Here is a 144,179-nt window from a genome sequence, read left to right as displayed (position 1 = left end):
GCTTTCTGCCAGCTGTTCACAAATCTACCCTTCTTCTCTTGGTTCCTGGGAAAACAGCAAAACTGGTAGACAGGGGCCACTCTTGGCTCCAACTCTGATCCACATTTTCTTTCCTTTCTCCAGGGACAGTTCTCAGAACACTAATATTCCACCTGAGAATTAACTCGTGCAACTTTCAGAGATTGAAAGTAATACAATGTACAGTCTCAAAGTATTTTAAAGTTAGAATGAAAATAAAAGAACCACTGATGAACAAGATGTGCCCTCATGGAGCTTCCAATCTAGTGGAGAGATGAAGATAAGTAAACCATAATTGAACGATGACTTTCTTGTTAGACATCCACAAATAAACTATACAACTGGATACGATATTTCCTCATGTGCAGAGCACTGGGCTGAGTGGCTAAACTGTTGAGGGTAGTTTGCCCATGAACACAATGGAGCCTAGCAAAGTATTCTGCATATACCCAAATCTAAATTCCTGACACCACGGCTTACGAGGCTCTCTATACAATCTGGCCCCTGCATAGCTCCACGTGATAGGCATTGGATTTAAAAAAAAAAAAAAAAAGAATCCATCCCTGCACTCAAGATAATGACTTCAAAGGAGCTCAGTTTATTGCTACACCTTAAATGAAACACTAAAAATATCTATTCTAAAAATATAATGACATTTAGAAAATGTTTTGTGCCAGAAAATGTTTTTTAGAAGATTTTAAAACTATGAAGTTTAATTCGTTAGCATCAAAATTCTCAATTGCTTCTTGGCCTTCTGACTATTCTCCAGTACAAGCAAAACAGTACTGTTTTTCATCACCAAATAAATCATCTGCTGCAATACCATGTACGATACATTATGATTTAGAAGAGGCCATTCTTTTCTTCAACTGTAATTGAAGTTTTAACAAACATTTACTTCGGAAAAAAAAAACAAAAAAACAAAAAAAACATTTACTTCGAGAGATTATTAAAAATTGAATTTCCCAAACTAGGGAATAGTTACAGGATTTCACTTTATTCCTAGGTTACACAAACTTCTGTCAGCTTAACGAGGTCCCTCCCACAAGCTACAGTGGCAACTGAACAAACTAAGAGCTCTCCTTCAATATTCACATGGAAGCGCAGAAAAACAGAATGGCTCATTGTCACTGTAGTCCCAATGAAGCTTCAGTGTATTAGAAAATGTGCCGTAGGATGATACAATCCAACCACGTTCTACTGCCATAACTTAGCCCATGAACATATGCTTGAGGTGCCTGCAAAAAAGAAAAATAAAAAAGCTTCCTGCAACTCATCTCAGCTTCTTGCGTTCTCATGACACTTGTACCTAGTGACCTTGGTCCTCTACACTTGATTTTGCCATTATCACCGACCACGATGCTTACTTGGGGAAAATTCAGTTTCTGTACAATACACGAAAGTGGCAGCCATACCTCAGAACCCATGAAGATAAGCCTCCTGGCCACAGCAGTGGGAACTTTCAGGGTATCCGGGGCAACCACTACAAGGATTTCCTTTTCTAAAATTTGTTTCTTACCTACATCCCAATCTAAGATAGGTGAAAGACCCCAAAGGAGTTGCTAGACTGATGTCTGTTTATCCCACCCCCCAAATTCATATGTTGAAACTTAACCCCCAAGGTGATGGTATTTGGAGGTGGGGTCTTTGAGAGGTGATTAGGTCTTGAGGGCAGAGCCCTCATGAATGGGATTGGTGCCCTTATAAGAGACTCTCGGGAGCTCCCTTGCCCCGTATGCCACGTGAGGATACAGAGGAAGACAGCTGTGTGTGAAAACAGGAAGCGGGTGCTTACGGGACACTGAACCTGTCAGTGCCTTGATCTTGGGCTTCTCACAACCTCCAGAACTGTGAGAAATTTCTGTTGTTTGTAAGCCACCCAGCCTGTGGTATTTTGTTATAGGAACCCGAATGGACTAAGACAGAAGTGTGTGTGTGGGGAATCCCATTTAACCCACACTCTTTCATGTAGATTATCAACCCAAAATCTTAGAAGGCAGCACTTGACCGAAAACTGAGTGTTAAAAGTGTCATGTCTTTCCTGCTCGAGTAGATTCAGTCTCATGTGGTTTTCAATTCCTGGTTTTTAGTAAGTGTTGGAGAAGCAAAAATCTTGATTCAAATTAACAACTGCTTTTCAACAGGCACATGTACACATTCTAGATAAAGAACACTTTAAAAACAAAAACCAAAAGGTTACATATTCTGATTCCATTTGTATAACACTCTTGAAATGATAAAATTATCATTACGGAGGACTGATTAGTGGTTGCGAAAGGATAGAATTGGAAAGAGGGTAACATACGAGTACAGTTGGAAGGTTAGTGTCTTCTTTGTGGTGATGAAGCAGTTCTACGCTCTGATAGTGGTGATTACATGAATCTACTCATGTGATACATTTTCTTAGTCACACACACACACACACACACACACACACACACACACACACACGAAATCCAAATAAGGACTGTAATTTAGTACTATATTTTGCTGTGTATAATACGCACCCATATTTTGGGCCCAAGCTTTCAGGGGAAAAAATCTTTTGTTTTAATTTTTTTTTTTTTTAATTTATTGGGGTGACAAATGTTAGTAAAATTACATAGATTTCTGTTTTAATTTTTTAATTCAAATTTTTATTTGTTTCTATTTAGGTACTTGTTTTTCGTATTATAAAGGAATTTTAGCGTTCATTTTTTGACATATTATGGAATAAGAAATTTTATGCAACAAATAATTACAAAACCCAAGAAATTTTATGTACTAGTAATAAATTCATGATATTTAGCCATCATAGAAGGCCAAGAACTCTTTGTCATTGCAAGTTCGTCATACGTTCAACAAAAATGATTATCGTATTCCAGGGTATTTTTGCATACGGATATCACTGATTTTTAGAGTTATACTTTTAACTCATAAGTATAAATAAAAGAATTAAAAACATTTACATAGATACGGATTAGTAGTACCCAGGTATAACGCATATCCTTATTTTTCCCTCATAAATTTGGGTAAAAAAAGTGAGCATTATACAGGGCAAAATACAGTCAATACTACTGTACCAGTGTCAATTTCTTAGTTTTAATAATGTATATGTCATCTGGGAAAGCTAGGTAAAGGGTACACGGAAACTCTCCACAGTTTTTGCAACTTCTTATAGTCTTAAATTATATCAAAATTAAGGGCATTTAAAAAGCCTATCATTTTGTGTAATGCTTTGTTCACAATGTGGCAAGAAATTAAACCAATTTAATTGGTTTAAAAGTTTTTCAACATTTCTCAAGAATGGGAATACTGGACAAAAGTGGTAAATAAAAATCAAAAGTTGAATAGAACAAGATTTTTGAACAAAGGAAAAAACATCCCACGAGACAAAAGTATACGTCATAGCTACTTTAAAGACTGATACCGTTGGTTTCTAGTAAATTAGACAACCATTTTTGTATATGATGTTTTACAAATGATACGCCTATTTTAGGGAACCAATAATTGAATTTATTATAAAAATCATATTTAGTCATGATAGTATTGTTCATACATATAAACTACTATTTAAAACAAATATTTTACTTTATATCTCCCTTCATAGAAGCATAACTATTGAAAGACCTGCAAGACATTTTGGAACCAATAAAGATAACTTACTGGATTTAATCAGTTTGAGAAACTTTTTATACAAATCTGAATCAGTGGATATACAAAGTTTATTAGAAGAAACACAAAATCAGGTTCGTAACACAACAGAAACTGCATTACAAGTTAAAAGCAAAAATAAATATGGACTCAAAACAAACTCTTTTCAATACCTGAAACAATTTTTTCTACATAGGACTTTGTAATGAGGAATTCATTTTAATTAGAAGTGACTGAACATGAAACAGTGAATAGAACATGAAGCTAGCTTAATACAGTGTATTGAGATGTGATGCGATTCCTTGTTTTTAATGATTTCTCTTTTTAATCAAAGGGGATCTGGCAACATGTTCTATTAGAAAGAAAAATCTAGAATGCAAATAAATCTTTTCATTAAAGCAACAAATAAACGCCAGAGTTTCACACAGAATAACTGAAAACAGTTATTACATTATATATTGTACATATGTAATACCTTTTTAAAACTTAGCCTTTCCACATACTCACAATTTATTGCTCTAGGCCTGAAATTATGAGTTAATTTGAGAAGACTACGAGGCTTCAGCAACAAGGGTCCTATGCTAGGGATATGGTGATCATCATGATACTCTTTCCAAACTTTATATCCACTGAAATACATATCAATTTAGGAAAATGATTCAACTTTGAATAAATTATCTCATTGGCTTCAACTAGGCCAGCTGATTAGACAATATGGATTTCATGTAAGGCCATTGTTTTACATGCCCAGCATCCAGCCCCTTTTTTTAGGGGACTCTAATTTTCCTTTGGGAACTATCCAAGGGTGAGAGTACACTTTGGTCCTGGTGATGTGATTAAAATTGGACTGATTCAAAGATGAGCTAGAGCCAAGCCAAGCCAATGACAGCCAGCCTTGAGATGGGCAAAAATGTGCTCTTTTCCTTTGCAGCTGCTGAAATGGTTGAACGCAAACCTGGAGCTCCCATGCAGAATGTTAGCTTGAGAATGAATTTAATCAAGAGGAAAGCAAGAGCCTGGGGAGGGAAAAAAAACAGATTTTTGGAGTCATGTGAATACTTGCATGCAGCGGTACTGAAGCTTTAAGGTTAAATGAAGTTTCCTATAAAAATTCCCTTTTCACCTGCTTGGGTTTTTTGTCATTTCTAACTAAAAGTCGTGACTAATAAAATTTACTGGATGATCACCAAATTTTCACAACTCCAAAATCCCATGAGTCTAAGTTTAAAAAAGATTCTGGAAGTAAAATAATCTATTGTTAACTAAAATATCTATACTAAGAATGCTTAAAAGATGAATCAGTATGTTCCAGTGGGGGGAAAATGAAGGACCATGAAGTGGGAAGACTGGATGTAATCCTGACTCTGCCAATTTGCCGTGTGAATCTGACCACTTAATCTCTCTGGGCACCTATGAATATAAGAATATTCATAGGTAGATTTACTAGATAACCTGTAAGCTCTTACAAAGTCCTTGATTTTAAGCATTGTAAGAAAATTGTCATTCTTGGTTAATTTGATTATAAATGAAGTGATTATTTTTCATTTATTTATTCCTCCATGAAACACGTAAGCGTGTCTGCTGTTTACCAGGCACTGTACTTAAACTGAAAAGACAGGAATGAATAAGACTCCACCCCACAATCAAGGAGTTCACACAGTCTAGCAAGGGAGAAAAGCATCTAAATAACTAGATAATTTTCTTAAATGATAAGTGAGAAAAAAAATTCAGATAATTTATGAGGTACAAAAATGGCCTGGAAAGAAAAATATCCGGGAAGAGTGAGGGAAGCCCTTACGAAGCAATGATGCTTGAAGTGAATTTTAAAAGATTAAAAGGAGTTAGCCAAATAAAGAGAAACAGGATAGTCCTAGACTGAAGAAATAGCTTGTTCAAGAGTTTTATAAGTGGTTCAATACAGAAGGAGCACAAAATAGGATGGATTGGCAAGGATATAAATGTCAAGAGCTATTCAAGGATTATAAAGCGTTCCACAGGCTAAAATCTGTAAGCAGTGAGGAGCCACTGTACAGATTTTAAAAGGGGAGAACATTTATCAGACTTTAAATATACTGTCTTTTAATTAAAGTTCAAATACGCATTTAGTATTCCAAAACTGTAAATAGCATACAGGTGACCCTTATGAAGCTAGAGAAAAAACGTTCACTTGATTCTATGATTATGCCTTTTAAACAGTATCTGCCTGGCATATTATCTAACAAACTGTAGTCAATATTTGATAAAATGTTTGATGAATAAACTGTGGTAGCCAGACTGAATGTGAGTGGGCATGGTGCTTAATAACAAAGATCTTACAATGTAGAACGACAAAAAGTGCAAGGCTAAAAGTTCATTTCCAGTTGCGGGGGCGGGAGGGGGGGGGGAAATAACCTCTTTCCTGAAAAGCAAACAATCTTTCTTAATGACTTGTTTCCTTGTACGTAAGTGATTAAGTTACCAGTGACTTAATGGAAGTCCTGTTTCCCCGCCCGACTTCCCCCTCCTCACTCACCATATAGGCGACTCCCAGCCATGACCCCAGCCCAGGCTTCCCTGACATCGTCCAACACGAAGGTAGTTACCTTCTCTAACATTATAAACGCTGACTCAGTTTCAAAATCTCAGGAATCCTCTAATGTTCTACTTCTAAAATGCCCCTAACCATTTCAACATCAAACCTTCCTAGATCATGTCAATGGTGTTCGCTGCTACCATCCCAGACCACTTCCATCACTTGGAACCTACACTGCCAAAGCTCGACGCTTTCTATTCCGTCCTGCAAATTTCATGAAAGCAAGAAGCACAGAATTTAGTAATACTTAAACTCGGGCGTTTTTATTGTGCGGTCATGCTAATCGACTGAGTCGGGTTTATATTTTTTCCTTATGACAGAGCTAAATGGCTTCACACTGTCAACAAGCTCTGTCAAAACATAAGGGTTCATGCAACACTAGTGTGTTGCAAACCCAGGGTAACAAATTCAAGTAGCACTTTCTGTGCTTACCTCCCTTCCTTACTTCTGTAGCACTTGAAGCGGCAGGGAAGAATGATGGATGGCAAAAGGGAGGGGAAATGCGGTCTCAGAGGCGGGGGGCCTCACTTCCGATTGCCACGCCACACCGAGAAACCCGAAAGGCCCTCCGGCTCTTCCGCAATCAACAAGAAAAGGCCGATCAGACTCCAAGGCTTCTCGGGTAGTCCCCAAAGACAAAGACACAAAAAGAAACTGCTCTTAAGAAACAGTCCCTTGCTCGTTCAGAACTCACCTGTCAGGAGCGGCGTGGACGGCGCCATGTTGTCCCGGAAAAAGAAACCCGTGTACTCGGGTCAGAGTTCACCAGGGCCAACCCGGCCCCTACACGTATCCTCAGGCGTGGAGACCGCGACTTGGCGTTTCCGGAGCCACCAGCCTCGGGGCCAATTCACTTCCGGTTGGAGCGCGCGGCGGTAAGGGAGCCCTAACGCGCACGCGCAGCTCTGGGGCCACACTTAATAGAGCCCATGAGCCCGCCTCGCCCTCCCTCTCCCTCTTCTCAGGCAGGCGGAGCCCGCACTTCCGCGGGGTGGAGTCGGCTCAGTGCTGACGTTGGCAGCCGAACCCGAAGTAGTTCGAGGCGAAGGGCTGCACGGTCCGCTGGTTGCGTTGCGTTTCCATCCTCTTTCGCTCCACGCTCCCGGCGGCGGCGGCGGCCTGCGGAGTGTGCCGGCGGCCTGTTGTCCTCCGTGAGCGCCCGCCTCCCGCGGCCGCTCGGTCAGCCCGGCGTCCTCAGCCGGTCGGCGGCCCGCGCCCCGCCAGCGCTCAGCCCCCGCGCTCGCCGCGCCCAGGCCCAGCGGCCGCAGCTAGCGCCCCGCCTGGGAACCACCTCGCCCCGGCGACGCGGGCCCCGGGAGCGGAGCGTCGCAGCGGCCGGAGGGGGAGCGAGCGAGCGAGTCCGAGGGGAGGCTGGGCAGGTGGTAGCGTCGCGAAGATGGTCGCCAAGCAGCGGATCCGCATGGCCAACGAGAAGCACAGCAAGAACATCACCCAGCGCGGCAACGTCGCCAAGACCTCGGTAAGGAAAGAGCGCACCCGCCTCTGTCGTGCAGCCGGGCCGAGGCCCGGGCCCTCGGGCCGCGTCGAGGTCTCCGCCGCAGCCCCGCCGACTCGGGGGCCCGAGGCCACGCGCTGCGCGCTCCGGCGGGGGGCGCCGGGCGGCTCGGGAGCCGGGGGAGACGTGGCCCGGAATGCGGTCTGCGGGAGCCCTGGGTCGGAGGGGTGTTTTTTCATTTGCAACGGTGGATTTTTCCTTTTTGCAGAGAAATGCTCCCGAAGAGAAGGCGTCTGTAGGACCCTGGTTATTGGCTCTCTTCATTTTTGTTGTTTGTGGTTCTGGTAAGTGTTTGGGGGGCGACCGTCGAGTAGGGGGTTGGATGACGGGTTCGGGATGACGTGGTGACCCCTCAGTGGTGACTCTTCACCGCGCAGTTCTCAGCCCACCTGCCGCGGGCTCCGCTTCATTCTGTTCATCCGAACCAATTTGCTTGTCCCACTTATGCACAGAGGGTGGTGCTCCAGAAACTTCTCCCAGTTTGATTTGTGCGCACGGGAGATCAGAAAAGGAGGTCAGGTCCTTAGGAATTAGCAAGTTGGAAGAAATTTAAACCAAAACAAAAACACCTCACGGAAGGAGATAGGCTGTCTTTGCAACCGCATTACCAATTCCTTTGCAAAATAGAAGCTGATGGACATCTTGTGCATATGGATGTTCGAACTCAATTTAACATGTCCCAGAATCTAGCTTCTTATGTCAAAATTGGGTATATTTTACAAAGTAAAGTAGTACAAGGAATTGATTCACCGTAGAGAAAACGTGCCTGATGAGCAATTTAATATGTGACAAATGTCTTTTAGATTAATAAAACAAATGTTTGACATATGGTAAGAAAAATTAGTTATCAGAGCAGCCTGCTGTTAGAGTAATAGGCTCTTGCCTCTGCAAATGGATTACAGAATGCCTTTCCTCTCTTCATTTATTATATAAGCTGTTGATATTGAAGTACATGTTTCAGTTTTCCACATTCTGACCTTCCAGTTATTGAGGTTTCTCGTAAACATTTTGCTTTGCCCGTTTCCTGAACGTACCAGTTGGAAGCTTTCCTGATACATGGCAAAGAGCCAAGCAATTTATATAAGCTAAAGATTACTGAATTTCAGCTTTGTGAGAATGAGGAAACATGCATATATTGTCGGCCAGGCCTTCAAAGGACATTTAATATTTAGTGATAAACCTAACTAATTCTGTGCTCGAAAAACTAGTTTTGGCACCGTAAGTTCTTTCTAAAATGATTACATATTTTCAAACTCGGACATTTAGACATAAAACTCAGAGAAGCTGAGAGTTTTAAAAACAACAATGGATATGTACTCGTTTTGTTAAGGTGGGCCTGTCTTCATTTCTTATTACAATTAAGTTACATAGCATTTGCAAGCAATTGTTTAAGGGTACTCTTGGACTCAAACTACTTAATATCTATCACTTACCAGACCTATTTTACTCAAAACATGTTTTAATATTTGCTCTTTCTCTTACAGCAATTTTCCAGATTATTCAAAGTATCAGGATGGGCATGTGAAGTGACTGACCTTAAGATGTTTTCATTCACCTGTGAATTTTAACTTGAACTCATTCCTGATGGTTGATACCCTGGTTAAAAACAATTCAGTAATGCATCCTGCCTCAGAATGACTTTTCATATCATCCTTCATGTGTCATTCCAAGGTTTCTTCACGAGTCATTCCAAGTTTTCTAGTCCATACCACAGTGCCTTGCAAAAGCACCACATGAATAAAGCAATAAAATTTGATTCTTATGCTACAGTAGTGGACCCTACTTATTCAGTCATTTAAGAGTAAGTTTTTTAATGTGGTTATTAACACAGTGTACCGTATAGATAATTAGACTAAGTCTGTGTAGGCAGGGTCTAGATTTTGTCAACCCTAATGTGTAGATGCAATTAGCTTAATTTAAAATTCAAGATCTTATGGTTTTTATATAGCTAGGCACTTTATTACAATATCTTGAAAGCACACTCCCATATAGGGTCATGTAACTGTCCTGTAATAAGGTGCTTATAAATGGAACAACTACACAGTTAGCCTAGTTTTCCCACAATCTTTAGCACCTGAAAAAAAATTTAAAGCTTCTGAGTGCTTAATGTAAAGGGAGACACTTATAGCCACAATGTCTATTTTAACATTATTTCTGTTATAGTACCTTGGATTTTGCATGAATGAATATACTAACTTAATATGCCATAAGAGGACAACTTGTTTGAGCGTTTTATAACTTAGTCACTTCAGTTTCACTGAAAGCTATCATGGTGGAGTAAAGTCAGGGAAGTTTTGTTTATGTCACCATTGATTTCACCAGAATTACTTTAATATATCAAAGGGGTCTACTATGCTAGACAACATTTTAGGGAAAAATACTACTAAAAATGGATGCCTCATTGGGACATAGTGTTGCGTCCAATGTGCCATAAGACAGCATGTTAGTAGCACTTTTAATACCAAAAAAGGCACATCAACTTAAAAAGTTACACTTAGTTTGGAAATGCTTTTTCTGGGTTTATGACTAAAATTCTGTTAGAGTTCTAGATACATCATAGGAAAGTGTCATCTAGAATTAAATGGTTTTACTGATAAGGATCAGTCTTTAGTCTTCCCTTTGTTACATGATTTTATAGGTTATGGTTGATCAGACTTTCATTTTACTAATGGTAAGGGTGAGTGAGAAGGCAGATTTTGGGTTTTCTGGTACTGTTGAAAATTGCAAGTATTGGCTATTTTGAAATATTGAATCATAACTTGATGAAAAAAGCCTGAGCGGCGTCTATGTGTTAATGAATTGGAAAGAAAGCTGCTTGTTTGCTTTGTTAATTGCCTCAGGATATTTCTTTTTAAAATAAGCTGTTTTAAGAGGAACAGAAGGGAAATCTGCTACCTAGTCTATACACAGTGTGAACCTCAGAGTTTCTGATACCCCAAAGTATGGGGGAGAGTGAGGGAGAGGAGTGGTTTAGGACACTTAGGAATCTGACTACTTTAGAATAGGAAAAGAATCAGCCAACCTGGGCCCGGCAGGTTTTTGTCTTCATTGTTACCTGCCTTTCTCACCCAGGAAGTCAATCTCTATACTTGTTTCCCTCTTTGAAACAAGTGTCATGGTTAACTAATTCTATTTTATTGTAATTTTTAAAATGAAAGTTATTGTTCTAAATTCATAGCAGGTGCCTTATTCCTTGCTTTGAGTCAAACCATTCCATACCGGTTTCCGTTGGTATACTATAGATAATTGGCTTTAAGATGTTGGGTTTTTTTTTTAATATACAATGTCTATTAATTTGACTGTTAAGTTGCCATAGCTAACAATCGTTTTACATATGTAAAGTTGCATTCCCTTTGTATTTCATGTGTAATTTTCCAGTTGAGAGCATTTTATATTAAGGATGGATTATGCATGTTTGGGTCAATGAAAGCTATGTCTTATTTGATTTATTCTTTAAAAATAAATTTCCCTGAATATTTGATGCCTTCTAAAAGAAAATGATTTTACAGAGTTCTTATCTGAGTGTACCTCTTAATAGAAAATGATTTTAAAGAATGCTTAGTATTATGATGTACTTGAGATAAATAGTACCCAGATACACTGATATAAGGTTTGTAACTGGGGATAGGTAGCAAGAAAAATACATAAAGCACAATGAATTACACACTTCCCCATCTAGGCTTTACCCTCATTTCATGATTATCTGAGTCTTGTTCAAGAAAGAAGCACAGTTCTTTTGATCTCCTTTTCCCAATTGAATTTTATCTCATCTAATGCACAGTATGAGAATAAATGCTTTATTGGGGTTGTCTACCTTATCCAATTACTCTTTGTAATTTAGCTATAATATTTCAATGAGTTGTCAGTGATTTCATTGTATGTGTTGGATTGTGAATAATGTTGCTCAAAATAATTGAGTGGGCTTCCAAAATAAGTAAAGATTTTCGTTGTAACAGGATACATTGTAATGGCTTTGACTTACATTAAAGAAATGTACATACTCACTGCAGGGCCGTGGCTCTTCTCACTGAGGTTACTGGAGTTTTGTTGGCACAAAGGACTACCAGGTAGTGCTGGATTATGTTCTTGGGAGGTTCGTCAACAGAATTTTTTTGTGCTTTGGCATCTGTAAAATTTAGAACATCATCAAATTTTATACTTAGAAATTATTCTAAAGTTCTATTTCCCTTTACCTCCCTTTTTAGTTTTTTTACTTGTTTTAGACACAAACCACGACTTGAAGAGGTAGGAGTTGGGCTCAACAACACATTCTACGTCTCTCCCTCAGAGAATCCTTCCTTGTCAAACGTCGTCTCACTCTAGCTGCTTTGTACTACTTTATCTTCAAGTTGAATTAGGGCGAAAATGTCCTAATTTGGTAAAAGTACTAGTAAGCAGTAAAAGACCAGAAATAAGCTGAAGGGAAAAATTAAACTGGACTTAGATAATTCAAAGTAAATTCATACATGTTAGAATTATAAAGATGGAAAGAATATGGGAAATTTTGTCCAACTGCCTCAATTTACAGATAAATGTAAAAAAAATCATTCAGTGAATACTGAGTAACATATGCTGGATATGGAGATAGAGCTATGAAGACAGACTTCCAGCACTCAAGTATCGTTCAGTCCAGTAGTGGGGGAAAAGATAATAGTCATCATAATTGTAAGAGTATTTCCAAGGAGTGAAACCAGATAAATGCTGTCTTTGCCCCCACAGAGCTAGTTGAGGTGAAGCAGAAACTAGAAACAAGGTTTCCCAACCCAGTGTACCCTATAGAAATCCAGGAATGATTGCAAAGTGTCCTAAAATACAAAGATCAATAATATCCACTGTAGCATTGAAGAGTACATTTTAAAAAAGTATTTGCTCTCATTTTACTGTACTTTGTTTTAAATTGTTGCATCTGTAATGTTGAAAATTCTTGATAGTTCAGTAGTCAAAAATAATGCAGTCATGTGTCCTCCATGATGCGTTTTATAACAGTTTCAGTAAGTAAATCATGTGTGACTTTGTGCAAATTTCTGCTTTGGAGTACAAATAGAACAAACCTACACATTTAAATAATTAAAACTGTGATTTCGGTATCATTAAGTGGCTTATAATAGGTTTTTCTTCTTTTCTCCCTGTTACTGAGAAAGTCTCTCAAGACAATGAGAATAATTGATTTCAGAGCTAGAAGAAACTTTAGAAATGATCTTGATTAACTCCTTTAATTTGCACTTGAGGGATTTATGCCCTAGAGAAGTCATCTTTCCTATCACCAATGAACCTGCGGCAGAGCAAGGATTAGAATAGTTTCGTGATGACCAAACTGGCTCTTTGGTATGTTGAGTGCCAAGGAATTAGGATCCTGTAGGAATGTCTTCTTTTACTTCAGGAGATTACACATTAGTCTCATGAAATTCTATGAGTGTTCCTTGAAGATAAAATCTGAAGATTTCCTGAGCTTCAGTGGGTTCCCATTGCCATTGCGATTGAAATTGAAATTGTGCTTTGATTTTCAGGGCATGTTACATACAACATGGCCCAACCAACCTTTTCAGCCTTGACTCCCACTGCTCCCCTCCATAGCCCTGCTCTAACCCAAAGAGTCTACTTTCATTTTTCAGATACCTTGTGCTTTCTTTAAGTGTTTTTGTTCATTTTTCCCTACATTATACTACTACGTATCCTTCAAAGTCCAGCTTGTATTTCACCCGCTCTGTGAAGTTTTCCCTTGCCGTGGGAAACACTCTTTTTGGGATTGTTGAGTAGCGTTTATTATGTTGTCATGTTTATTTATTTTGTTTCTTAGTTTCTCAGCCAGAGTATGGAATCCTTATGAAGTAATGCTATATTTTTCTATTTCACTTTTTTTCATCTACTCTCAACCACCCCACAAGGCTAGTATGAAACTTGACACACAGGGAGCTCACCTTTTTAGTTGAGCTCACCATTTAGTTGACAGAGTAATGAATGCCCTATCATATTAGAAAAATCTTTAAAGCAAAAACATGTCCTGTAAAATCATCTACCCTGATAACAACAGTCATCCCAACTTCTTCCAATCCTGGTAACCTCTGGTTAATGGCTGGGCTTTGCACCAGAATTCAGTCTGCCCTGGAAACAAACTCTCCCAGGACAGTTTTGACATTTGGAATATATCAACAGTGGTATTTGTCTTTCAGTCATGTTTGAGAACCTTTCATAGTAAGTGTCATTGAGAAAACCAGAAAGTGCTTTATAAAGAAACCTGACAACTCACCACTCCAGTCTGTCCAGTTATAAGGGAAAGGTCAAACAGCCATGCTTGTTTAGAACAGGTGCCTGTGGGCTGTCAGCTGCCCTCTGTCCCCAGTCCCATCCTAGGGCACAGGAAGGGGCACGGATGCCACATGCTGTGCCCTTCACACCAGACCACGAAACCAGAATGGTTCTGTGCTACCCAGACCAGATCCAGTCCGTGGAAGGAATAGCTTGTTCTCTCTTCACAAAGGACATTTCTACAGCTAGGCCACAGGACATTGACTAGCATTTAGGATGTGGTGTGGTTACCAAACAAGATCTCATACATTGTGCCAAGGAGAGTCCCAGGGCCTGTCTGAGAAAATGCCATCCATGCAGACATGCAGAGCTTGGGAAGGACGCTTAGGTCCTGGCACCCAGGAGCGCTCTTGGACTAGATTTCAAGGTGCAAATGCATCTGGGATTAAGACAGATTATAATTTCCGACAAAACCCAAATCATAAATAAACACTGGGAGTATCCAAGCATGTTTCCACCGAGTTCCAGCTTTGGTGACTCTGGCACAACCCACCTGTTAATTACATATGGATTACATAAGGAAGGTGACACAGAATGAAAACCATCCCGAAACCTTAAAGTCATTTCTGCTTGTTTGAGAACACCATCAGGACGTTTTTTTCAAGGCGAGATCTGTTACTTTTGCTAACCCCAAAGTTCAAGTCCATCTGAACTGCCAAGTGCACACGGGGAAAGGGGACCATCGGAATTTAATGCCCAGCCCATGTCAATGGTTTAATCTATTACTCGGAGGATAGCCAGGGGACCAACAATTACCTGGAAGCCTGTTAGGAATGCAGAATCTCAGGCCTCTCACAAGGCTCACTGAATCAGAATTTGCATTTTCACAGGATCCCAGGTGTTTCATAAGCAAATTAAACTCAGAAGTGTCAAGAGGTCTCCTCACAGGGCCTTAAACCCCCAACCTCCCCAGCCTTCATTCTTTGTCATCTGAGAAAAAGGAAACACCTACCTTCCTGTCTCATACAACTGTTATGAAACTTAAATGATGGTAAAAGCACATTGAAAGGTTAAAAATGCTCTATGCAAATAAGATTCCACTAAATTTGTGAACCGCAAAAACAAAGAGATCTCTGATAGGGTGAAAGGCCTTTCTCACTGAAAACAAATAGGAACAGTAGCCTCTTAGCAGGAAATCACCAGCTTTCTTAGGATCACTTGCTATTTATACATCTTGAACTATAATTTCACCTTTCCAAAATTTTGCCGTCTGAATTGCTTCTCAGAACTTAACAGCACTGTGACTCATATTAAGCTAATTAGCCCCTACCATGAAATACTTTGCATATCCCAGGTTTTCAAGGAAAATCTATTGTATTTGGAAAAGTGAGGAGGAACCAGGAGGTATATTGGTCTCGAAGGCTGCCTGTCCACAGGAGCTTGTCCCAGCTGCAGAGGCTCTTTTGACACCCCTTCTATTACCTCACATCAAAATTTACATCGCTGGTAAAGTGCCGTGATTGCACCTACAGATAATCCTTCCTCAGACACGAAAAGGGTACTAGGTAAATATATAGGCTCATAAAACTTACTTTTGAAAAGGCTTGAATTCCTGTTAAAAAACCCAAAACATTTAGAGAAAATATATGAAATTTGATTTGATACCATCACTCATTTTTAAAATAAGCTTAGATTTAGAGCAAAGTTGCAAAGACAATACAGAAAGTTCCTTTATACCCTTCACTCAGCTTCCCCCAATGTAAACATCTTCCATAACCAAAGTACATTTGTCCAAACCAAGAAATTAACATCACAGCAATACCGTTAACTAAGGAGTTCATTTGGATTTCACCAGTTTTTCCACTGATATCTTTCTGTTTTAGGATCCAGTCCAAGCTCCCACATTGCAATTTAGTCTTCACTTTAAAAAATAAGAAGAAGAAGAAGAAGAAATTGTGCCTAATATAAGATATTGTACTAAACATCTTAATTGTAAAAAATTTCAAAAATACACAAAATAACATGAGATTTCTACATGCTATCATGAATATGCCACAGTTGTTAAAATTTTGCCATATTTGCTTTATATCTCTTTTAAAAATGTAAATAACATATTAATGATATGACAGAACATCCCTGTTAGCCTTCTGAAGTAAGCGTACGCTATTGGTACATGTTTTTACTGTGCATACAGAAGTTCATAAACAATACATATGCGTATTTTGTGAACTTTTAAGATTTGCATAGGTAGTGTCAAATTGTACATTTCATAGGAAATTTTACTTTTCACTCAATGTTACTTTGAGGTTTCTCCAGTGGATCTAATTCATTCATTTGAATTGCCATGTAGAGTACACCCTTTATGAGTAAGCACATTTATGTATCTAAACTTCTGAGAGATGCTGAAGCTGTTTCTACTTGTTCACTGTGGTAATCTGAAATGTAATGAATGTGGATGTTTATACATTGTTTCATTGTATAGATGTATATAGAATTTCTCTAGTCTAGAAGTGGAACTGCTGGGCATGAGATATATGCATTTTCAAATGTATTAAGTATGGTGAAATCATGATCCAAAAATGTTCTAAAAAAATTAAGTTTCCACCAACAATATGTAAGAGTTCCAATTTTAAGTGCTCACCAAAGTATCATTTATCAGTCATCACTTCTGCCCTCCAAATAAAAAAAAGTAAAGTTGTCTCATTTTTTTCACTATGCATTTCTCTGGTTACTAGCAAGGGTGAGCAATTTTGCAAGTGCCAGCCTTGAAGCCTGGGTTTGTATTTGCTTTTTGTCACTCTGTATCTATGTGACTTTGGGCAATCTATTTAATTCTGTTTTCTCAGCTATGAAATGAAATAAATGAGTGAATACAAGTAAAGCACATAGAAAGGAAACTAGCATAACAAAATGCCCCAGATTTACCTGAGATATTTTCTCCCTTAGACTTAGATTCAGCCATTTTTCCCAAGGAGCCGTGGTTCTTTTTACCACGATGTGGACTTTGTAGAGATCTTAGTCTGAACTGTAAGGGAGCTCATTGCAACTGTGATCTCATTGCTTCTAAGACTTTTGGTGATTAAAATGAGAAAATAACTATTTTTAAGAGAAAATACATCAAATTAGATATTGATACTTCTAATTCAAATTTGAAATTACAGATTTTCACTTATTACTTGAACTTTATATTCGAGTCCTTTTTTCTTAAATTGAAAATGTTGGTTCCTAACAGCATTAATGTAATTACTTAGTTGCTTTATCCTACTAAGCATATACTAGTTTTGAAATACAACAACTTTATTAACAATATGATTACTGAAAATAGTGTTTTTTTTTAAATCTTTTGCGGTTCCTTTTGTCTTTAGGCAGTATTTCGTGAGGGATATAAAGTTATTACTTAGCAAAAATTACTGGCTTTTATTTTATTTTTGTAAATTTTTATTGGGGAATATTGGGGAACAATGTGTTTTTCTAGGACCTATCAACTCCAAGTCAAGTTGTTGTCTTTCACTCTAGTTGTGGAGGACGCAGCTCACTGGCCCATGTGGGAATCGAACCAGTGACCTTGGTGTTATGAGTACTGCGCTCTAACCAACTGAGCCACCTGCCGCCCGGTTACTGGCTTTTAAATCACTGGAAATTTCTCTCTGTGGTCATGCCACTAACTTGAATCGCAGTTAACATTCATTTGTTCCCTTTGACTTTGATTTTTAGGATTTGCTTTAAAAAACAAAACAGCTTTATTGAGATATAATACACATACCATACAATTCACTCACTTAGAGTGTACATCTCAGAAAGAAACATAGTTTCTTTGACTATGACCACACAATTATCCGCCACCACCTACCACCACTCCATAGCCTAAAGCAACCACTAATTTACTTTGTGTCTCAGTATGTGTGCCTGTTATGGACATTTCATATAGATGGAATCATTTAATACACAGTATTTTGTAATTCGCTTCATCCATGTTGTGGCATGTATCAGCACGTCATTCCTTTTCATGGCTGAACAATATTCCATTATGTGGATAGACCATCTTTTGTGGATCTACTCTTCAGTTGGTGGAGATTTGGGTTGTTTCCACCTTTCACTATTATTAATGCTGCTGCTATGAATCATCAACAAAATGAAAAGACAACCTACTGAATGGGAAAAGGTATTTGCAAATGATACATCCAATAAGGGGTTAATATCCAAAATATATAAGGAACTCACACAACTTAACACACACACATAAAAAAGTTGAAATTAAAAAATGGGCAAAGGACCTGAATAGTCCTTTCTTCAAAGAGGACATACATGCAGATGCCAACAGACATAGGAAAAGATGCTCAACGTCACTAATCCTCAGGGAAATGTAAATTAAAACCACAGTGAGACACCACCTCACACCTGTCAGAATGGCTATCATCAATAAATCAACAAATAATAAGTGCTGGAGGGGATGTAGAGAAAAGGGAACCCTCCTACACTATTGATGGGATTGCAAATTAGTGCAGCTACTCTGGAAAACAGTATGGAGATTTCTCAAAAAATTAAAAATAAAGCTGTCATACAACCCAGCAATATCGCTTCTGGGTGTTTATTCTAAGATATCAAGAAAACTAATTAGAAAAGACATGCATCCCTATGTTTATTGCAGCATTACTAGTAATAGCCCAGATATAAAAGCAACCTGGATTTCCATCAATAGATGAATGGATAAAGATGTGGTAATATATATATATTATATATATACACAATATGTATATATACACAATAAAATATTATTCAGCAATAAACAGAATGAAATCTTGCCATTTGTGACAACATGGATGATTCTAGAGGATATTATGCTCAGTGAACTAAATCAGGCAGAGAAAGACAAATACTGTATGATTTCACATATATGTGGAACCTAAAAAACCAAAACAGATGAATAAACACAACAAATAGAAACAAATACATAGATATAGAGAACAAGCTGATGGTTGCTGAAGGGGAGGGGGTGGGTATGGGAATAAAAAATGGAGGGACAAAAAAATTAAATTGATAAATAAAAAAAATAATGCTGGTATGAACATTTGTGTAGAAGGTTTTGTTTTGACGTATGTTTCCATTTCTCTTGGATCTATGCCTAGGAGTAGAATTGCTTAGTCAAATGGTAACTCGATGTTTAATTTTTTGAGGACTGCCGGATTGTTTTCCAAAGTGGCTGTACTTTCTCACCAGCAGTGTATGAGGGTTCCAATTTCTCTACAACCTTATCGACATTTGTTATTATTGTCTTTTTGATTCTAGTTATCCTAGTGGATGTGAAGTGGTATCTCATTGTGGTTTTCATTTGCATTTCCCTGATGGCTAATGATTTTCATGGGCTTATTGGACTGTGTACATCTTCTTTGGTGAAATATCTGTACAGATCCCTTGCTTATTTTTATTTTATTTTGGTAAGATCTCTATTTTTATAAGATCTCTTTTGTCCATTAAAAAATTCGAGATTTAATTTTATTATTGAGTTGTAAGAGCTCTTTATATAATTCTAGATACGAGTTCTTTATCAGAAATATGATTTGCAAATATTTTCTCCCAGTCTGTGTGTTGTCTTTTTAACTCTTTTTTTAAAACTTTTTTTTATTAGTTTCAGGTGTACAAAGCAACATAATAGACATTTAAACCCCTCATAAAGTGATAACCCAACACCCCCCCACTACCCCTCTGACATATAGCTGTTACAATACCATTGACTGTCTTCCCTATGTTGTACCCCACATCCCGTGACTATACATACCTACATATTTAGTTACAGTTGACATTCAATATTACTCTACTTCAGCTTCAGGTGTGCAGCGCAGTGGCCAGGCATCTACACCGTCTATGACGTGATCCCCCCGATAAGTCCAGTGCCATCTGGCACCTTACATGATCTTTACTACATTGTTGATTATATTCCCCGTTGATTAATTATCAATTTATAATTCTTAATGCCTTCACCTTTTTAACCCTGCCCCCAATCCCATTCCCATCTATCACGCTGATAGATCTAGTACCTATCTGGCACCATACCTAGCTATTACAGTATTGTTAACTATATTCCTTATGCTATACCTTACATCCCATGACCACTGTACTTCTTAATCCCTTCGGCTTTCACCCATCCTTAATCCCCCTCTCATCTTAAAGAAGTCCCTCTAAGAGTCCTTGTAACACTGGTTTGGTGGTAATGAACTCCTTCAGCTTTTTCTTGTCTGGGAAGCTCTTCAATTCTAAATGACAACTTTGCTGGGTAGAGCAATCTTGGTTGTATGTCGTTGCTTTTCATCACTTGGAATATTGCCTGCCACTTCCTTCTTGCCTGCAAAATTTCTGTTGAGAAATCAGATGCTAGTCTTATGGGGGCTCCCTTGTAGGTAACTAACTGCTTTTCTCTTCCTGCTTTTAAGATTCTCTCTTTGTATTTAACCTTTGGCATTTTAATTATGATGTGTCTTGGTGTGGGCTTCTTTGGATATATCTTATTTGGGACTCAGTCTGCTTCCTGTGCTTGTATGTCCATTTCCTTCACCAGATTAGGGAAATTTTCTGTCATTATTGCTTCAAATAGGTTTCCAATTTTTGCTCTCCTTTTCTCCCGTATAATGTGAATGTTGGTACGCTTGATATTGTCCTGGAGGCCCCTTAACCTCTCCTCAATTTCTTGGATTCTTTTTCTTTTTGCTGTTCTGGTTGGGTGTTTTCTGCTACCTTACCTTCTACATCGCTGGTTGGATCCTCTGCTTCATCTAACCTACTGTTGATTCCATGTAATATATTCTTCATCTCCATTATTGTATCCTTTATTTCTGACTGGTTCTTTTTCATGGTTTCCATCTCCAGTTTTATGAGATCATTGAGCATTCTTATAACCAGCGTTTGGAACCCTGTGTCTGATAGATTGTTTATCTCCGTTTCGCTTAGTTCTTTTATGGAGCTTTGTTCTGTTCTTTCATTTGGGACATGTTTCTTTGTCTTCCTATTTTGGCTGCCTCCTTGTGTTTGTTTCTATGTATTAGGTAGGGCTGCTATGTCTTCCGATCTGAGTAGAGTGGCCTTATGTAGTAGGTGTGCTGTGGGATTCAGTGACACAGTCTTTCTGGTCATCTGAGCCACGTGCTTCAGGTGTGTCCTTTGTGTGGGTTGTGTGTGCCCTCCTCTTGTAGTTGAGCCTTGGTTGATAACTGCACATAAAGGTGAGGGACTGACCCTTGGGCTCCTGGTTGTGAGGACTGGCCTTGACGACAGTGGAAGAGTTGTGCAGGGGCTGACCCTACGGAGCAGGATCTGCCTCAGCAGGACTCTGGTGCCTGCCTAATCGCCCCTTGGGTGTGTCATGCTTGGAGACAGCTAGGTAATGCCCCAGCTCATTTTGAAGCTGGCCACTGGGTTGCCAGCCCCAGGACCACCTTGGAGGGGATCCACTGTAGGCCCACTTCAGCCCGTGCTCCACCCAGGGCCACCCAGCAGGAGCCAGAAAGAAATCCTCAGATGGCTGCCACCCGTGCTGTGTTTGGAAGTGCCTTTGAGAGGCCAAGCCAAAACCAAGGCCGGGCTACTCATCAAGAAGTACAGGACACGCTCAAGTCAGATGCTGCTTCTCTGAGTTCGCGAAGCTTTGAGGGACCCTAGGAAGACCCTAGGAAAGTACAGCTTGAGCCAAGGCAAGTGGCCACTGGAAGCAGTCTGGATGTGCCCGAAAGTTGGGTGGGACCAGGTCTCAAATTGCCAGGGTAGGATGAACAAATGGTGGAGACTCAGAAATAGTGGCTGCCTGTGTTTGCCTGTGCTTGCATGCTGGGAAGGGGGAGGGTTCAACAAAGAAACAATGGCCTCCACCAGCTCCCCCGTCCAGGAGAAAGCTGCCTCTCCAGCCCCTATCCCAAGCCAGACAACTCAATTTCCCACCACATGTCCCTGCCACCTTTCCAGCTGCTGCTCCACAGCTGGATCTCAGAGCAAGTGATTCCATTGGTGGGTAAGTCCACACGCACAGTTCCTTTAAGGGGAGCCCCTGTGAGTGCAGCCACACTGTCTCATTCAGTCACAACTCCGCTGTTTTTCACAACCAAAAATTATGGGGACTTCTGTCCCCAGCACTGGAACGCTGGGCTGGGGTGAGGCTGGGATCTTTTGCCCAGTTAGAGGGTGGGGACCCCTATAGCCAAAATAGCCCACATGATCTTTAATGGTCACATGTGGGTTTGGGACTAGCCCATTCCGTCTCTGCCCTTCCTACCAGTCTGGAGGTGGCTTCTTCTGCAAGTGATTTTAGACAATTTTCAACAATGGTTGTTTTGTAGATTAGTTGTAATTTTGATGTGGTTGTGAGAAAAGGTAAGCACAGTGTTTACCTATTGTGCCATCTTGGTTGTCCTTAACTTTTTTGATAGTGTCTTTTGAAGTACAAAATTTCTAAATTTAGATGAAGCCCAATTTATCTATTTCTTTTGTTGTTTGTGCTTTTGGTGTCTTATCTAAGACTCCATTGCCAAATCAAGGTCATGAAGATTTACTCCTATGTTTTCTTCTAAGGGTATTGTAGTTTTGGCACTGACATTAACTCTTTCATCAATTTTGAGTTAATTTTTGTATATGATATGAGGTAAAGATCCAACTTTATTCTTTTGTGTGTGGCTATTCAGTTGTCCCACCACCATTTGTTGAAAAGACTTTTGTTTCCTCATTGAATTGTTTTGGCCTCCTGTTGAAAACTCCATTGACCATGTATACGTGGGTGTATTTCTGGACTTTCCATTGATCTATATGACTAGCTTTATGCCAGCAACACAATGTCTTGATTTCTCTTGCTTTGTGCTAAGTTTTGAAATCGGGAGGTGTGAGTCATCCAACTTTGTTCTTCTTTTTCAAGATTATTTTGGCTATTCTGTGTCCCTGGAGTTTCCATATGAATTTTAGGATCTGTTTGTCAATTTCTACAGAAAATTCAGCTGGCATTCTGGTCGGGATGGTGTTGAATCTGTAGATGAATTTGGGGAGCATTTCCATTTTAACAATATTAAGTCTTCCAATTCAAGAGCGTGGGTTATCTTTTCATTTATTTAGGTTTTCTTTCATTTCTTTCAAGAGTGTTTTCAATTTTTGGAGTATGTATTTTGAATTTTGTTAAGATTATCCTTAAGTAACTTTTTATTCCATTGTAAATGGAATTATGTTCTGAATTTCATGTTTTTGTTTGCTCAGTGCTACTGTATGGAAATATTTGTTTCTGTATATTGAGCTTCTGTGCTGCAATCTTGCTGAGCTCACTCATTAGTTCTAATAGTTTTTTAGTGGATTCCTTAGGATTTTCAACATAACAAGATTATGTTACTTGCAAATAGTGATGGTTTTACTTCTTTCCTTTGCAATCTGAATGTTACTTATTTATTATTTATTTGTTTATTTACCTAAGACCTTCCAGTGCAATATTGACTAGAAGTGGCAGCAGTGGACATCTTAGGAGGACGTCCTACATGGATGATTGGATGATCTTAGGAAGAAGGCATTCAGTCTTTCACCATTGAGTATGACTTTAGCTGTGGGGTTTTTTTTTTTTTAAGATTTTTTTTTTTTTATTAGGGAAGGGGAACAGGATTTTATTGGGGAACAGTGTGTACTTCCAGGACTTTTATTTTCCAAGTCAAGTTGTTGTTTTTTCAATCTTAGTTGTGGAGGGCGCAGCTCAGCTCCAGGTCCAGTTGCCGTTGCTAGTTGCAGGGGGTGCAGCCCACCATCCCTTGTGGGAGTTGAACCGGCAACCTTGTGGTTGAGAGGACGCACTCCAACCAACTGAGACATTCGGGAGCTCAGTGGCAGCTCAGCTCAAGGTGCCGTGTTCAATCTTAGTTGCAGGGGGTGGAGCCCACCATCCCTTGCGGGACTCGAGGAATTGAACTGGCAACCTTGTGGTAGAGAGCCCATTGTCCCATGTGGGAATCAAACCTGCAGCCTTTGGAGTTAGGAGCACAGAGCTCTAACCGCCTGAGCCACCGGGCTGGCCCCTAGCCGTGGGGTTTTGTAGATGTCTTTTTTTCAGATAGAGGTTTTGGTTTACTAGTATTTGTTGAGGGTTCCTGCATTTACATTCATAAGAGATGTTGGTGTAGTTTTTATTTCTTGAGATATATTTATCTGGTTTTGGTATCAGTGTAATATTGGCTTCAGAGAATAAAATGGGGAGAGTTCTCTTCTATTTCCTGGAAGAAATTATGAAGAATTGGTGTTAATTCTTCTTTAAATATTTGGTAGAATTCACCAGTGAATGGTAATAATTTCACAATATGTACGTATATAATATTATGTTGTATATCTTAAACTTATACAGTGTTACATGTAAATCATGTCTCAGTAAAACTGCAGGGTGGGGCTGGAATTCATCACTGAAGCCATTTGGGTATGGACTTTCTGGATAGTTTTTTAAATTACAGGTTCAGTCTTTTTGCTTGTTTAGGTCTCTTCAGATTTTCTATTTTTTCTTGGCTCAGTTAGTTTGTGTCTTTTAAGGAATTTGTCCATTTTAGCTAAGTTACCTAATTTGTTGGCATATAATTGTTCATACTATTCCTTTATATTCCTTTTTATTTCTGTAAGGTAAGTAGTAATGTCCCTTCTTACATTTGAGCCTTCTCTCTCTCTTTTTCTTGATAAGTCTAGCTAAATGTTTGTCAACTTTGTTATTTTTTTCAAAGAACCAACTTTTGAGTTTATTTTCTCTATTGTTTTTCTATTCTCTAGTTCTTTAATTTCTTCTTTATAGCCACTGGTATTCTTGGCTTACCTTTCTGGGCATAGAACCTCTGCTCTATAAATGAGTTGGGGTGAAAGGAATCAGATTCCAGTATTCACAGTGTGCCAAACCCAAAGTAGAGCCTCTGTCCCATGAGCGGGAAATGGGTGGAAGATGGGAGTTCTGTGTTGTTGGCTGCATCTGTCTGGAGTGGCATTTCCATCACTGAGTTTCCATCCCATATTTACATGGGATACGGAGCAGGTCTTTCATGTTCAGATGCCACAGAATCTCACTGTTCTTACTGAGTTTTAGTAGGTTTTCTTGAATAAATGTTTCTTTATTTGCTATATGGTCTAAAGATTAATGATAAAGAATTGAATTTTTTAAAGTGATTTCACCAGTTTCACACTGGAGTGGGACAATGGAGGTCTTCAAATTGCCATGCCAGAAATAGACTTTTAAGGGTTGCTTTTTAAGTTTTAAATTTGATTTTGTAACTGTGTAATATGTTTACATGATTCTAAAATCAAATCTATTAAGCAATGTATATTCAGAGAAATCCAGTGCCTATTCCTATCCTTTCTACTCTGTTGCCTCTCCCTATTGATAAGGTTAAAATTTTTTATTGAGATATAATTAATACACCATAACTTTCACTCTTTAAAGTGTGTAATTCAGTGGTTTTTAAAATTGTTATAAAGTTGTGCAAACATTATCACTACCTAATTTCAGAATATTTCATCTCCCCACAAAGAAACCCCATATTTGTTAGTAGTGACCCCCATTTCCCCATCCGCCCAGCCCGTGGCAATCACTAATCTATTTTCTTTCTTTTTGGATTTGCCTATTTTGGACTTTTTATATCAATAGAATAATACAATATGTGGATTTTTATAACCGACTTTTTTCACTTACCATAATGTAGTCAAGGTTTATTCACTTTGTAGCATGAATCAATAGGTCATTCTTTTTTATGGCTGAATAACATTCCATTTTATGGATATAACATAATTTCCTTCTCCCTAACCTGGAGAAGGAAATAGATATACAAGCCCAGGAAACACCAAGAGTCCCAAACAAGATGAAACCAAACAGGCCCACATCAAGACACATCATAATTAAAATGCCAAAGGTTAAAGACAAAGAGAGACTCTTAAAAGCAGCAAGAGAAAAAGCAGTTAGTTACTTATAAGGGAGCCCCCATAAGAGAGTTGATTTCTCAACAGAAACTTATAGACCAGAAAGGACTGGCACAGAATATTCAAAGTTTTGAAAAGCAAGTACCTACAACCACAATTACCCAGCAAAGCTATCATGTAGAATCAAAGGACAGATAATGAGCTTCCCAGACAAGAAAACTCTAAAGGAGTTCATCACCACCAAACCAGTATTACAAGGAATGTTAGAGGGATTTCCTTAAGACAAATATATATATACATACATATATATATATATATATATATACATGAATAATAAAATGGTAATAACTATATATCTATCAACAATTACTTTCAAGGTAAATGGATTAAATGCTCCAATCAAGATTGGGTGGCTGAATGGATAAGAAAACAAAACAAAATCTTTACATATGCTGCCTACAAGAGACTCATTTCAGATCAAAAGACACACACAGATGGAAAATAAAATGATAGAAAAAGATATTTCATGGAAATGGAAACAAAAGAAAAAACGGGGTTGCCATACTTTTTTTTTAAATTTTATTGGGGAATATTGGGGAACAGTGTGTCTCTCCAGGGCCCATCATCTCCAAGTCACTGTCCTTCAATCTAGTTGTGGAGGACGCAGTTCAGCTCCAAGTCCCGTCGCTGTTTTCAGTCTTTAGTTGCAGGGATTGCAGCCCACCATCCCATGAGAGAATTGAACCATCAACCTTGTTGTTGAGAGCTCACGCTCTAACCAACTGAGCCATCTGGCCACCCCAAGGAATACTTATACCAGACAAAATAGACTTTAAAACAAAGACTATAACATGAGACAAAGAAGGATCTAGTAGTCATCCCACTTCTGGGTATTTACCTGAAGAAACCCAAGATGCTACTTCAAGGGGCCGTGTGCACCCATATGTTCATTGCATCATTGTTTACAATGGCCAAGATGTGGGGCAGCCTGGGTGTCTGTCGATGGAAGAATGGATAAAGAGGAGGTGGTACATATGTACAATGGAATATTGTTCTGCCAGGGAAGGGAATGGGTTCTTGCCATCTGCGGCAGCATGGATGGACCTGGTGGGCACTGTGCTGAGTGGAGTATGTCAGACAGAGAAAGACAAATGCAATGTTATTTCGCTTATATGTGGAATCTGAAGAACAAAACAAACAAACAAAACAGAAAAACTCATATATAAAGAGAACATTACTATGGTTGCCAGACAGGAGGGGGGATTGGGAGTGGGTGAAAAAGGGGAAGGGATTAAGTACAAATTGGTTGTTACAAAGTAGTTACAGGGATGCAGGGTATAGCATAAGGCATATAGTCAGTAATATTGTAATAGCTACGTATGGTGTCACATGGATACTAGATTTGTTGGGGTGGTAGATGGGAGGGGGGTTGGGAGCAGGGGAAAAAGTTGAAGGCATTAAGAAATACAAATTGGTAGTTACAAAATAGTCATGGGGATGTAAAGCAGAGCATAGGGAATATAGTGAATGATAAGGTAATCACTATGCATAGTGCCAGGTGGGTACTAGTCTAGTCAGGGGGATCACTTCTTAAATTATATAAATGTATAGCCACTATGCTTGTACACCTGAAATTAATATAAAATAATACTGAATGTCAACTGTAATTGAAAAATTTAAAAAGTGTGTGTGTGTGTGTGTGTGAAGGTGAAGGTGAATAAGAGGTCCAAATCTCCAGATATAAAACAAATAAGTCACAGAGATGTAATGTACAGCATGGGGAATATAGTCAATAATATTGTGATAGCTGGTACGGTGACAGATGGCTGCTGGACTTATCATGGTGATCACTTCTCTAGGTATATGAATGTTGAATAACTATGGTGGACACCTGAGATTTATCTAATATTGTATGTTAGCTATATTTTAACAAAAATCTTTTTAAAAAGACTTATGGTGTATGTAACTTCTCTGCAAATGGTTCAGGAAAATAATTATAGATAGAAAGAGAATGATAAAAGTGCATGGCATAAAATGTTAACAATATATAAATCAGGATTAAAAAGCATATGACTATTTTGGTTCTATTTTTATATTTGCAACATTTTATAACTTTGAAATTATTTCCAAAGTTTTAAAACTCCACATTTAGCAAAATATTTAAAAGAATGTTTCTTTTGTTTGTGAAAATTTCCATTTGCAATAAGTCGAAAAACCATAGTACATTAATACAGAGGGTGCCAAAAAAATGTATACACGTTTTAAGAAAGGAAAAAACTGTATTAAAATTGTAATACTCATATGCTTATAACTAAAGATGAATTCAAGTCATATGTATACATTTTTTTGGCACCCACTCTAGTTTGATGATGATTGGGTGCCACCCAGTGTTCAATTTCTGCAACGACTACTAAACCCAAAACTCCAAACTATTTGGAAAGGGCTTTTTGTTTATTTCTGTACGGTGGCAACATAATATTATGAAAATGATGTATGTGATCAAAATTAGTAAAAAAGAAAAAGTCACAAGCTACTAAAATATGAAAAAAAACCATGCATTTTGATATCAAATTCATGTTTCTGTTTCCCTTAAATTTTATCAAAATCTTAAGAATACGTCAAAGTAGCTAGAGCATAAAGAAAGACTGATCAGTGCACACACAGACTAGTCAAAACTAGGGATTTTACACATAATCCATGATAATTATAGCTCATAGAATTTATTCAAAACATTCATATACTTCAGGTGAAGTGGTCACAGCAGGAAAACTAGTTAACACTTGTTTATTTTTCTAAACAGTAGATGTTATGTGTTTGTTTCTTTTTACCCAAGTAAATTTCATTACAGAAAATGAACTAAGTGGATTTAAATCTGACTTAAGATAATTCAAGATCATAAGTTTTTCCAGAAACATGATACCTTAGAACAAACATTGGCAACGTGCTTAACAAACTGCGCTCATGTTAACGATGTTTTACTCTTCTTCATGGATTGTGGCAAATTGTGCAACGATCCTTAGAAAACTCAGAGCGTAAAATGCTGAGTTCAATTAAGGTATCTTCAGTGTCTTCACCATCATCTCCATCATTAATCTGAATTTTGCATCATCCGTGGGATCAAATGTAACTTGCCTTGACTGTAGCTTTTTCTGGAAGCTCAAAATATACCTTCAGATGTCTAGCCTCATTAGCAATGTAATGAAAAATTATGCAACTTTACTATCCAGTAGTCTGCAACCCCACAATATAATATCTGAAGTTCTAATCCAAACCTTTTTTATCCCCTCTCTCTCTGAATTTCTCCTGATCATCAAAACACAGTGCTTCTCACTGTCCATTTCCTAACATCTACTTAGTTGGGTCAAGTGGTCCATTTCCCTTGAATACTACTTATCTTGTTTCAGATTCATTCTCATTCTTATCTCTGCACCTGCACCTATTTTTACTTCTATTCTTGGGCATGACTGTGATGGAAATCTAGGTCTCCATCTCTCTTCCTGGTGTGTGGGGCTCAGCAGCCCTGGGAGGATGGGTGCTGTGTGTGGGAGAAGATCGACTGAGGTTTCCTTATTTTCTTTTTTCTCATTTCTGTTTCATACGAGGTTGAACAATTAAGTTCGTGAACTCATCCTAAAAAAAGTGCTACATACCTCATTGCTGAATATCACTAGGGTCACCTTCGAAGTACTCCCCTTGGGAAGCTATGTACCGACGCCAGTGCCTAGTCCACCCTTCAAAGCAATTATGGAACTCTTCTGGAATGGCCATCAGAGCTGTCATCGTGTTACCCTTGATGTCCTGAATGTCATCAAAATGTCTTCCTTTCAATGTTTCCTTTATCTTTGGGTAAAAAAGAAGCCATTGGGGGCCAGATCAGTTGAGTAGGGAGGGTGTTCCAATACAGTTGTTTCCTGGCTAAAAACTCCCACACAGTCAGTGCCCTGTGAGCTGGCACATTGTCGTGATGCAAGAGCCATGAATTGTTGGCAAAAAGTGCAGGTCGTCCAACTTTTTAAAAAATTATTATTAGTTTCAGGTGTACAAAACAATGTAATAGTTAGACATTTCACCTCTCACAAAGTGATAACTCCCCTCTCCCAATCTATTGCTCCTTTGACACCGTATAAATCTATTACAATTCCATTAACTCTCTTCCTTATGCTGTACTCCACATCCTGTGATTATATATTTAAAATTATAGTTGACATTCAATATTGTTCAGCTTCAGCATCAGGTGTACACTGCAGTGGTCAGATACCACACTCTCCATGAAGTGGTCTCCCTAATGAGATAAGTGTCCATCTGACACCCTACAAAATCTTTACATTATTGATTATATTCCCCAAACTGTCTTTCGTATCCCCGTGGCAATCTTGTAGTTACCAATTTGTGCTTTCTAATCCCCTCCCCTTCACCCTCATTCCCACCCTTCTCCCATCTAGCAACCTTCAGTTTTTCCTCTATATCTCAGAGACTATTTCTGTTTACTTTGCTCATTTATTCAGTTCTTTAGATTCCACGTATAAGTGAGATCATATGGATTTGTCTTTCTCCGACTGACTTATTTCACTTAGCATAATGTTCTCTAGGTCCATCCATATCGTTGCAAATGGTAAGATTTCATTCTTCTTTGTAGCCGAGTAATACTCCATGGTATAAATGTACCACAGTTTCTTAATCCGGACGTCTACCGATGGGCATTTGGTTGTTTCCAAGTCTTGGCTATTGTGAATAGTGCTGCAATAAATGTAGGGGTGCATATATTTTTTCGAATTAGCATCTTGGATTTCTCTGGATAGATACCTAAGAGTGGAATTGCTGGGTCATAAGGTAGTTCCATTTCCAGTTTTTTGAGATACCTCCATACTGATTTCCATAGTGGCTGCACCAATCTCAATCCCACCAGCAGCACATGAGGGTTCCCTTTTCTCTACAACCTCGCCAGCACTTGTTTGTTGATTTTTTGATGATAGCCATTCTGACCGGAGTGAAGTGTTATTGAGGTTTTTATTTGCATTTCTCTAATGATTTTGTCTAACTTTTTCATGCAGCCTTTTCAGCACTTCCAAATAGTCAACTTGGTTAAGTGTTTGTCCAGTTGGTATAAATTTATAATGAATAATCCCTCTGATATCAAAAAAGATTGCAACATTGTTGCAACAAGTTTGCGAACTTAATTGTCAGACTTTGTGTGTTGTTTAATCCACCCAGTCTATGGTATTTTTGTTGTAACAGCCAAACTAAGACATCATTTTTCAACTAGGCTCTGACTTTTGGACTTCCATGTTCACCTTTTCATCGTCTAATTTTAGTAAGAATCCTGCCTAATTTAGCCAGAATCCCCCATCCTCAATATCTGATGGGGGTCCTTATCTATCACTCTCCCCCAGATGATGTCTGGTCACCCTAACCTGCCTTTTGGAAGAATCCTACCAAGTCAATTTAGCTAGAATTCCCCATTACTGCTGATATTTCTTCTCACCAGAGTAGTTGTCCATTCACTGACCATCCCCCCCCCACTACCACCCTGCTCCTTGGCTATAAATTTCCACTATTTCCTTCTTGCTTTTGAAGTTGAGCCCAATCTCTGTCGCCCACTGTGAGACCCCATTGCATGGTCCCTACCCCTAGAGAAATGGTCCTGAATAAAGTCTGCTTTACTATTTTATAATTAATGTCGTGAATAATTTTTTAAACACAATTTGGGATTTTACAGTAATTTTTCAGAGAAGACTTTACCTTTGTAATGGTTTCTTTATCTTCTAATGGGAAATACCAGCATTTATCTTCTATCTTTTGCTGGGTTGATGGAGCCTAATTTGGGGGTGGGAGTAGGGGATTAAGAAAGAGAAAGAATTACTTTAATATCATTTGCCCCATTTTCTCTTGAAATTTCTGAGAAAATATAAGGGGCCGTAAATGAACATTGGGATCTTAGTGTATTAGGTTCTTTATTTATGGAAGAGGGGGTGATAGATGGCAGAGGGCCATTGTTGGTTTGTAGACTATGCACAGGACATAAATATTTTGGGTTCTGGGGACAGAAAATTCATTCTCCGTCCACCTACCCCAAACCACTCCTTGTGAAGCATATTTTGAAAACCACTACATGAGTTTGAAAGATGAACTTGCAGTTAGGATTTTTCCTTATATTTTGGACCTTATCACTCTTGTTGCTAGGAAGATGATCAAACAGATTTTGCTCATATGCTTTCATAGGGCTGAAAGCACTTTGGGGACAGCCCCGCATGTCCAGCCTTGGTCACTAAAGAAGTTAGAGGGATGAAACGGCATCTTCAGGTGGGATAAAAGGTGGCAAAGATGACTTTTTCCTCCAGCAATGGGTGGCAGGCAACTGGCTCTTCAAACCACTGATTTTATACCTTTATCTTTGAGGCAACAACAGTGTCTCCTATATAGAGGCACTTGACTGAGGCAGTTGCTATTTCAAGCAGAAGAGATTGAGTGATGGGGTAAAATGCAGTCTGTTATTGATCAAAATGTTGTTATGAGCACATGGCCGTATTTGTATACCTCTACATTCGTATACCTATACAAAACCCAGAAGGAAACAATCGGCACATATACTCGTACGTCCATAAAATTAAAAACCACCAAAATAAACAGTAATTTTGGAAAAACATTATTTAAAAAATGGAAATATTACAGGTAATGGGACAATGTCTTTATTGATAAAAAGAGCTTAAACCCAATTAAAAAATGAAATATCTGATTTATTTTTTAAAGGGACATGAGAAGAAAACTCACACACTAGAAATGACCAATAAAGCTATAAAAATTGATTTTACATCATTAATAGTAAAAGAAACAGAAAATAGAAATAAGGTGTTATTTTTCACATGTGTTGGCAGATATGAAAATCCTCCTCTTCTACCCTACAAACTGAATTCCACCCACGCTGACGTGGGAGTGGTGGATTAGGGCAGTTCCTGCACAGCCGTGGTACTGGGCACACAGGGTGATCGGGGAGAACTAGTTTTGATAGCAAAGGTGAGGGAGGGGTTCTCTTTGCACATGTGCAGCCTCACACATCTCCTGTGTCCTGCATCTTGTAATTGCATCATTTTCTCTTGTGCTTGATTTAATCTTGTGTTGTATGAATTTATCGTAGCTTATAGCATATAGTGTCTGTAAGTCTACAGTGATGTACAGTAATGTCCCAGGCCTTCACATTCACTCATCACTCCCTCACTCACTCCCTCACTCACTCACTCACCCAGAGCAACTTCCAGTCCTGCAAGCGCCACTCATGCTAAGTGCCCTAGACAAGGGTACCATTTATCTTTTAGACCCGATTTTTACTGCACTCATTCTGTGTTTAGGTACACAGATGCCATTGTGTTGCAATCTCCCGCACTCTTCAGTACAGGAACGTGCTGTACAGGCTTGTTCCAGCCCAGGAGCAATAGTCCGTACCACGTAGCCTAGGTGTGTAACAGGCTGTACCATCCAGGTTTCTGTAAGTGCACTCTCTGATATTTGTACAACAGTGAAATTGCTTAACAACACAGTGCTCAAAATGCATCCTTGTGCTTAAGCAACAAGACTTTTATATTTTTACTAGTACAGATGGTCCCGACTTAGGATTTTTCGACTTCACAATGGTGTGAAAGCGATACAAATTCAGTAGACAGGGCACTTCAGAATTTGAATTTTGACCTTTGCCGGGCTAGCGGTATGTGGTACGATACTTTTTCACGGTGCTGGGTAGTGGTAGTGAGCTGCAGCTCCCAGGCAGGCTGCCATCAGGAGGGTACACACCGATATTCTAGGGAGCACTGTGTTGTCAGCGTTTTCGGACGTGTGTTCTGAGCATGTCTGAAGTAGCATAACGTAATCACTGATGTTCGCTAAGTTAGGTGTATTAATTGCATTTCGACTTACAACCTTTTCAACTTACGATGTGCTTATCGGGATGTAACCCCCTCGTCCGCCTCCTCGGAAGTCAAGGATCACATGTATCCTCCTCTGTGTGCGCTTGTAAATATTCTTTAATGTAACAGAAATGTATTTTCATGCATGGTGTGAAGTAGAGATTTAGCTTTGTTTTTCTTCGACAGCGTGTTAAAATACAGTTTGGAAATGGAAAGAATCTACAGCGTTACGTGAGCTTTGACAGGGGTCATGTTAATCTCTGCTCTCATTAATTATAAGAGAGCATTGCTATGGATTTGGAAGCAGTTTTTTGTTTTGTTTCTTCCTGATTAAAGTGGTCATATTTGTTCATTATAGGACTTTTGGAAACCATGGACGTGTCTGAAACCTAAAGTCAAAATGGGGAAATTATACTCACCTAGTCTGTTGTTGGTCCTGGCTCCACTCCTGTGATCTCTCTCTCTCTCTCTCTCTCTCTCTCTCTCTCTCTCTCTCTCTCTCTCTCTCTCTCTCTCTCTCTCTCTCTCACACACACACACACACACACACACGCACACACTGACAGTTTCTCCTGACCACAACTTCATCTCTTTGTTATCAGGTGAATGGTAACCACAGGAGCACCAGCTGACCTCAGCTCAAATTCCTGAGAATCCAAATAAACTTAGTTAACAAAAGAATCACAGAATTCAAAAGAGACCCCGATGGGATTTTTTCCCTCCTCATCTTCTTGATCTTGCACAGAAAGGATTATACCAGCAGCATTTCAGAAAAACTCTGTTCCAAAGAATTCCACCATCTCCCTCCAGAAACCTTCACTTGCTATTTCTGCAGACAGAAATTTCTTGCAAACATTCACCCCATGTCTGTCCGAGGAAATTTAAGCTCATCCCTTCCTGCCCCTTTCTCAGATATGAGGCAACTGTTCACCACCTCATGGATGTGCTCGCACACACTTCCATACCTCAGCTGTATTCAAAGGGTCAGAGGCACCTTTTTCCCCTAACTGCAGGACAGCAGTGGTGTCCTGGGATTGACAGGTCGCTTTTTCTCCTTAAAGTTGTCTGTTTTTCTGTCGAAAGAGCACTGTTTAGTTTAGGATTTACAGCAAAGCAGATGTTGAGGCAGACTACCTAGATTATATTTTTGGGGCTCTTTCTGGGCTTCAGTTTTTTCTCAGCAAAAATAAAAACAGTATTTCACTAATAGCCACTGTCCAATAGGACTATTTTTGGACCCAAGCGTAAAGAAAAAAGTGTAGATTTCTTATGTGGCACTTTGGCTTTTGGATTATTTCTATTTTCTTTTACATTTCTTTTTTATTTTTAACTGTGGTAAAATATGTGTAACATAATTTACCATCTTAGCCATTTTTTAAAAGGGGAAACCAGTTTTCATTTTATTGTAGCAAAAAAAAACATTGATTTACCATTGTGACCATTTTTAAGTGTATGGGTTAGTGGTGGTAAGTGTATTCGCATTATTGTGAACCAGATCTCCAGTGCTTTTTTACCTCTTGCAAAACTGAAACTGTATACCTATTCACCAGTAACTTCCCATTCCCACATCCCTCAGGTTCTGGCACCCTCCATTGTACATTCTGTTTCTATGAATTTGACTTTAGATGCCTCATAGAAGTATCATCACATAGCATTTGTCTTTTTGTGACTGGCTTTTTTCACTTAGCACAAGGTCCTCCTGGTTCATCCATGTGGTAACATGTGTCAGAATCGCCTTCCTTTTCAAGGCAGAGAAATACTACGTTGTATGAATACACCACGTCTTGTTCCTCCATTGATAGACATTTGGGTAGCTTCCACCTTTTTGGATTATTTTTGCTATAAGAAATATTTTTGTGATTTGAGGACGATACATACCTAAAAGAAAAGTAAATAGAATAGGGATTATAGATTACTTCATGGTATTTGTGTATTTCTTCTAAGAGGCTATACAGTCCTAAAAGAAAGTCTTTCCTAGTACGTTGTGTTAGACTTTGTGACCCTCTGCTCCCTTCTTTTACCCTCCTTGTACAGTCTCCAGTTCTGTGCTTACTGTCTAACTACATATGAATCACTTGGCTAATTTGGGACAACTCAGCTGAGAACAGAGTAATGAGTTAGATGGCAGAATCATACATAGCTACTATTTCTTTCTAGTTGAGATTTTTCTTTTCTTTTTCCATTTTTAAGGAGGACGCAAATCACAGTGACCCATGCGGGGATCGTACCTGCAACCTTGGTGTTATCAGCACCACGCTCCAACCAACTGAGTTAACCGGCCATCCTTCTAGTTGAGATTTTATGTAACACTACACGTTTGCAAAGTGTTGTGTGATCAATTTAATTACGCAAGCATTTTAAAAGCCATCTAAGGATTTATATTTTAATCAGTTCAGGGCCCTGCATAGGACAGTGAAATCTCTAGATTTAACAGGGGATAAGGGGAGAGGGTGATTCCTGGCCTGGAGGCCATGGGAGGGGAAGAGAGAAAAGTGGTGAGGAGTGTCTTCTCAACAGTTTTAGTGAAATTGACATATTACAAAGCAAAATTGTCTCCAGGATCACAAAAAATGTAAAAGCAGCTTTTAGACACGTGGCTCTGAGTTCCTAATGTACTCCTCAGTGACATCTAAAGTTCAGTAAACAGTACTTTGCCGCTTTAAAGCACTTCTAGTGAGCATCTTGTATCATTGTCAAGGGGAGAAATAAAAATCTGGCGCATCAGAAGAATGGCAGCCAGTGTGCCTAAGCGTTCTTAGTCGAACGAGCAAGAAAACCAGCTCCAAACTTCCAGGAGGGAATTCAACCCCAGCCTCAGTAGTTAGCCACACACCTCAGACCTTTTTAATATCATGACTGTTGGTAACCTAGATTTTTCAAAGCTCTTGTCCCCACGGAATAACTAAAACAAAATTCACAGTAGGGCTCGGTGTCTCATTGCACGCTGGGGAAGTGTTGTATTTCACAACTCAGCCGCCTTGACATCTCTGGCCATTTCCTCTTTTCTCTGGCTCATTTTGCCTCCTTGTTCTTAACTGCTGTGGGTGCCCTGTATTCACATGTTATTATTATAATCTTGCCATCTGAGCTTCTCCTCTCGCTGTGCTTTAGGTACTTTGTCTGGGACTTTGGTTTCCTGCTCACTTGGCTTCCCTTCTTTGTGTAGCCTGATTAGCCTGATCCTTACTACGACCGGCTTTTCAATCGCTTGCTCCTTCCAATTTAAGGAGGGTTGTGGGCCTGCACAAGATTATAAGTGGAAGTGGTGCCTGCACTGGCTCTTTCTGATTGGAAGGAGCTAAACAGCAGGAACCTAAAGAGCAACCTCTCCTAAAGGGCTGTGCCTAATGGTAGGCGTTCAGTCACTGGAGGCCGTGGGAAAACTAATGATTGCCAGGCACGACTCCCCTATTTTCTCATTGGGTAGGTCTGGATTGGGCTTAGAGAATTTCTAACAAATTCCCAGGTGATGCTGATCCAGGGATGACACTTTGAGAATTAATGCTTGAGGGTAAAATATTAATATTGGAAAGAACTACATTTTATATTTTTGGCCACTTACATATAAGACATTATTCTAAGTACTTTACTCATTTTCTTAATTAAAGTTTATTGGGGGGACAATTGTTACTAAAGTTACATAGATTTCAGGTGTACAATTCTGTATTACATCATCTATATATCACATTGTGTGTTCATCACCCAGAGTCAGTTCTCCTCCCATCACTGTATATTTGATCCCTTTTACCCTTATCTACCACCTGCCTCCCTCCTCCCCCTCTGGTAACCACTAAACTATTGTCTGTGTGTCCTGGAGGGTGTCATACAGGGTCTCAGCTCCCGCTCCCCACATAAGAACACAGGACATGGTGAGGCCAAAAAGGAACACCCATGGAGCCATAGATAGGGGAGTCATACCACTATAGTCTCGCTGGCGGCTGGGTTGGAGACACAGGAAGCAGGAGCCCCACGATCCACAGCCTGCCGTCCACTTCTCTGACAACCAACCCTACTTGCTAACTGCAATCCGCGCTTGCTAGCTCAGCCACCATCCGCTGCTAGTGTAGCTATGGTAGTTATGTTAGTGGCCAATGGCTCACTGGTTACAGCTGATGGCCAAATAGTCACAGCTGATGGCCATCCGATCACAGTTGATGGCCATTTACTACCCGAGCCAGCACCTTTCCATGTGAGGCTGAGAGCCTGGAAACTGCACTCCTGGCTCTGTTCCCACAGTGTCTCATTTTGTCTTTACAACTACTTTTCTTTTTGTATTTTCAAATGAGGAAACTAAGTCAGAGAGGTTCACTGTCTTTCTCAAAGTCCCACTGTGAGGAAGTGCTGGTGCTGGGCTGTTAATCTTGGTAGTCAGTTTCAGAGCTCATGGGTTTCAATTAACCTCTACAATATCAAGTGACGTATCTGACAGTTTGAAAAGAATATATTTTTCATTTACTTATGTATGAACCTATAAAAACTCGGAGATGCTCAAGAAAAACAATCATTGGTATTACTATTAAGCCAGTTGGTGCATTTCCCATCAATTCTATTCATTTTTTTAATGTCCTCCCCACCCCCCACTGTGGACCAGAAGGCTGGAGAATGAAGGAATATTATAAAAATTTTTCATGGAAAAATTTAAAAATGATTTGCCTCTTCAAATGAGGAATATTCTTGCATAGTTTTTCTCTCTACCTCCTGTTCATTAGAATTCCCCTTCAATCTTCAGTCGTACTAGTATTTCTTTCACGTACTTCGATCACCTGTGAAGATGTGGCTTATTACTTTTCTTCTCCTCAAAGAAGGGCGCTTTGTCTCTCTCTGCACCACTGATGCTTTAATCTGGGCTTTCCCAAGAGCTGAAGCTGAAAAAAATGATTGAGTTGAGAGTTTGCTGCTTGAATGACTGTAAGTTGTGACAAATTAGTTCCTCTTGGGTCTCCACACCCATGACCATCATAATTCAGGGCAAAGAAAAGTCTTGAGCCAATACTACTGCATTGCATCAAATCTAAGATGCCACTAATTGTAAGAAGGACCATTATTTTATGTACAGGCATGCCTTGTTTTATTGTACTTCACTTTACTGAGCTTCACAGATGGTGCATTTTTTGCAAATTGAAGGCAAGACCCTTCACCAGCAAAAAAATTATGACTTGCTTTATTGTGGTGGTGTGGAACCAAACCTGCAGTAAGAACAAAAAAGAATGTTGTCAATTAAACGCTGACACAATGTCTCAGCTGAAGTCCTTAGGCAATAATTGGTCACACTAATCTCCCATTCCTTGCCAATTCTTTCATCTGTTCTGAGGGATTTGGCAAGATTGCCAAGTTCATTCAGGTGCATTGCTTGGCATGTGACATGCCAGTGCTTCTCAAATTTGACTGGGCACATGAATCACTTGGGAGTCTTGTTAAAATGCAGACTCTGATTCAGTAGGTCTAGGGTGGGGCTAAAATTCCTCCTCTCTGATAAGCTCCCAGATAATGCTGATGCTGCTGGTTCCACACCACTCATTGAGCAGAACGGGGACAGGTAACCTTTTGCATATGTCTCCTTAACAAAGTGTAACTCATCTTCATCTCCTCATGGATAGCTTCCTTTTTTAGGTATTCTAAAGCACTTGCTTGTTGCTTTGCAAGAAAAGTAATTCCTTCAACAACAAATATTTGCTTTACAAATATCAAACTTAAGTCCCACATCTTTACTAGTAGACCTTTCTTTGTACAATGACCTTTTGTTTCAATATTGAGTCACACTGGAAACACTTTGAAGGCATTTAAAGGGAATAAAGCCCTTTAACACATCCCACAGGACAATGCACGCAGCTCAACAAGAGAGAAGATAATATGGATGGCCATGACCAAGTTTATAGATGTACGGGGCAATGACAACTGTGCCACAGCTGCCGCCTGGACGACAGTGCACACAGGACACCATCAGTTTGTATGACTCATCTGATTTCTCAGCAATATAAAAATATGAAAAAAAAGAATATATGAAAAGTATGGTGTATTAAAAGAACAAAAACAATAGGAGGACAAGAAAGACATTGGAAAGGAAACTATATAAAAGTGCTTTGTAAAAGAAAAGTGCTTTGCACTTAGTGTTTGTTCATGATATGTTTATTGTTTGCTGTACGTAAGGCACTGCCCTGAGGAGATCGCAGCGAACAAGCAGGTCCACAGTTCCTGCCCTCAGGAGGCTTACAATTCAGCAGAGAGACCAACATTAAAGAGACAGTCAGTCCTCATTATTTGTGGATTCTGGATTTGCAGAGAGGAACTGAAATGAGTATTTTTCCCCTGGTTACATTAAGAGCTTGTGATCTGATTTCCAACCACCAGGTGGAGATCAAACAAAACCAATTAAAGTATTCCTTGTCAGTCTCCTGCTTTACACCGAACTTCAGCAATTCCTTCATCTAAACCAGGGGCACCGAGAATCGTTTTCCTTTTGTGGGTGAGCTACTGACCTCATAAGGAATAAAGACTCAGAGGTCAAAGCCACATGCAAATTCAAAACAAACACAGTTTTTCGAAGAGAACCATAATGTGTTCAAATCATTAACTTTTGAAATTAAAATTGGGAAACCTGTATATTTCAGATAAGTTTAACAAAAGTAAATATATTTCCATGCTACATTACGGTCAGTTAGAGGATGGCTGAGATGAAGTACAGAAAAACAACAGAAAAAAAAGAAAAAAGAGGAAGAAAGAAAAGCAGATTAGACAGGCCCACACAGAGTGAAACACTGGTTGAATAGCGAAGGCTGAGCTGGAGAGTGAGAGAAAACGTTGGAGGGGAAACCGAGGCCCATCCATCCATGGGGGGGGCACACCCTTCTCACCCTTGCTCTTGTCTCTGTGCACGAGGGTACTGGTCTGTAATCCCACTGAGCACGTCAAAGGCTGACTCATCTCCAAGCATCCCCTTTCTGAACTGGGAATCTGGTCTGCTTTTATTTGCCCACTGTCATGCAGGGTGTCATGCGGGGTCTCTGGTCCTGCTCCCCACATAAGAACGCAGGACATGATGAGGCCAAACAGGAACTCCCACGGAGACATAGGTAGGGAAGTCATATCACTATATTCTCGCTGGCGGCATCCTCCTCTCTGCAATCCATGCTTGCAGGCTCAGCCACCATCTTCTTGCTAGCCCCCATTTTCTGCTATCATAGCCATGTCAGTTATATTAGTGGCCAATGGCTCACTGGTTACAACTGATGGCCATCCAATAACAGTTGATGGCCATTTACTACCCGAATGAGCACCTTTCCACATGAAGTAAGAGCCTGGAAACTGCACTCCCGGCTCTGTCCCCACACACACTTCAAAGTTTAATTTTAAAATGAAGATTTCTTTTCCGCAAAACGTAAAAGATTTCCCAGCCCATGTGAAGAAATTACCTGAGTTTTTAAAGGCTTTTCTTAGCAATTTTAGAAGTACTTTTTTTTTTTTGGTGGGGGGTGGTGATATTTATTATCCAGAAACTGTCAGGTAGCCTTATGTCATGCGGGAGATCCTGCTCGCTGCGCCATTTGTCATGCAGGGTGGCCTGCGGGGTCTCTGCTCCCGCTCTCCACATAAGAACGCAGGATGTGGCTAGGCCAAAAAGGAACACCCACGGAGCCATAGGTAGGGGAGTCATACCACTATAGTCTCACTGGAGGCTGGATCCACACAACCTGCAACCTGCTGTCCGCTTCTCTGCCTGCCAACCAATCAACTGACCAACCAGCAGCAGTTATATCAGTGGTTATAACTGGTTACAGCTGGTTACAGCTGATGGTCAACTAGCCACAGTTGACGGCCATCTACTACCCGAGCCAGCACCTTTCCACGTGAGGCCAAGAGCCTGGAAACTGCTCTCTGTGATTCTGTCCCCACACCTTATGTCTATTTTTTTGTTAGGGGTTTTTGTTCCATCACATTTGGAAGGTATAATAATTCCAGTGAGCATATATTGCTAATCAAACCTATTGTCTATGTGTGTGTGAGAACCATAGCCAGTGTGGGGACAAAGCCCCAAAAAGCAGTTTCCAGGCTCTCGGCCTCACATAGAAAGGTGCTGGCTCGGGTAGTAAATGGCCATCAACTGTAATCAGATGGCCAGCAGCTGTGGCTAGTTGGCCGTCAGCTGTAACCCGTAAGCCATTGGCCACTAATATAACTGCTGTGGCTACGCTAGCAGAAAGAATGGGGGCTAGCAAGAAGATGGTGGCTGGCAAGTGTGGACTGCTGTTAGGATGGTGGGTTGCAGATTATGTAGATCCCGCTTCTTGTATCTCCAGACCAGCCACCAGCAAGAATATATTTGTTTGACTCCCCTATGTATGGCTCCGTGGGTGTTCCTGTTTGGCCTCACCATGTCCTGCGTTCTTATGTGGGGAGTGGGAGCAGAGACCCCGCAGGACGCCCTGCACGACAGCCAGTCAGTCACAAGCCTGCATCCCTAATGAGAGCCTTGTGAAGATGTTTATGATGGGAAGAAAGACAGAACTTCCCTTCAGGGAACATATGGTAACAGCAGACCCTGCTTCCTGCCTCTTGAGGGATCCAAGAGTTGCAGGCACCTCAGCTTACCACAAAGAGGAGGAAATGGCCCTGTGTTTGTGTAGCTCACTTCTCCTTATTTACTAGGAACTGGATGCAATGAAATTAGGATCCAGATCCCAGTTACGGGCAAGACTGCTCTGTGAGGGTTTCATTGTTCAGATGAAATGTCTAGCAACTGTCTGGCACAGCTGTCATTGTAACTAGAAAGTAATGGGGGTATTGGAACCAGCCTCATTGTTTTAGAAAAGCCCATCTCATAGCTACTGTGAATCACCACCATTTATCATATGTGAAGCTTCTGTGAAATTACATCATATGAAAGGTGGTAGCCTTTTGACGAAAATTCAATGGTATTCACATTTCTTCCTATACCACTTGGGGATTTTGAAAAAAATGGAGCAAAAAGAAAAGCTAACACTGCCTTGTTATTTAACAAGTACCTACTTACTTATATGAGCTTTAGAGCAAGAACAAAAATGCCTCACTGGAAGCAGCTGTGTGAGCTGGAGCTACTCATTCAATGTCTCTGGGTGTCTGAGAGACTAGTGTGTACCCCCCTGAGGCCTGTGTCAAGATGATCCACTGAGAGCTGGAAGAAATGTTAGAACCTTTACTTATATGTTTTTTCCATCTGAAATGTAAGGACAGATATTAAGCTTTACTAATATTTAATATATGGATCAAGAGAGTACAAGCATATAATTTATAAATGCATACATTTTGGAAATGCATGCTCAAAAATGTTTACTCTTAATGGCCTATGATTTAAAAAGTGTGAAGATGACTGATCTATCCCTTTCAAAGATTAGGCTAGGTTTAGTGTTTTTTCAAATTACTAGTTGCAACCTATTGGTGGGTTGTGCAATCATTTTAGTGGATTTTTAGAGAGAAATAAAATATCAGAGTGCATTGCTCATAGTAAGAATGAAGTACTGTTCTGTGAAACTTTTCAGATGAACATATGTGTGAGTCCTGAGTTCTGATTAAAATGTTTCCCCTATTGTGATTTAAAAAAAAAAAAAAAGAAAGCAACTAGACTTAGAGCAGCGGTTCTCAAAGTGTCATCCTTAGACTAGCCGCAGCATCAATGGGAATTTATTAGGAGGGATATTCTTCCACCCCACCCCAGATTTCCTGGACCAGAACATCGGGGTGCAGCCCAGCAATATGGTTCAGCGAACTCTCCCGCTGTTTCTGATGAGTGCTGAAGTTTAGAGCCACTGGGCTAGAAATCTCTAGGACTCATCTGGTTACAAAAGTCTAAGACTCTGTTACCTATTCCTCTTATTAAGTCACTGTTTTTCAAACGTACCTGGTCATAAGAATCATAAGAATCATGAGATCCTAACTACGCAGGTCTGGGTGGGGCCTCGGAACCCTATTTTTAACAAAAATCTCTGGTGATGCATGTGATCAGACTAGTTTGGGAGACACGTTAACCAAGAACTGTGGAGATTAGAGAATTTGTCGAATGTAATTATTTTACAGAGCAGAACAGTGTTACAGAGAAACCAAGCCTAAGGCAGGGAAATAAGCAATTCAAACCAAAACCTAACACTAACAATTATCTAAACATTTCTAAATGGAATGAAATGACCTTTCTTACATTTTGAGTAGCTGTGACTGAGATTTTCTTCGGAAAAGCTTCCTCTGGAGTTCTGTACGGCATGTCAGTACTAGCACACAGTAGGTGCTCAAGAATTCCTAGCAGAATGAGCCTTGCGTGCCTACAATTGTTAGTTCTAGGGCCTCCTGGACTCAGAGAGTTTGGGGCACGTGTTGGAGGACATATTCTCAAATTCTTTCATGGCTAAATCAGGCAAATTCCAACACATTGGTGGGGTAGAGACCCCATTTTCAAAAGTGACTATCACAATTGACGTAAAAGTAAATATAATACATTTAAAAAATCTTTATGAGTTATATAAGTAATGTCTGTACATTATAAATATATTCAATAAAAATCTGAAATCATCTGACACCCCACACCCGTTCTCAGCCCCAAATCCCCAAGTAATTGCTAACAGTTTGGAAAACGTTTTACAACTTTTTAATATCCATACATATAGTCTTTAAAAAACAGAATTATTATTGATGTTATGCTATAATTTTTTAGTAGACAATACATCATGGATATTTTTCTGTGTCATTACATATTTAGCCAATTCTTTTGAACACCAACAGATTTTAAATGTTTAATTTAATATTTACCAAACTTAATTGACCTCAGAAGACTTTTAAAATGAGAATGTATTTTGAGTGCATAGTCACAAGAACTCAAAGCAGATAATGTGTGCTTAGATTAAAGAAGACAGCTAAACAATGTCTCCTGGACAGATTAATGCTGCAACAAATGATATAAATTTAATTTATTACATTTTTAAAATCTTTAAAACAGGAAGAATAATAAGGATGAAAAAATTAAATCATCGCATTTTACTAACATTCTAAGAACAAAGTATACTAAGATTAAATAAAAGGTTTTTATTTTATATTTTGTTATAAACTATGACATAAAAACAAATTTACAATAAAAATAGCATTTCATTTTGGGGTTATTTTATCACATAGCTTAATAGCTGCAATGCTCTTTTGGGGTAAAAAATTCTTACCTGAGATAAAATATCAGATCTGTTGTTATATGTTGTATCATAGCACAATATTTTAGAAATCTCATTTTCTATATAAGAACACTAAACAAAGGAAAGAAGTGCATAAACAACACAAACATTTTACAGTCTTCATGAGTTTTTGATTTAGATGCTCTAAAAATTCTTACTTATATCTTGTATAGCTCTCTGCTGATTTTTCTAGAATCTGATGTGTACAATCATTCATTTTTATATTGATGTGTTCAACAATTTTCCTTTTTTAATTTGCACCAATATTTTGAACTACAGGACTGTTTTTCATTTAAAACATTTTTCTTTCAGCCTTAGCTCCATGAGAAAAAAGTTTGTATATTATAAGTGTTTAATAATGCCATAAATGTCAAATAATAACCTCAAAGGTATGTGGCAGTTATGTGTCTTATGAAATAAGACACCTGGCATGGAGCAATCGTCATCCAGGAGAAGATGTGTAATAAGTCAGAGTTTGTGCTTCCCAGGCATACACTTAAGAGGTGTGACAACTAAGTTCGCAAACTTGTTGCAACAGTGTTGCTAGCCTTTCCTGATATCAGAGGGATTATTCATTACGAACTTGTACCAACTGGACAAACAGTTAACCAAGTTTGCTATTTGGAAGTGCTGAAAAGGCTGCATGAAAAAGTTAGATGAAAACGACCTGAACTTTTCGCCAACAGTTCATGGCTCTTGCATCACGACAATGCATCAGCTCACATGGCACTGTCTGCGAGGGAGGTTTTAGCCAGGAAACAAATAACTGTACTGGAACACCCTCCCTATTCACCTCATCTGGCCCCCAATGACTTCTTTTTTTACCCGAAGATAAAGGAAATACTGAAAGGAAGACATTTTGATGACATTCAGGACATCAAGGGTAATATGACGACAGCTCTGATGGCCATTCCAGAAAAAGAGTTCCGAAATTGCTTTGAAGGGTGGACCAAGCATTGGCATCGGTGCATAGCTTCCCAAGGGGAGTACTTCGAAGGTGACCACAGTGATATTCAGCAATGAGGTATGTAGAACTTTTTCTAGGATGTGTTCGCAAACTTAATTGTCAGGCCCCGTACATATGAGATATTTTTCTCCTGCAATTTCTTAACATTCTGGGGTAGGAAGTAACCTTAGTATTTACTGAAACTTTATGGTTTAGGACACAATTGTTATATTTAATAAGGAAATAAATAAATGCTGATAAGATGCTATAGATTTAACTTTTGGGCGTATTTTTTTCTGATATAAAAATCAAACTCTTCAATCTGGATGATTCAGTCCAGGACTCAGGCCCAATGGAGGCTGATATTCCTTTACTGAGATGTCTGCTATTAATTTATTTTCTACCTATTATTTCACTCAGCCCTTAGAAACACCCTGTGAAACAGTTGTTGCCATTTTACAGATGAGGAACCTGAGGCCAGGAGTGGTAAAGTTACTTGTGCAGTGTCCTTAGAATTCAAATTTGAATTTGTTCAATGTCAAAGCCTGTGCTGTATCCACCATGGCAGGATTCTCTATGTTTCAGTCATTTATTCACCTTTAAAACTATGTTACATGTACCACTGCTTTAGTTGTTGGTTAAAGTATATTTTTAAATCCTCTCTCTCTCTTTCTCTCTCTCTTTCTCTCTCTCTGGTTGTTACATAAGCATATTGTAAAAAGAAATTTCAGTGGTGATCTTCAAATCAGGAAATGAAGACTCTACAAAGGGGACCTGGCAAGGATAGTTTTAAGGCAATTGATTTTCAGATCCTCAACTTCCATAACTTTCCTAACACAGGTCTGCCTGAGATATGACTTTCCCTTCTCCCCTTGCCCATTCTGTTTTTATTGTGTGGTCTTGCCCTGGGGGATAAAAATGTCTAGGATCCAAACAAATGGACAATTAAAATATCAGCTTAGGTATTGATGAGTAAAGTCATTTTGTAAAGTAGGAGTTTCTCAAGTTTTGATTTTGGCAAAATTGAAGAAAAATCTAATTGAGTTTTCAAGCTTGTTGACCACTAAAAAGAATATCCGAGGAGAGATCACTATGTGAATCTGGGAATAGAACGCGAATGAATTCAAAGGTTGCTGTCGCTGTAATAAAACTCTGATTCCCATCTACTCATGTCAACAAAGTTTTTCAGAGCTGACATCTATAAAAATGAAAACTAGAAATAGAATTGATGCTAAATCTGTCTTATTCAACCAGTAAGTAATATTCACCTGTGGATACACTAGTTAACTTAAAAACGTTCATATTATTAAGACATGTGTCTCCAGTATAGCTTTTCTTTTCAAGTTTGAAATTTATTATGATTTTGAATATATTTAGTTTTTTTTTTATCAATTGTATACTGATATAATTATAAAGATATAATGATAACTAATTGAGAAAAAAATTTAACACCTAGAACGTTATGGTCCTGCCTAATAAAAATTGTCTTAGTCTTTTCAGGCTGCTGTCACAGAACTATAACCTTAGACTAGATGGCTTACAAACAACAGAAATTTATTTCTCAGAGTTTAGAGGCTGGGAAGTCCAAAGCAAGTTGTTGGCAGATTCAGTGTCTGGGGAAAACTTAAATTCTTGGTTCATAGGTGCCCATCTTCTTGCTGTGTCCTTACATGGCTGGAAGAGGCAAAGGGATCTCTTTGTAGTCTCTTTTTTAAGAACATTAATCACGTTCATGAGGGCTACACTCTTATGACCCAATAAGTTCTCTCCTCCTACTATCATGTTTCCCGAAAATAAGACCTGTCGAGATCATCAGCTCTAATGCATCTTTTGGAGCAAAAATTAATATACAACCCAGTATTATATTATATTATAACCGGTATTATATTATATTATATTATATTATATTATATTATATTATATTACATTACATTACATTATACCCAGTCTTATATTAAAATAAAACCGGGTCTTATATTAATTTTTGCTCCAAAAGACGCATTAGAGCTGATGGTCCAGCTAGGTCTTATTTTCAGGGAAACATGGTACCATCACATTGGAAGTTAGGATTTCAACCTATGAATTATAGGGGAACATACACATTCAGTGTAAAACAAAACAATGTATTTTGATTCTTACAAGCATATTTTTATTGCAGTAAGTAGAATAGGGTTAGCAAGACTTTCAGGCTTAAGGATATATTACACAGGTCAGGGTTTCTTAACCACAACCCATTATGGGGCAGTTAGTTCTCTGTTGTTGTTTGAGGAAATGCTTTCCTGTGCTGTTAAGGCTAATAAGCACCATTCCTGGTCTCTACCAACTAGATGCCAGTAGCACCCTGCTGCCCCCCAGATCTGTCTAGATATTGCCATAAGTCCCTTATATGGCAAAATCACCCAGTATTCAGAACCACTGCATTAGGCTGTAATTTTGCGAGGGGAGTGAAATAGAAAATGGAAATTCCAGGAGTAAAGGAACCACATGCAATTGCTGCCTGTTAAAGAAGAGTTTGTTCATTTTTAGTTGGTAATGGGCATGTAGTCACTACAGAATTTTAATTCTACTGCTCTACGTCACCACATAAGTGGAAAACCAGTTTTCCTTGCTGTTATGGGTTGAATTGTGTTTCGCAAAAAAGGTATATCATGTCCTAGAAAGATATAATGAAGTTTTAACCCCCATCACCCCAAAATAGGCATTATTTGGAAATAGGGTCATTATAGAGATAATCAAGTTAAAATGGGGTCATTAGAGTGGATACTAATTCAGTCTGACTGGTGTTCATATAAAACGAGGAAATTTAGACACAGTCACAGACACGCATAGAAGGGAAAAAATGTGAAGAGGGCCATATAAAGGCAGAGAGCATTGTATGGATGTAGCCGCAAAACAAGGAAAGTCAAGGATCTCGGGTCCCCACGATCCCCTAGGAAGAGGCAAGGAACAATTCTACGTAGAGTTCTGGGGGAGCATGGCTCTGCCAACACCTTGATTTTGGACTTCTAACCTACAAACTGTAAGGCCATAAATTCCTGTTTTTTTAAGTCACCCAGTTTTTTGTTTGTTTGTTTGTTTTGTTATGGCATCCCTCATAAACTAATATATGTGCCATAATAATAAAACCATAAAAACAAATACAATACAAATAAGACAATGCTCTAAATGAATGCATGAATGGATAAACAAAATGTGGTATATATACACACAGTGGAATATTATTCAGCTATAAAAAAAGAATATTCTGGTACATGCTACAACATGGATGAACCTTGAGGATATTATGTCGAGTGAAATAAGCCAGTCACAAAAAGACAAATACTGTATGATTCCACTTATATGAGGTACTTACAATACTCAAATTCATAGAGACACAAAGTAGAAGGGTGGTTGCTGGGGGTTAGGGAGAAGGGAGAATGTGGAGTTGTTGTTTAATGGGTATAGAGTTTTAGTATTTCAAGATGAAAAGAGTTCTGTGGCTGGATGGTGATGATGATAGCACAACAATGTGAATGTACTGAAATGAAATGTACACTTAAACATAGTTAACATGGTAAATTTTATGGTGTGTATTTTATCACAATTAAAAAGAAAAAAGAATAGCCAATGTTTTTTTATTTTCTTTTTTAAAAATAGTTTTCATTAAAAATATAGCTAATGTACAATATTATATTAGTTGCAGAGGTACATGATAGTTATTTAACATTTATATACCTAAAAAAGTGATCACCATGATAAGTCCAGCAACCATTTGACACTCTCAATATTATTGACTATATTCCCCATACTGTACATTACATTCCCATGACTTATTTGTTTTATATCATGAAATTTGGACCCCTTTCCATTTCCCTGCCTTTTAAAATTTATCAATTACCATTGACATTAAATATTATTTTATATTAATTTCAGGTGTACAGCATCGTGGTTAGACATTTATATAATTTAAGAAGTGATCCCCCTGACTAGCCTAGTACCCACCGTACACAGTTATTACCATATAATTGACTATATTCCCTATGCTTTACTTTATATCCCCATGACTATTTTGTAACTACAAATTTGTACTTTTTAATCCTTTTACCTTTTTCACCCTGCCCCCAAACCCCTTTTATCTCAACAAATCTAGTACCCATTTGACACCATACGTGATTATTACAATATTGACTATATTCCTTATGCTATACCCTACATCCCCATGACTACTTTGTAACAACTACTTTGTACTTCTTAATCCCTTCCCCGTCTTTCACCCACACCCCTAACCACCCTCCCATCTGGCAACCATCAAAATGTTTTTCTGTGTCTGTGAGTTTCTGTTTTATTTGTTAATTTTGTTATTTACATTCCACATATAAGTGAAGTCAAATTCATCTGTCTTTGTCTGATATTTTCCACTCAGCACAATACCGTCCAGGTTCACCCATGCCACCACAGATGGCAAGAACCTGTTCCCATCCATGGCTGAGCAGTATTCCATTGTATACATGTACCACCTCTTCTTTATCCATTCTTTCATCAATGAACACCCAGGCTGCCTCCACATCTCGGCCATTGTAAACAATGCTGCAGTGAACATATGGGTGCACACAGCTCCTCGAAGTAGCATTTGGGTTTCTTCAGATAAATACCCAGAAGTGGGATGACTGGGTCCTTCATTGTCTATTCTTATAGCTTTTATTTTAAAGTCTATTTTGTTTGGCATAAGTATTGCTACCCCAGCATTTTTTTTTTCCACTTCCATTTTCATAAAATATTTTTTTCCATCCTTTTACTTTCTGTCGGTGTGTGTCTTTCAATCTGAAGGAAGTCTCTTGTAGGCAGCATGTGTAATGGTCCTGTTTTCTTATCCATTCAGCCCTCCTATGTCTTTGGATTGGAGCATTTAATCCATTTACATTGAAAGTAAGTGTTAATAGATATGTAGCTATTGCCATTTTATTATTCACAATTTCATTTATTTTTCATCTTAAAGATGTCCCTCTAACATTCCTTGTAATACTGGTTTTTTGGTCATGAACTCCTTTAGCTTTTTCTTGTCTGGGAAGTTCTCTATCTGTCCTCCAATTTTAAATGATAGCCTTGCTGGGTAGAGTAGTCTTGGCTGTAAGTCATCGCTTTTCATCACGTTAAATGTTTTGTTCCAATCCCTTCTGGCCTGCAAAGTTTCTGTTGGGAAATCAGTGAACAGTCTTATGGGAGCTCCCTTATAAGTTACTAGGTACCTTTCTGTTGCTGTTTTTAGGATTCTCTTTGTCTTTAACCTTTGCTATTTTAATTATAATGTGTCTCGGTGTGGGCCTCTTTGGGTTCATCCTGTTTGGGACACTCTGTGCTTCCTGGACTTGAATGTCTATTTCCTTCACCAGATTAGGAAAGTTTTCAGTCATTATTTCTTCAAATAGGTTCTCAATCTCTTGCTTTCTCTCTTCTCCTTCTGATACCTGTATGTGTGAATGTTGTTATGCTTGATGTTGTCCCACAGGTCTCTTAAACTGTTCTCATTTTTTAAAAACGCTTTTTTCTTTTTGCTGTTCTGATTGGGTATTTTCTGCTACCTTGTCTTCCAAATCTCTGATTAGATTCTCAGCATCATCTAGTCTACTGGTGATTCCTTCTAGTGCATTCTTCATTCCAGTTACTGTATTCTTCATTTCTGACTGGTTCTTTTTTATGGTCTCTATTTGTCCTTGTTTATACTTGCTATCTTTTTGTTGAAGTTCTCACTAAGTTTCTTGAGCATACTATAATTATTGTTTTGAACTCTGTCTCTGGTAGGTTGCTTGCCTCCATTTTGTTTAGTTCTTTTTATGAAATTTTCTCCTGTTATTTCATTTGGGATGCATTTCTTTGTGTCCTCACTTTGGCTGCTTCTCTGTGTTTGTTTCTATATATTGTGTAGATCTGCTATGTCTCCCAGTCTTGGCCTGGTGGTCTTATGTAGTAGGGGTCCTGTGGGGCCAAGTGGTATAGTCTCCCTGGTCACCTGAGTTGGGTGCTCCAAGAGTGTCCTGGTGTAGGTTCTGTGTGCCCTCCTGTTATAGTTGAGCCTTGATTACTATTGGCACATCACTGGGTAGGATTGACCCTCAGGCTGACTGGCTGTGGGGTTTGGCCATGTCTACAGCTTATGGGCTGCTGTGCGGGAGGCTTACCTCACTGGTGGGATTCACCCTAGCACCTTCTGATGCCTGTGGAGACTACCTTTGTGTGTGCCACTTGTGGGACACACAAGTGGTGCTCTGCTATGGTCCGAAGCCAACCTCTAAGTATGTTGGTTCTGGGGCCTCTTGGGAAGGGTTCTGGTGCAGGCCCTGTTCAGCCACTGCCTGTGACTGGCTGGGTAGGAGCTACAAAGTAATCCATGGTTGTTAACTGCCTATACTAAACCTGGAAGCATGTGAGAGAGTCCATGATGTGAACCAAAGATGGTTGCCACCAGTACCTGGCCTGGGGTAACTGCAAACATCCAGGACACTTGGAGGACTGCTGCCACCTGCTGGATCCCTTAAGTTTCAGCCCCTGATAAAGCCTCGTGCGGTGATCAAGTTGGGTGAGGCAGGGTCTCAGGGAGTCACTAGAGTTAGAAGAGTTGTGATCACCAGGTTAACGTAGACTCTGGTTTGGTGCCAGTGCTGAGCCTGGAGTGACTCAGCAAAAGTCTCAGAGCACACTGAGGCCAATCACCACCTGCCTGGAGCCTGCCGGGCTCTGACAGTTTTCCAAGAAAGAGTGCAATTCTGGAGGGGCTGGCTACTCATGGAGCAAGTGCCTCCAGTGGTATGTGAGTTGGGTGGGGTGGGTTCCAGCTGAGTCAGCAGGGCAGAGCTGTGGAGCTCACTAGACCAATAAGATACAGATTTGGCCTGGGGGGGCGGGCTCAACACAAGAAACATGGCACCCGCCTACTGGCTGCATTGGAGGATGACTCCTCACCAGGAAAATGCCAACTGTCCTCTAGTCCTCCCCCTGAGGCCCACAGATCTCAGTCTGCCCTCCGTATGCCTCCGAGGCACCCTGAGTCACTGGAGTCTGCTGGAAGTCCAGGTGAGTGCTTTTGAGTGAATGAATCTGTGTGCTGGCCATTTAAGAGGTCGTCTGGGTTTCTCGAAGCCTTCCATCCCTCCCAAATGGTTGGAATCCTTACTGTTTTTCACAGCCAGATTTTGTGACAGCTCTTCTTTCTAGCACCAGTATTCTGGGCTGGGGAGCCTGGTTTGGGGCTGGGGTCCTTCGCTTCTCTGGGAGGAACCTCGGTGGCTGAGGTATCCCTCCTGATTCTCAGTCACCACGGGGAGAGTTGGGGCTCATTCAGTGTCTCCACCCTTCCTACTAGTCTCATTGTGGCTTTTTAAAATTTTTAGTTATAGGACTTCTGTTCAGCTAGACTTCAGATGGTTCTCCAGGTTGATTATTTTACAATTTAGGTGTAATTTTAATGTGTTCATGGAAGGACAGAGGCACGGTGTTTATCTACTCCTCCATCTTGGATCTCTCTCAAGAATAGCCAATGTTAAAGGCACAATAACACAAAATTGAGATGACCTAATGACGTATTTGGAGTTCATTGAAGTTTGAATAAAATTTTATATGAGTCAATATTATTTTTTTGCTGGATAAATGTCTACACAAGTCATCTCACAAAGTGGGGAACTCTACTCTATATCATGTAGTAAGTTCTAAAAAAGTTTTCAGCTACACAGAGTCAGAGCCAGGGCTTGAACCTAAACACTTTGACTCTTAGTATAGTACACTTTCCTTATAATACAAAAGAGATTTTATTTTGAAATAGTCACACATGTGACTATTAGGTATTAGACCAGGAAACAGACTGTGAACCCAGTAGCCCTCTGTTAGGTTGGTGATTGGCAGTGAAGCATTCTGAAGTGAAGAAGAAGGAAAAAAGAAACTCTCGGAGTTTTGAGTTTCCAGGGGGAGGTCAGGGAGATTTGAAGCAAAAGTAAAGTGCCAAAAAGAGATATAGTGACCAGAAAAAATAAATGCAGTCTCTATTGTATCATTACAGGGTCACTGAAGAGGAAAAATAAAGATCCATACTTGAAAATTGCATAACATAGGCCTCTTGGAAAATGGAAGTTATTTGACAGTTGTCCATTTTATTCCTGCTTGTTTGATCATCCTGGGGGCCTTGCAACATGGGTAGTTATTCAGTGATGGCTGGGGACAGATGCTTAGAGGCATTTAATCTGGAGTTAGAAGCAAGAAAGGTTGGGGATCGTTTTGTTAAGTGTGAATGGGAATAGTTTCCCCAACCAAATATTATTTGAAACACTATTTTTTTATGCTTGGATTAGAAGAGACATTATAAATGTGGGTTTAAAATTAGTTTGAAAATTGTCTTTAAGCAGGGATTGTATATAATTTATTTGAAAACTGGGCCTGATTAAAAATGCTTTAAGGAACAGTCAGATGCTGTGTACTGCTAGTGTGATGCAGGGCGAGGCACAGAGCACCACGTGGGAGCTTCTTGCCAATGATGTGGAACTTGAACCCAAGCAGGCCATTAGCGGTCATTCCTACTTATAGGAAATGGGGCTGGGAGGAGAGAAGAAAAGGTTAACTGATAACATTTGAGCTGAGATTCACTTTAAAATACTTCAGCAAGGAGAAAGAAGTAAAAAAAAAAAATGAGCATTTGTTTCCTGTAGGTGCCATAACAAATTACCGTAAACTTGGTGGCTTAAAAGAACAGAAATTTATTCTCATTTAGTTTTGGGAGGCCAAAAGTCCCAAATCCAAGTGTTGGTAAAGCTGCAATCCCTCCACAAACTCTGGGGGAGAATTAATTCCCTGCCCCTTCCAGCTTCCAGTGGCTCCCGGTGTTCCGTGCCTTGTGGCCGCGTCACTTCTCTCTGGGTCCATCGTGTATTGCCTCCTCCTCTTCTCTGTCAAAACTCCCTCTGTCTCTTTCTTGTGTAAGGATATAGGTGATTGCATTTAAAGTCCACCTGGATAATTCAGGCTAAGTGCCTCCTCTCAATATCCTGAACTTAACTGTCCCTCTTCTGTCATATAGAAGGCAATATTTATCCCAGGTTCCCAGGGATTAGGATGTGGAGATATCTTTTGGGGTGGGTGGGCACCAGTCAGCCCACTACATAATGACAGACAAAATCTTGATAATTGATCAATTCAGTGAATTAATTTATTTTCCCAACTTTATTAAGGAATAATTGACAAATATAATTGTATGTATTTAAAGTGTAGGGCATGATAACTTGCTATGACTGTACATTGTGGTATGATTACCGATGTCACGATAATTAGCACAACCATCATCTCACACAGTTAACTCTGTGTGTGTGTGTGTGTGTGTGTGTGTGTCTTGAGAATGCTTAAAATCTCCTCTCAGCAATGTTTAAGTATACAATACTGTGTTCTTAACTATAGTGACCATGCTGTATATTACATTCTCAGAGCGTATTCACCTTGATAATTGATAAATTTGAGTAATGGGCCTACACAGGTTTTAACTTGGATAAATTTATACATTTTCAAAAAAAAAAAAAAAAGAATTGGATATTTCCCTCAGGCAATAATGGAGATTTAACTTCTGCCAAAAACAAGTAGAAAACTGGACAAAATAGATGAAACGTGTTTCGAAACACTGGACAGAAGGCCATGCAGACCAGGGACAGAGGAAAATACGAGATTACCCCAAGGTCACCCTCGCTTTCTGCATATAGGTAATTTCCAGACCATAGCACAGGGAAGAAAGGCTCAAATAAGGCAGAGCAGTGTCACTGAATTGAGAAGACTCAGACTGGAGTTTGAAAAAGCTGAGTTGGAATCAGTGATAGAGCAACTTCACAGCGTTGAGCCAGACCTGCCTGAAAGATTAATTCTGTATGATTTCACTTATATGAAATTCAAGGAACGGGAAATCTAAAATGTCAAAAAAAGAAAAGAAAAGAAAAGAAAACCAGACGAAGGCAAGAAATGGGTGGGACTCAGTCACAAAGGGACGGGGGGGAACTTTTTGAACAAAGCTGTTCATCTTGGCTGGGGTTGCTGTTGCATGACAGCGTACATTTGTCAAAAGTCATCAAACTGTTCATTTTAAATGGTCCATTTTATTGTATAGATTATACTTATTGTATAGATTACACTTAAAGTTGATTCAATGTATTAAAATAAGAAGTTACTTAAAATTTTTTTTTTTCTGCTTTGATTCATCTCCTGGGGACACCTAAATTCTAGACATTTTTGCTTTTTTATTCACTCAGCTTTTCCCCTGGAGGCAGGTAGTTGTATAGCTGAATGGGATGGAAGAATACAAGGCATTCAATAAAAACATTACAGCATTTGATATCTTATCATTAGACTAGCAATATAATTGGAGGATAAAGGGAATCTGGGTTTTGGAACTAGGGAACTGAGTTTCTGTTCTTATTACTTATTTTAAAACTCTGGCTTTACCCTATGCGAGCCTTAGTTCCCTACTTTGTTGTTGTTGTTGTTGTTGTTTACAGTGAAATGACCTTATACCTATGGCTCACCATCCTCTTGCATTTTTAAAAAATTTTATTCATTTAAAGGAAATAAAGAGGTACAAACCTTTATTATAAAAAAATATAAGTCACGGGGATGTAACGTGTAGCCATCCATCCTCTTGTATTATCCACATGAGGTGAAGGCAAAGGATTCAATAAATGTTGGCTAATGCTATTCTTATTCTGAAGAAATTCTCATCCATCTAGACAAAGACATATGGAGAAACAATTCTGGTTACAGGAAAAAATCGAGTGCCATCTAACTGTCCATTAGGAGAGGAACGCCATGTTATGGCTTACGATATGATACTATGCAACCATCTAAAGGAATGAAGATGATCTCTGTGCTGTTATGATCTCTGTGCTGCACGATTACTGCAGATTTATAGAAAGCAAATTTAAGAAGAATATATTTGGTATAGCATCATTTCTGTTTGAAAAAACCCCCACACGTATATGAGTATATGGGTGTGCTTCTGAATTATACGCAGAGCAAACTGTCAGCAGAGATGAACTCTGCAGAGTGGGGTTGAGAATGGAGCAGCTTTGCCTTTAAAAAAAAAACTTCTTTATTTGGAATTATTCAATGAGCATGTGCTACTTATTAAGAAAATACACATTTCTAACAAATAAGCACTCAACACTCCTCCCCTGCATTGAGGCTGTAGAAATCAGAGATGCCAGTAAGCTGATTGCAATCTGTTTGGTGTGCTTATAAATGGAGACTTACTTTCTTTATTCCACGGAGGATATCATACTCGTATATTGTTCTCTCTTTTCCCATCCCATACAGTTATCTTTTTGAATCACTGAGTTGTCTCAATGAACTCAAATAGATGAATCAATGATTAGAAATAACTTGTGTATTGGGGCTGGCCCGGTGGCTCAGGCGGTTGGAGCTCCATGCTCCTAACTCCGAAGGCTGCCGGTTCGATTCCCACATGGGCCAGTGGGCTCTCAACCACAAGGTTGCCAGTTCAGTTCCTCGAGTCCCTCAAGGGATGGTGGGCTCTGCCCCCTGCAACTAAGATTGAACACGGCACCTTGAGCTGAGCTGCCTCCCAGATAACTCAGTTGGTTGGAGCGCATCCTCTCAACCACAAGGTTGTTGGTTCGACTCCCGCAAGGGATGGCGGGCTGTACCCCCTGCAACTAGCAATGGCAACTGGACCTGGAGCTGAGCTGCGCCCTCCACAGCTAAAACTGAAAGGAAAACAACTTGAAGCTGAACAGCACCCTCCACAACTAAGATTGAAAGGACAACTTGACTTGGAAAAAAGTCCTGGAAGTACACACTGTTCCCCAATAAAGTCTTGTTCCCCTTCCCCAATTAAAAAAAAAAATCTTTAAAAGAAATAACTTGTGTACAACTTCAATGTAATTTGTTCCAGGAGTTATTTTTTTCCTGTGACCTCTGCCCCATTTGAGTACAATGTGGGGAAACAGGCTATGGCATCGCACAGCTTAGACTCCAGTGCTGCCACCACCAAAATGCTGCGCCGGTTTCTAGCTCTTGGGATTATCTGAACCTATTCTTCTATCTGTCAAATGTGCAAAATACTTGCTTTTCCGAGACTTACTAGGGTAGTTGTGAGTGTCTAATCAGATAAAGGGGAAACAGATTTTGGAGAAGGTGGTTTAACTTATCTAGGGCACCTGAACTATCATAGGTGCCTAAAAGTCACCTAATCTTTCCCTAGAACTTTTGGTCAAAAAGTGATGAGGATAGAGAGTACAGCCTCAACCAGGTGCCTAGAAAGAGCTAAAAAGGAAAGCAAGAGGAAGCACTTATTATATACTTAGTATGGGTCAGGTGCCAGTTAAGCAATGTACGTATTTTATCATGTTTAATCCTCACAGCAAAACTATGATTCATTTATCTCAGACTGCATTTACAGATCAGAACACTCAAAAATAAAGAATATGTAACATAGATGTGAACATCATTCATCCATCCATCCATGCATCCATCCATCTGTCCATTTAACAATAGAACCAGGAATGCAACTGTGAATAAAAAAGTAGAAGCCCCTGTTGTCACAGAACTTACCTTCAGGGGCGACCTGGTTGGAAGTTTCCCAGCTATCCAAGGGCAGAGGGGTGGCTCTCATGCTGTGTTCTACCACACAGTTTCTGGCTCTAGCATTGGCACCCTCCCACCCCACCTTTCCTAGACTCTTCACTTCAAGTCCCACATGTAGGTCCCAGGAACCTTGATGCCGTTTTCCCTCCTCCCCCTGAGGCTCCACACCCTGTGCCAACACTCGTGAATGTTCAGCAGTGAAAGCTTGTATTAACCAGTTTTTCTTCCAGAGTGATTATCTGAGCAAAGGAAACTTCCAGGAAGGCTGCATTTCTGGATGAGTCAGCTGTCATCACAGCCATTGCCTAATGCTGAACCGGGACGGGTTTGGGAAGGCTAAGTCATTGAAAAAGCGAAGACTCACAGGTTTGGAACTCGAAGTTGCAAGGGACGGGCCATGTTTCTGCAGCTGGCGCCGTCTTGTTCATTCTCTGGAGAAAAGGACAGGGTTGCCTTCAAGAACCCCAACTTAAGATTTCTGGGAAAGGGGCTCCTTTTCAATCTTTCTCAACGAGTGTTTAACAAGGACAGCCAAAGGGGGGGGAAGGGGGGGAAGGGGAGAAGAAAGAGAATTGGGGCTGGAGAAAGGCAGATGTGAGAGGAGTGGCTACAGGCAGGACCACACACACGGAGGTTCTTGTGCCAACCCCTTGGGTTCTTAAGCTGATGTCCCCACACTGAAACCTCTTGTGTCCGGGCCAAGACCATAGGAATCATAAGGAAACCCATCATCGAGGTGAACTTAACAAAGGCAGCAGACACCTGGGGCCCCGTGTCGCTGGTCTTGATTGCCTTGCTTAGAAGTAATGCTGCATAAGCTAAATTGTCGCCCATCCTATGCTGTGTATCTTAGGAGACCTCCTGGCTTCCTGTCAGCTTGGATGGATGGAGAGTACCTCCAGTCTGCACTGGCAGAAAGGAAGCACAGAAGTCCACTGCTCGTTTGAGCTGGCTCCTCAGGGAACCCCGACCTGCTTCTGTGACTGCTGATGTTGCTTCTGAGCTCACCCTCATTCCCTCAAGGTACCACTGACTCACAAGTTACTCCCAGACTCAGCAGTAAACAGACACGTTTTCAGCTTGCCATTTCCTGTCATTAGCTTTTTGGGGGTTGTCATTTCCTGGCTTCTTCCCAATAACACCTGAAATGCAGCATCCCAAATCAGCTCTCTTCTTCTCAGAATAAAATATTAGAGTCTTCCTCAATTGATCCTTAGTTATTTTTATTCCTTTCTAGTTTCTCAACTCAGAAATAAACTTAGAAATCAAAGGAAAGAGTTAAGTCCTTGCCTTTCTTATAGGAGCTGTACCTCAAGGTAACTGAGCCATCGATAAGGGCAAGTTTCTCTTTAGAGAAGTGTTTCACTAATGACTGAGAAGGAATGACAGAATTAATAAGGCTAATGTGTCTGGGCAATGATTACCAATGCTGCCCAAAGTACAAAATAGAGACAATCAGACATAATGTGATGGAAGTGTACACCACTACTCACGAATTAATCTTGACAAAATTAAGAGACTTAAGAGGCATACTGCCCAATTGCAATGTATGATCTTATTTTGATCTGAATTTAAAGAAATGCACTATAAAAAAATCTAAGACAAGCAGGGAAATGAAACAATTGACTAGGTTTTTAATGATATTAAGGAATTAATGTTGAAGTGGGATAATGGGATTATAGTTATTTTCTTTTTAAAAAGAATCCTTGTCATATATCTATATCTATATCTATATCTATATCTATATCTATATCTATATCTATATCTATATCTATATCTATATCTATATCTATCTATCTAGATAGTATGGATGAAGTGTTGTGGTTATCTTGAATTTCTTTCAAAATAATCCAGAGGATAGTGGGGTAAATGGGTGTGAGTGTAAATAATACAAGACTAGCCATGAGTAGGTAATTGTTTAAGCTGGGTGATAGGTGCATAGGAGTTTATTAAAGTAAACACTTTTGTATATGATTGAAAATTTCCACAACAAAATGATGAATTGTAAGATAAACTACTGGAAGAATGAACATGAAAGGTATGACATCCCTACCGTTAGAATAGTAAAAAATGAATAAGGAAACAATGAATTGAATAAAAACCAGGAAAAGGGAAAAATTAACCTACAAAGCATTTTGAAGAGATAACACAAAATAAGATGGCAGAAATCCATCCAATTCTGCCAATAATGATAATAAATGGGAATGGATTAATCTATTAAAAGATCGGGTTACTATTTTCAGCTACATACATTGATTTTTTTTTACAAGAGAAACCCCTAAAAAATTGAAAAGGAGGAAAATGAAGAGATAGAAAATGATCTACTAAACAAACGATAAGCAGAAATTAGGTGAAACAGTTCAATAAGTTAAGAACTGGAACATTTCGGACAGAATTAGCAACAATGTGATCGTTGGTGACTACAACAAGAATGGTTTGGGGGCACAGTAGGAGCTCCAACAAGAATGCATGTGACAAGCAGTGAATGGAAGCAGAAGTAGAAAGGAAGAAGAGGTAGCAGAAAAAGCAAGTGGAGGGAACACAGTCCCAGGAAGGGGAGGAGGGTTATTTATTTATTACTTACGTACTTATTGAGCCTGTGCAAATACTGATGTAATGAAGGTAGCGGGAGGGCGAAGTGGAAGAAATGGGAGACAGAAGGAAAACCATTCCTGGGGAGGGGAGAAAGCTGAAAACCACGAGACCCAGCGCAGCAGAGGAAACATTAGCAGCAGACAAGAAGCAAACACCTTCTAGTTTATGTCTAATTTATTAATTTGTCATTACACAAACAATACATGAATGCGTCCTCAAAAACATCACACATTACAGTTAAAGCTAATGCACTCCACCAAACTACTATTAACAGTTTGGTTTGATTCTTCCAGACCTTCTCTATACATTGGTATGATACACAAATAGGTAGTTAAGAGTACACTGTACAGTGTCCGTGTATGTGAATGTATGTGACGTGTTAGGATCAGGGGAGTCATATGTAGTACATGTATTGTCCTTCAATTTTCCCCATACTTTAAAAAACTTAACACTGTGTCCAGAGATATATCCACGTTAGTACATGTAGGACTCTCCGTTTTCATTGATGCCCAGTATCATATAATGTATACCATGCTCTATTCTCTTGAGGGGCATTTTGTTTTTTCCAACCTTATACTATTACAAACAAAGGTGCAATCTACATCATTGCACAAACCACTTTGTGAACAAAATGTGTAACATGGGTTTCATTAAAAATTGGAATTGTTGAGTCACAGGGCATGTGAATTTTAAATTTTAATGGATACCACTTAATTGCATTATAAAAGTGGCCGTGCCAATTTATACACTCCCCAGCAGCACAGAATTCTTATTTTCCCACACCCTTGCCAGCTCTTGATTTATGTGTATTTTAAATTTTTGCCAATGGGATCTGAAATAGTTTCTTATGTTTTAATGTGCATTTCCCTTATTTCCCTTACTGGGCATCTCTTCATGACCTATTTGTAAAACTTTTTGTTTATGTGCATTTCACAGGGAGATTTCGAAAAGGGCTCTGTGACCAAAAAGCATAAGACTCGCAGCTAGTCTAACTGGAGTTAATTTTTGTGAATGAGAGATCTAAGTTTATTTTTTGCCCAAATGGTTATGTTGTTCCAGTACTATTTGTTGAATAAAAAACCATTCTTTCCCTACTGGTTGGAAATGTCATTTTTATCATTTAATCAATATATATTTGTGTTTGTTTCCAGGTTCTCAGCTCTATCAGATTTATTTTTGGAGTCAGGCACCTGAGTTATTCTTGATTCATTGAATGGCACATGGTTTTGTCAGCCAAGATAATATGTTGCTTATGAGACAACAGATGATACAATTCATAACACACAAATCCTATTCTAGTTTTTGATTTAAATCAGTTTCATTATCTACAATCTTGGAGTATAAAAAAAAGTGTAAACTTCTCTCTCAATTAGTTCCTCTTTTGTTTTAGGCTCAATGTAGAGATGGGAGGCTTTTCACCGGGTCCCCTCTTTCTAAAAGTATAATTTGATGCTAAAGCTTTTTGGTGATTTATTTAAAGTTTTTCCTGGCCATGTCAAAGGGTTTCACGGGGCATGGCAACTTTACTGTTGATTTATACAAACCTTTCATTCAATCAACGACATGAGGTCCACAAAGTATAACATATACTTTGAAGCAACAATATGGCACTTTAGTTTTTACTTTTATAATGGACTTGAGGTCCTGAAGTGCACAAATCATGTCCCATTTGTCTTTCTGTCCCCAAACGTCTAGTATACAATACAGCATCTGAATAGAAATAGAATTGCATTTCAACAGTGTTTCTATAAAATAAAAAATAAAACCCGAACTTCTCAAAAACAAAACCTTTACTTTAGGGGCTTTACAAAGTAACACGTATTTTTTTTTTAATGTCCATTTGCCACCTGATTAAATTATATACTTTTTTTAATAGAAACACTAAAATTATACACTGAGATGATATTGTTTCATGCCCAAGTGTGGGGGAAATGTTCCCTTGCTGTACATGGACTTCCTCGGGTATAATATGTCGATAGGTGCATTGCTTGCCTGTGAAATAAATGATGGCAAGAATTGTGATCTGGAAAACATTTTAGGTTGCAGTGGGCAAGAATACTTTACCGTCATTATAGAGAAATATCTCAGGCATGCAAAAGAACACAATGAAAAGATAAACTTCGCTTTTTTATGGGAAAGTAGAAATGTGGCATTTGCCTTGTTTTAAAATTCGGTGATTTTTATGCATTAAATTAGCACTGTTTCCTTCCCTCTTCCAAAGGGATAACTTTGGCTTCTGTGGACAATGTTTTAGTCCATAAACTTAGATGCTCTGTTTTATAGCTCAACCCGTGACATCAGATCATGGGCAAGTTCCCCGAATTGCCTAATCTATCAGTTTCCCTGGTGAGGAGAAGGAAAAATAAAGCTAATTCACTGTCCAAGCATGTTGAACAAATTTTGTGACCAAGTGGATAGACTGTGCCAGAGCAAAATACCAGCCTCTAACTTTACCATTACCAATCCTGAAAGGCTGTCTTATTTATGAGAATTATGTTAAGAAAATAAGAATCTGTGACCTTTATCTTGCTTTATAGAGTGCCTCAACATTTTTCATCGGTGAACACAGCATATTGTACCAATTGTAGCCCACTCAGGTTGTTCAATAGCACTGTACAGTTCTCTCTCCACTGACAAAGGGAATATATGCAAAGAAAACAGCTCTTGCTATAGCAGTTCTGTGACTTGGAAATGTATGAGACAGAAATGCTTCCAGAATGTCGAAAAGAAGAAAATGCAGTGTGAATATATATGACTAAATAATAAACTATTGCTAGAAAATAGAAACATGCATTACTAGGCTTGAAGCAGGAGGAGATGGGAGAGAAGGTCCAGTTTCACGTAGGCAGGGGGGAAGACAGCAGCTTTCTGAACTGGACTGTAGCAAAGAATGGAAGGTTGAAGCTTGGGCTGTGTCTGCAGCGGGGCCAGAGCCTATTACCCTTTCTGGGGAGGAGGGGACAGCTAGCTTTGGACTCAGGCTTCCGGGCCACTCTAATCCTAGTCACCATAAACAGACTAAATTTGGTTTACCTTTAGGGCTGAATTTACAAGAGGCATAAAGTGACAATCAAGTCTCCTCTATGCCCCTCTCCTTTTGATAAATTCTTGCAATTCCTTTAACAGGATTCAGACTTTGATTTCATAGGGATCTATGGCTGTTGGAAGGAAAAATCTGACTCAAACTTTCTAAGACTTAGGGCTCTGATCTTTCCTTGGAGCAAGAAAGAACAGGAACCTGATGCTGAGAATTGAATTTTCATTGCGGAGGAAAAAATGGTACAAAGACACAAGACAAACTTCCTTCATGAGCATCACAAGACGACCTACGTAATTTTGCCTATTCATTTCTTCTCTGGCTTATTGTTGTCCTTCCTAAATTACTTCTCAGCTTCCAGTTTCGGCCCCCAATATACCTCCCATCTGCTGCTGGAACGATTTGTTTTCTTGAATGCAAATCTGATCACAATCTCACTGCTTAAAATCATTCAGTAGATCATTCTTGCTTTCTGAACACATGCCAAATTACTAAGGTGCGGGAGGCAGTCACGGCCTTCTGCCTCCGGTGAAACAATTCCGTGGCTATTCAAGGAGCTTCATGTTCTCCTTGAAGCACTGTTTTCTTCCTCTTGTGACCTTCAAGATGCCGGTGTCATCTCTTTGAGGAAGCCTTCCCTGACAAAGCTGTCCTTGAGTATGTCTTTATTATTGCATTGTACCTGCTGGTTTGTTGTATCCTCAATTAAACTGTGAAACTTAATGAGGGCTGAGTTTTGTCCTTTTAGCAGGATTATTTGAGAATTGAGTTACGTCACAAAGTGCCTGCTACGGAACTACAACGCTTCCATTTGAAACATGTGACTTCATCTTAAAAATTTCTTGCCAGAAAATTAGCTGATATTTCTGGTTCTACAAAGATGCATTTCTATGAATAGGTATTTTGGTTACTCTAGTCTTAAGGACTGCCCGCCCCCTTAAAGGTCCAGGAGTGACTAGAGTTTGGAAGTTGGAGAAATACCATAATCTGCCCTGGGAAATTCTTTGTGATTATCCATCACTGGGAGCTTGATGGTTAAGCAGCCTTGTGTTAGTACTTCTACTCAGCTCCGAACTTTGGAAACAGAACTGGCAATACCCAGCTCTTTGGACCCACGTGTTCAACTAACTGCATACTTAATACCCAAGGGGTGTGTGTGTGTGTGTGTGTGTGTGTGTAGTAAGCTGTAAAATCACATTGTAACTACCTAAGATGAACTTCCTTTGAGGAAAGTTAGGTTTGTATTACAGACACATTGCCATATCAGAAACACAAATTTCTACCTATTATTTTCTGGTTGTTTAAACTAAATAGAAAATTTATGTGGCACCTTGGTCTATGGTCATCGCACTGAGAAAATTATAGATGGCATTCCTGTAAGACTGTGCTCCCAAACTGGCATCTCAATAAATATTCCAGTCAGGTGGAGCCGGAGATCCTAAATCTGAGGTAAAACTGAAATTTACTTCATATCCTAAACAAATGAATTGGGGGCATACCCGATGTTTCCAAACACAGAGAAGTCCAATAGCTTTCCCACCCTTGAGTTTGGCCCTGACTTTGGAGTGGGGGCGTGCTTCATGAGAGTAGGTTTGGATGTAAAGGCTTCCTTTCTGTTCTTTTTGGGGGTGAACGTAGGGAGGAGGTTGGGTTCAAAGGGAAGGAGGGAGGGATAGGAGAGCAGCGGACAGGCACTATTACAATTTTACAATTTTTGAACATTGCATTGAGTTGAGTATCTTCTCATGTCATTAAACTGAAAAGTTTATTGATATTTAAGGCTCTTGATACATACTGCCAAATTACTTTCTGTAAGTACAGAGGAAAGCTTGCCTTTCAACATTAGGCCCTATTTATGGGTTGAACCTTTAAAAACTGCCATTTCTTCACTGAACTATCCATGTTTTCTCTTTTGTATTGGTTTTTTTAAAATGTAAAAAGAGGAGTAATTGCTTTTAATTACCATTTTAAACTAACATTAATCATTTCCTCTGTTACTCTGTTATGTTTATAAAGTGTTTTCCTATCCCCAGAACCAAAATTTGTATTCTCACAAATTCCCACCTTTTCTAATACTAGTTTTTCTCTGCCTACATTAAGTATCACACTGTTTGCACTTGAGGGGTACAACTGGTTAGCCTTTTGGTTACTCCAACATGGAAATTTCACTTTCTGTCACGTGTGGCAGCTCTACTCAAAATCTTACTTCACCCACATCTTTAGGGATGCTTCTTCAAGCCTACGTACTAAGTTCCTTTAGTTATTTCTAATGTTATCCATTAACATTAAAATTTTGTTTATATTGAACAATATGTCCTGAAGGACAACTAGAATACTAAGATATTTGGTAATCCCACGTATGCTCCGATTTTATGCATTTAGTTTGTGGCTCTTCTGATTAAAATTTTATGTTAAACAGATAAAGAACATTGATCCTCTTTTAATGCAGAGAGCTAACTACTGGTTCTCATTAACTCTTGGCTATAGATACAGGCACCTTTCTGAATTCAAGTAAATGTTTTGGTAGACAAGGATTTCCTACTTAAATGTCATTGACAAAATATGAATATTGAGTACAAATATTGCTCACCATTCTTGCATTCTTTAAATTATTTTACTTTGAAAATTTAAGAACTATCATCAAGTCATTAATAACATAAGTTTTCAGTAAGGAATATTTTTAACTGTGAAAATACAAATCTAATCAAATTAAATTTTGAACACATATAGAGCCAAATATTTCAACAAAACTGCAGTTTAATTTCAGAAAATGTGTTAAAATATATATTTATACATCAATTTCTGACATACACTTAATGTTAGTATACACAAAATGATGCTTTCTCTTGAAACTGTATTTATGAAATGTACATTTTAATTTAAATATTCAGTATACACTGCACTTAATCTGCATGTTGCATTTATTAAATACATTAAAATCTGCAATGTAACAAAACGTTTTCTGCATACGAAATTCAAAACACCATTTTAAATGAACAAAAGATGGCTCACTTCATTTCTTCTTGTATTTTACAACTAGTGTACAGTACACTAGCTCAGCTCCACATCCTACCTGTTCGTTCTTGTTTATCTGACATTGTTCACAGACTAGTACATATTACAATAAGAGTGCTGGATAAAAACATGAGGTACGAAAGTGGTTCAAAGAGTATAGATCATGCAGATCATGCTAGACAGCAAAGAAAATTGTGACCGAGAAAACACTAAATAAAAATACATAAAGAATGTGCATTATAAAAAAAAAAAAAAACTCCATTACACAGCTTTGCATCTTTGGTTACAAAGTAGGTTGAACAATTTCACAGCTTTTTATTCCCACCCGAAAAAAAAGTCATACGAAATGTCGAAAAGCAGAGGAATCGTGGCAATTTCTCTATTAGAAAGTAGAAACAAATGAACAAAGTTTTCTTCATCAAAATAGCCCAATTATTTATTATATCACAATAACTGGTGACTACCTGTACAGTTGCACTATGTTCTTCATACTTACACTATACAAAATTTACATTCAAGCTGGGTCTTTACTACTAAAAATAAATACCAAAGGTAAATTGCCATTAGTGTTAGAAATATGCCAGGATTCTTTTGTTCAATTATTGCCTAAACGTTTTAACTATTGAAAGCAATCCTGTTTTCAATTCCTTTACTGATACTTATTATTCAAAAAAATTAAAAAAGTTCTGTGACATTGTTCATGTACATTATGAAAATAGCAGCCCTGTAATAAATAAAACACAAATAAATGAAAACTTACATAGGCAAATGTTACTGATATTGAAAGAAAAGTGGCTCTTTAGATGAACTGTTATTTATAATGTGAGAGGAAGGCTCAGGGTAAATCCATGGGTATAGGAAATATGGGAGAGCCACCAAAGCTCTTAAAGACCCCACTCATGCGCACCAGGTAAAATGCAGACTTTGCTCGCCTTAATAAACCCCACCTATTATTCTCCTTGTGTTCTGATGACAAAACTGGACATCAACAGTGCCGCGTGACATCTGAGAGAGGAAAAGCTCTTGTAGAATGATTGTCTAATACTGAAAAGGCCAAACACACAACCGAAGCATGGCTACTTGCTTTCGTATAAAGTGGAAAGAACACCAGTGGCACACAAGGATAGATCGCTTTCAGTTTTTCTTAATGAGGCAAGCAAGCTTTATGCTGAGGAGACATTCGGCTGCTGTGGAGGTTGTGTTGGCTGCGGAGGCTGTGCTATCACTGCTTGCTGCTGAGAAGTGCTACCAGGATTGGCCTGTTGGGCTGGGAGTTGGGATAATTGATCATTGTTTGAAAGAGATTTTAACAGTGCATTTTCTCGTTCAAGTAAAGAGTTTCTTTCAACTAATTCTTTTATTTGTTCCTTTAGAACTTCCACTTCTTCTCTTACTGCATACATCAAATGGCTTTTCACCAGATCCTGTGAAAAACAAAATTAGGAATATCAAAAAGAGATAAAGGGGAAGGTGCTGCTATTTGGTTCTAGCCTACCTGCTGCCTTATACACATAAGGTGTTTTTCTATCAGTTTCCCTGCTCTGGCTTTTAATGCTTCTACTGTATCCACCCTAAGGGGGGTGGGGTGGAAGAAAATCCAGGTCCCAATTAGGGCAGCAAGCCCAGGATTTTTTCAAAGTTTGGAGTAATTTCCAAAAATACTAGCTCCTTAAATTGTCAATCATAAGCTCGGAATTCAAGAAAGTTTAAAATCACATGCTTAAATGTCGACTAAGAGATCAAAGGATATGAAACTGTCTGATACTAAATTAGTTACTGCTTTAATAGATAAGGTGAGCTGCAATTTCCAACTTTAAAACCTTAGTGTGTTTTGCTTAATAGTTTGAGAATAATGGTCCTTATTTATAGCCTATCTACATTTTTAATAAACTTGAATCAAAATATTATATATAATATGAATAGTATATTTGTAATGGAACAAAAAACTGATAGTAATAGCAGAAATCAGAATCAGAATCAACAGAAAACAAGTCTATGTACTAAAGTTGAGTACAACAGTGTCTGTAAGTGACCAAAGGATGACAAAAATTTCTAGCTGAAGTTTTCATTTAATAGTCTTTTTGTTTCAACTATTTTTGATGCTGAAATATTTGGGGGAACATAATACATTGTATACTTCTCAAAATGGCCCTTATCAATGGTAACGCCTGAAATGTGAAATGTTCAAATGGGGGCAATATTTACTCCATTGGTATTTCTTGACTAAAATTTCTCAATGTTCTAACATCTTTAACTAAATCTCATCAAAAAATATACTTTAGACATCTTGGTTTAAAGAAATTAGGTGTTTGTTTTTTAGAATTGATAAAAACCAAGTGCTTCATAATAACCAACAACCTATGAAATGAGAGAACTATGAAGTTTTACTTACCATTGCTTGTTCTATTTTGTTGTCAATGGCTACACCACCTCCCCCAGATGCACTGGAAAAAATTAGAATATTTCATTAAATTATTCTAAAAAATGTAATCTCCTTTCCAACCCTTAAAATAATTACAAACATTTGTGTTTTACTTAAAATAAAAAATAGTAAGTTAAAATAGCGTATTAAGTATATTTTCACAATTTCAGTATTCAGAGCTCTCATTGTGAAAATGAGGATCTCAGTAAATAGGTGACTTCTAAAAATCCTTTGTAACCCCAACGTTTCTAATTTGCCTATGACAAAATATGCTACTTTAATAGTAACTCCCAATTCTAGTCAGGAGTTCTCGATTCAGTGAACTTAGAAAGATAAATTCTGAATGAGCAGTACCCTCTGTATAGCTCTCTTACTTCATTTACCAACTATACATTCTAATTGCCTTTCAGGTGGAAATTCCAGTAGTTACTTATTGCACTAAAATTTGGATGATGCCTTTTCTTCTATAGATTTTATATGTTACTATTTGGGTTTTAAATTCTAGAGCTGGCTTCTAAAAATGATTCAGAGGGCTTAGGGGCAAGCCGTACTTGTGGGATTGGTTAACAAGGCACTCGGCATTCTGGCAGACCTATATGCTTTGACTGTAGTTTACTAGCTGGCAAAAATCACCTTCTAAGGTATGTGCTTTGGACCACTTTTTCCTGGAAATAATTGAAAGTAGTCTAGCCTGATAAGTACATCCCAAGTTCAAAAATCACCTTAGCAGTTGTATGATAATGACTCAGAAGATGAATAACTGTATTCTTTGGCAGTTTATATTCTCCCACATATTAGCTTAAATATTAAGAGCAGCGAGGATCTTTTTCCTTTTCTTGGTGTTTTTGTAAACTTTGAAGAACAGTTATTAGGTTGTCTCATAAAGACCAATCTGATACTTTAATCCACTGTATCAATAAAAAAAGAAGTCTTTAAACAACTTTTATATTCCTAAATACTTTTCATAAAGTATACCCCAACTAAGAAAATTTAGATGCTAATATATTTAAAGACTAGTTTACTTTAGATGACGTGGATCCTCAGTGATATATCAAACTGCGGCTCAGAAATATCCTGTCTGAGGTAGTGGTGCCTTTTATATTCTACTTCAAGTGGATCTGGTTATAATCCTGGTTCTGCTACTCACTACCTATGTGACCATCAGCAAATCAACTATTTAACTTCCCTGGACCTCAGTTTCCTCATCTGTAAAATGAAGGGATTGGTGTCTCAATACCTCAATGGACTTTCTACTTCTAAGTCCTCAAAACTCTGAATCAATACATGAAAAACACTAAGCTGGTTTTTCTGAGCATTAAATACATTAATTACAGCATAGTACTTCACTTCTTGCTGCTATTTCTAAGATGATAAGGGGTTTCTGTATACCTAAGTAACTGGAAAGGAATATATATCTATATATAAACGCATATATGTATACACACATATGTATCATTAAATACTTATGTTAGCTTTTAAATGCTTCGAGAGTTGTACAAAGTATGTCTATATGTAACTATAAACTATACAACTATATAAACCATAATGCTTCACTGTAAAGTTCAGTCCAGACACCATGTGGATATATATATTCACCAAATAATGGCCACAATTTGGTAAAAAAAAGATAGTGATAAGGATTTAGAATTTGCCTCAGAATCCTAGATTATACTTTCTATATTTTTTTATTTCTATGTCAAGGAAAAACTGAATTAGTTTTAGTCATTTCATGCCTTAAATAAATTCTTTTCAACACGTTTTAAACAGAACACCTTAAATGCTAACTTTCATACCAGTTTTATATAAGCAACCAAAACAAACAAACAAAAAAAACCATAAATAAACCCCAAACCCTTTAAACAAGGGTTTATGGCTTTATTTTTTGATAATTAAAATAAAATCAGTAAGTTTCCAAACCATTCCCTTAGCTAAGAAATAATTAGCATGCTATTCTTTGCTGATCTAATAAACTTAAGTCCTGACTCAGACCTCTTTTAACAGCAACAGAGGAAAGTGTTTGCAAAGTATAAATAGATCATGTTGAAGATGTGTTCCTTATATTTCAATTTTGTTAAGCATTGTACTTTAGCAGAATTAAATCAGTCGCAGATATGCATAAATTACTATCCCTACAGTGACTTGGGACTATTTTGAAGGGTGTTATTCAAGAATTCTATAACCTGCCGCAGTGGTTCTCAAACTTCAGTATGTACCAGAGTCAGCTGGAGGTCTTGCTAAACACAGCCTGCTGGGTTCCACCTCAGTTTCTGATACAGTTCGTCTGGGGTGGGGCCCACGAATCTTCATTGCTAACAAGTTTCCAGGTGATGCTAATTCTGCTGTCTGACATAAAGTATTTTGAGAACCACTGGCTTACAGAGATACAAGTTAGAGAAGTAAGAAAAACCCAATTCTATTTTAAAAACTTCTTAGCCTGGTACACAAAACCCTTCATAACCTTGAATCCTGCCTTCCATAGTTGCCTTTCCTCTCATACTCCATCTGCCCCATTGTGTAGTGGCCTTACAAAACTATTTTCAGTCTGTGGGACATATGTTCTTCTCAGGTTTCCATGCCTTTGCAGAAACTGCTCCCTCATCTGGAAATGCTGACGGTTCAAATTCATCTGGTTATTTTTTACTTGTTCCTTAAGATGATCCAGTGCCATCATTTCTGTGATGCCTTCTGATTTTCTAAGGTAGAATCAATTACTCCATCCCTCCTGTGGTCCACTAATCTTCATGAACTTTTTATAGTGCATAACCAGGAAAGCAAAATAGCAAATGTGAATTCTGGGAAATTATTTAACCTTTCCAGACCTCATTTTTTTCATCTCAAATAAAGATTATATGCCTCAATTCATAAACTCCTGTGAGGATTAAGTGAGTTTAAATAATACGATCACTGTTAACTCTGTGCTCCTTGAGGGAGATTCCTTATCTTCTTCACCTCTGTGAAGAAGTGAACACAGTGCTTGGGACATATGAGCGCCAATGAATGAAAGAGTCAGTATGATAGTAATTGGATGTGAAACAATTTACTGGCTCATAGTAGGATGCCATTAAAAAGGTCTGAGTTTGATTAAATCAGTAGTTCTCAAAGTGTGGTCCCCCGCCCAGCAGCATCAAGAACCTGTGAGAAATGTGACCATTTGGGTCTACCCACAAACCACTCAATTAGATACTGGAGGTGGGACCAGGAAGTCTATTTTAATAACTCCTTCAGGTGACTCTGAAAGAAGCTAAAGTTTGAGAACCACTGCTTTAAATAACCTATTTACAATAAAGATACCAATAGGGGAGTCTTAAACAAGCAGTTAAGAGGGTATTCTATTTCAAGATCCCAGAACATGGTTTAAGGATTTTGTTTCAATGAGGGTAACAAGTTTTCTTTTGTGTTCAAAGTCAACGTCATGGTTTGGGCTCCATGTTTCTCTTTTAAAATCAGAAAGATCAACTGAAGCAGAATGAATAATTTTCCTTCGTTTTCTTCCTTGACCCAATGTTATAGTATTACACCTGTTTTCTTTTTTATTATTGCATTCACCACACTATAACTTGGTTAACCAGTTTCAGAAGCTAAGTTTTTTAAGGGAAGGCTTCCTGTTTAAGACTTTATAATTATTCTTATAAACTGTAAGTACTAGATAAAGGTGAAGCATAATTTTTAAAAAGAAAGAAACTTTATTTCCTATGTGTCACTCTTTTAAAATAAAATCGTACCTTGATTAGCATTTACTAGATGAATTAAAAATTATGGGTATGGGGAAAATGAACAGAAATACAGAACTGTGGGCAAAAAAGACAAGAATGATACATTTTTATTTACTTAAATAGTAGCCCCAAAGGAACCAAATAAGCTTGACTTTAGTGTTTTTAAAAAGTATGATCACATGCAAAGGAAAAGTAAAACTCACTTAAAATATCAATGCTACAGCGAGACAGCTTGGCTTTTCAGGCTGCAGTTCATCTTTGAATTCATCCCAACCGGCTGCCACCAGCTTTTCTCCCCAGACCACCTTCCTCTTCTCACAATGAGATCACCTGCAGCCTCACTGAGACTAGAAGAGGCCAGGTATGAACTTCTGGCTTTACAAGTTCCCTACATTTTTATCCTTCTTCGTAGGCTAACTGCTTCATTCATACTCTCAGCTTAGCAATGTTGTACAAACCATACCCAGTCTTTCCATTCTAAAAATTAAAATCAAAGAGTAATGCTAACTTGATCTCTGATTTAAAAAAAAAAAATTCTATGGGAAATCAACTTTTTTTGTATTAATGTGGACAGAGAGATCATGACTACTTGTTTAAAAGAAATAGTGCAAGTTTCTTCTCTTACATTTTGACTACTTTGTCTTTTTTCTGTTCTCCCCTTGATACAAATGCTAGTTAACAAAGCAACAAGGGAGAAGAAAAGAACACGAACGCACACATTACAAGCCTGAGCAACACTCTCATTTTACCGTTAAGTATTAGGTTGGTGCAAAAATAATTGCGGTTGTTGCAATTATTTCTAACCTTTTAAACTGCAATTATTTTTGCACCAACCTAATAACCCAACCAAGACTGCTAGGGACAGGATTCAAACCTAGACCCGGTTAATGTCAAAACACATGCTTTTTCTACCATAATAGTAAGACTGAAAGGAAAAAAGCAAGTGTCTATAACGACCTAAAAGAAATAGAGCTGTGTATATTATGAAGGGTGCCTTGCCTAAGCACCACATGCTAACTGTGAAACCATAAGCATGGATCCAAAGATTAAAACTGTTCATAATATGCCATTTACCTTATCTAGCACATTCCTAGAAAAGGGTCAGCTCTGAGAACAAGGGAGGTAACTTCTGGAAAAGGCACTTACTTGCTCAGTGATCTTTAAACAGCCAGCATAGTTTTTTCTATTCACTAAGAACTAAAATGTTCTTTTGGTTTGTTAGAAAGCTGAAGATATCTTTAAAATATATGTATCTACATATATAATATTGTAAAAAAAAAAAAATATTACCCTGCTTCACTCAAGGACCCTTCTAACTTTCTGTGCTGAGTTGCAATCACAAAATCCACTATAGGAATTTCCTAAATTACAAAATCAAATCTTTTCTTATGAAGAACAAACATCTTTGATTGAGTTGGCAAATCTATCTGACACACTAACGTTCAAGCCCCTTACCCAAACCAGGTAAAAATGATTCTTCATAAACTCACAAGCAGAAGCTATAATCTTTCCTGGAGCTCAGTCCTCAAGAATCATGTACTACTGTTTCCAATATATCATCTACAATCTTCACCCCTTCAACCTCCAGTAAGCTCTATAAATATAATCATTACTAACTAAAATGCATTAATTTTAACCTGGGTTTAACCTGGTTTGCTTCCTCCCAAAGAAACGCACGTTTTTGTTTTTAGAAAGAAACCGTTAAGCTGATTGAAAAAAAATAAATCTAATGAACCTAGCTCAGCAAACCTGTGAAGGTTAAATGGGGGGGAGGGGGAGAATCCAGCACTCTTCTGTAAGAGGAATCTAAAAAAATACTTACAGCTTGACACTTAATTTAAAAGCAAATAACAATTCTCCTTCCAAAAAGGAGTCTAAACAGATAAAATTCATGCAGACTTAATCTCTGGCCAAAGCAAACCTGTGTGATTAAGAACAAAAAATATCAAAGGTAATAATAGTAAATAAAGCTAAGACCTTAAAACTTTATGTATTCTAATTATTGATCATAAATCCTACTAATGTAAAAATAAATAATCTGTTACATTTCATGATGTTAAAAAACTCATTAAAATGCCCCATGAAGATTTTTATTATTGATAACACAAAATAAGTGATTTTTTTGGTGGATGATAAAAGCTAAGCAAAGCAGGTAAAACAGCTACTCACTAAGTATTATTTTTTCAAGTAACCAGTCTTATAATGGTGTGAAAAAAGCTTTTACCAAGGACCTATTAAAAAAATCCAGCTAAATATTTACATAAAATTGATATTTGGTTTTAGCATCTACAAAAACTTTGCTTACTACTGCCAGCATATTTTACATTCATCTAATTAATTTTAGGTCAAAATCCTGGCCAGAAGAGAATACTTCAAAAAAGGAAAAAAGGATCCATGCTGTGGATTGCACCAATGCCAACTTGCTGGTGTTCGATGCTCCACTAGTCATGCAAGATGTCAGCACTGGGGACACCGGGTAAAGGAACACAGGACACCTCCCGGTCCCTTTTTTTTTTTTTTTTTTTTTGCAATTTCGTATGAATCTATAATTTATAATTATTTCAAAAGTTAAAAAAGATACATACACATGGTAAAAAATTCAGAGTATACACAAAAAGGTATACAAAGTCCCTTTCCTATGTTACCTGTATTAATGGCTTTTAAAAAAAGCCCATTTTAGGAAGAATTTCTTTAATACTTTAGAGTGCGAGAGGCCTTTCTAATTATGTCTCAAAAACAGAGGAATAGAGAAAACTAAATATAGAAAAACTTTGTTAATAATTTCCCTAAAATATGAAGTATTAAAAAAATAAAAAACAAAGTACTTCTACAAATCTGTAAGGCTAGAATCACAATAGAAAAATCGGTAGAATTCACATGGACAGTTCACAAGAAATGACATGAAAAAATAGTCAACGTCTCATTCATAATACAAATACAGATTAACACTATAATGTATCATTTCAAACAGACTGGCAAACATATTAAAATTTAATACACTGTTAGTGAGGCTGTGGGAAATGGGCCTTGTCATACAGTGCTGGTGCAAGTACTATAACGGCATACCCCTGTAGAGACCAATTTGGTTATACCTAACTCTCTCTCTCTCTCTCTCTCTCTCTCTCTCTCTCACACACACACACACACACACACTCTTATTTATTCACCCTGAGCCAGCAATCCTACACCTGGGAATTTATCCCATAGATTTTTTTACATACATAGGAAATAATGTATTTACAAGGCTACTTATCATAGGAAACTGGTTAAATAAATCACGGTAGAGCTATCCTTCAATTGAATAGTACCCATCTATTAAAAAAACCATCACCAAGATGCTTTTCTGTGTACCGAGATGGAAACAATGCATACTGGAGATTTTTAAAAGTAAAGGTAGAGATGTGTGTATATTAGCATTTGTGTGAAGGGGGATAAAGAAACTGGAAGGATACACACATACATACTTAGAAAGTGGTTATCGATTTGGGAAGGCACGCAGATGGGGACACGGGTAGAAGCAAGACTACTTTCAATGAGTTTTGGACAATACTGAAAAACATTCCAAAATGAGAATGACTCATGACGGAGTTATTACACTATACAGTGTGAACTCATGGCCGACAGGAAAGGGAGAAAGGAGGGACAAATGGCGAACAGGAATGGGAGAAAGGAGGGACAAATGGCCGACAGGAAAGGGAGAAAGGAGGGACAAATGGCCGACAGGAAAGGGAGAAAGGAGGGACAAATGGCCGACAGGAAAGGGAGAAAGGAGGGACAAATGGCCGACAGGAAAGGGAGAAAGGAGGGACAAGGAGCCAACAATTCCACTTTGTTTAGGAACTATTTCATTTGAAAGGTAAGTTACTATGTTCAACATAAGAAACAACAATCAATGTTAAGTTATATTTGTGATATGTAAAATTTATTTCCTTGGTTTAGGGGGAATTATAGTTCCCTAAAAAATATATGGTGTAGAATAAATAATGTTCATAACTCTCAGTATAGTTATTTCTGTTCAAAATGATTCTGGTAAGTAAAAAGTAAAAGTTTGGGATAAACATCTATGATACAACAGGCTACACAAAAATGTTTATTAAAAATGCATTCCACAGAAGGTGTAGATAAGATTAATATTAACTTCACTCTTTTCCAGGTCTCTCTACATTTCCAAGTTATGATATTTTGGGGGCATTATTTTAGTATTTGATAGTAATATTCTGATATAATTATAGTTTTTATTTGTAGAGCCACTCTAAGGACACAATTCAAAAACTAGCTGAACTAAGATTGTATTAAAACACTCAAGATGGAAGATATAAAAATTTAGTCTGGAAAAACTAGAGACTGATACAAAAGTGAAATATGCATAGCAATTTTACCATTACAACCCAGATATTCCAAATAAACTAAGAAAGTTTAATATTCTATTATTTCAAGTTAAATATTTAAATGTCATAAGAACATGGAATCCTATCTACTTAAGATACATGAGCTTATGGACTAGCTAGTTATTTCACATTATACTAACATTAGGCAAGGTTTGACAGGATGAAAAAGTTATTTCCTTCCTGAGTCACAGTGAAATAAGAAAGGGGTAGGAGGAGGAGGGTGGCATTTCTCCAGTGTTGGAGTGCTTACATTTAGAGCAGGCTCTCTTGAAAGAGATTTCATTGTACTGTTTACACAGCAGCAATAGGTAATTTGATGACAGCACAATTCATGACTGGAGAATGAAGGACACACACTAAAGGGCTTAAGCCCAAATTAAAAATTTGACACTATAGTCCTGGCTACTTTAAATTAATTCCTGGGGACTGGAAAACAGTATATGACTGACAATTATTTAGACTGATCTATACGCTGGTACTTAAAGAGTAAAAAAAAAAAGGGAGAGGGATTTAGAAAGGATTTCAAATTTTGCGAATTGACATCTAGCTCCAAATATCTCACAAAAAATCTAAACAATATAGTTATAGTGAAAAGGAATAAAATGGATTCAGTTCCATATATTCATTCTAAATATTCTAAAACCATTCCTTTAGAATTCTGGGATAGAAGCTGATGGCAACCAATTTCTAAAAACATCAGAATGTTAGTGATTAAAGTATACCTTAATCTAGTAAAAGGTCTCTGTTTTTCAATACTGATTTTAAGGACTATCTTTTCCAGGAAGCACAAAATTTTAATAGGAAAGGAGAGCAAATTTCAATAAAAATTCTTAAATACAAATGAAGACAATAAAAAACTAGGAGTTCAAATTACTTCAGATGTGTTAGGAAAACAATACAGAATTAGGAAAAACCTGCCAGGGAAAGGATTATGTTTAACAGTCATTTTGTAGTAAAGATCAATTCTCCTTCAAAAGGCTGAAAATAGCATTCCTTCCCTTGACTATGAGGAAACAGCACTTTCACCACCTAAGGAAATTTTCACGGTGTAAATGTATGAAAATGAACAAAATTGGAGAAAGAACATGATAGAAAAGAACGTCAAAGGAAATAAAAACAAAAACTCTTAAGATTTGTATTTCATTTCAGAGACCAACAGCATTGAATAAATTTTCACCCAGCAGTAGGCCTATTATGAAAACAACCCTTTTATATAGCTAAATCTTTCTAACATTTTCTAAAGTGATTCAGAATTCAATAATGACACAAAAATGGGCCAAAAGGAAAAAAAATAAGAAATGAGCTTACTAATTGATTTCCAATGCTAACCATTACAATTCTCCCCCATTCTAAATGCCAGCTGAAAATTTAAAATGGATATCTGAAACTCCTGAGACCCACCACGTCTCACTCGCACTACTCTTTGCTTACACTGTTTCTTACTCTCTGGATACTTCTGTGGAAATTCTACCATTGTTTTTATAGCTTTCAGCTAAAATATTTTCTATAAAGGCTTTTCTAACCCTTTCAGAAGTACTACTACTCTTACTGCACTAACCACATAGACTGTTTTAACAGCTGTGTGTCTCTCTTACTAGACAGAGGTATACGTGCTATACAAAAATCTACCACAAGGCTGGCAGCCATCTACGAAAGAATTCACATGTTGTAGAAGCCTGGACTCATAGACTGTATACTTGGAATCTGAATTCTAAATGTGTCACTTGCACTTTCTCTAGCGATGACATGAGGGAGCTGTACTGGATCATCTCCAAAACCACTTCCTACACGAACAGCAACAGTTTTTCTAAGCAGTCCTAGGACATGGGTAATGCTATCATTTTAACTAAACTCAAAACCAGTAACAGAGGAAATATTCTTTAATCTCATTCCTCAGTCTGGGACTAAACTTGCTGTGTGTCCCTGCTGCCTTATATCTAATTCAGACATCTAGGTAATCCAAATTCCTTTGGAAGCAATGAGTCCTAAATCCTGAACTAACTTTGTCTCTTATTTCCTATGTGGCTGAGTCTCAGTAACCTGTTTCTAGGTGACACTTTTATAAAAAACGATGAATCCCCATCTGTCTCCTCTGCACAAAGCCCAGCACTCAGCACCCAGGATGGAAGAATACGAAGGCGGACAGTGTCCACCACCAGTAAGATCAGTAGGTGTGGTCTTAGCAAACACACGATACAGCGTGGCCTCACCTCAAATCTGCTGTGTCCTGAGGCACGTTAATCTTACTGGGCTTTTCTCCTTCATCATCAGTTTCAAAGACTTTTATGGAACTTAGTGTAACCACTTGAATGTGGTTTTTGGTCTGTGGAGGTGGTGGTGGTGGTGGTGGGTGGTGAGAAGGAAAGATAGACATTCAAGAGAGATCTTGAAAAGATGTTACCTAGGTAAGCAAGACAGGAGGGCTAGCAGGGCACTGCAAAACGTTTGGTCACGGGCATTAAGGAAGGTAAAATGATACAGTTTTTGTAACAGAACCATAGAGAATCTGTGAGAGATCAGAGGGATGATAAAGGAAAGAGGCTCACCCATAATGAAAAAAAGGTCAGGATGACTAGAGTTTTTAGCCTGGAGCAAGTAGGAGTTCAGAAGACAGTTAATGTGTCACAGGAAGAAAGCCGTATTTTGTCGGGAGTGGGGGTGGGGAAATATGAAGACTGAGTGACAGAGGAATTTGGGAATAAAGATGATAAAATTAAAACTTCAAGTTTCACTTGAGACCGCTGAATTTTGGGGTATCTGGAATGTAGATTCTGGAAATACAGAAAGAAGGCTGATGGCAATTGGTATCTGGAACTCAAGAGTAATCTGTGGCCTGGAAGCCCAGGTTTGCGAGCTGTCGGCATGTGGTGGGTAGCTCAAACCGTGGAAAACGAGCTTGCTTACACAGTGAAAAGGCAGACTGGGGCCAAAGCATTGGAGAACACCGACATGTGAAGAGTTACGGGAAGAAACTACCATTCTTGGGAAACCTAATTATTTATTTCACTGACTGGCTTCATAAATGTCTCTGCTTTCTCAAGCATCTGTTTCCCAACAAAACAGCTATTGTTGAACAAAGCCTCTCAATCCCATTTTCACAATGAGGCTTAACCAAATGAGTGAAAATGAGACTATCCCCTTGAATATCAAATGCCAAATATCAGTGAAGAGCATATAGGTAAATTTTGCTCATGTCATAACTAATCTTTTCATTTATGCCCATTTCTTGAAGGTACAGTGACATTACTTAAAATAGCTTTATTTAAAAAAGCATAATTCTATAAACAATGTATTTGCTTGCTACCTTGTAGCTCTTCCTAATTTGTCCCCAAAGTCCAGGGATAGTAATAAATAAAAATGGAGGCTACCAAGGAACTGTTTTAAAATAGGGATAAACCCCGAAGAATACAAGAGTGCCATGAGGCATTTAAAGAGATAGTTGCCTCACTGTGATTTAGACCAAAGGGGACAGCACCAATCACGGTCATTACACCTTAATAAAATAAAGAGAACACTGCATCAGGAAAGATAAAAATCTGGTCTATTTAACTTTTACTAAATCAATGAATGTTTTGCATTTGGCATATTTTAAAAATTTGGATTGGCTTGGGTCTGAGCAAAGAATTAGAATGTTCACCTTCAATAAATATAAAGTAAGTACTGGGAATACATGCTCTGAGGAGTTCAAGTTTTCTAAGTTATCAATTTTCTACCACTTGGCTTACTCTCTTTTTCTCTCTACTTCATTCTGGGGGCAGACATTGTGGGGTAAGAGAGCTAATTTCTTAGCAGCTGCCTATGCTAACGGCTGAATTCTCAAGAAATAATAAAATGGTTTAAAAGCACAGGCTTTAGCATTATACAATCTGGTTTTATATCCCAACTCCACTACTTAATGGCGGGGTGATTCGAGCATGTTAAGATACTAAAACCGATTTCCTCATCTGTCTATGAGGTCATGGTTATCTACCTTAAAGGGTTGTTGTAAGTATTACATGAGACTTTTTACAATAGCAAACACTTAAAAAAATTAGTTCCTTCTACTGTTTGAATCAAGTTGGACTTCCACACTGCATAAGGTCTACTATCCCAATGTATCTTAAATTACAAAGTCATGAGGTACAAATAAAAATCAATTATGATTAGCATTAAGAAATAGCCTTCGTATTTATGTCTCAGCCAAAGAATGAAATAATTCCAGCTATGCCTTAAATTTACTTGATTTCTTTGTAATTAGTCACACGTTAAAAGATTTAATGCAGCCACAAAATATATGCTAATAACAATTGTTTGACTTGAGATTTAAACTTACATCAATAGTTCTCAGCACAGCGTTCCTGTGGATTGAACATTAACAAAGTTCTTACTGATCCTCTTTCGGTCTCAATGCTTCATTGTGTAGGATAAAAATCATCTTAACTGACTGTGGGAAATTTTTCCAATGGCCACTGAGATATAACCAAATTAATTTAATTAAAAATAAAAATTTCCAAAGCAGTGTTTAACTAAAAACATCCTATGCCTTCCTTTACATGAAATGTCAACAATAAACATTACTAAAAACAAATTATAAGAATGGGATAAAGTGTTTCTTTGCTTCTAAACCACATATTACTCTAGTTGAGAATCGTTGCTTTAGAATTACCTAACTCAAAAAGGGATTCTGGTACAGGACAATAAACAAAAATATAAAGTAACACTATTATAAAATCTAAAGGGTTTTAAGGGTTTTTCACTCAAGCAAAACTGTACTCAAATAGGTACATTTTCTATGACAAGAAGTTTTTAATAGCCAACAACTTTTCTCATTTCAGTCTAGATCCATGTCCTTGAATTACAGGCAATAACAGTTCTATAATATAGATATGGTAAATGACAGAACTTTACAATAGTTTGTACACATCAATTTGTGTAAAATCGATAATGAGTTCCAGACTTACATCATAACGTGAAATCTGTTAATTCGATTTAGATTCCAGAGTTAAGACTGTCATCTGAGATGCGATGCTTCACCTACATCCTCTTTGCTCTCTGCCTTTCTTGCCAACAGGCCCCACCCCTCTGATTCTTCCAGAGGTAATTTTGTTTTTATTGCCTTTATTGAATGTTCTTTTCCTGGAATTAAACCTTAAAGGCAGGAACTGTGTCCATCTCAAGGGTCTATGAATTAGAACACTGCATATAATTGATATGTATTAAACATTTAATTGAAAAAAAGGATGGAATCAAGTGTGTAGTATTTAATATATTATCTAATTATAATTTGTAAGTTCAGTATGAACTTATGTTGGGCTCGTCGAGCCAGTAAGAAGAAGAAATTAATCAGCTATTTAAATGATTAGAAACTAATTAGAAGGGTGTCACTGGCAGATGGTAAAAATGTGCAGACCTCCTGAGAAGTTGTTTCTCCCTGACAAAGACAGCTTACATACAAAGCCAATAAAACCTTTTTGAGATGTTCCTTGAGTCTGGTTGATACTAACTGAGGAGGAAAAGTTAGCCGTTTCAATATAATATAGGTAACTGAAATAAGGAGAAAAACTGTTAAGGTTTGAGGAACAGAAAAGCTAAAGCTAGGGATTTTCGGTTACTTTTGACAAAATTACACCATCAAGTCATAGAAGACTTCATGGAAAACAAAGTGGACTTTAAAAATTCTTAATGGTCTTTTAGATAAAAACCTTGACAAAGATCTTTTTATATTAGAATCATGGATTTGTGGAGAAATCATTTTCTAAACCCAGTGAAAGGCTTAACTGTATAATCATGCCTCATAAATATCCATCTGTGGGTTTTCTCAATTGCCCAGTATCAGTCTACAGACGAGCAGAACTGAATAGAAAGGGAAGAAGGGAAGAACCCAAAACTACCCCTGAAGGTGGGAAGTGGAGGCCAAAGCCTTGCTGGTTTGGTTGGGGAGGATACAGAGGGATTATCATGCGCTTAAGCCTCCCGGACAAGTAGAAGTGCTAAGTGAACCAGATCCAGGAGTCTGAAAAAATTCAGATACAATTCACTCTTTTTAGACTGATGGGTCAAAGCACATATGAAGGAGTTGTTTGAAATCCTTGCATCATAACCAGAATCAATACCAGGTGGGAAAACACCCGTCTAATCTTCTGATCTCTAATATGTTAAACAATGTCTCCTCAGTCATTTTTGAAAAAGAATTTTAAAACTACATTTGTACTAACACCAATGACCTATGGCCAAGAACAGGAACCCGTATTTTTTACTAGGGCAGCTATGAAAACACAGGAATAACTAGAGAATGTTCTCAGTTCAATGTTTCCACAGAATTGTAGTGCAGCTTGTATTTTTACATGAACCTAATCTCTTTACTAAATGCTTTAAGTGATGTAAATCATCTGATTTTTCTGCTTCACATTTTAGTTTTTGTTTTACAGAAAGGGTTTACAAAAGGTCTGAACATGAAATGGAAAAGGAAAGAAGACCAGGATGCCAAGATAATAAACATCACTGGAGCTGTTCAGAGGTTAGATGACAACTTAGAAAGTGTATTGTAGCCATGATTCAAGTATGAGAAAAGTGGTTGGAATAGATGACCACTAAATTCCTTTCCAAGTCGGATTCAGAAGTCTAGACTCTGAAGAGAAACTCAGAGGTGGTAATGAATAATAGGCTTGGGGCTCTGGGGTCATATCCAGGTTTGAATCCCAACTCCATCACTTTTATGATATAACTTCACCAAGTTATTTAAGCCTTTGCAAAGGACAATAACAGGACCAGATACTAGGGTTCAGTAAGATAATGCATTAGTGTCTGGCATATGGTAAACACTTAATATGTTAACGATATAATTTGTATTAGTAAGGTATAGTGACGAAAATCTAAGTATCATGAAATACATGAGGAACACTGACTTAGGAGTTAGGGGATCTGGTTTCTACATTTGATTCTTGCCTCTAACTATCTGTAATTAACTTCTGACATTCTTTTCAGATACCAAATTTTGTGATGCCACATTGCAGAGGGATTTTAATGTGCTTAAACATTTAGCAAATGCTGTTTATAGGGTTACAAAACAAATAAACATAATCCCAGAGTTGATAATTTAGTGCAAGACCGTCAAGTTAGAGGTGTGATAAAGGCTAAGACAAGGCAAGATTTCAGAGGGTGTTTTAGGTTCAGGAAAGAATGTTAGTAGAGGAAGTGCCACAGTTGGGTAGAGAAGAAGAAGGACATGCACATGTATGTTCCAAAAAAAACCCCAAAACCCAAAATCATGTTAGAAAACTCAAATAATGAAGACCAGTTAGAAAGTTGTTGCATTTCCATGTAAGAAAGGATTGTGTCCTGAATGGGGATGAGAGATGTAAAGGCTGAAGAAATACTCCGGAGGCAAACAGTGATTCACTGACTATGAGAGATCAGGGGAGTTTCAATGTAAGGAGAGATGCCCCGGTAACAAACCTGGGCACGTAGAGCATATAGACGGCACCTTACAGCATAAGGTGACACTCAACACCATCAATATGCTCTAAGCATGATGAAGAATGTGAAAAGAGGGTCGTGACAGCACTTAAAAGGACAAAGAGAAAGGAAAAGCCTGCCAAGGGTACTGAGAATAAACAACCAGAGAAGTAGAAAGAAAAACTAGAAGAGATGCTGGTTTCATAGATGTTAAAATATCAGTCCAAAATTCAAAATCTATGACCTATCAGTATTAGCTTTGTACAAACAGACGAATATTTGGAACACTAAAAACTAAAAGCTACTTGAACATGATTGCAACTATCAATATCCATGCATACATGTATGTATCTCAAAGTCAGGAAGGGAATATGCAAACACTGAGACTGTGATTGTGTTAAAAACATGGAGTAGGTTTGATTTTCTTATTTTCCAAACTTTCCATATTTTTAATTTTGAAAAGGCAAATACATTACTACTAAAGAAGCTGAGTACAAATTATCCAAAAGAAGAGTAAAAGAAGATAGGATTCTCAAATTCTGATGACCTATCAAGCTGTATGTTTTTAACCGTGACCCTGAAAAAATTAAGTTTATACTTGATCTGCAGACTATTTCAATTTAACTGAACAGTAAACAAGTTCTTATGATTTCACTTGTTTTTTTTTTTTTAAGCAGTACTATTATTGTGGATTTAACTTAAGCCATATTTAGACAAAGGAACTTTATTGCAAACACTCAAAAATAGAGAATCAGTTATAAGGTTTGGAGCTCATTTGAGAATAAAATTAAACCAACCAAAAGAATGTGCACAAAGCTGGTGCTGGATTAAAAAATTCCATGTATCCAAAAATAAATTTTGTCCCATAAATATTTAAAAAGTAGACATAAAAGAGGTTTCTTAATAGAATTATTCACAATTAAGAACAAATGGGAAACCGATGTAGCACTTAGTAGGGGGTTTTACATGTGACCCCCCCCAATCCAAGAAACATTTGCAGCTCAAAGTAGTTTTTTAAACTGCTTCCCAGTATTTGCTATTTATAAATCCTAAATATTAAAGGGTGAATTCCTTAATGGTTATACTTAGTACAATACTATTCTAAGTAAGTACCAAAACTTTTATAATACATACATAATAAATTTGCTTATAATCATAAGCATTAAATTTGAACAGAGGTTATTTTTTAATGCAGTGAATACTTAGACAGTAAGCAACTGTCTTACCAAATTTATTTTTTGGCAAGTACTTTAAAAGATGGTTTTATAATAGAGAATGACCCATTACTACTGAAGTCCAAAGGAAATCAAATTTATGTATCCACATCTTCATTCTATATAAATTCTCTCTTATCCTTCGCGTTTTCCAGGGTTACTCTGCGTACCTGCATACCAGTTGAGAGCCCAAGTTCCAGTGAGAAAGCTAGATTTGAATCATAGCTAACAGCTATGTGGGCTGAGCAAATTACTTACTCTCTATAAAACTTTCAATTTCCTTCTCTGTAAACTGAGGATATTGAACAGTATCTATGTAACATAGCTGATATGGATATTAAATGAGATAACATGCCCAAAATACTTATCACAGTATCTGATGCATAGTAACCACTCAACAGAAAAAACTATTCTGTGGAGAAATCCAATCAACACTGAGCATACAGATTGACAGTATGAAATTCCTCAACTGAAAGTGGCTAGGCTCTGATTTGTTCCATCAGTCTAATGATCACTTATAAGAAACTAGCCTTGGATAAATAGCAGTAAAAGTTACAGAATCAGTGTATTCATCAAAAATTTCTTTCATGAGTTACACACTTAGGTGACTAACAAGGCTTGTCCCTTAGACACATTCACTAGCAATGTTACTCAACTGTTTTTGAAAATCTGACAAATGCTCTGAACCTTTCACTGAAAAGCGAACATACATAAATTTCAATCCAATATTCCATAGGGTTCACAACCCCTTGACTACTAAATATGGATATCCTACACTAAAGAAATTATAAATTATTTTCCTAATTATCAAAATTGTATAGATTTATTGTAGAAAATGAAAAAAAAAAAGTATATAGAATAAGGGACAACTGTTGTTTGTTGTATTTCCTTCCAGATTACCACTGATTGCAATTACTGGTTTAAGAAATCTAAGTTTATAGAACACGATTAATACACAGTCAAGGACTACCATATCAGAAACAATTTAGAATATTATTCAAAAGATAGAATGGGTATGAGTATGTGTAAGGGAGAGAATAACGTATCTCTGGTGTAGAATAAAATCAGAGATATGGTACCCTGTTTAGATGATAATTTCAAATAATCTTTGATAGACTTCCAGGATCTGTGTACCATACTTTAACAAAAACATTAATTCTACAACTCTATGACCCTGGACATACATCACTTAACCCAGGTTCTTTTTCTTCACCTGCAAAATGTGATCTTCAGATTGCAGATTAAGATCTTATTCTAATCTAAACTGTATTATTTCAAGAGCCCCCCCTACAAAAATATAGCTGTATTAAAAACAAAGCAAAATAAGAAGGTACACAAAACAGGTTAAAAAAATTATTTTCTAAGAAGAATATAATTCTAAAAGAAATGTTTTAATTTTCAGGGGATACAAAAAATGTATATTGACTTCTAACATAATTTTCATTTGATATTGGCATCTTAGGTGTTCTCAATGTAAGAACTGAGAAAATTTTCTTGTCTTTACTTTTAGAGACATCTAGAAGAAAAACGTCGTTTATGAAGAGAAATAAAACCCCAAAGGCAATAAAATTAATTTAAACTCTATTTTCTGAAGAAAATGATTTTTTTTTATAAAATAAAAGATTAATATATTATTTCTCAAGTATCTCCTGGGTTAATAACTAGAAAGTATTTGGGGCTCTTACCTATATTGTAAGCATCTACAGCAGATGCAATGGCAATATTTAAATAATCTTACTATAATACAGGATGTCACTTTATTTTTTAAACTGATTATTAAACACCACTGCAAAGATATGGCCTTTAGCCTCATGAAACTTTGAAAAAAATTACATACTTCAAGTGTTATATTTAAAATTCCAAGTTTTAACTTATACTTAATACTATACTCTAACTTATACAATGTGTTCATTTTCATAAATATTCATCTCAATACAATAACATCAGGTATAATACATAAAATCTAATCCATTAAGTCTTACCAATTTATGACCTGATGAGACACTCTTGTGGACAACATTCAGTCCTTAGAAGCTAGAATAACCCTCCAACCATGTGAGGGCATCACAAGTTTTAAACTTTCGGCTTTCGATCATTATTATGTCACATTCCTCCTCCGATGCTGAATTCTAAAAAAAATTCTAGCAAAGAGTTTAAGTAAATAAGTGTTTTAATCAAATAGCTTTTAAAAATTTTTTATAGCAAAGTTTTATGTTTTACCATGATTACACAACTGATATTTTGTACGTAAGTATTTTTTTTTGATGTAAAATAATTTCATATTTAATCTGGATACTTCAAACTTTAAATTTCAACATGGACTTTCAGGCCATTGGAATATTTGTTAGTAAAGAGTCAAGTAGAAATGGAATCAATTATAAGTTTAAGATCATGATCTAGAAATTATGATTTAACACCATAACTTGCTATAGACAGCTTGGTAGTCCTGGAGAATGGCCCTGGAATTCTATCGGTAGGTCCACATCCACATATAAGTTTCTAGACTTACAGCACAGGTGGCTGTATTAGTAGTCATCTATACCAATCATTTAAATGCTCAAGACAGCAATTTTTATACCTAAATCTCAGTCTGTCTCTGCCACTCCCAATTTTAAAATTAGACGTGACAGAAAGAATAAAATGTTATTATGTATTTTATATAATAGCCGTAACAACGTGTCCTGTTCATCTGTGTCAGGGCACATAAGAAAATTGGGTGTAGGAATATTTAATAATGGTAAAAATTACTTCATTAAGCATAGAATCTTGTTTATTAAATTTTTACAAGAAACCTTTCAATTGGGTATCTATTTTAATCACTGAAGGGTAATATTAATAAAATTTTGTCTGACAAGGCTCATTTATATTTTCAGCTGCCAGTCATCCACAGAAAAGGCAACCCACCTATTTATGGGCAATGATTTCTCCCTAAATTAACCACCTAGTAACATGATGAAGCAAGGGGCAAGAGGGGAGAAAGGAGCCCATTACTGAGGAAGATCGATATGCGCAAAGCTACAGAAGCCCGCAGACAGCGCTGTAAAGGAAACTGCAGCCATCTCCAGATAGCCCACCCAAAGACAGGGCTCAGAGTTACGCTGTTACAGATTTTAACTTGTAATGGAACTTTTCTATTACACATGGTCATTTAAAAATCTCCCATAGAATCTGAAAAACTATTAGGATTTTTCCAATTTACATACATAATCTTTCCAAATGTAATCTCACAACACATTTGACTTCAATAAAATCATACTTTACTGTCATTTGTCAAAGCACAGCCTTGCAATGTAATCACCTGGTGAAGGCAAAAATCCGTATTTATGAGGATAAATAAGAGTTTAAAGTCGTGGTCATTTCATTAACATATTACCAAAATGGTTTTAGAAAGTTTTAATTCAACTTGTCTCCTACTAACCAAAGTACTACCTTAAGTTTTTTTAAATGTTATTTTGATGATTTTTACCAAGCCATGTTAAACAAAGCATATGCTTCCTGAAATATATGTATCTAATGCTGGTAATTTGCTTGCCTGTAAGGCTTTGAGGAACTGGTCATTTAAAGGGTAGACTACCTGACTCTCTGGGCCTGCCAACAAAAGCATTGTTATGACAAACACCTGGAAAGCCTTTGGAAAATAGAATTTATACAAGCCATACAAAGCAAAAACAGTCATTTTACTATGAAGCTTGTAGAAAAAAACTTTCAAGTGTGTGTGCATAAATGTATGGTAAAATTTGGACTTAAGAGCTACATACATTTAAAAAAATATGTAACTTATATATAAAAATTTTTCTGAGCATGCATTTTCAAAATTGCTACCAAGCACAGGGGTCACAGTTGAAGAGTTTCAATCACTAAATTCCACCATGTAAGAAATTCTTATTAAAAAATCTGAAATAAAATTAGGTAACTGAAAGGCTTGTGGATGAATAGAGGTAAGATTAATTAGATATCCTTTAAATTTAATTTAAAATTAGAATTGTACTAAAAATGAATATTTACTTAGAAAGCTGTTCTAATATAGCAATCATAATGTTTAATCTCTGGCAAAATTGCTATAAAAAACAAGTCCTGAATGTTTCCTATAGTTACCATTTCATTCTTTTTCAATTTGTTATGAGGAAAAATCCCATTTAACTGAGAATATCCTATTAAAAGTTTTTATAGTCCAGCAAAAACTAGGCTTAAGTTTACCATTATTTGGCTAATTTTAATGGCAATTTTATATTAACAGAACAAAATAGAGAGCAGAGGGGCAAAAAGGTAGATGATTTGTAATTTCCAAGTCATTATTTGAAAATTGGTATGTGAAATCAAACAAACCAACAAGAGCTCCTAAAGGAACTTACTATTTGAATGAATGTGCTTAGCTTCACTAGATACAAAATTTCACTTTCAAGTGTAAACTACATTCTTTAAAAAGTTCACTACACTGTTTTGAGAAATCCTAGACAAGATAAACCAATGCTTGCTTCTCTAAAGGTCAGAAATGCTTATTTTTGAACGGAGAATGGCGAAATGGAGCAACCCTGTATGCCCCCAATAAATTACAGTCTTTCCATAGATAATGTATTGAAGAAATGATGCTAGAAATATCAAAGATAAACTTATAGAAAAAAATTAGTCCGAATGTACATGACAGAATGAGAATACTAGGAAGACGGTGTGCTCCAAGAAATTCACATATAAAAAGACACAATTATAGGAAACCTCATGTATCTGTCCTTGAGCCAAGATATTAAATATTTTTTTAAAAGGTGGTTAGTATGTTATGCATTGTACCAAATGCACCTATTGGTGGAAGATATACAGAATGTATAGCTTAAAGAATTTCATTAATACAGCTTTAAAAAACAGCTATAACAAGATAGGTTATTGATATTTTTAATTTCCACTCCTCATTCTTTCAAAAGGAGCAGAGAGAGATTACAGAGATACAAAAAAAGAAATTGAAACCGGGGATGGAGGAAGGTAAAAATGGAAAAAGAAAGTTAAGTGGAAGCCAGTTATATATTACTAAAATATATGCAATAAAGACCTGAAGGCTGTTAACAGAAAGCTCCGTATCTGACTCTGAGCTTTTATTAATGACAGTTAGCATAAAGGAAATACACTGCTCTTAAAATTTAAGATGCTATCATATTATGCTTTTAAGAACCGATATCTCATTTCTTGAAACAAAGTATGTTATGATCATCCCAGACATAATTAGTCACATTTTTCTGGAGAAATTAGCAATATCTAAAACAAACAACTGCTGCAAATAAGCACATAAATTTTCTGAAGATCAATTGTTAATACTCACAGAAATAATAGAACAGAAGAATGGGATTTCAGTACTGGGAACAGAAGAATCAGACACTACAATTCTTTTCCCTCCTTTTTCTTCTAAAAGTATGTCGGTCTAGGAAGAGACTGCCTTATTTATCTTGATATTACCAAGCACATATGTAGAAAGATATGTTTTTGGATTCCAGGATACAGTTTATGTATACCACTATTTCTGGGGCAAATAGCTCGATTAAAAACAACCAATCAAACAAACAATGAGCACCTGCTGAATCTTTTAGTATTTACAATGAAGGATCTACCTACCAACTCAAATCTTAATAAAAACAAAAACTTAAAATAAGCCTACCTTTTTTTTCTTCTCAAAAGGCTGCCAAACTACACACAGGTTTAAATACATCGAAGAAGTGTGAATTAAAAAATTTAAATTACTGAGGACTAGAAAACAAAACAAATGTTATATATTTGTCTGGTTTAACAATTCCAGACTTTATTTAAATTTCCTTCTCATCTGAACAAGTTCGGTAAGAGTTTTTTCTTTAAAAGTTATGCTACAAAGTTCTAGATTCTATAAGAAAGAATAAATTGGGTTTAGTAGATTATTTTATGCACTTATAAACACACAAGTTTCTCTTCTACTCAAAGATTTGGTTTACTTAAAACACATTTGGTGAAAAGTACAAATAAAATAAATTCCCAACAACAAAAATAATGTTACCAACTATTTCTACCCTTTTCAACCGTTTCTTGATTTCCCTCTGAAAATAATTACCATCACTTGTCAGAGCAGGCTGTGATGACTTACGTTGAGAAAATTTACTAACTAAAGAGGAAGATGGTAAACACATGAGCAGAAGCATATAATGGATAAGCAGTTAGTAATTCCTCATCACCAATTCTGAAGTCCAGTCATGTGCTGAAAATAATGCCTACATATTAGGTGTTCCATTTCAGCTTGCCACAGAAAAGCTAAGAAAGGAGAAGAAATACTATATATACATATATATATAAAAATCAGTCAGTCCATCAATCAATCAATTTTCAATCTCTTCTCGCCTTGACTTCTCTATCAAGCTTCAGATCTGCAGCTCCAGCTGTACCCTGAGTATTTCCACCTTAACTTTTCATCAGTTCCTCACCTCTTCCAAAGGTAGTTAACAACAGAATCTAATCACTATTGTCTCCTTCCCAAACCAATTCTTTCACTAAAACTTTCAATGGTTCCTCCATTCCCTCAGTTAGTTTTGACACTTTGGAGTCAAATTTAACAGCTTCCCTATTGTGTCCAATCAGTTGCAAAATTGTATAATTACTACCTTCTGATACCCTTCTTTCCTCCTGTCCATTACCTAATTAAGGCCTTTATTACCTCTCTAGTATCTTTGGTTTCTGCCCAATGCAAGATTTCTTCTCTGTTGTCTCCAAATGCTTTATGCACCAATCAAATTTAACCATCTTTATCACATAAGCCCCATACTTTCACAATGGTTCCCAGTATTCTCTAACTGAATGCTCCCTTTCCCTCAGTTCTTTAACTCTTCACGACCAAATTCTACCATCTTTCAGGTTCCAACTAAAAAAGCCACTTGGAATGAAGCTTGACCAATCCTGCCAGCTGTACCTGAGAGGCATAAAATGCTTAAATTTTAAAGGTAGTTATTTTCAATCATGTGATGATGTTATTACCTATTTTTTGTGGCAGGCCTTTCCCTTGCTAACCAATACTATACAATGCAGTCAACTAACACATCTAGATATTTTTTATTCTATTCAACCTCAATTTCAACTTTCCAGAATTTACAATTTCTGTGCATGTTTCAGATTATTAAATTTATAAATGCTGTCATCCAATAATAGCTGTAACTTCCTGCTTTAACATCATCTGAACATTTGTATATTTATGTTTTATTAGTTTCAAGTGTACAAAGCAATGTAACAGACATTTAAAGCCCTCATAAAGTGATAACCCACCCCAAGCTACCCCTCTGACATCTTATATTGCTGTCTTCCCTATGTTGTACCCCACATCCCGTGACTATACATACCTACATATTTAGTTACAGTTGACATTCAGTATTACTCTCCTTTAGCTTCAGGTGTACAGCGCAGTGGCCAGGCATCTACACCGTCTATGACGTGATCCCCCCGGTAAGTCCAGTGCCATCTGGAACCTTACACGATCTTTACTACATTGTTGATTATATTCCCCATACTGTATTAACTATCAATTTGTATTTCTTAATGCCTTCACCTTTTCCACCCTGCCCCCAACCCCATTCCCATCTATCACCTGATAGATCTAGTACCTACCTGGCACCATACCTAGCTATTACAGTATTGTTGACTATATTCCTTATGCTATAACCTCCCCATGACTACTGTGTGACAACCACTTTGTATTTCTTAATTCCTTCCCCTTTCACCCATCCTTAACCCCCCTCCCATCTTAAAGAAGTCCCTCTAGAGTCCTTGTAATATTGGTTTGGTGGTGATGAACTCCTTCAGCTTTTTCTTGTCTGGGAAGCTCCTTATCTATCCTTCAATTCTAAATGATAGCTTTGCTGGATAATCTTGGTTGTAAGTCATTGCTTTTCATCACGTGGAATATTTCCTGCCACTCCCTTCTGGCTTGCAAAGTCTCCGTTGAGAAATCAGCTGATAGTTTTATGGGAGCTCCCCTGTAGGTAACTAACTGCTTTTCTCTTGCTGCTTTTATAATAAGATTCTCTCTTTGTCTTTAACCTGTGGCATTTTAATTACGATATGTCTTGATGAGCCTTTGGGTTCATCTTGTTTGGGACTCTGCGCTTCCTGGGCTTATATGTCCATTTCCTTCACCAGGTTAGGGAAGTTTTCTGTCATTATTTCTTCAAATAGGTTTTCAATTCCTTGCTCTCTCTCTTCTCCTTCTGGTATCTCTATAATGTGAATGTTGGTATGCTTGATACTGTCCCAGAGGCCCCTTAAACTCAATTTTTTGGATTCTTTTTTTTTGCTGTTCTGGTTGGGTGTCTTCTGCTACCTTACCTTCTACATCGCTGGTTACAGACTCTGCTTTATCTAATCTACTGTTGATTCCCTGTAATATATTCTTTGTGTCCATTATTGTATCCTTTATTTCTGACTGGTTCTTTTTTATGGTTTCCATCTCCATTTTTACGCTTCCTGTTTCTCTGTTGAAGTTCTTCCTGAGATCATTCAGCATTCTTATAACCAGTGTTTGGAACTCTGAGTCTGACAGATTTCTTATTTCTGTTTTGCTTAGTTCTTTTTCTGGAACTTTGTTCTGTTCTTTTATTTGGGACATGTTTGTCTCCCCATTTTGGCTGCCTCCCTGTGTTTGTTTCTATGTATTAGGTAGGATGGCTATCTCTTCCGATCTTAGTAGAGTGGCCTTTGTAGTAAGTGTGCTGTGGGATTCAGTGACAGTCTTTCTGGTCACCTGAGCCACGTGCTCTAGGTGTGTCCCTTGTGTGGGTTGTGTGTGCCCTCCTCTTGTAGTTGAGCCTTGGTTGATAACTGCACATAAAGGGGAGGGACTGACCCTTGGGCTCACTGGTTGTGAGGACTGGCCTTGACGACAGTGGAAGAGGAGTTGTGCAGGGGCTGACCCTACGGAGCAGGATCTGCCTCAGCAGGACTCTGGTGCCGCTCAATCTGCCCCTTGGATGTGTCATGCTTGAAGCTGGCTAGGTAATGCTCCAGCTCATTTTAAAGCTGCCCTCTGGGGGCACCAGCTCCAGGACCACCTTGGAGGGGATCTGCTGTAGGCCCACTTCAGTCAGCCCGTGCTCCACCGGGGGGCCACCCAGCAGGAGCCAGAAAGTAATCCACAGATGGCTGCTGCGTGTATTGTGCTTGCAAGCACCTTGAGAGGCCAAATCACGGACCAAGGCTGGCTGCCACTAGTGCCGACTTAGGCCTCCTGTTCAGCCAGAGGTACAGGATATGCTCAAGCCATCATCTGAACATTTTATAAGCATGTTCTTAGGTTTTCATCTAAATCTCAGACCCAGAACTAAAAGGTGAAAGGTCATTAAAACTTTGTCCTCTAATTTTTAGCATCTTTGATTATGCTGTACTAGATATCCTTAACTGGAATAGGTCAAAATGTAATCAGGTAATAAATTATGAAAGAACTAGAGACAAATTATTTGGAAATATATTTGGGGTGGTTACAAAACACGGGTTCATATCCTCAAGGTACTTAACATAATTATTAGGAGAGGACATTAAACCAGTAACCATCTCCAATAAGTAATCCACTATGGTGATTCTTTTAAATTAATTATGTAATTCAGGTCTACAATTATGCTGAATCATATGGATGAATCTCAAACATAATTTTGGCTCAAAGAGAGCAGATACAAAATACATAGTGTAGGATCCCACTTATTGGAAGTTAGGATAGGGGAGGGGAAGTGATAGGAAGGGGGCATGAAGAGCTTACAATTTTCTTTATCTTGATCTGGGTGTTAGTTACAAAGGTACGTTCAGTTGGAGCTGTACATTTATGAATGGTGTACTTTTCTGATACAAAGAAAATGATTTTTTAAAACTCACACCATTGAGCATTCACAAATTAGATTAGTCAAGTTCTGAAACCTGCGTTTTCTGATTTGGGTTAACAAGTAGTGTTAGTGAAGCATCCAGCTTCTTGGAGGAGAAGTAAAACGAAACCTGTCTCCTACAAGCAGTTTAGTTCTGATTTACTCCTAATTTCAAATATAAAATCGCATAGGGAATGATGATAGGAAATATTGGAAGCCTTTTCTAACACAAAATACTTTAGGTTATTTAAACAAGAATTTTTTAAATCCAATAATTTTAAAACGATGTAAATAATTGTTTAAAAAAAAGTTAACTAAAACCATTAAGTATCTAGTAAAAGACATACCATAAACGTACGTAAGCATTAATTTTAAGTTAATAACCCATGTATACTTCTTTCCATATTTATCTCTCTTTAAATATTCGTGTTATCATAAGAACAAGCCGACCCAAGGGGATGGTGCACCTAGCAAATGTTACTCTCCTTACAAGCTACCTGATTTCTTTGTTTAGTCTACCTGAGCTAAAGTTTCTTTCCTCTAGTACTCCTTCACCTTACTGACCTGATATTTACAAGAGGGTAAAATTGTTTGCTATAAGTTCTCACTCTCAGCTTTTGCAGACAAAGGACTTGTCGCAATGAGTACCTGCTCCCCAGTGATCAAGTGTGTAAACTAATTGTCTATTTAACAAAGCAATGCCAATAAGTAAGTTTGGAAAGCTGTCCTTTAAAGTAGAAAAGTCGGAAGTCAAACTTTAAAGTTACTATAATGAAATGCCAATAGGCCATATCACTAAAAATGAACTTCTTCATAGTAAGATAATCCCCAGAAAGCAAACTATTCAAGCTGCATTACTCATTTTAATAATCGGCGCAAACATTTGGGCTTCCCTAGAAAGGTATTATTTTTGAGCTATCAGTATCTATTAACCTTATATTTGGTGATGTGAAAAAAATTTCAGCTGATTGATTCCCTGAGGACTCTGCAAATGACAAATGGGGGAGCTAGAACGATGATGGCACTTAGGAAAAGAGAAAGGAAAGCTTTATAGTAGCTTCAACTTTTGTACCAAAACTGAATACGCATAACACTTTAAATATCCATGGAAACAATAAATATAGGTAGAGGCTCACTGTTTGATGAAAAACTTCTCAATGTACTAATTCTAATTGAAACAGGGAAGGAAACAAAGGGGATGGGCTCTGAGAGAAGAATAAGTCAATGTGAGAAAGATTTATTAATTACTTATATTTTGATTAAAAGATACTCTGGGTAAGGAATCCTGGAAAAAAGATTCCAGTCTTTCAGATAAGACAAATCCAGGGATCTTCAGATTTCTAGGGCATGTTTAATGAAAACTGGCGCAGGGCTTATAAGCTGCCCCTACTGAAAATGATTTCCAAGATTTCATAAATAGGAGTCTGAAATATGGTATCTATCGACACTGATAGGCAAATTTATATCTCAAAGCAAGGCGATACCAAAGGATTTATAGTCCTTTAAACTCCGAATGGTTCTTTTTAATAGAATCATCAATGCAAAATAATTATTTGTCAAATTAGTAGCAAAATTTTTAAAAATTCTAAACTTATAATGGTCAAAAATGAACAAGGCATTTTGGTGAGATCTAACACAAACAAGGTCAGGAGAAGTTATGATATTTTTAAAGCTTAAAACACACAAATCTTCAACTCCTGTTTGCAGCGAAAAAGAGTATCCCACAATAGTTTATTAGCTAATACGCCTATTAAAAAGTCTGTATATTATTTGCTAACTGAAGTTGCAGATAGTTGGAACTAAAAAAGCTAGCTACGACTGCTCTTCTCAATTGAAAATTTAATAAGCTAGTTAGAAAGTTAAAAGGAAGCCACTAGTCAGTTTCTGCTGGGTTGGGCTTGGCACCTTGGTACCAACAGGCCAACTTACAATGAAGAATGGGTGATCTAGAATATAAATTCTGGTTATATTTTGGCTTTCACATACTATAAACAAGTATCCGTTAACTTCTTTGGCTCTGGACAACAGGCTCCAAGGAGAAGAGAAAATATTTTCAACCCATGAAAAACTATAGATACAGCAACTTGCCTCATTTCTGATACCTTAAATGTTTCTGGTATCTAAAAAAGAAAACAGATAAGGAGTATTTAGCTGTAACAACAAATGAGGAGCAGGCAATTTCTATGGTTGTTTTATAATGAAACAAAAGAAACCTTTTAGTATTAAATCTAAATTACAAAAAATAAAGCTACATTAATTTGATGAAAATAGGTATTAAGGTATTATTCATATTAATGCCATGGTAGCTCAAGAAAGTTAGCTATTTGAAATAAATTACCATACCTCTGAAAACTATCCTTATTACATTTCTAAACAGAGTGCTATGTTTCCTTTTTCTGAGAGAAAAGTATAAAGTACACCCAAAGTACTCACCCTGGCTACATCTGGTAAGCCATTTGAATGTTTAAACCTTTATGCTTGATTCACGCCACAATGTACATTTATGTCTCAATTTATATTGCTATAGCTATACAACTTAAAAATTGAATCTATAAGCATGGTATTATAAATTTTAAAACTTCTTGTTCTACAAGTAACTATTTAAATACATTTTTAGTAAGGAACACATCATCAAAAAGATAAGTTTGTTAGAAAATTTCTTTAGAGCGACACACACAGCAAATCAAGCCAAAGAATTAAAAGACTGTTACCATTTCTAGGCAATGTAGACCACGTCTTAACACGACATGTACATGCACTTAGCAATACTCTTTCCTAATGGAAGACATGGAGTTGAGTCCATGAGTGTTATCCAAACAATGCCAGAGGACACAAATGCGTTGCCAGGCAGAGTTAAAAAGAGTTTTACAAAGCTTTGTGAATTTTAAAAACATCATTTGAGCTCAACTTCTACTAATTAGACACAGACTGATGGTGTGCTAATAAATATTCAGCAAAATAACTGAACAGAGCAAATACTACTTAAAATGTGTATTAAGCAGAAAGATAAACCAAAGTATCTTTTGCCATAAATGAACTCCAAGACTTCATTCAATATTTTAAAAACTTAAAAATAAAATTTATACATTATTTCTGTGAGAAAACAAACCATTTTAGGGCTTTACAAAACAGTAATGCAGATCTAGTGAATTCCAGCAAACAAGCTTGATGTTGCAATTTCTCGCCAAGAGTCAGCGAATGACCACTACACATTGATTCCTTGGTCTTGAATCTCCCCTCCAATTTTTCAACATAACATTTTGCTTTCAGTTACTAAGGCTCTTACAGAGAAATCATATAAGATAGCACAAATTAAAATAACTGTAGGTAGTTTATTTTATAGAATATATTGTTACATTAAAGTGAACGTGGGTTAAGTAAATATTTCATATAATAAAACACAATAGAATATGTAAATCCTTCCAAAAAGTAAATATAGTTAAAAGTTCAGTAAGAAGAAATGTTTATATTCTATTTAAAATATTGACTGTCCTTTTGGTTTATTTTGCTGCTTTGTCTCATGCTAGATATGTGATTTCCCCCCTAAAATAACAAAGATCAGTTTTAGTGATGAGAAACTAGTACAGCGCAAAGCAATTCATGCATACACTTTCGCATGTATGCATTCCATATGTGAGTATTCATACCTATCCCCGAGGTTCTTTGATTCCTGAAACGTGTTCAAATGGAACGCTTGGTAGAAAGCAGTTGAAGGATTCCTGTGAGATCCAAGAATCAAATGGAAATGAGGTTGAGAAAGTACAGTAAAATCACTGTTCAAAAAAGATGGAAGATTTTAGATTTAATACAGCATAACTGCTTCAATACAAAGCGAAAAAGTGACATAAGCTTGTTAAACGCATTCTGAAAGAAATAATTGGACAAAATTTAGCCCCCGACAATAATTCAGGGTCGCAGTGCTAAAAGAAAGGGGTAATAGAGATAAAATTAAATACTAATTAGCATTCAGGTAGGGGTGTGTGTGTGTATGTATGTATGTGTGTGTGTGTACACAATTATATACATAAGAATGTGACCAGTTCACAGCCTAATCAACACTACTCTGTACCAAACACCTTTATAAATGCCTGTAAGTTTAGTAGTTTAAACAAAGCTCTTCTGAGGTACATGCAAAATAAGCTAAGCTATACCTTTCTAATATAAAAATTCTTCATAGGATCTATTTGACAGGGTTTGATGATGGTTAAGTCCTTTCCTGGGTTGGACTTGACACAATTTCCACTTTCAGAATCCATTTATTTATTTAGATGTAGTTTCTCTGGGTTAGGGCAAAAAATGGTGCTGCAATTGTATGGCAGCTTTTGAACTTCTTGTATTAGTACAGTGTCCTTTTAAGAGGTAAGAGCTTAGGCACCTTAATCGCCATCCACTTCTGTAATTCCCTGGGGACACCTTCCCTAGGGCTATAACCACAGAATCTTAACTGACTGGCTCATCTGGGCAAGCTCCCAGCCTGCATGATTCACCTCACATCTCAGTCATTTCTCCTGGGACTAAACCTTTGACAAACCTGCTCTCTAACAGTTCCCCTTCCACCTCAGTGTACTTTCAAAGTCTCTCCTACCCCAAACCTGTATGTTAGGGAGCTAACAAAAACCAGAAACATCACTTCTAAAATTCTTGACCTTTTGCTGTAGCAGAATAACAGCAGCAAGCGTATTATATACCAGACGCAATTCTAAGTATTTTACATTTATTAACTCAAGTCTACAATAGCCCTAAGAGGTTGGTTCTATTATTATTCCCATCTCACAGTAAAGGAAACTGGGTCAGAGAGAAGTAACTTGCCTTATGTCACAGAGTCAGTAGGTGGCAATCTGGCCCCAGAGTCCATGCTCTTCAACCACTATGCTAAACATACAGCAGAGTTAAAATTTAACCTCTTTAGGTCTGTGTCTCTTTATCAGTTAAATAATGGTATTACTATCCAGACTTGCAGGGTGGTTCAAGAACTGAGGCTATAGGTAAAGCTCCTGGTGCATAGTTAGTGCTCAATAAATGACAGCTACTATTTTACCATCAAAATGAGATTCAGATACAACACAGCAATTATGAGACCCTAGCAAGAACCTTAAGAGAGTCTCTGCAGTATTATTAGTACAAGAAAGCCATTTCCAAGTTTAGTGGAACAGCAAGCATCAATGATCATCAAACAAAACAAATACTTGATAGAATTCCATGACTTCAATACTCAGATTAAGACTCACTGTGTTATCTACTGAATTTCTTAAAAACATTGTTAAAAGGCATTTTTCATTTTAACCAGTAGGGTACCTCTTAGATGATCCAAAACTAGGAAGGGCAGACAGCCACTAGATGCCAGAGTGTCACCAAAGCAACTGTCTGATTAATTACTAGTCTTCAGTGTGTATACTTCTCTTTGCTTCCCCTACTTCAACTCCTTTCTAGTCTTTTAACCCTTTCTCTACTTTTTTCTTCACTAGGTCTAAGGCAATCAAAGGCACTGATTAGACCTACTAATATCAAGTAAGGATTAAGAGGCTGCTAACTACTGTTTATTTAACAGCTTGTATCCTCTCAAGATATATTTGTCAGGCCGCTTTTTTCACTTAGAAATCAGTCTGCCAAATTAAATGGAAACTAACTGAACAAACTAAAAACCCAATTTAGCTTTTTCACAAGGCTTACCCAGGACTATATGGGAACAAGTATGCTATTCACAAAGGTCTGTTTGGAGACCTCAGGTTTAAAATAAACAGTGATCCAAACAGGAAGGTAGTAAATACAAGAGAATAACAGAGTAAACTTGGAAGTTATTCTGTAAGTCTGAAATTTAAAATTCATTAAAGAGTCTTTACAAAATATTATAAGGATGACATTCTTTAAAAGAATTTCAGATCCCCTGATTTTGGAAAAACATATACATATACATTGAATTTGAATCAAATTCATATGCTAAATAAATTGGTTTTAAATGAAGTAATATGATTTAAGTTATGAAATTCCAGCATTTTTGCAGCATAGACTAATAATGAAATGGTCCTCATAAGTTAAAGGTAGACGTGAAAACAGAACTTAACTGCTGTTAGTTGCGTATTTGGGGGTGAGAAAAGAACCTGTGAAATAAAATACTGTAAATGGACCTAAAGTCCTTGGAACATGTCAGAACACATACATTTAGGATGCAAAAGTTTGTAGTTAACAGTCACTTTCTACGTATATTCAAAATGAAGAAGCCATATGGAGTTACACAATCTATGAAAAATTTAAGTAGTCTATATTCCCAAGATAAAGACAGTCTTATATGAAATTTTTGGTTTCTGGAATACTTCAGCAGGGATGTTATCCATAACTGAGGGATTTTTAGCAAATAACAACAATAAAAAAACTAATCTCAAAATAGTGATTCATAGCGGGCACAGATTAAAGGAGACAAGTCTGTGAAATCTAGCTGATTAAGAACTGCGAAACACCCATTTGTAAATACTGAAGTGTTCGACTATCAGAGACTTGTTTTGTAATGACATAAAATTGAAGAAATTAAGAGCCCAAGGAAAAGGCTGTTAATGGAACATCATTTCAAGGTTACAGTCTCTGAAATCTGAAAGGACAAGAGGCAACTGACATTAAAAAATTTATTAGAAAGGAATACTGAATTTTATGCAGCACTGGTGACAAATTCCTTCTGCCCAAGAAATAAAATTTGAAACCAGTTTTCTAACAACATATTTGATGTCAATGTAAACTACTAAATAGAGTCAACGAAACACTTTTTAGGAAGACTGAGGTGTGGTTATTCTGAATTTATTTCAGCCACCTAAATGAAAATGACATTTTCCTATTTGGAGACATTTTTCAAAACCAATGAATAAAATGTATTCTTTTCTCCCTGTCTTTATATAATAGTCTATCATGTTAATTTCCAAGTACATGAAAGTAGTACATCCGAAAGTGACTCAAATGTGAATATGTCTCCCTGCCTTACTAAGGTACTATCTATATAGGGTAACTACAAAAGAGAAAAAAAACAAACATATACATATATTATATCTCAAAACTAAGCTACAGAAATCACTGAAGCTTCAAATATGAGGTACATAAACCCTGCAGTCAGAGAATTATCTTTTTCTCCTATGTCAAAACTCAACTTCAGAGTTCTCTAAATAGAAACCAGGGAAATACTACAATAAGCAGAGGAACAAGGGCCATCTCTAACATTATTATGTAGGAATTTTAAATAATTAAAAATATCTTTTAGGTAAAGGATAACAATACAACAGACCAGTGGCTACAGCAGGTTTTGCTTCCTCCTATCATATAGTCAGCAAAATAATAAAACAAAGCTAACTCTGGGAATATACAAGAGCACTGCGTTTGGAGTCAGAAGGCCTGAATATGAATCTATGCTTTGTCACTTAACAGCTATGTGACTCAAATCCTCAAAGCCTGTTTCCTTAATTCACAACAAGGGGAGGAAAACACTTCCTTAGAGTTGCTTAGAAGACCAAATCAGATTACGCATAGGTAGGACCTAACACAATTAAGCTTGGTTTGTGTTTAATATACGGTTACAGTTTCCGTATATTAAATTATGCTACATAAAAATCAATTTCTGGTGAAGTATCTTAACATATACCAAAATATTTCATCATTATTAAGGTAATATTGAGGGAAACAAACTAAGACAAACAGAATACTTAAACTTAGAGCTAGGTATACACCAAGCTATTTAATATATTTCCCTGGATGAGAATCCTGACTTCTGGGACTCAAAACTCCCCCAGGATTTCCTTACACACAACTTTTATCACAAGATTTTAATTAAAAACACAATAATCATTGAAAAGGGTACTGCAATGATTCCAAGACATATACTACTTCTATAATAAAAGCTTCAAGAAACACCTTTAACAGCAACCAAACACTTACGATAAAAATCTCAACTTCTTACCATGACATTTAAGCCCTTCACTCCTGGTTCCTGTCAAATTAATCACATCATTTTCCAAATCTGACATATTCCTACTCTTCCACTTTGTTATACAAACTGCCTTCTTCCTCCACTTAGAAAATCATCCCCTTCTTTTATCAGTGACCTAATGAGAATGACGCTTTTGAGATTCAGTTCAACAATTAGCTTCAGAAGAATGCACAAGTAATGCTTCCGAGGACAGAAACTGGGTAGCTGAAGAGGAGCTGCCAGGGAGACTTTCAATTTATATTCTTGCAAATTTTGAACTGTAAAATGTTATTTATTGCCTATGTAGAGAATAATTTTAAGTGTCAGTTGAAATACTTCCTCTCCATACCAGTCTGACATGATATCCTGAATTGCTCCCATTAGCACCTTATATTTATTATTTTCATATATGGTCTACCTAGCCTTTGAAAACAAAACAAAAACAAAAGAGGAGCGGGACGCTTTGTTCAAATAAAATCAACGGTGTGTTCAGTTATATATTAGCATGTTACATGAGTGACCATTACGGACTACTCAGAGAGCACAAAGAAAGTTGAATGATCGACTTATTGTTGCTTTAAATGTTTTCTTGAGCATTCACCCTACTTAAGGAGTATTTGTAAACTTCACGCTTTTTTTTTAATCGCCACAGTCTGGTGGAAGGAAAGGGTTTGACAAGGTGAATGCTTAAGATGGCAAGCTCTTCAATGAAACATATCTAAATGTATGAATCTTACACACAGGGAACCATAAAAATTTGACCAAGTCTCAAATTCTAATTTTACCAGTGAGGACAACTGAGAGAAGTTAAATGACTCCACTGAAGAAACCAGCTAAGCGGTAGAAGAGCCAGCATTAGAACACAATTTGCTGTACTCCTTACTAAATCAAGACTTTTCTGGCTTAAAACAATGTCTCCTTTTCTGATTACATTCATACCAAACAATTACACTTTCAGATCAAAACTGCAGTATGATTTGTAGCATGTCAATGGGGTGATCTGGGAAAGCATTTTGGACACTGAAATATTGACGTTTCCGTCATGTACGCTTGCCATGTTATGTACATATTGTTCATAACTTATTTGCATAACTCATTTAATCCTGACAGACTCTCAAAGGCAGGTATTATCCCCATTTTTTCATATGGGGAAAGAAGAGGCTTAGATGGCTAAATAAACAGCTCAAGGTCAAATGCCTCAAGTATGCAGCACAGCTGGATTTCCGTCCAGGTATTTCGGACTCCATTGTCTGTAATAGTCACTCATGTAACATGCTAATACATAACTGAACACACCATTGATTTTATTTGAACAAAGCTTCCCTCTCCTCTTTAGTTTTTTGTTTTGTTTTCAAAGGCTAGGTAGACCATATACCAAGGATTTGTTTTGGTTTAACTCATATAACCATTTAGAAAAACTGAATTCTAATTCTACTTTAGAAACAAGTTGCCTTTAAATTTTGCTTTGTGTATCCTTCACTCACAAATTAAACAACTTACTTGAGTAATAACTAAGAGGGATACCCTATAACATTAAAAATAACATTTAAAATACACTGGCAGCATTTACAATAATTGACACAATCAGTTTCTCTTCTACACATCAATATTGTTTAGTCAAATTTCAGTGACAGATTATGGGAAAGAAGGCTTTACGCAATTTAACATTCAGACTTCACTTATGTGTCTTGACTATTCTGATATGTGTATATATTAGCAAGATATTTACTCATAGTCTGTGTCCTGGGGGATTACTATTAAAATTAACTCAATGATCTGCTGAATTTTCAAATAACCACCAATGTAAATGTACAACTTAAAGCCTGAGAGTTCATCCTTTTAAGCAAACGTTAGCTTTGATTCAAAGAAATAAAACTACAAACTTAAATCTGATTTGGGGCTTTAAAGTTGAGAGGTAAGCAATCCATAGTGGCATAGATGACATTTAACTCACCTGATTTAAAAGTAGAAATTATGTACTTACTTTTTAGAGGTAAAGCAGATAATCAACCTTTAATATTATCAGTCAAATTTGAACTGTATAAATTATGAAAGTCAGGTAATTATACTAATTGGTTACTGTTCCTAAATCTTTACGGAGGAGTCCCAATTTTTGTCCTATGCAATGCCAGATTAAGAACGTAACATTGAGTAATTTGGTATGTCAAGAATTGCTGTGGAAAGATCTAAATTATACCGTACCAATAATTCAGGTATGCATAGTCTTTGTGACTACAGTAAATCTAAAAGACCAGCCTCAAATTTTAAGTCCACTGGCTTCGTATTAGAAAAAAAACTTAAAAGATTTATTCCTATTCAAGAATTTTGCTAAACATACCCCTTTAATACTTTCAATTATGAAGACTTATTAAAAATCTGCTCTTCCCATTAATAAGAAATTACTTAGGGAATACCATGATTCAGGCTACATTTAACCAGACAGAACTGTTTTTGTAAAGCCTCTCTTCCTCATACTCGAGTATTTAGAGTAATGCAATAGAGAAATAAACAGTATCGATTCAGAAAAAGAATACATACTGGTTTAAAAAATTATTAAAGGAAGGAATTAGACCACTACTCCTCAACAGTAACAAATATTCCTATTTCTTCTGAGACCACATTTCATGTCATTTCACTATATTTTCTCTGTCTTGGTTATCTGCAATCACTCTCTAGCCCCACATCTCCCCAAATCCTGCCATTTTAGGAAAGAAAAGTCAAAATCCTTTTATACTCCTTTTATACTCCCCTATCAACCATTCCTCAGGAAAGAGATCCTTTCTGGTTTCTTTACCATCTGATTGGAGGGGCTGCTCTTTGTTACTGGAGGACACTAGAGAGCATGACTGCTTCCCATCTCTTGGTGCAGAGAAACACAGAAACCCTAAACTCCATGCCACATTACCAAGTACCAGATCCATAAATCAAGTATCATGTTTCACTATTTCCAAATTAGTGCTGTCGAATAGATTGGTATTACATTTATTCTCATGAATTAGAAAACATACCAGTACTCTAAAAAAATGACTTCTCATAGAGGTGACGTAGTTCAAGATACCTTCCTTCCTTCAAGATACAAGGAAAAAACAAGGGTACTAAGTTACTTGGACTGTGTCTTATCCTCACACATACAAGCCTATATGCTTTCTAAAAAGTTAACCAATGTGCAGCCTATATAAGTTAGTTCACACAAAATTTAAACAATGTATGTGTCACTGTGAGTAATAAAGGCCATACTCCTACTCATACAACATGGTTTTGGGAATTGCAGGTACTTTTGGATCATCAGCCTTTCCGGAAATCTATAATTTCCTTTACTGAGAGCCATGCTGATGGCTACAGTCATCAACTTTATACTTTAGTCATCAACATGGCTCTCCGATGAATGCATCAACATCAGTTTTTATAGTAAATAATAATGTTACTCATACCCAGGATTTTACACTTTGATTATAAAATCCTCGGTCAGAGTATTTAGATACTTAAAATAGGCATAAGATGGTATCTAGTGTGTGATTTAAACATCCACTGTAAAGCTGGAAGGGCAAAATTACCTCCACAATTCAATATAAAAAACATATGCTCCCAACAAATACAGATTTAAGTAAGGGGCTTTCATTTTTAAAGACTAAATGCAGTAAGACTTTCAGAACTCTAAGAAGTATCTATAAACTTTGCAACAAAGAGTGACAATTCTGCCTGCTGATATACATTTACATAATCCTCTCTTAACCATCAAAAAAAAAAACTCCATTAAAAAAATAGAGATGGTATGTGTATATACTCGTATATGAGACATATATCTCACATATAATCATACAAACACAATTTGTATTTATAGCACATATCAGAACATACCACTAGCCATTCACAATTATAATACTTTATCAGTAGTCATTAGCAAACTACACAAATAAAACCATTAACAAGATATAGAGATATTTGTACTAAGGGATCCTTACAATCAGGTTTTCAACAGTCTTTTGGTTGCAGTTGACAGTTCACAATTGCAGCCATTCATTAGAGTTCCTGGAATGTGGCCTACAGAGTTCACACTGGTCAGCTATCTATGGAAAAACGATCTGTACTGCGCATTCACTTTCAAAAAGGGCCAATAATATTTCACACCGCCCCCATTTACCAAAAAGGAGTTTAAGTGTGTAGGTAGTTTAAACAATTTTTGTTCACCGTAAAAGTGACTACAGATTTTTCTATGAACTGTATTTTCAACCATCATTTTAATCTCTAATTTATACAAAATCAATTTGATGAATCTCAACAACTGACTGTCTTTCTAAAGAGAAAAGCTAAAATGATATATTAACTTTATGGTAATTAATAATATATGGTCACTGGGCAATGGTAACTAGGAACTTTAAGACTTTTCTTACTTTGTATATACAACCATCAGTTCTTTTAAAGGAATGATAATATTAAGCTGTATTAATGTAAGGTCTTTTCTGATTCTTTAAAATAAATTGTCTCAAAATGAGCCAATATGCAGCCTTGTATTAGGTAAGGAAACCAAAATCACAAGATAGAGTTTTCAATATATCTACTGAAATCATCTCAATGAGTCTGTGTTAATTGTCCATTTTCCTTCCTTTTCTCAACGTTTTTTAAAAAAGCAAACATCTTTCTAACATATTTTCTTAGGACCTGACATTTGTCAACCTATTCAAGGTTTAAGTCATAATTACTCAAGACCTCTCACTCCAACGTTATATTTTACATTTGAATGACTGCAAGTAAAACTGTATACAGATTTTAATTTAATAAGGTAACCCCAAATCACCATGTTAAAATTACGATTTTGTTATTACTATCTCCTCAAAAGTACTCGTTCAGTAATTTAAACATTAGCCTGGAAAAACTGTTATTTAATTTCAAGCATACAACTTTAAAATGCCCTTTTACAAAAAAAAAAAAAAAAAAAAAAGGAAAAAGAAAGAAAAAAAGAAAAACTATTTCTACTTAATGGATTTATTCCTTCACCAGGTGTGTTGGTCCAGTGACAAAATAGTCAAACGTGTAAGATTACATCTTGGAAACTAGCATGTTAAGTTAAAAACCAATGAAAGACTAACAAAAATTAGAAATGCACATTTGGTAAGCAATGTAGATTTTAAAAGACTGGGTGGCAAGGGAAGTGCCATATTTAAAATAGGACTGCACACACATCAAAATCCCTGCACTGGATTAAGTGTTGCAACTGGTAAGCACACTGATAGAGTAGGATCTGTAGTTCAAACATTTACATGTTTAGAAACCAGATTCTTGAGATTATCAACTCTTTTAATAAAGAGAGGAGAAATACATGGTTCTTTGAGGTCATGCCCTAAAGAATGCATCCCAGAATTTCCATTTGTCAACAGACCTCTGCTTCCTGCCAAATCAACATATTAAAGTCATGGGGAATGTAATTACATATGCTGTAAACTGAGAGAGGTGTGAAGAGGAGAGAAAATACATTTTCATTCATAGGTGTGCATGTGTTTTGGGAAGGGGTTGGGTTGGAAAACCAGTCATTTCTTGAAGAAATATGGGGGCACTGCACAACAGGAAAAGAGAGGTAAGCAAATAGCTATTTACCAACCCATCAGAAAAAAAAGGCTTCTAGCAGCTAGAAAAGGGAAGATTGCCTGTTGACTATTACCAAAGGTGAACAATTAAACTCAATCTGCATTTCAGGTGTGCCCCTATGTATGGAAAGTACAATATGGGAGCAAATGTAAAGAGAGATTTTTCTGAGTGGCTTGTGGAATCAGTTTCTTTACTTGGTAGTACAATTTCCCAATGACTAGCTAGCTGAGCTCACTTATGGACACGTGGTATTCTCTAAGAGTTCTCAAATGGAAGAAAGACTCCCCATAAGCATGTCACCTACAAAAAAAGATGAACTTTGAATTACAAAAAGCAGAGAAGATGAATTGCAGTGAGCATTTTTCAAATCAACAGAAGTATGACAAAAATACAAGGATAATTAGAAATGAAAAGTTAATGTGAAGGAACTCCGAAGAAACATAGGAAGAAAAAGCTTTAACAGATCTCATTGTGTTCTACATAACAATTATTCTAGAAATCCATAAGAACAGTTTTGATCTTTTAACACATCTAAAATTAACCTCCCTCTAAACAAAAACCCCAGCAAATAAATGTCTACCTGTAAAGTACCTGAAACTTTCTCTGTAATTTTAAAATATAAATTTAAAGCTTGTAACAAGTCAGTTTTTAAAAATTTACATTACATGTCAAATTTTCATGTGACATTTCATGTGACGAAACCATTTAAAATCCTCATAAACCATAACCAAACATCAACTGTTGTTATTATTAATAGGGCATTACACCAACTTTCACTTAAACCAATAAAAAAGCACCCCTTAAATGGAGGGAGCCAATTATTGACATTTACCTTTTACTATAAAATCACTCTAATTTCAAGAACTAGTTTTTACTACTGTCAAAGAGTCTATCTCGTACCTCCCTTTCCTATAGTAAAAGACTGATGGAAGGTGAGAGCATCTTCAAAAACACTTTTGCTTTAAAAAAAAAAAAAGTATTTTAAAGAAGACACTGGTAAGCCTTTCTATCCTCTTTCATTAAAGGCTGAATGAAGATATGATCTTCAAAGCCGGATTTGACATTTCACCATTATCTCTCCAGCCTTTCCAGATACACTGGAGTAGATAGATACCCTACTCGGATCTTTTTCTACTAGAGGGCGTTCTGGTTTTCCAGAATGAGAAACTTCTCATTGTATGTCTCAGTCTCAAAACTCACACTGACAAAATCTCTGCTGTAAGTGTTCAAGGCTGACTGACATCTAAGAAGGGGACAGTGCTACGGGGCATAACCTACTAGCTAGCTACCACCTCTAAATTGAGGATTAAGCGAAAATCCACTGTTTTGAATGAACAATTTTGCGTCCTTATCCACTTTAGTATTTTTAAGCAATTGTGACAAGACTAATTCCTCCCCCTAAAGCTCATGTCTTTCCAATCAACTTTACTAAACACAAATTTTTTATATTTAGAAATCCTAAGGGCCTCAAATTGGCCAAAAAAGAAAAACTCTCCCAAAGCTGCATCCTAAACTACATTTAGCCAAGCATTCCTATAAAATATTTTAAATAAGATTTCCATACCTGTCTTCATCACCATCAACAGGAATAGCTATGCTGAACACAGAGGTGGCCAGACTGTTCATAGGTGTTAACTGAAGGGGGTTTGCCAGGGCATCTGCAACAGGCTTCACAACAGGCTTATTTTCAGCAATGAGAGAAAGTGGTGGTTGAGGTAGGGGTTCTGATTTTCTTCTAGTATCGTCAACTTGCCCGACTAAAGGCTGGGTCTGAGTCTGAAACTGGCTTAGGTCAGACTGTGGTAGACTTGGTGCACTGGGTGTGCCTTGCGCTAAAGGCAGCCCAACATGCTGGATTACGCTGCCGCTCCTGCTGACTGGCGTATGGCTGCTCAGCTGCTGCGACTGGACCAGAGGCGCGGGGACATTTGGCATAGTAACAGAAGTGGTAGACACACCAGGCACGCTTGGAGCGGGCACGGCGGCAGGCACGTTTGGAACTCCGGGCACCACGGCGTGAGGGCCAGCAGGCCCGGCTGACGGCGCCCCGCCGCCACCCAACTGCGCCGGAGGGGCAGACGGGGGCTTCCCGGCCCCGGCAGGAACCAGGCCCGGCTGCCCCGCGCCTCCCATGGCAGCAGGGGGGACTCCCGCCGGCTGAAAAGGCGCGGCCTGTCCGCCTGGCGAGGGGCCCGGCCCCGGGGCCACGGTTTCACTGGGCAGAGAAGAGGCGCCCAGGATTTGCGTGCCCCCCGAGGAGGTATTATGGCCAGTGCCCACCGGAAGGCTCGCCGCCGCGGCGGGGCTCGCTCCGGCGCCGGTGGCGGAAGGCTGCGCGGGGCTCGGCGTCTGTAGGCCGGCCACGTGCTGCTGCGGCAGGTACTCAGTGGGGCCGGAGGGCTGGGCCGGCATCAGATGCCCCGGCGGAATCTGAGGCTGCGGATACGCGAACTGCTGGGGCTGCTGCGTTGCCGGAGCGCCGGCGGCTGGGCCCGGCTGCGGAGGCAGGGACACGCCGGGCTGCGCTAGGGTTACATTCGTCGGCGGCAGACCCTGCGCACTGGGCCCCGGAGGGCCAACGCCGGCTCCGGCTCCCTGGGGCTGGGCTGGCTGCGGGACTGCCATCATGTGCTGCGGCCCGGCCGCAGCTCCCGGGAACGAGGGCATGGGCGCGGAGCTTGGAGCCACAGCCCCACCTACGGGCGGCGGCGGCGGAGGCTGCCCAACGCCGAAAGTCAGCGGCGGGGCCGAAGCCGGCAGGTTCATTTTCTCCGGCGGGGGTGGCTGTGACACAGCAGTCAAGGAACTGTCAGTTCCCGAGTCGGGCCCGTGCGCCCCCGGCATGGAGGCCACCACCACCACCACTGACCCTCCGGTGGCGCCCAGGCCGCTGTCCCGTTCCGCCGTCTGGTCAAAAGTACTGCTGTGCCTGATGCAATCCCCGGACCTGGTCAGGACGCTGCTGTCCGAGTCTCGCTCGTAGTATTCCATGCACGTCCATCGGCCGCGTCTATAGGGCTCCCCGCTGCCGTGGTCCAGCTTGATCACGCGGAAACGCGAACTACAGGCGGTGGGCGGCTGCGGGGGAGCTGCCGTGCCTGGCGCGGCGGGGGAGCCCGCGGCGGGGTGCGCGCCGGGCGCCCCCGGGGAGGGCGTCGGGGTGGCGGCCGCAGACAGAGTACTGGCCAGCGCCCCGGCCACGCTCCGGGCCGACACGGCTCCTCCTCCGTGCGCTGGAGCAGCGGCCGCGGCCGCCAGCTGCCCGTCCAGGGGGAGGTTGGGGGAGACCGTCCCGGGAGTCTCCGCATCCCCCACGTTGTTGAGCGTCTCTTCCGAGGAGCTACGCTCGCAGACCTCCTCGGGGCCATAGTCCGTGGCCCGAGAAACGTCGAATATCTCAGAGGAGACGTCCTCTGTGCGTGACTCGTCCGGGTCGTCCAGGCTCTCGGTGTCCTCGGTGATGCTAGTGGCCACCTGGGCCGTGGTGACACTGGTGATCTGGAAACAGCTCTTCTTTTTGGCCGGCATCTTGGACATGGTGCAGGAGGCTGGCGCGCCGAGGCACGTCGGCCGCTCCGCCGCCTCGCCGGAAACCAGGAAGGACGGGGCACGGGCCCCCGAAGCCCAAGTCCGAGTCCGCGCCGGGGGGTGCGGCCGGCCGCCGCGAGCGTCACGGGCAGATCCGGGCGCCCGCCGCGCTGCGAGGCATCCTCCTCCCCGTCGCCTCCGGGGTCGGTCGCTGCGGCTCGGCCCCGTCTCACTCGCGCGGCGGCTCCTCCTCCTCCTCCTCCGCCTCCGCCTCCGCCAGCCGCGGCGCCTCAATTCAATCCCTCAGCGGCGGCGAGCGCGCGATGCCAGGGGCGGGCCGGCTGCTGCTCCCGCCCGTCTCCGGCCGCCGCGCTCAGTCCAGCCCGGCGCTCCGCGCGCTCAGCAGGCCCGGCGGGGGGTGCGGGGGGAGGGCGCAGGGGAGGCGGCGGCGGCGGCGCGGGGGGCGGCGCGCTCCCACTCGGGCTCCGGGGCCGGCGTTTCGGAGTCAGCCAGGAGCCGCGGGCTGGCGACGGAGCTTCGCGGCGGGCGGCGGCCCTCCTCCGGGCTCTAGCCGGAGCTCAGCCCCAGACCATGTCGACGGGCTCCGGCGGAAACCCAGTCCGGGAAAGGGAGGGGAAAACCGACTCGGTCCTCCCCTCACGGGGGGAGCCACCCCCACGGGCGGCGGCGGCGGCGGCGGTCCCGGCCTCCCCTCACGGCTCTGGAGAGAGTGAGGGGCGGCGGCCGGCGGACGGGCGAGCGGAGGCGCTCGGGCTGTGGGAGGGAGCGGCGGTAACTTCCTCGGCTCCTCTCGGTGCGCCCGGTTCGCAGACCCTGGAGAAACTGAAATTCAAACTGCTGAAGCGGCGGCTGCGGCTCCCTCCCCTCCGCCAAGATGGGGCTGAAATGGCCGCGCCAGGGATGCTGGGAGGAGCAGCAGCCCCGCTGCCGCCGCCGCTGTCGACTAAAATGCCGCCGCTGCCGCAGCCACCGCCAGCGCCGCAGCCGCCGCCGTTCCGTGACGCACCGGCGTCGTGACGTCACCACCCCGCCCCCTCCGGTTTCCTGCAGTTTCGCGTGGAGGCTTGAGGGTAGCGGCAGTGGGCGTGGCTAAAGCTTAAAAAAAAGGGAGCGGTTTTTTATTTAAAATTTTTTAAATTTAAATTTTACGTGGTCGGTCTTGAAGAGTTGAAGAACTAAGCGCTCCTAAATTCCAAGCCCAGAAACGCTTACAACCGCACCAATCGAATGATTTTGTATCTGTCTCGAGACCCTGGAAGACTGGAGGTCATGTGCTGTGTCTAATGTTTAGCAAAATCTTAGTGTAACAAGGGCGATAGGAATGGGGGTTGGGGGACTTAGCTAGAATGAAAAGGGATACAGCCGGAGTAACCGACTCACTTAAAAAGTCTTTGCTGAAAATAAATGTTGACCACTACAGTCAGAGGAGTGAAATGTTGAGAGAAATGGGGATGATTAACCAAGAATAGCAAGCCAGATTGAGTCAGAAAAATGATCTTCCAGCCAGAAATTGTCTCCAACAATGGCATCAGGAGATGGTTACTTGCCCAGGGTGAGGTCAGTTTAAAAAAAGATTAGAGGTTACCAACATATTCCTAATTTTCCTGAATTTGCTGTGATTCCAGGATCCAAGAGTTCACTTAAAGTCTTGAGACTGTTTTTACTTTCCCCAGGAAATCAGCTTATGGGCTCCATAAATGTAGAACCTACTGCGTTGAATAGCTACAGTTCTTTCTTTTGTTTATTCTAAAACTCTTAGTTGGAGCCAGAGTGTTCTATGGTTTGGATTGGGCCATGAAAACCAGAACAATTCAGAAAGCACCCTTTCCTGTCCCAGTACAGATAGCCGCTATGAAAGTACTGGCAAATTTATTATCTTTTACCTACTTTCTGGCCAAAGAAAATGGTAAGGCCATTATTTTAAATCATGAAAAAAAAAATGAGGAAGGAGGCTCTTGAACTTTGACATTCTAATACGTTATTTAGGTAAAGTTTAAGAAGTCTTGCTGGGAATCAAAATGTCATATTTATTACAGCTTTAGCAGTCATATTGTGATCACTTACGTAAATCAGTCATTTATACTCAGTTCTCTAATATTTGAAAAGTAGAAATACTTTTTTCCCAAAGGATGTTTTGATAATTAAAATTTACCAAGAAATTTTTAGGTCCTTAGTTGTAAATAATATACAGAGATACGTCTTTTAACCTTGGTAGAAACCATGTCTTCCAAACCCAAGTGACTGAGGTCAGGATGTGAAATAAGACCACATAATAACATCCCTGTTTCTTAAGGGGGTGGGAGAGAGTGAAGGAACAAAGTGTGGCATTATGCTGCTATTGTGGCAGAGATAGCTAATGGAATGTTTCATTTCTAAATCTGTAATTTCAGTAATTGTTAGAGACAGTTTTCCATCAATAAGTTAGATCAACTGGTTAAATCCAATATGAACGTTTAAAAGCTTAATTTAATTTTGGATTGATTTACCAGATTGTTAAAAGTGGTGATCAATGGATGATGTTGAGCATGTGGCTATTGGAAAAATAGTTTCGTATGCCTGCTTGTCCCATTACATTATCTTATTAGATAAACTTCTTGATTACTTGTTATGGTACTCTTAAAGCACATATTTTAAGGAAAAATCTTAATCTGTAAGACTGTTTCTCCTTAATGAACGTGTAAAGGATTTATTATGAAAGTGATGATAAAGATAATTTAGGAGAGATCTGTAAGTGGGCTATATTTCTGGTAAGGAAGGGAGTAAAGATGTCTAAAGACATCTTAGCAAAAAAAATAAGATTTATAAAGTTAAATGTTTTATTTATATGTTTAAGGATTTGTGTATGTTTAAACTAATAAGTCTCTTAAAAGTAAGTTTTCCAAAAGTTTTAAAGGCCCTAGCTTTTTAAAAAATATATTTGTTCTTTAAAAATGTAGATAATTTATTACATAAAACTCCCATGAAGAAATGATAAGAATTCTGGTTGTTGCAAACAGGTTTGAAATCATTTTACAGACGACAAAAAAATCATGTAAGTATCATCAAACTGCAAAAAGCTATGTAATTCATGGTTGGTCCACCAAGGGTAAAAAGACTTTACATAACTAATTAAAATAATTGAAAGCAGGATATTTGTGCAGGTATGCATGCTCTGTGTGCAAATAGTTGATAGTAAGTAAACTATGGTAGCCTAACTCACTGGAACTGGGAAGAACACAGTGGAACTGGGGAGATCCCTGCAGTCCCAGACTTCAAGATCAGGGGTCTTACTGCAGCTATCCTGGCTCCAGGCCTGCACCCAGAAACCATACGTGAAAACTGTGGAATCTTTAATTACTGTTCCAGAGTCCCCAGCTTGACAGTCTTTATACTCATATCTGATAATTTCCTCAAAGACTCAATTTGAAGCAATGTATGGGAAGTACTCTTAGAAAGAACAATGTGTGTGGGTGGGGGAGGGGGGCTTAGAAACTAAGGACTGTTTCCGCTGATGAAAAAACAACAAAACTGCAGCAAGATATTTGCATCATACCCCTAAATTTTACCAGGTTATTATCTATCCATATGAGTACCAGATGGTAAATTGTTTCATGGTCACAAGACCCTGGAATGTGAACTGCAGATATTCAAGAAAAACTAGCTATTTTTGAATGAATGCATATTATATTTTAAATAGTCATGGTACATTAAATCTAAACAGACTGGGATAGAGAAAAGAAAAGCATAAGTTCAGTAAAAATTAAGCAACTGGTTAGGTTAAGAGAAATAACCCTTTAGAATTAATACTATCATTCAGACAGTGACATTTATTGAGCACTCCCTGTATATATTTGGAATTGGACAGCCTGTATCCCAGCCAACAAGTTTTTCTGAGATTTAGAAATAGCTTATGTTTATATTCTGTTTTTATCACCAAATTGTTAGACAAATAAAAAATGAAGGACTAGTTTTCAGGTTCCAAAAAGCATTTGATGGAAGTAAATATCAGTTGTCTGAACTAGCACTTGATTTATTACAATGATTTTCCTGGGGTTCCGTTTCTGGAACAATATCTTATAACCCCTTGCAGTGAGGCCATTTTGTAATATTATCCCCAAAGGGGGGGAAAATGCAATGAAATTCTATGAATACTTTTATAAAGGAAAACATAATCTGATTGGCATGCATAAATTTTACTTGAGAATGAAGTGTGTAAAATTTTCACATTTAAGAAAAGTTCTATTACTCTTCTAGAATTTAATATACTATGAAACAACCATGTCTTTTTTAAATAGTGAAGGTTTCCATGAGTCCGAAAGACTTTTGAAGCTCAGGCAAAACAGCAATTTGGTGGGGAAAATGGGTATATTTTGAACTAATAATAAATATACTGCCCTATTAAAGCTTGTTTCCTTTTAATATGGAACTTAATTTAGAATCCAAAATATATATTAGTTCTGTGGTTTTGAAATCTAGCTTAAATGCTGCAATGTATGGCAACTTCAATAGAAAATCTATTAATGACTATATTACATATATATACACATATACCATGTTTCCCAGAAAGACCTAGCCTGACCATCAGCTCTAATGCGTCTTTTGGAGCAAAAGTTAATATAAGACACGTTATTATTTTATATTATATTTTATATTGTATTATACCCGGTCTTATATTAAAATAAGACCAGGTCTTATATTAATTTTTGCTCCAAAAGATGCATAGATGTATTAGAGATGATGGTCCGGCTAGGTCTTATTTTTGAGGAAACACAGTTATGTATGTGTGTGTGTGTGTGTTTGTGTGTATGTATGGATATATACAGAGGGTGCCAAACATATACACATTTTAAGAAAGTAAAACTATTAAAATTGTAATACTCAATATAAACCGATAATGAAAGATGAATACAAGTCACATTTGAATTCTCCAATTACAAGCGATGCTCATACTGGTTACCATTAGCGTCCAAATGCTTCTGATTATGGTGAACTACTGCTTGAGCAATGTTGACCAAAGTGTCCTCTTGTATACATATTTTTGGTACTTCCGGTATATATGATATATGACCACTAGGGATAGAACTAAAGAAATCTACATTGCCTAATTGGAGAAAACTTGAGATCAAGAGTATGCTCTAGTTTTGCTATAAACTTGTTTTGTGACTGCTGACAAGTCTATTAATTGCTCAGTTTGTGATTACTAAAATGAAGGAACATTGTGGTCATGAAGTCTTAAACTACCAATCCCACTGAAAGAGTGGATGGGAAAAGGTAACACGTGCGGCCTCTTTGGGAGAAAAGAGTGCAACTCAATGTGATACTATTGGCAGTAATATTTTCAATACCATTCATTAATAAAAAGAGAAAAATAGTCTCTAGGTGTACATAATTTTATAAAAAAGCCATATCCTGTCATTGATGAAGTAGTTATTTACAGACATTTAGTGGATTGTCCTTTGGTTAGGTGAATCATCACCACCTATTTTGTCTTTCCTGTGTATATGAAGTTGGTATGCGCACAGTTGTGATTTTGTATCTCTTTAAGTGGTAGGTAATATACCTGTAATTTTAAGTTGTAACTTTAACACAAAAGAACATTGAAAGACACTGCCAATTTCTAGACTTCTAGGTTATAATACCTTCTGAATGTTACAATTATCAGCTTATAGAGTTTTTAAAAAGTGTGTTTGAGTGTAGAAACTTGTATAAACTGATTTTGACATAAAGGATGGTCTAAGTGTTCTTGATTGATCATCTGAAGGTCATTCTAACTTGGCTGATTGGACTACTTTTAATTCATAGGAACCAAGGGTTGAAAGGCATAGATAGAATCTTGACTACTTTTTATTCAGTTATGTTTTAATTCAAAGATAACTAGCTCTTTAGTCACTGGAAACAAAACACTTTTAGCATTTAACTTTAGAATACTTGAAATCCTAGTTTGACAGCATTCATACTCATTAAAAGCTCAACCCATGATCCATGTTTGCACAAGGATTTGGGTGTTACTTAAAATGGTCATGTAATAAGCTGCTTTTCTGCAAATTAATACTTACACCCTTCCCCCATCTGTAACCTGGGATCTTTGGAGAAGAAGTAAGCAGTAAAGAAATAGGGGGAAAACGCAAAATCAAAATCATGGTGAAATATTAACCATAGGGTCGTTCCAGTTGTGGCCATCAAATCCCTAATGAATAATCAATCGGAACAGTCTTATTATGACATCCATTTTGTGGCACTTACCTATTTTTAAACTAAGTCAACTAGATACAAATATATTTTTGTCTTCAAATATTTAGAATATTTTTTCCATCTTCACTCCATGTTTCTTCCTGGATTTTGATACTAATCTTTCTTTTTTGCATTTGCATATTATTTAGTCAACAACTGATCTAATTCTAGATTTTAAGTTTGTAGGTATTACATTCTTAACTTGTTTCATAGGCACTCCATTAATACAATGGTTCTACCCTTTAAGGAAAAAAAAATCAGTCCATCCTACAAAAATGCATATTTTCAAAAAAGGTAAACTACGTGGTGATGATTCATTCATATTAGTCAAGTATTCGCCACTGAATTTCCTTAAGCTTAGCTACTGTGTTAAAAATCTTTCTTCTATTATTTCATTTGAAATATTTTGGTGTAAGAAAAATAATTACTAGTAACATCAATCTTACATTTTGAACAAACAGCTCAAAATATCTGCTTGTTTATTCGTTCAACATATATTTAGAAGCCTCCTCTGTATGGGCCTTTTTGCTAGACTTGGGGAAAACAGTTATGAATTAGACAAGAAAGGAAAGCCCTAGTTCTAATAGGTCTTATGGTTTAATAGGGAAAGAGACAGCAAAGAAATAACTAAATGTGGTAACTTCAAATATTCAATAGTGTTAAGAAGAAACAAACTAACGGTGGAAGGTGGAGGCAATGGCCCCTTAGGTGTCTGGCAGGTGGGCCTGAGGACAGGCTCTGTGAGCCAAGATCAAGCTCATAGTCAGTAGCCATTATTTAACGAAGAGGGACAGGTGTGGACAATGATCCTTTGGTAGAAACTAGTGTGTGGTGGGGAGAGAGCTGGGGGCACCTGAGAGGGAGTAAGGAATTTAAGATGGTATCTGGAGGGATCAGGGGCCAGATTTTATGGACTTTGTTGGCCAAATGAAGGAACTTGTATTTTATTTCAAATGTAATGGGAAGCCACAGAAGTGTTATAAACAGAGGATTAACATCATCTGATTTACATTTATAAAGAAACTTTTTTATTTTCTTAATTTCTCACAGTTTAGAATATGTTGTATATTATGTTTAGACAGGTGTTGAAAAAAACCTCTTACATAGTCAAAGATAAGTTTCTCTTTCTAGAGATATGATATTGTATCATACCAAAATGGTAGAAATATTTAACAATCTACATGACATTTCTTATACAGAGACTTAACTTTATAGCAAAACGAATTAAATACTTGTAAGAGAGAAATCTTTTTCTCAGTGAGATCCTAAGTAACTTAATTGCAGTGATTTTGACTACTCAAGAATTTTAAATGCCCCATTTAAAAAACAACAACTTTGAACAACTGTGGAAACGGAAACTATTTTGTTTGAATATAATTATTAGATAAGTGTGATAGAACCACCTGACAAGAGGACTTCTAACAAGTAGAGCTAATTTTAGGCTCAGCCTGAGCTTCATTTTTCCAATGAGATAAAAATATACATAGATAAACCTAGGGATACTTTGAAGCATTCAGTTAGTCATAAAATAGCCACAGAGGAGGGAACTTTATGGAAGAGGTAGGAGGCAAGGCCGTGTGTTTTGGTGTTGGTGGGTTGCCTTTCTTTTTGGACAGGTACACATGTTCTAGTATTGTATTTTTGTTAAATATCATTCTAAAACTCTTAAATTATTTTACAACTTAATTATAAAGCTTATGAATATTGATGATATTGGTTTATAGTCGCACCTTGGTATGGGTTGAAAAATATTACCCAAACTTTATATTTCACCTTATATTAATGAACTTTATTTCTAATTGACTTCTATTTTCAAAAATCGAACCCATGTTGAAGATGAATATTTGTCATCATTTGATGATATTTCAAAAATGATAAGTATGGTAGAATATCAAATTAAATATATTTTAAAAATTGTATTTCATCTTTGAAAGAAAATAATATGTATGCATAGGAAAAGAATTTGGGGGAAAATACATCAGAATTTAAATAGTGGCCATCTCTGGATGATGAAATTATAGGCTGTTTTGTGGGGTTTTTTTTGCTTAATTTTCAAAATATTTTCCAAATTTTCTACAATGATCACATACGATTTTTATCTGAATGTACTACTTTTATGTACAAAACAAATGTACCCACATACATCACTTACACCAAAAGTAAAGGTATAATAATTGTCGAGACCACAATTTTAGTTATGTGATAGATGCCACTTTATAATTGCTATCCAAAGATAAATTGCCCAGCAGGAATAGTATATATTTGAATGCCATCAAAAGATTAGGAATAATTAGTGCTTTTTTTTTAGCTAAATCAAATTAATCCAAAGAATCTTTAAAGTTAATTTATGAAATCAAAAAGGAATTTAAAAAAGAATTAAAAGGACAGAAAAATAAAACATGAGAAGGAAAGTTGAAAAAAAATGGGGTGTCAGGAAACCTTTGTTCTGCTGTAGGATCTGCAGCATTCTAGCTAGCTATGTGCCCTTGAACAGGTCACAACCTCTCTGAGTCTTATATTCTTCATCTGTAAAATAAGGGAGTTGACTGAGAAGATGACTATTTTTGGGTCTTAAGTTTTATGGATCTATACTACCAAAGGGCAAGTGCGGAGTCTTGGCTTTGCATGCAGTGACAACATATAAATGGGTCCACAAAATGTCTTTGCTTCAGCTTTGGTAATACTCACATTTGTTGGTCATTGCCTGATCCCCCAAAGTACCCTCTTGCCTCAGAACCTTTGCACTTTACGTTCTGCCTATTCCCTGAAATATTTGCATGTCTAATTCCCTTACCTCCTTCAAGTTTTTGCTCAAATGTCACCTTTTCTGTGAGACCTACCCTGACTACACTATTTAAAACTGCAAGCCTCTCCCGCTCCCATCGCTCTTTCCTGCTTTATTTTTCCATGTAGCACTTATTACCTTTTAATATATTATTTACTTATTTTGTTTGTTGTCTGTCTTTCCACACTAAAATAGATTGTTCCAAGGAGGACAAAGTCTTTCATCTGTCTTATTCATTCTTGTATTCCCAAGGTCTATAGTAGAGCCTGGCTCATATTAGATTATCAATAAATATCGTATACATAAATGAATTTTCCATTTTTTACAAGATTCTACAACATTTTCATTCAATATTATGAAAGTAAAGTAATAAACATGCCCCAAATTATGAAACATTGGGACAGTGGGAAATTCCTTGCAAAACCAGGTATTTTTATAAACATGTATCTTTATGATGACAACAACAAGGAAATCATTTTAATTGTTAGACAAAAATTTTTTTGAAACCTTCTTATTGCTTCTTATTGAAGCAATTTTATTTTTTGCAGAAATTTCAGAAAATATGCAAGCTCTATATTGGATCACCGGCAGAAGTATTCTGTAGAAAGCAGCTTTAGTATTCTGAGACTACAGCACTTTAGTATTCTGTAGAATGCATAAAGTTGAAATTTTGATCAAGATACACATTGCTTTGACACAAGCCATTCTTAATCATATTTAATTCAAGGTGCATTGAACCATATTTATTTGATATAATAGTCTGGTTTAATAACATTTTTTTACATAGAAAAAATTTTAAAATAGAGCCACTTCTAGGGGTAAAAACTTCTTATCATTTAGTTTTTAACCGTAGGTTTATAGATATGTCACTATAGTAACAAACTATTAGGTGAAAAAGGCTCTATTTTGAATTCACAGAGTGTAAATGCTCTGGATTAATGAATACCTAGGCTAAAAAATGTCTTTTATAGACTCCTTGGGTTTTGTTTTCTTCAACTGTTTGGTTTGGCTGCTCTCATTTACATACTTGTTCTCATTAGGGTTTGAATTTCAGAGCTGGCCTTGCTCTGCAATGGGAACAAATGTCTTGCCATGTGATACTAACTTTCCATTACATCCTGAAGCATTTGCAGTCCCAAAGGCAAAGAATTTATGGTTGGTACATGAGAGATGGAACTACCGCATAAAAGAAGCCAAATTTGACAACATTTTTTCTTGTGGCCAATATAGTTTCAAGATAATGAGAACTCAGAATAATCAGCTAATGACCAAAAATGAATCATTGTTAAAACACTTTTTTTGGCATGAAATAGCTAATGTTTTTAGTTGGTTGATAATTTTCATAGCAACCATGGTATTTGGCACGTCCTAAACACCTTTCATTAGAGGCCTTTAGACCCCTTTGAAGCAGATCATTATACTCTGAAACAGTTCTGAGAATAAGGGAGAATAATACACAAGTTTTGCTGATATTCTGTAGCTGTGTAGAGAGCATAGTGTAGCAAGTACTTTAAATGCACTGCAAGATTTCTCAATAATTCTTCAGCCAAGTAGTAAATTGAGTAGATAAACAAGAGAGATTCATAAGTACTGAAAGTCAATCCCCCAATTAGAGTTCGATCAGAATCCCAAACTTAATTGTTTTATTCTTTAAAAAATAAAGAAATAAATGAGTCGTGGAGGCTATTTCAATAGCAGGATCACTATTAATATCTATAAAAATACCATGGCACCATATTTCCAAGGAATTCTATGTACTTCCAAACTTCTCCTTATTCCTCACTATAATCCATGAGATTTTTTTGGTTGCAAGTATTATTCTAGTTTTGGCCAGAAAGTCAAGAAAGGAAATCAATAAGCATTTATCTCAGTTTGTTGAGATCTTGCTTCCAGGTGTATCTTCTGTTTGACTCAAATAAATTTTTATATATATATATATATATATATATATATATATATATATATGTATATACACATACAGAGGGTGCCAAAAAATGTATACATATTTTAAGAAAGGAAAAAACTTAAAATTGTAATACTTAGTATATACCAATAACAAAAGATGAATACAAGTCACGTTTGACTTTTGCAATTACAAGAGGTGCTCAAAGTGGTTACCATCAGCGTCCAGACACTTGTGATTATGGTGAACTACTCTTGAGCAACGTTGACCAAAGTATACAGTTGTATACAGTTTACTGTATATACTTGTATACAGTTTTTTGGCACCCGCAGTGTGTGTGTGTGTGTGTGTGTGTGTGTGTGTGTGTGTGTGAAGTTAATAACTGTAAGAACTCATCATAGATCTCTTTATATCTCTGGTCATATCTCGTATTTGTGCAATATTTTGCAGTTGTCAAACTCTTGCCATAGGTCATAACCTTGTATCTGTGTGACCTCGGGCAAGTCGCTCAGTCCATGGCCATGGCTCCCATTTGGTAAGCTGTGTTTAATAGATGCCCTCTACTGAGTCTACAGCAAAGTTTCAGAATTAATACTAGAGTAATCCAACACATATGAGCTCTTTAAAACAAAGGTATTATTATAAATGTAAGGTATTATTATTCATCTAAGTTGGGAAACAAAGTTAGAGAGACTGAGTTGGCTCTAAATATTTAACCACATTGATCCCAAGAAACACGTAGAACCATAGATGAAAATGTTTATAGTTTACAGCTTAGATAAAAGAGCATGAGATTTTGCCACAAAGGACAAAATATTGCCTCTTAAATGGGAATAGTACTTTCTAAAAATATATAATCAAATATTCATTCTGATCCACACACTCACTACTTTTATTTAAATCCATCAAACTGAGTATGATCTCATCAGTTATTGACCAACATTTAGGCTACATATGACAACTGATGACAAAACCAATTTGTTTGAAAAGATGCCTAATTTTGGGATAATTAATCCCATAATTATTATGATTTATATAAACTGGAGAAGAAATAGGTAACATTTTTGATAAAAATTGTATTTTCCATATATATATATAAAATCAGAAAAACACTTGATAAGTAATACTTAAGGAAGTTAGCTATGATACCCTTGTCATATAGCTCACATATTAGAATAAAACCACTTTAAGGACATTAACTGTTTTATAAGATGTGTCAATTTAAATGAAATGATATTCTCTAGCATCTAAATTATTGTTCTTTTAAACATATATCTACCTGAAGCCACGTGATTGACAGATTGCTTGTACTAACTAAACATTGCTAACATCAGAAAATGATCATTTTAAATTATTTTAAAATTTTTGTTTAATGAATGACAATAGTTATGTATTCAGCTAGGTTCCGAGAAAATAGAGAAAAAAGTGAGCAGCAGAGAGAGACGGAAAAAAATGAGCGTTTAGTATGTGCCAAGCAGTGTGGTAGACATTTAAAATATCTTCATTTCATTTCTACGACAACCCTATGGGATAAGCACTATCATCTCCAATTTAGAGATGAAGAAATTGAGCCTCAGAGCCATTGAGGACGCCCTCAAGAGTCCAGAATCAGAGCCACATTTGAACTGGACCCGAGTATTCCCCAGGTCCATGTTCTCTCCATTCACTCCATTTTATAATTTATGAACCACAGTTTAAATGTTCCCAAACTTGTGAAGAGGAACTGCTTTGTGGGTTTTTGTTTTGTTGTGAGAGCTTATGGTGGTGGAAGGGAGAGGCCAAGAGAAACGGGTTGGATCTCTTACAGATGAATTTGAGGAGAAGGGCTGCTGAAGTGAGGTTATTGAGTGGGGAAGGAAGTGGGAAGAGGTAGTTTCTTGCCATGTGAAGAAGCAGTGGACCAGTGCAGGCCCTGGGGTGTACCACTTAATTCATCTGGTGATGGGAACTGGTGCTGTGCTTGGATGAGGCTCTCTGGGGGGCCTTTTGTTCATTTACATTAAGGAGCAGAGCTTTTATAATATGAGATAAAGAATTTTATTTTTCCATTCCTAAAAACCAAAAAATAAAACAAACCCCAAACTAGAGGTGTTGGTCTCCCATTCCATTTCAATTAAAATGAAGATGCATCTGTAGCTGGAATGTATGTGTAACTGTTTTGGAATTAGATGCTCCAGGGTCAGACTATCTCCACACAGCAGACAAGCAAATTCCCGAGATACCAGGCAATGTTTTCAGCAGGCTGCTTCTTCTTCCTGTCCCAGAGAAGAGGAGTCTTTGGTTCTAGTCCCAGCTCTGCAACTGGCAAATCATCTCACCTCTGTTTTACCTCCTTTGAAAAATAAGGAGGTTGAACATGACAAATCCTAGATCCCCTTCCAGTCCTTCTGCCCTGTGATTCCAGGAGAACAGAAATTACAGTTTATTCCTTAGGCACTCTGAGGGATTAAAACCAAAACAATTACCTTCCATGATAAAACTCTCTGTCTGCTATTCTAATTTTAGTGTCCAAAGATTTAAAGTCCATTAATCTTGTAGACTTGTCGGGAAGCAGGTCAATTGACATTTCCATACGCTTATTTGAATGTGTTTTAGCATCGTTAGACAATTTTTCTGTAGGCTGAAACTTTGCTGGGAGTTAATTCAATTTTCTTTTTTTTTACATTTTATTTTGAAATTTTAAAGTAATTGGCTTATTTTGGTTGTTCTATTTGGGTGCTTTTTAAATCTCAAATAATTTTGTCAAACACTTTAAAAATTATAATCTGTCCTCAGAAATTATTTTAGGGACAATTGCTTACTATATGAAAAAGAATAGATGAAAATATAAATTTTAAAATACTTCAGTTATTCAAACATATATACCTTAATGATGAATACATGCTGAATGGAAACAGTTTGCTATTGTATTACTTCATGCTTTTATACGGCCTAAGGTTCATTAATTCACGAATGGGTAGATAATCTTGGTAAGAAAATGAAAATACATTTAATTGTGGAAAATATAGATTCATCTTCTTTTGGAGCTGCACTTGCTCAGTACACACATGTTGAGTTCCTGCTCATCCAACTTGATGAACACTTGTTGAGGTACACAGATGAGTCAGATATGTTCCCTGCCCAGGGAAAACCAAAGCTAGTAGATGCTTGTTGTTCATCTGGAATAAAGAGAGCTTATAAAGTTTTCTATTGTATTACCTTATTGGAACCAATGATGTGATATTATTTTCTTTATTTTACTCACGAGGAAACTGAGTCTCCTAAAGGTTAAGTTATTGTCATAGTTAACTTGTTATTACTTGCTCAGTATTTGTTGTCCTATTGAACAAAGTCTGGGACTTTGTCATGTCTATCCTTTTTACTTTGTAGCCCCAGTGCCTAGCACCGTACCTGGAACATAAAAGGTGCTCAACACACATTTGATGCGTTAATAAATATTGGATTATTAGTACATCCAACAAATATTGGATCACATAAGCATTCGTAGTATAGTCTTCTCACTCTTCAAGCAAGTGCTCTTTCACTATATCTTGCTGCCTGTTTAATTATATCTGTTTAGTACTAACAGAATGGATGTTTGAGGTCTGAAAAAAGAATTATGTACTACCTAATTTTTTAAAGAAGAAATGAGATTGCTTTTGAAAAGCAGAAGTTGAACACCCTTACAAAAAACCAGGATGAATGAGGGGCAGCCGGATGGTTCAGTTGGTTAGAGCTCGAGCTCTGAACAACAAGGTTGCTGGTTTAATTCCTGCATGGGATGGTGGGCTGTGCCCCCTGCAACTGAAGATTGAAGGACAATGACTGGGAACTGATGGGCCGTGGAGAAACACATTGTTCCCCAATACTCCCAAATAAACAAAACAAAACAAACTATATATGAAGAAAAAAACCAACTCTGAAATGATATAAAAAGGTCAAAAGTGGTAAATCCCGCCCCACCCAAAAGAAAAAAAACAAACAAACTTGGATCTTGAAATTCAACCATCAAAGTATTCTTTTCTTTAAGAAGAAATAATTATGTCATATGTATCTAGCTTCCCATTGTTTAATGGTGTGGAATAATTTTGAATTGGCTATTAGAAAAGATGGCAATAAGTTTGAGGGTCTAGAAACACTTTGTGTGCTTCATTGGTAACTTGGAGGATATTTATGAAGCTCAGTTTATGGCTGATGCTAAGATACAGGATTATAAGCACTTTAGAATAAAAGGATGGAATTCAAAATGACCTTGGCAAAAATTGAGAGTTGTTAATCCTAAATAGGAACATGTGTAGACAGGAAAGACAAATGTACAATAATTGCAATACACAATTGTGGTACGAAGGAGTTTAGAGTACCAAATTCATTAATCACAAAGTAATTCCTGTATTCCATCCTTCAGACTGTTAACTGAAATACTCTGGTCAGCCATGGGCCTACCGGTTTAAGGGATTCATAACAAATTGTATGAAATTCAGAGAATATAGAAAATAATTGAAGATTGGAAATCTGGGGATGTGAAACATAGAAAGTAAGTTGAATGTCAGTCATGTAAGTTCTCAAATATTTTTACCTCTCAAACACCTATTCTCAGAAGCTACTCCAGGATGTGCGCCACCAAAAGGAGGGAATTAGCAAGACAGAGGAAGACAATGGATATAGGATACAGGCAAAGGGAGTTCCCAGGAGGTAGGGGAGGGAGAGCCCAGATGGTAAGTGTGCACCTGGTGTCCAGGACCATCCACCTGGTTGATGTACATTACAAGGTCAAAGGAGAGACTTCTTTAAGAAGGGAAAATGAAAAAATCCTGATGTGTTTGAATATTTTCAAGAAAAATGTTGGAGGAGAGTTTGGGATTAAATTAATGAGAGTACATAAACAAATAGTACATTTGACAAAACAAACAAAAACAAACTCCTTGGAAACAAAAGTGTGAGCCACAAAGAAGAGTTATAGTATTATACGACAGAGCTTAGCTGTAAATAACATTTATATACCTAATATAATATAAACAGTAACATTAATCTAATCTAAATTATTATATAATGAGATTGAGTGAATGAAGAGATGAGAAGGGGAGATGTATGTGATGGGGAAGGTGGTGAAAGAAGCTGCATCCTTATATTCCAAAGTGAGAAGTCATGGAAAATGCCTACACTTGAAAAACCAATTAGCAATATAAGGAAATGTAGCACATTTAGATTTGTAGAAATAAACACCAAAAACATTAATCAACAAATTAATCAAACAAATAGCTAAAAACGTTGAATATGGTTGCCTTTGGAGTAGGAAGAAATGTGTGTGTTGGGGGGAAGCAGGAGGGACTGTTATTTCATAGCAAACTCAATTGGATTCTTTAAACTGTATGCATGTATAACTGTCATGCGGGGTGTCACGCGGGGCCTCAGCTCCCGCTCCCCACATAAGAATGCAAAATATGGTGAGGCCCAAGAGGAACACCCACAGAGCCATAGATAGGGGAGTCATACCACTATATTCTCACTGGAGGCTGGTTTGGAGACACGGGAAGCAGGAGCCACACTATCCACAACCTGCCATCCACTTCTCTCTCTGCCAAACAACCTCTTTCTAGCTGCAATCCGCCATGCTAACTGCAATCCGCTCTTGCTACCTCAGCCATCATCTTCTTGCTAACCCCCATTTTCTGCTAGCGTAGCCACGGCAGTTATATTAGTGGCCAATGGCTCACTGGTTACAGCTGACGGCCAACTAGCCCCAGCTGATGGCCAGCCAACCACAGTTGATGGCCATTTACTACCCGAGTGAGCACCTTTCCATGTGAGGGCGAGAGCCTGGAAACTGCACTCCTGGCTCTGTCCCCACAATAATTAAAACAAACAAACAATAAAAGAAATGAAATTATGCAACCATATAAAAAATCAGTTAAGAGTTAACCTAATAATATCAAATGTGGGGAACTTGGTGATTTCTGAGGGTGATAGCTAACTAACTGTTCGTCATATTTGTGAAGTCAAGATTCTGATTAATGCTGTGTTTTCCACTGGTTCCACTGGTTTTTCTACACAGATGGGGCATTTCTTTTCCTGAAGTGGTGTGGGACTAACAATCTACACTCATCAGTCTGGATAAGGCCTGAGCGCATTGCCCTTGCTCATCTTCTGTGTTCCTTATGACTCTGTGGGCCTCTGGCAGAGGTGTGAAGGAGAGAGCACTGGCTTTGTAGACACACAGACTTAAGGTCAAACTCCAGCTCAATCACGTGCTACTCATGTGACTTCAGAAAATTTACCTAACCTCTCTCAACCATAATTTTCTCATCTGTAAAATGGAGTTATGTGGTACCCACCTCATAGCAGTGTTAAGTAATTAAATGAAATTATGTTTATAAAGCACTCTGGCAGATGCTCGGAAAATATCAGTTTCCTCTCCTCTGAGGTAGTAATCCACTCACAGGTTCAGAGCAATAATCATTTGAATCATATTATTATGGTCGATTCATCTCTAATCAGGTAGAGAATTAAGATGTGTATTTTAAATATATGCTTGTTTTACCTTTTACATGATGCAAAATAACTATTTCTCTCATCCTAGATGGATATGCTTTAAAAAGAATTGATTTGCTCAAATTAGATGACTATTTTACTGTCTTGTAGACACAAGCTGAGTGTTTATGTGGTATATGTGGCATACTACTGTGAGGAGATTTCAGAAATGCTCAAGGCCTGTAGGTGATGGAATAGTCAAAACATGCCCCATCCAGCCTGCCTCTCAAATTGCTACATAACCCGTGAGACCATGTGAATCATGGTTTATAAACAACTATTGATAGATACAGGTATTTCCCCTAGGGTATTATTTATTTGAGGCTGCTAAAGAGAAATTTTTTTTTCTTTGCTAAGTATTAACACTAGAACTTGGCTCACAAAGGGTGAGGGGTAGGAGGGTGGAGAAGAATCACTTAGAAAAGGAGGTGAAGAGGTCCCTTGCAAAGAGAAAATAGCAAAGACAAAGAGCCTTTGAAGAAAATCTTCCTAGGTAACCAGGACTGTGTGGTCTGATGGTCCTCCATAGTCCAGATGCCAAGAATAAATGATCCTGTTTGAAGAGCCATTTACTGTTTTACTTAGTTTCGTGATTCTGCCCAAAATGGATTTTCAGATGAAAGATTAAAAAAAAAACACACACACAAAAAACAATGAAACAACTCCATGTTGCTGCCTCTCAAATCTGCTCAGATATTAACAGTTCAGTGCCTATTTTCACATTGAAATTCTTTCATTCAATAAAAATATTTTCATTTTACATATTTTTACTAATGCAGCCAGTAGCCATTTTTTATTTTTCCAGAATCAGCTCACAGTAAAATAGATTGCTCACTTTTGATCTAGGTGAAAGAGTATTGAGTTCCTACTTTGTATTCTTCTTTTTTTTTTTTTTTTTTACCTAAAACAGGAAGAAAAATCCTTTCAATCAGCTATCCTGACATCACAAGGCCTGCATACCTACGGATTGATATTGAACTCAGAATCCATTTTGTTTGATTGTCTTTACCTGTCTGCTAATGATATTAATGATAATAAGTTTTACTTGCTCTTTGAGTTTTTCTGTGTAGTCCAAGTGTTTATGATTACTGATCACATATAACTGTTAATACTCTTTGATGCCAAATACAGAACAAATGAGACAGAAGGCAAAACTACTCTGATCATGATAGTTCATGGGATAGAAATGATCCAGAGTGTTTTTTCTCAGTGAAGGCCATAAGACCCGATTGCCTTCCATTTACCTGCCCTACCCTTTTGGGGAAAAATTCGGCCTCAACTCAGATTCTATCCACAATGGTCAACAGGATGATGTTGATACTGAGACTTCTAGGAATGAGTCTTCCTAGCGTTGTGAGACCACACTATCCGATTAAAAGGCTGGTCATTGATGCATTCTCCAGATTGATTTATGACCAAAAGGGGGAAATGTGGATGAAAAAGGGGGTTCTGTGGAAAGTAACATCACAGGTGATCTGATCATAAATTCCTAACCAGGCAGGTCATGATGGGTAGTCACATGCCAGGTATGACTTTTTAGTAAAAGGTTTATCTTCATCTTAAGTCAGCCCTGTCCATTATTTCTATGCATCTAGGTTAACACATCTTTGAAATAAGCTGTAATCACCCTCAAGAGAGCACATCTTGTTAACTCTCCTGTAATCCAATCCCCGTCTTACTTTCTCCCACCCCAGATGTACTACCCTCCTTAATTTCAAATGTATAAGATAAACTATAAAAGTGTTATTCTTGGGAGCATTTGAGATCTTGCTTTCCAGCATATGTCATTAGTTTGGTTTAAATAAACTCTTACAAAAATTTTTAAAAATTTCCTTTCATTTATTCACTGATTGAATTCATCAGTTCCTGAATTGAGTACCTGCTGCACTCTGGGGATACCAGATGACCGTGACAGAGTAGCTGGCCTGGAAGAACTCATTTTCTATGTAGGGATGATGGTGGAAGGAGAGGACCTTGATTTGGAAATGGACAAGGGTGATAAGAATGACAATAAAAGTATGTACAAAGGTTTAGATAGCACAAAAACTAGTAAGTCCAACCCTGGGGCTTTCCAGAAAGGCTTCCACAGATGAGGTGAAGTTTTGGCTTGGTCTCTAAGGCCTGTAAGAGTCTGCCAGTCAGGCAAAGAGACATTGAGGACAATCGTGAAGGATAGCAAAGAAACCACATACAGTAAAAGAATAGAGTTTAGAACCAAACAGTATGTTTAGGCGACGGCATGAGACGTTATGGCTAGGGTGGGCAGTATATGTGAGAAGGTGGTGAGAGGGGTGGGACATCCCTCGGAGTGACGGGCTCCGAGAAGTATTGTGAGGACAGGCTGGAGTGAGGTAAGACACTAGTCAGGAGTAGTCCAGGTGAGAGACAGGGACGTCCTGAAGTATGACAATAAGCATGTCAAGGAAGGATACGTGATTAGAAATCATTTTAAAATGTTAAGTACTATGTAAAATCATAAAAAGATATTTATTATTGCTATTATTATCTCTCCTAACTTGGAGTCTGTGGTGACAACCCATCTCCAGTTTAATAAATATTTGCTGTGGCCCATCTAATGCTCAATGTCATCCACAGTAGGTATGTGCTGCCATCAGTCTCCTCATGACTTCCCAGAATTTGTTATGAAGGCTATTTGTGGAACAGGCTCATTTTAGTCTCTTTAAACATCATAAAATAAACCGAGATCATCCATTTGGTTTTCTTTAAGTATCCTGCAGAAGACGATTAATTTTGCCTCGAGCACAAAAGATACTGTCAATATAACTTCTGTAGAATTGGTAAAATGGTAAAATTTAAGAATGTGGCTAAAGAGGCCTGTGATTTTATAGGCTTTTCATTGAGATGAATGACTCTATGGCTTTGCCACAGCATTTTCAGCATTCCAGGCTTGTGATAAAATAGAATCAAGTTCAAGTTTCTTTTAACCTTCATTTTAAGGAACCAAGTGGCACTTATGATTAGATATGTAAACATTTGTAAATAGACATGTTTGGATTTGACAATGATTTAACTAAGTACCTATGCTAAATCCATCAATGACACAGATGAGGAAATCATTTCTGGGAGAATTTTTACTGTTTTTCAGTGTTTCTTAGGCAGGAAGCCACAGGAAATAATGTATTGTGGTACATATTTCCCTGCAGGATTTGATGTGTCATTCATTGTGCAAAATTTTGCTGTCCAGCTGCCTGTAGTTCACATTTTTGTACTTACTTTTCCATTCAGGATAATTTGATGAAGTCAGTTCCTCAGAGATAGAAAATGTCTTTGTCATGCAGAATGTCATGCAGGGTCTCTGGTCCGGCTCCCCACATAAGAACGCAGGATATGGTGAGGCCAAAAAGGAACACCCATGGAGCCAAGATAGGGGAGTCATACCACTATAGTCTCGCTAGAGGCTGGGTTGGAGACACAGGAAGCAGGAGCCACACGATCCGCAACCCACAGACTGCTTCTCTGCCAACCAACCTCACTTGCTAACTGCAATCCGCAATCCACAATCTGCGCTTGCTAGCTCAGCCACCATTCGCTGCTAGCGTAGCCACGGTAGTTATATTAGTGGCCAATGGCTCACTGCTTACAGCTGACGGCCAACCAGCCATAGCTGATGGCCATCCAATCACAGTTGATGGCCATTTACTACCCGAGTCAACACCTTTCCACGTGAGGCCGAGAGCCTGGAAACTGCACTCCTGGCTCTGTCCCCACAGTCTTTTTATTTTTTTTTAAGGTCAGGTTTGTTTGTTTGTTTTTTCCCAATTGTGAGATAAACTTGATTAAACAGAAAAGATTTAAGTAGCCAGAATTAATTACTTTGATGGATGAAATAACCATGATGGCAATATGAAAGTCATTAGATAATTTTAATAGTCTAATAGGACATGTGTTTTTGGTTAAATTAAAATGAGGTCTATCAAAGTTGGAGCAGATTAAGATGTAGTACATGAGAACCTGGAATACAAAAATGAAAACCACCCTTTTTCTGAGAAAACCTCATTATTATTTTATTAGGTATGGTTTTTACTTGAAAGTTTCTTTGCATTTCTTTCCTTTTCACTTCTCTGCACTCTTTATTGGAGAGTGAAATATTTTCTCCACTCTTCAATGGGCAAGTGGTAGAATAGAACGTTTTTAGGTCAGGATTAATAGTCTCATGTTAAGCAACTGTTTTTTCAAACTCCGATTCCAGGACTTTTCAATCCTGCCGGTGCATTAGAATCACTTGGAGTGCTTCTTAAAAAATAGCAACTCACAGACTCTACCCCAAGAATTACTGATTTGATTGGTATGGGATGGGGCCTAACTAGGTATTCACATTTCTTAAAACCTTCCAGGCTGACTCTAATGAACAGCAGAGTTCAGACCAGTGACCTCTTGCTGTCCTTTGTACAGGTTTTCCCAGGCTCATTTTCAACCTGTCATACTCGACTCCCCCATCTACCCACTGAAGGGCAGCTCTTGGGACAACGGTGACAATCGAGTGCAGTGGTCTCAACGGGAGGGGCGCAAGATGATTTCTTAGGGTATCGGAAAAATATGAGAACGTCTATCTCCATTTTTTATTCTCATTCTCTAACGATATCTGTTTTTAGAGTATTTTATGGTATGCATACTAATTAGTACAATAGATTTTTTTCTGTTTTTGCAGATGGGGATGGCACCATCAAAATGTTCACAACCTTGAAGATAGGCACAACACAAAACACACTTTTCCCCATTACTTAGGTCTCAACTCTTTACTGTCACCAAAAACAGCTCAAATGTTGGCTGCAGTCTTCTAGAGCTATGTATGGAGTCTTACAAGATGTTTGTTCTCCTCTCCACAGCCCCAGAAGGAGCAGAAAAACCACAGCATACAGTTCTCTTGCTAGATCTCTGCCCTTTCCAGAGTTCCTGATACAGCTTCACCTCCTGGCCCTCTCTCATAGTAAAATTTTCTCTTACCAGTCTAAGCTACACTAAAAAGCACACGCACTTTTTGGAACAGCAACAGAAGGAGAAGGTTTAATGTAGAAATGCTTTTAAAATATCTCCCAATGTTAAGGAATTGTTTTTAAGATAAAATAATGATATTATGGTTATTTGAAAAGAACGAAAGGAAACCTTATCTTTTAGAGATTCATACTGTAATACTTATGGATGGAATGGAACAGTATATGGAATGTGCTTTAGATTAATAGGAGAGTATAATCAGTAATTTAAAAACAACTAATATGAGAAGGGGGAAATGGATGGAGGTTGGATGATGCATGACTCGCTGGAATTTGACAATTATTGATTCAGGATAATGGGTGCATGAAAGTCATTATATTCGGCTTGCTTTTTTGTATGTTCCATTTTCTATAATAAAAAGTTGTAAAAAATCTCTTGGATCATTTATGCTTTGCTTATGAAAACCAAAACAAACCCTACGCCCAATATAATAAGGGCATCTCATAGCTCTTGGGCCCGAACAATTTCAGATTTGGGCCTCAGGTAGTGTTCTGCAGTGAATTCTGCCCCCTCTGGGGCTGTTTTCCTCCATCCCCTCTGCCCTCACCCACTTTCCTTCCCCTCATCCCCATGTCTGTCATCTGTCTGTCGACCTGCTGATCGTGACTTTCCTACAACTAGCATCCCCTCTTCTATGTTCTCGTCCATCTGCCTATATACTTTTCCTATGAGATCATTTTGTTCGCTGCCTCACCATGAGTTCCTCTCAGATATCATATACTTGAACCGAGTCAGTTGCCCTCAGGCCATTTTCTCATGCCACCACCTCGTTTTGCCACACAGCCTGGCCACAGCACGATTTTCCTCCGTGGTGTTTCTGCTCTGGGGGCTGACGTGCCAGCAGGGCCAAGAAAGCAGCTTCCCTCACTTCTTTTGTGGGCTGGTTCTTGATCTCCTGCTTCTGGCCTGAAGTCTCACTCAGTGTGCTCTGCATCTTCCAGCCTCATGTTCCAATCTTGCATGAGGGGATTTCAGATATTTGCAGACTGAGGGGAGGTGACCTTTCTGCTTCCTTCTGCTAGGCCTAGTGGAAACCACCCCCTTACTTGTCTCCATGAAATGGAAATTTCTAGATGCTGGTTTCAGAGTTTCTGTTGGGGGAATTTCTAGGATGCCTATGAATTTTCCTGAGTTTTTACACCCCTTTTAAATATACAAGTTGCTCTGAAAGTCCCTAAAGCGTTTACCTTCATAAATGTAATTCATTCCTGGTATTTGGAGAATTTCAGGGTTTTCAAATAACTTGCATAGAATGTAATCTCACCTGTACCATCATTCATTGTTCTTTTGTGACGTTTGCAACACCTGCTTTGCACTTTGTATGACTATAGGTGAGAAGGGCCCCTCTCTGCCCCTTCATTTATTCCACTGTCTGGATCTTGTTTTTTTCCTAACGACTTTCTGGTCCCCCACTCCTAGCATGGCTCGTAGCTATTGCATCACCACTTCCCTTTCTCCTACTGCCCTGTGACCTACCATGTGAACAGCACGGTCGGTGTGAAAAGGCTGGCATCACCTTGTTGGTAGCTGCATTCACCCTAACCTATAGCTGGGCCTGGTTGGGAGATTTAGGGGGAAAGAGCTGGAGTAGGAGACAGGAGAAACAGGAAATTGTTCACTTTCTCTTCTCTCTTTGCACTTCCAGTTACAGAGGGACTGGAGGCCAATCTGCTGCTGTAAGGGATACCTCCACTTCCACTTGTGTTTCAAGGGCACTAGGAGAACAAAGTGTAGGACCTTCTAGTCCATCTGCATCCCCAGGACTGAGACCAAGTAGAGGAGGGGAGGAAAACGAAGAGGCACCAGGGCAGGCAAGGCAGTGCTAGGAAAAGGAGGAAAGAGGAAGGAAAGAGAGGGCGAGGGAGAGTGGTGGGAGAAGAGACAAGCAAAGAGGGAAAGGAGGAGAAAGTAGAGGAGGAGGAAAACATTTACTCTTCCATCTATTTCTTATGTTAGAAGAAAGCTGGATTATCCAGTGCCTTACTTCATGAAAATGCATTTCACAGACTTCTGATGAGATATGCAAGTGTCCCAGTTGTAGATGAGCTATTGACATGTTAGGATTTTATGGGCAAAATGAGGCAATTTTTCAGATGCTTCCTAAGCAAGAAGTTCCTGATATTAAAGAGACCGTCATTTGTTGACCATATTTATTCAAGTATACTACCGAGCTCTTCAATAATGTATTTCATATCATACATACTTCATATCAGGTTGATGTTTTGACTCAGTTTTCTAGGCCATTGAAGGTAATAGCTTAAAACTCTTTCTTTTGCCTGCACAGAGAAGGTTTATGTGTTGATAAGTTTCATTTATTCTTTTTACATAAATCCTAGCAGGACCATATATACAAAACGTTGATCTTTCTTATTGCAACGGTGATATATTCACTTAAGGAAATACAGAAAAAGTACAAAATAAAATAATATAAAACACCGAACCCTCAGAGATAATTGCTATTAATAGTTGGTGCATATCCATTCCAGACAGCCTTCTGCACAGACTTCAATTTCTCCCATTCTCTCTCTCCCCAACAGAGACCATGGTGTTCATTCTACTTTGCACCCTTCTTTTTACTTCACACGAACCACACACATAGTCCTATGTATACAACAGAGTTTTTAAAGTGTAAATTTGATTGCAGTATAACATACAGAAAATGCACACATTGGAAGAGTACAGCTTGATAAATGTTCACAAAGTAAACATACTCATATCACTAACAGAACACAACAGTCACCTCAGAACAGAATATACTAGCACCCCAAAGCCTCCCTCATGCTGCCTTCCAGGCACTAGGCACCATCTCAAGTGTTGCCACTATCCTGTCTTCAAAGCGTGGATTCCATCCCCTCACCCCGCCCCATGGCCATTTTGAACATTTTATAAAAGGTATATTTATAAAATAAATTGTATGTTATAAAATATGTATGAAAACTACAGATGTTGGATGTTGGTGTTTCTTCCTGGCCTAGGTTCTCTCATCATTGTGAGTCATGCAGTTTTTGTCTTGTAGAAGTTCTTTGTATCTTTGGATGAGTCCTGTGTCAGATATGTGGTACAAATAGCTGCTCCTACTCTGTGGCTTGCCCTTCACTTTAACCCTTCACTCTTAATGGTGACTTTTCATGGAATAGAAGTTTTTAGATTTACAGTGTAATACAATTTATCCATATTTAGTTTTATTGTTAGTTTTCTGTGTTCTGTTTAGAAAAATCTTGGCCTATTTTAAGGTCATAAAGATATCCTTTTGACTTTTATTCTCAAAGTTATTTATTTTACCTCTCACCTTTACATCTACAATACTTCTAAAGTTGATTTTTATGTAGACTTTTAGGTAAAAGATCAAGATTTTTTTTCATATGTGTATCTAATTGATGCAGTATCATTTATTGAAAAGGCCATTCTCTCTTCACACAATGTGAGTTTTACATGGGTCCATGATATTTCATCATTTAGGTGCCATTTAACCAATTGAGAAAGCATTTCAATTGAGCATTTTCTTGTATATTCTTCCTTGATAGCTGGCCTGAGTGACTTCAAAAAAAAAATTACTGGAATGAGTTATAAATTCTATTAAGAATAAATATTGAGATGCTGGAAACAGCTAAGCATTTGTTAAAACATGATAAAAATTCTTAATTGTAGTTCTGATTTGACTATTGCAAGGCAAAATAAAAGGTGGACTTTAAAAAGTGAATTTTGCCTGGACGCTTGTCTACATCAATACTTTTGGGGCTTAGGTTAATTTTAGTTAATAGTGATGCCGTTCTTATTTTATTAGAAGTACATTAATTAAACATCGGTAGAATAATTAAGTTACTAGTTTATATTTTGAAGTTTGGGGAGTATAACAAATGATTTGATATTAGAGGAAACTTGGTTTGAGAATAAATTATACTATTGACATGTATTGTTATTATACTCCTAGCATTTACTCCTCAGTGACTTATTTTGACTTCACTATACTTGAGATGAATCATAATTTTAAGGGTATTAAAATGGAAACTTATTAAGAGTTATTAGAAAAATGGAAACTTATGAAATTTGACAAAGGTGGCTATAATCAAAACTTAGCTAGAAAGTAGGTTCTGTGTACTTTAGTGATATGTATGTGAACTCGATGTTTGAAATGTAACATTTTCATATGGTTAGAACAACCATTTTGCATGGCTAGATTTATTAGAATAAACTTAATCAAGAAACAGTTAGTTTCCCACGTGGGCTTTAAATATAATATAGCAGGCTATATAGCAGGCTTTGGAGGAACTTGTTACTAGTCGTATTTTTTGCTACTGGGAGCGTGTCAGTCGTATTAATCAACCTTTGAATTTTTCCCATCTATTAAGTGTCTATATTACTATGAAGTCCAATGTACTTGATTTTTAAAAATTAATCTTAAAGTGGTTAATAGGTCTGCCATTTAAAATGGTTGTAATCAAAATAAGCAAGCTTAATTTTTTTGCACGTGGTTGAGCAGAAATTATTAATTTTAATTGAAAAAATCGAAGTGTCTGCAGTGCATAAAAATGCATTCAAATTGGATTTTAGCCTATAGTAATTAGACTTCTTATTTTTCATAGAACTTTTATTAGAATACATTTACATCTTTATTCTTACATGTATTGATCGTTTTTAGTTCTGTTGAGATTATTTTAAGGTTAATATATGTGGTGAAATTAGATTTATTGAGACTCTTGCACCCTTTAATTTTACATGTGCAAGCCAAATTGCTCTACATTTGAAAAAAATCATATCTCCTTATTTACTTAATGCTACCGTTAAACAAAATGGAACTGGAAGCTAGAGATTACCACAGCCAAGACCTGTGGGTGATTTAAACCAGAGCTTCCTAAAGTGTGTTTCACAAAATACTGGTTCACAGAATTTAAGCAATGTTGTGTTCAAATACAACACAACACAACACAACACATACAGTGGTCAAATTAATTTGGAAAATAAAAATTAACCAGGTTTTCCAAATGCTGAGTTATTCAGAGCCTTTAATATGCTAATATGCATTATGAGTACGCAGGTGGTGGTGGGGTAGGGTGGTGGAGCAGTGTAGGAGAAGCAGTCCAAAGTTCAGAACAAAATTTCTGGAACATTCTTCAGGAAATGTTGATTTATAGAAACCTGCTTCACCCTAAGGTTACCAGTTCAGCACAGTCCCTGACTACTACCTCAACTCCCCAAAGGTCTAACGTCTAAAATGGACCTGATAATTTTGGTGTTTTTCTCTGATTTATATTCCTGGACTAAAAAGTCTGTGTAATCCTGGTTTCTATACGGGAGAAGCTTGAGGCTCCTTTTCATCCCTGAACTAGATCCAAACCAATCCCTTCCTTCCTTTAATAAGCTCTTCCCTCAGCCCAGAACAATCTTGCCTGTGAAGGGCATGACTGGCTCCTCATCAGTTTTTTTGCTTAAGTACCATGATTAGACCACTTTATCTTGTGTTATTCTTCCCCTTTCTTACAATTCTTTAGCATATTGTGCCATTTTATTACCTTCATAGCACTTGTCACTATCTGAAAATATTTATTTATGCATTTATCTATTTATTAATTGTCTGATTTACCCCCACTGGACCATAAGCTCTGAGACATAGGGGACTTCGTCTCTCTTGTTCTTTGTCTTCCCAGTTCCTACAACTGTGCATGACACACAGTGGGCCCTGGAAAGGGCCCAGCCTCTGTGATCAGGGAATGTACATTCTAAAGGGAGAGATACAAACATGGAATCCCATGTGTTACAAACTGTCATTGAGGAAAACAGGGTGCTCTTGGACCTCCAAGAAGGAACTCTGTTCTTGGACAGCAGTGATGGGGTGGGCAAAGATGTCATAGGAGACTTCGTATAGGCAACCTCTGAATTGAGTCTTAAAGGCCAAGTAGGATATACAATGTTTTTCGCAAAGGAAATGGCTGAAGTTGAGCTAGATGATTCACATAAGTGCAAACGATCCAGAGAGGCCAGTTGGCAGAGTCGAGGAACTGAGGCTGGCAAAACTAACGGGAAGAAATGATGACAGGCCCGGAAGGCTGTGCCAATGAATTGGGACTTCATTCTGAATTTGACGGGGAGCAGTAAAATGCGATGGATTGTATTGTTCAAATTAGTTATTTCTGGGAGCAGCAACAATGATGGATAGGAGGGCGTGAGGCTATAAGGCCAATTTGAAGTCTTTGAAACCAAATAATTAGTCTTTAAAAGACCCACCATGCACTTTGCCCTTTCTCTTCTTTGCTCATAGTTGTTGTTTTGGTTGAAACATCTTTTTGTCCATCTCCACACGTCCATCTCCACACACCACCTATTCCAGAACCAAGATGTAACTCTGGATCTGTTTCTGAGAGCACATGGCAGGAGATTAGTCTGATCATTCGTGCATCTGTTCTGGGCATTTGGGACTATAGAGAACTATTCAATGTTTTGTTATTTCCTACATGCAGACACTATGAAATGCTATATTTACAAGGATTATCTATTTAATCCTCATAACTCCCTTTATGCTGATATTACTATTAGCTTTACGTTACACATTAGTCAACTGAAGCACAGTTTTATAAATTAAGTTATTCAAAGAAACATCACCATTAGTAAAGATTAAAAATAGAATCTTGGAAGACAGGCCTAGAATCATAATAACAGCATTATCTTATAAACAGCATTAGCCTCTAAGTTGAAAGAGCTGGGTTATAGTTACTAATTAATAGTGACCATATATCATATATAGTGACCATATATAGCTCGATCATCCAGTAAGGTAGTGGTGTAGGTGATGTTAGATCTGCTGGCGGTTTCTGGGTGTGGGCCGGGATCGTGTCTCGTGAAGCCGAAGAATAGAAACACGGACCAGGGAGAGGCAAAAAGTTTTAAAAAGAGGATAGTATATTAGAGTCAGGAGAAGAGGTTGCAGCTTCCGAGTGGGAGGGGGTCCCAAATGGGGGGGGTGCCCCTGATTGAGGCAAAAGCTCTAACTTTTATACCTTCCCTTTCCTGCTTGGGGAAGGGGAGCTGTTTGAAGAAGGGAACTGGCGCCTTCTAATGAAATTCATCTACCAGGTTTGTTCTGTTTGCCCATCCTAAAGGAATTAGCAAAGTAATCCACTCTTTATCTATCAGATCTGCTCCATTTGTCAGGCCAAAATGAGTTTTATGATTAAGCTCAAGGCCTTGTTACATTATGTCCTGGAGCGAAGGAGTGATTTCAAAACCTGAAGTTTTAGGATATGACTGTCTTTGTTTATTCCACCAGGGACCTCCCTGTCTACCTAGGGACATGTTAACTCTCCTGTATCAATAGGTGTTATCATCGCCATTTCAGCAGTAAGGATATTGTAGAAGATCTTAGGGGATTTAAATCAATTGTACAGGGCCACACCGGGACCTGGAACCCAGGTCTATATGATTCCAAAATCAATGATCTTAACCACTTGACGCATTCTTCCCGGCAGCTTGGCACCGATTCATTTCGATAGTCTGTGACTTTAGACTCTAAGGTTCCAGCTCTGTCATCCGTGAAATGGCAGGATTGGTCTGCATGGCATCGAGGATCCCTTCTGCTCTCTGATCTATGATCTAAGAGCAACCTGGAACCCCACTAATTTCTTCCCCTGTTATTCATCTTCACTGCTATAGGTTGGATTTCCTTCTTTGAATAGTGAGAGGAATATGAATAAAGATGACCTGGATGGGGGTAGAGTGCCGAAGGCTGGCTCCTTGCCCACTGGAAACTACAAAAGGAATTGAGGTGACGACAAGCTAGAAGCCAAGCTCCATACAGCAAAAGTGTAGGAGGAGAACACTGGGGAAATGATTACAGTTTCAAGGTCGCCCAGAGACCCTGTGAGAATCATGAGGGAATAACAAAAGGTATGTTAGCAACCAGTACATGTGACAGGAGTGGTTTAGGGAGAGGACTCGGAGTGGAATTCAATGAAGAAAAACCAGGACTTAGTGGATAGTCTGTTGAGACAACATTGTACTGAGAATAAAGGTGGAGAAAAGCAGGTCAGTTGGGTGACACCTGATCAAGGCAGATTGTCTAAAATGGAAAGATCATATGCCATCTGGGGACATTTCCTAGGAAATGTATTTGTAGAAAACCCGAGCTTTAGGAGATAAATTGCTGGGAAAGCGTTCCGCAGAGAAGATGCAGGTTGTTTTTATTATATCATATTTATTTGGGAATGTGAGGGTTACAATGAGCAATTAGCCTTCTTTGAGTTTTCATGTCAGGGAAACAGGAGTGTACAAGATGAGAAAAGGTGAGATTGTTAAGGGAGTGGGGAAAAAAAGGCTAAATTGACGCATGATAAAGAACAAAACGTAGGAAAACAGAAACTTTTGTTGTGCAATCCAAGTGCAATAGATCATTAGGAAGGAAGGCTTCATTCCCAAGTCTTGCAGGCCTCCCTGCAATTGCCTAACTACTTCTGTCTGAAATATTGAGGCAAAGTTATAAAGAGAAGAAGTCATAGACCCAGAAATATTCTTGTACTGGAATGCTTTTCTGCATTATACATTTGA

General features: G+C 38.0%; 3 protein-coding genes across 5 annotated transcripts in view; 1 reads left to right on the top strand and 2 right to left on the bottom strand.

The window, feature by feature from the left end:
• The window catches only part of EIF2A (eukaryotic translation initiation factor 2A), a 35,265-nt gene extending 28,294 nt beyond the window's left edge, over nt 1-6,971 (bottom strand). The window contains exons 1-2 of the mRNA XM_081067165.1: nt 6,918-6,971; nt 4,546-4,667 (exon numbers count right to left, since the gene is read on the bottom strand). Coding sequence (XP_080923291.1) covers nt 4,546-4,619 — 74 coding nt within the window. The 5' untranslated portion in view covers nt 4,620-4,667; nt 6,918-6,971. The remainder of the gene's footprint in view (nt 1-4,545; nt 4,668-6,917) is intronic.
• Nucleotides 6,972-7,243: 272 nt separating this feature from the next.
• Nucleotides 7,244-11,744, top strand: SERP1 (stress associated endoplasmic reticulum protein 1). Its single transcript, XM_081067180.1, has 3 exons — nt 7,244-7,703; nt 7,948-8,023; nt 9,224-11,744. Exons 1-3 carry the CDS (start codon nt 7,620-7,622, stop codon nt 9,262-9,264), a joined length of 201 nt encoding a protein of 66 aa, XP_080923306.1. The 5' UTR covers nt 7,244-7,619; the 3' UTR covers nt 9,265-11,744.
• A 54,970-nt stretch (nt 11,745-66,714) lies between these two features.
• On the bottom strand, nt 66,715-113,399 carry TSC22D2 (TSC22 domain family member 2). Of its 3 annotated transcripts, XR_013991767.1 has the most exons (5): nt 111,242-113,362; nt 99,800-99,871; nt 98,241-98,272; nt 69,532-69,583; nt 66,722-68,563 (listed from the first exon to the last, which is right to left on the bottom strand). XR_013991767.1 is itself a non-coding variant. In XM_081026579.1 (4 exons), the coding sequence occupies exons 1-4, from the start codon at nt 113,212-113,214 to the stop codon at nt 68,303-68,305; spliced, it is 2,358 nt and encodes a 785-aa protein (XP_080882705.1). In that variant the 5' UTR covers nt 113,215-113,399; the 3' UTR covers nt 66,715-68,302. The 3 variants fall into 3 exon arrangements, 2 of the variants coding, with proteins under 2 accessions (XP_080882705.1, XP_080882706.1); XM_081026579.1 differs by lacking the exon at nt 98,241-98,272 and having other exon boundaries at nt 66,715-68,563; nt 111,242-113,399; XM_081026580.1 differs by lacking the exons at nt 98,241-98,272; nt 99,800-99,871 and having other exon boundaries at nt 66,715-68,563.
• Between the last annotated feature and the right edge of the window lie 30,780 nt (nt 113,400-144,179).

This window comes from Rhinolophus hipposideros (genome assembly GCF_964194185.1).
Source record: "Rhinolophus hipposideros genome assembly, chromosome: 2".
In the NCBI taxonomy this organism is placed as follows: Eukaryota; Metazoa; Chordata; class Mammalia; order Chiroptera; family Rhinolophidae; genus Rhinolophus; species Rhinolophus hipposideros.
Note: the sequence above shows the minus strand (reverse complement) of the source record. Positions and strands in the feature narration are given on the sequence as shown.

Excerpts from the sequence above, each read along its gene's own strand:
- TSC22D2 (XM_081026579.1), bottom strand. The coding sequence starts at position 113,214 with ATGTCCAAGATGCCGGCCAAAAAGAAGAGCTGTTTCCAGATCACCAGT. Across the intron at positions 69,584-99,799 it reads TCAAAGAACCTCGGGGATAG|TGCATCTGGGGGAGGTGGTG; the intron begins GTATGAATACTC and ends AATTTTTTCCAG. Across the intron at positions 68,564-69,531 it reads ACAAAATAGAACAAGCAATG|GATCTGGTGAAAAGCCATTT; the intron begins GTAAGTAAAACT and ends TGTTTTTCACAG.
- SERP1 (XM_081067180.1), top strand. The coding sequence starts at position 7,620 with ATGGTCGCCAAGCAGCGGATCCGCATGGCCAACGAGAAGCACAGCAAG. Across the intron at positions 7,704-7,947 it reads GCAACGTCGCCAAGACCTCG|AGAAATGCTCCCGAAGAGAA; the intron begins GTAAGGAAAGAG and ends TCCTTTTTGCAG. Across the intron at positions 8,024-9,223 it reads TTTTGTTGTTTGTGGTTCTG|CAATTTTCCAGATTATTCAA; the intron begins GTAAGTGTTTGG and ends TTTCTCTTACAG.